Below are 143,617 nucleotides of genomic sequence, written 5' to 3' on the forward strand. Positions count from 1 at the left end.
GTGTAGCAAAGTGGTTCTGATTGCTGCCTTGATTCCCTTGACTGCCTTGATTGCGTTCTTGGAGGATTTGCATGATCAACTGTGTGTTTGCATTGGTTGTGGCCATCACAGCTTGCCATGCCTCCGGAGGAGGTGGAGGTGGTGGCGGATCTTGATTCTGGTTCTGACTGGTGCTCTTAGCGGGAGCCATCCTGAAGAGGTTGACCACCGTTAGCACACAGACAGATAAATGAAGCTGAATCCAACGGAATGAAAATTGCAACATAAAGTCTTCACATCCGAACAAAATGAACGAATGCATCTCTCTTGAAGTGGTCACATTTCCATAAATTGCGAAGCCACTTAGAATGAAGGTAGATAAATAAATCGACAAGGTACGGCTCAAGAACGAATAATCGGTAAGAAATCCCAATCTCAAACCAATATCCGTGGAAGAAGAACTAGGGCTACGAGAATTCCCACCTATGAAACTCCCGAACCTTTCCGGTTATGCAATCAGGTGTTGGGGATACAGGGGAAGCATAATATCTCACCCAAATCTAGCAAATCCTACATTCAGCTGTATCCATCCTTCAACACATAACCAAGAAACCTTCGGAAACCATCTACCTCAACCTTCGAAAAGCATCCGTTATACAAGTTATGGCGATACTCCCGAACTCCCGTCCCAGTACTGGGTGGCGTCGAGGTTATCTCACCAACGAACTGCATAAAAGAGATTTTCGATGTCGGCGAAAATATCTCAAGTATTTCAGAATTGCAATGGTAAAATTATGATGACAACACCTCAGAGCTCAACTCCCCGGGACACTTCCACTAAACCCCTGACAGGAGGCACCAAGACAATGTTCTCATCATAAAACCATCGGAACGATTCCAAGATACTCGCGTGATCCTAAAAAAAAATTAGTGAAATTTGAGAAGAGAAGAGTCAAAACTCTACGTTAGGATGCCTTACCAGAGCGATGAGGAGACTGGGAAGTAAAAAGAATTCCTAAACTCTCCGATATATAATTCCTAAATGACTCAAAATATTTTTCTAGACACAACTCGGCTGCTAAAAATGATCAAGCAATGGGGCTCCTAAGGTCGGGGAAGGCTCTGATACCAACTTGTAACACCCTCGATGCGACTATATCTCCCACGTGTCGAGGCACGACTTAGAGGCATAATCGCATTGAAGGCATATGTCGCAAGTCAGGTAATCATCACAAACATCCCATGTAATATAAATAAAAGGTGATATACATAGTTGGCTTACACTCGCCACGTCAATCAAGTACATAAATAACATACATCATCCAAACACTCATGGCCCGACTACGGTGCCAAAATAGAAGAAAACCCAACATGCGACACGGTCCCAATCACCCCCAACAGGGCACCACTACTGAACATCAGGAAAGGAAACATAGTAACGTTGAGAGTCCTCGTCGAACTCCCACTTGAGCTCGTACGCGTCACCTGGAGCGGAATCACCTGGACCTGCATCTGGTGTAATAGTAATCTGTGAGCCACAAGGACTCAGCAATCTCACACCCTCGCGATCAAGACTATTTAAGCTTATAGGAAGGGGTAAGGCAAATATATGTGGAGCTGCAGCAAGCGACTAGCATATATGGTGGCTAACTTATTCGCAAAAGAGAGCGAGAAGAGAAGGCAAAGCGCGAGCGAGAAACTAGAGAGAGCAACCTGCGCAAACATTACTCCAACACCGTGTCCACTTCCCGGACTCCGCCGAGAAGAGGCCATCACGGTAACGCACACGGTTGATTCATTTTAATTAAGTTAAGGTTCAAGTTATCTACAACCGGACAGCTAGGGCTGCATTATCTATATGTAACATGTTAAATTAATACATGTCTAAGATCAGAAAACTGGCAATACACTGAGATGGAGGTCACACCAAAACACATGTAGTAGAAATCTTCTTTTGTAATACATATATACACAATGAGATAAAGGTTGTTTGAACAAGAGTAAGAAGAGCATCGTTACCTTGCACTCATAGTTTCTAAACAACTGATAAATTCTTCTTGTGTCCGATCAAATCACCACTAGGGTTCAACAGATAGAATGCATCGAAAGAGTCAATATATAACAGCGTGGATTGATTTGGCCCGGCTGGACAATATATAACATCGAAAGGATCAAATTCACCAAACGAGTTCATCCCGTGCGCCTCTTAATTAGTTGTCATAGCCCTACGAGTTCATCTCCGTGGATTGATTTGGCCCGGCTGGACAGTTTACTGGGATTCAGTTCTGGTTTGATGTGAAGACAGTTTAGCTTGATGGAAGCAACAAAATTGCAGTTGGAAGTCAAGTCAATCAAGGAGTACATACATGAATACGTTCCATGCCAACTACGTAAAATATAGTGTTTCTTTGTGCATAGTTCTGTAACATGGCAAATTTTGACTGCCAAAGTTAAATATAGAGTTTGCCGGTTATAAGGGACCAATCCAAACTCGTATATACCCCAAGTTAAGAGCCATGAGCATTACCAGAGAGAAAAGGAACAGCGGCAGTTCATGGTAGTCGTACGTACTACCATGAGGGAGGAGGTGGAATCCATCCGTGACCCCGAAGTTATTTACCATATACCGTAGACCGATTATTATGCACAGGAGAGGACTGAATAGCACTGGAATTCTCATCCTACTCGATCAGTCAGCTGCGGTGCCTATTATTAGCCTATATATATGCACCCCCTAGCTAGCTTGCAACACCACCTCGCAATTTTTTTCTTTTTTTCTTTTTTTCTCGAAAAGGGGGACTCCCGGCCTCTGCATCAGAATGATGCATACGGCCACATCAATAGATAAATAAATAAATATGTTCAACAAGGTCTTATAGTCTGAAAACAAAATAACGGCAAGCTCACAAAGAGTCACAACGCCAAAAACAAAAGGCCCAAAAGCCACAACCGGCTGGCATAACAAAGATAGGTAAACTAATTGCCTATCCTATTACATGACCGCCATCCAAACCGGTTGAAGATATCCCGCGCTACCATCTCCCACTAGACAGATGCAGTAACCAAACGCTCCCTGGCCTCCGTCGGAGTGAGTAACGACCACATACGGATCAGCGCAGTAGCTCGGAATAAAACCTACAAAAAATGAATATTTGTTGTTCTATTAAAAGCCAAATCATTTCTGCAGTTTCAAATTGCCCACAACAAAGCACATACTCCTACGCGAATGTGTCTAGCTGTTTCGGACTCTATCCCAACAAGCCACGTTCCCATCTGCCCATAACCGCGGGCACGGCTTTCGAAAGTTCAATCCCTGCAGGGGAGTCCCAACTTAGCCCATGACAAGCTCTCACGGTCAACGAAGGAATAGACCTCCACCCGAGACATTCCGATCAGACTCGGTATCCCGGTACAACAAGACATTTCGACAGGTTAAAACAAGACCAGCAACACCGCCCGAATGTGCCGACAAATCCCGATAGGAGCTGCACATATCTCGTTCTCAGGGCACACTCAGATGAGCAATCCGTACAACTAAAACCAAACCTCGAGTTTCCCCGAGGGGGCGCTGCACAGGGCTCTAGTTCGGACCAACACTCAGAGGAGCACTGACCCGGGGGGGCTAAAATAAGATGACCCTCGGGCTCCGGAAACCCAAGGGAAAAAGAGGCTAGGTGGCAAATGGTAAAACCAAGGTTGGGCATTGCTGGAAAAGCTTTAAACAAGGCGAACTATCAAGGATTTCCCATTATAACCCAACCGCGTAAGGAACGCAAAAAAATCCGGGAACATAACACCGATATGACGGAAACTAGGGCGGAAAGAGTGGAACAAAACACTAGGCGAGAGGCCGAGCCTTCCACCCTTTACCAAGTGTATAGGTGCATTAAGATAACATAGCAATATAATGATATCCCAACAAGTAAATAAATGTTCCAACAAGGAACGGTCTCCAATCTTCACCTGCAACTAGCAACGCTATAAGAGGGGCTGAGCAAAGCGGTAACATAGCCAATCAACGGTTTGCTAGGACATGGTGGGTTAGAGGTTCAACATGGCATTTGGGAGGCTGACAAGCAAAAGGTAGGCATCGTAGCATTGGCATAGCAAAGAGCGAGCAAACTAGCATAGCAAAGATAGTAGTGATTTCGAGGGTATGATCATCTTGCCTGCAAAGCTGTCAGAGTTGACTGGATCCTCAAAAGCAAACTCAACGGGCTCCTCGTTAGCGAACTCGTCTCCTGGCTCTACCCAAACAAGACAAACAAGCAACAAGGATACAATCAACCACGTGCAAGCTGAAACAATAAGATGCAATGATGGTATGCTATGCGGGATGCGATGCGGGATGCAAAATGCAAGATATGACAGGAAATGCATGAACCTGGCTTCAACTTGGAAAACCAAGTGTGCCACTGGAAAGATGAGATGAAATCGCTTGAAAACGATATAAAGAACGCCGGAATCGGAGTTACGGTTTGGAAATGGCAAGCGATTCAAAATTGGCACCGGTCTGCGATTTATAGCAAGTAAGCATCTAAAAGCAATGAAATAAACATGCTACAGCACTCAAACATGGCATCAAAATACATGGCAGGGAAGCATTCAAGATGCTTAACAAAACACTAGCACTGAGCTACGGCCAATTCATCCATTATGAGGTTCAAACAAGCATGGCAAAAACGCAAATGGTAAACAGATCTCAGACTTAGTGAAATTAACACTTGTCTGGAATTTCATATCATGAAGCCCTCTTCGGAGCAACGAAACAACATGCTACAGGACCTGATTATGACAAAGAAGAACATGGCATGGAGCTACCAAACAAGCTTAACAAAAGACCCTTAGTGACCTTGAGCCAAAAGGGATCACAAAAATATGCTAACAAGCACACGAACATAGCTAAAACATAATCAGTTTTCAGACTTAGTGAAAACTGACACATGCTGAAATATAACTCATGAAGGCATCTTAACGAGCTCGATGCACTCACCACGGTGCAAGTCATGCAAAGGCAAGGATACATCCATTAAGAAGGCATAAAATGCAATCTAGACATGGCAATAACAATGGCATAGCATGCACGGATCAACAACAATAACATCGGCAAAATCGCAAACAAGTTGGCGATCTGCCCAGATTCACAATGAAGCAAAAGTAGAGCTCGATTGACTCAAGCTAGGGTGCTCCATAATTGCAAACAAAGGCATGGATGGATAGAGCACTACAAGATTAACAAAACTCCTTTACTAATCATCCTCAAAAGAGGCACGGATCACTAGGAAACAACCTGAACATATGGCATCTTGAACTAAATAATCCCAGACTTGGTGAAATCTACTAAGTACCTGAAAACAGATTTACCGGGTGCCTCACTTTGCAAACTTGCACAAGTAACCACACACATCACAAAAATGCATTGGTTGAACCTCTGGAAAGATAATAAAACCCTTAACAAAACGTGTGTAGGACTCATGGGCATATCATGCACACAACAATCATGGCAAAAATGACAAAAGTCTAAGATGAACTAGCAGATCTGACAATTAACTCATGAAGCCCTCTTCTAACAGCATTTCGGACATCAAGACGAACTCAACTGAAAATGATGCAATGGAATGAAATGATGTACTCATCGAGACGAACATTTTGATATACTATATGTCCAAAACGGAGCTACGGATGCGGAGATATAGCCAGTCAAAGTTTGCATAAAAAATTAGGGTTCCGGGGATAAAAAGTCAATCGAGATTCCAGATCTCAGATCTGCACGCTTCCCGAGGCGGTTCGCCGGAGTTACTGTTCACGGCCGGAGAAGAGACTCGCCGGAGGAGGGGGCTCGCCGGATCCGGGCGGCGAGGTGGCCGGGGTGGAGCCCGGCTCCGCCGGCGATGGCGCGGTCGATGAGGCGGCGGGGAGAGCGGGGACGGCTCGGGCGGCGGTCGGTGACGAGGTGGCGGGCGGAGCGGTGCCGGGCGGCGGCGGCTCGCGGCGGAGGCGGCGGGGCCGGCGGACGGCGTCGGGGAGGAGAAAGGAGGTGGGCGGCGCTGGATCTGGCCCGGTGGGCGGCTCGGGCGGGCCTCCCGCGGGCTCACCGGGCCGCGCGGAGGAGAGGCTGCGAAGTGGGCGCGCGGGCGCCACGTGGCGTCCGGTGGTTGGCGGCGGCGGATCCGGACGTTGTCCGGCGCGGGTCGGACACGTCCGGTGCGGCGGAGATCTTTTTTTTTAGGGTAGGACGGGGAGAGATCCGATATTTGGAAAGGGGGGATGTATATATAGGCATAGGGGGAGCTAGGAGAGTCCAAATGAGGTGCGGTTTTCGGCCACGCGATCGTGATCGAACACTCTAGGTGATGGAGCAGATTTTGGTGGGTTTTGGGCCAAATTGGAGGGGTGTTGGGCTGCAACACACACGAGGCCTTTTCGGTCCCTCGGTTATCCGTTGGAGTATCAAACGAAGTCCAAATGGTACAAAACTTGACAGGCGGCCTACCGGTAGTAAACCAAGGCCGCTTGGCAAGTCTCGGTCCAATCCGGAAATGTTTAATCCCCACACGCGAAAGAAAGTTAGAAATGACCACCGGAGGAGAACGAAGCGCCGGAATGCAAAACGGACAACGGGGAAAATGCTCGAATGCAAGAGATGAACACGTATGCAAATGCAATGCACATGATGACATGATATGAGATGCATGACAATGAAAACAACACACGGAGACAAGGACCCGAACCCGAGGAAATAAATATAACTTAACGCCGGAAACAGCAAGAGTCGGGGTACAAATTGGGAAAGTTATATCCGGGGTGTTACATGTGTTTTTCTTGGTGGTTCTCTTATTGCCTGGAAGATGAAGAAACAGACTGCAGTTTCTCGTTCGAGAGCAGAGGCCGAGTTGAGAGCTATGGCTCTTTTGACGGTAGAGGTGACTTGGTTACAATGGCTACTGGAGGATTTTGGTGTTTCTGTTACTACACCTACCACCCTCTTGTCCGATAGTGCAGGTGCTATCAGTATTGCGCGGGACCCCGTGAAGCATGAGCTTACCAAACATATTGGTGTTGATGCTTATTATGTGTGCGCTGCTGTGTAGGATCATGTTATTGCTCTTCAGTATGTGTCTTTCGAGTTACAGCTAGCGGACTTCTTCACGAAGGCAGAGACTAGAGTGCAACATAGATTTCACCTCTCCAAACTCAGTGTTGTGAATCCACCATGAGTTTGAGGGGGGGGGGGGGGGGGGTGTTAGAGTTATATTCATGATGGCCTTTGGCCTTTTGTATTCTTGACTTTTAGCATTCTCATGTATATCTATATATGGTGGCTTTGGCATCATAGTAATACAAGTTGCTATTCCAACATTAAGCTTATTGGGGATGGATAGGCACAAGCCTCCCAATATCTAAAATTTATTGGGAGTTAAGTTTAGTGAGTTGTTTTAGGTCATTGCTCCCAGGAATGGTACAATTCTAGCTAATCATATATGGCTGTAAACCAAGTAGACGTTGGATCGTATTGTCTACCAGTAGTTGAAGCAAATCCAAGAGGCGCCAAATTACATTAGGTTTGATACTGCGGTCTACGCTTAAGTACATGCAGACTGCTAAAAACTTTGGTAGTATCTGTTTCAAGTTTTTGAACCAAGAAGCGAACTCTGTAGTTGTTTGTTTAGCCAAGCATTCCTCTATGAAATGTAGATATTGATGGGCGAACCAGGAAAAGATGAACAAGGTTCACTGGCTGAGTTGGGAGTTGCTGACAAGCCTGAAGAGTAAAGGAGGACTAGGCTTCCGTGATTTATACAGTTTTAACTTAGCAATGCTTGCACGTCAAGCATGGAGAATGCTGGCAGGCCCTGAGTGACTTTGCGCAAGGGTGTTGAAGACAAAGTACTTCCTAAATTCATCTATTTTAGAGGCGCAAGCAACATCAGGAATATCATACACGTGGCGTAGTATTCTTGAAGGGGGTAGAGCTGCTCCGGGATGGTCTCATATGGCGGGTTGGAGACGGCGCCAGTATACATATGTGGACTGATCCATGGATTGCGCGTGATGGAACAAGGCGGCCTCGTTACCCCCGATGGAAACAGCCTACTCACCAAGGTCTCTGAGCTCATCAACCCAGTGATGATGCAATGGGACGAAGCAATGGTGAAAGATACGTTCTGCGAGGTTGATGCAAAAATTATCTTGGCCACGCCAATTAGGGAAGAATTTGAGGATTACCCAGCATGGCATTATGATTGCAAAGGCCGGTTCTCTGACGGAGATAATGTGAAGTCTGTCAGAGATAATGTCCCAAAATCTCATCAATGCCCTGCAAAGCAATGCTTGGGACCTAGCACCCGATGGTGTTCTCTATCGGGATATTCGCCAGTTCTGTCGTCTGAATTTTAATAACGTCGTCTTTAGATTTGCTCCTCGGAGCTGTAATTCTGTTGCCAACGCCCTTGCTATGCTGGGAGCTAGTGGCCAGGAACCGTGCCGCCTGTGGACGGATATACTATGCCAAACAATGTAAACGTTCTAGTGACCAGCGATCTTGCTGGACCCGTTGCGTAATGGAATTCGAGGGTTCCAACTGAAAAAAAGCATTCCTCTAATTCTCAATTATCCGCTGGCCGGGACACTAGTACTCTGGACTTCCTTTCATCTGCTATTGTAAATGACATTGTGATTATATCATGACTATAGTTAGAGGCGGACCTAGGAACTAAACTTAGCCGGGGGCGAAAAATTAAAGGTAGAAAATTGTGAAGCTACAAATGCAGGCCCGCTCAACCAAAACTCATGAATTTAGTTCACCATCACAAGTTCGTGGGATGACCTACAAAATTAACATAGATACTGAACTTAAGTGTCTTTTTTAAATGCACTGTACACATCAAATTCAAATATGGTGTCAAAAAAATTGTAAATAGAGGAATAACATGGAACCAAAGATCTGCTGCTCTCATGTTGTTTGTACTTAATTGTCGTGGTCGTGTGCATGGTTGCGGCTCCTTGTGGTGCAGACACCCTTGTGCTACCACAGTTGAAGTTGCAGTTGCTTCCATTGGGCCTCCTTGTATGAGTTCATGGAGGCGAGACACAGAATCGAGCAGGAGCAGCCGAACAGGGCAACAGGTCAGCTACCGGAAATTGATGATGATTTTCGTCACACAAAATAATAAAGATATGGTCTGCAGAGCCAGTGAGCCAAGTTGGTGGAGAAAAATGAGATGGTACACGTAAATTAGATGTGGAAATAATAACAAACATGGGATCACTGGTAGATCATATTTACCAAAGATAGGGATCATCATTGAGCAAATGAGCGCGCGTGAATTTGGCGGTTTAGCAATAAACCTCGTACGGAGATAAGTATAAACAGCATCTGGATTATATTGTCCTCAGGTTGATTTACAAAGTCTGAGCAAGACATCAGCAATTCAGTAGTAGCCTCAGGCATTACAGATAAAGATCACCTTCATTGTACTTCTTATCAGTAGGTATCTTCACAAAGACAAAAGGACATAATTTATGCAATTAAGAGAATCTTTCTTCTGCTGGAGATGTAGGCACATCATCTGACAAAAAACGAAAGTACAAGTGCAGGACAATAAGGAATCACTTCCAGCCTACCTCACAACGTGCATTGACCTGAAGAAATACACTTTTGACCTCAAGAAATGTAAGGACTTACTTAGGAAGCAAACTTGGACAGGAGTTCCTTGACAAGAGAGGGGCAGGTTTGAACTATATGGTCTAAGCCATCAACCATCAATACTTTCTCTAAATTCCTAGGAATTTTGAGGAACTCCAAGCATGCCTCCTTCAACGCAGGGCAATAGTGCTGGTCAGCTAGACCAAGAATATCAGCCACCGTGCCCACGTCAATGCACTCCCGCAGCTTGTTTTGACATAGCAATTTCATCCTGCCGATGTCATATCTATCTGCTGCTGCAAGCAACGACTGCAGCCACATTGCTTCTTCTCCTTTGCCTTGCTCTTCTACCTCTCCTTCGTCCATGCTATCTATGTCCATCTTGGGCAATGAGTCAGTGTAGATGAAACTGAGCAAGGCTCTAAACACTTTTGCTTCCATGTCTTGTATCCGTATGACATTTGCAGTAGGCCCCTCCTTCATGGGGCCAAAGAGCTCTGCCTTGAAGATAGCAGATCGGGCAGCGAGTATACAACGGTGCGCGACAAACATCTCGCCGCCAACCTCGAATGTCACGTCAGCACCCTCCTTGCTCGACAAGAGACGGGCGATATGCTCTTTTATGTCGGATGGTGGCACGTTTTCAAGAAGTGGAGCTGCGACGCTGCTGTCCGCGGCTACGTTGATGTCGCAACGTATGATGGAAAGGTCGCCATTAAGATGTTCTTTCTCAAAGTCCCTTCTTCTGATGAGCCTGTCGTATGCCAAAACCGTACAACCGCTGGAAAAGACAAACCTTTCCCCTTGGGCGATGGGCGTGGGCCGCACTGCTTCGGAAAGTGAGAGCGTGGAGCTGAACCTGAGCACCACCTTCACGGGCTGTGCAACTTTCTGATCAAGGGAGAGTTCAGCGTGAATGGATATGAAATCGAAGGTGTTCTTGCAGGAGCCGTTGGGGTAGTACTTGAAAACCCAGCGGTATCCGCCGATGGTGAAGGGGGCTGAATCGATGCTCTCGCCGGAGGGGATGCGCTTGGTGTCCGAGTAGCTGTCGAGCGTGATCAGGTGGTACCCGCTGGACGGCACCGTGGGCCTCGGCTCTGGCTCCGATAGCTTGCCCTTGCGGAAGAGGGAGAAGCCGAGCGGCGACATGGCGAATCTGCAAACCCGGAGCACCGAGATTTTCACGTTTCGGAGTGCAGATCGAGGGCCTGAGACTACAAATAATCTTGCCTTTAGTCAAGTCCGGATCATGTACAAGCTGGTCGTAGGAGCTAGCTGATTCTTTGAGTCTATACGTATTGGAGTAGTACTAGGTCTGTTTGTGTCATGTGTTGGTTCGGGATCGGGAGGTTGTCGTATAGTTTGGCAAGTCTATGCCTTGGTCGTAACAAGTCCTAGTACGAGTAGTATATTATCAAAGTCGGGTTCAGGTTAGTCTTGCGGTCTTGCCGGCAAGGCGTGTACATATCTCTATACATGAGAAGGCCTGCAAGATCGTAACATGGTGGAGAAAACAAGAACATAAATACAGAAGGAAAAGAGACACACGCACGTGTCTTTTGGCTAAAATATTTTGTGTGCGCGTGTTTGTCGTTTTTGATGTGATCCATCCTGTGGACGAGTTCCAACACATTGGAGTGAACCGAAGCCGCGCCACCGTCATCGCCCCTCCTTCACCGGCGCCGGGCAAAACTTATTGCAGTAGACAGTCGGGAAGCCATTGTGCTAAGAAAGACCCCACGGTACCAGCACACCAGAACAACAACTACCGCCGATGAAGAGAAGTGTAGATCGAAAGAATCCAACCTGTAGACACACGAACATAGACGCACCTAGAATGGATCCATGGGGATTCATCGAAGACCAACACCGAATGAATCCCATGAGATCCTCCAGAGACAGACCTCCACACGCCTTCCGAGGACATTGTGCGCACCGCTAGAACTGGGACTAGGCGGGGAGGGCCTTATTTCAACTACAGGGAGCCGTCGCCATCTCGCTTTCCTGAGCAGGACACAAACCCTAATATATCCTAGAAAAAGACCTAAAAACGGAGCAGAAGCCCTCTCACCGGCAAGGGCCGAGGTCCGCCATGCCTCCATGGCCCTAAGGCCACCGGAGACAAGACGGATCAGTGGCGGCGCCGGCGGGAGGCGAGAAGATCCTCGCCCTGGGAGGAGTTTCTCGTGAGGAGAGGTAGATGTGATCTCTGCATATAGTTCAAAAACTTAAAATCACTTAAGAAAAATTAAAAATCAAATATTTGGAAAAAATTGAGCATCACCTTCACGGGCCGTGTGATCTTCTGGTTGAGTGAAACTATAATGGATATGAAATCGGTGGTCTCCGGGCAACAGCCGTTGGGGTAGTACTTGAGAACCCACTGGTATCCGTCGATCGACAAGGGGGCTGAATCGATGCTCTCACCGGTGGGGATGCGCTTGGTGTCTGAGTATCCGTCGGTCGTGAGGGAGTAGCACTTGAAACAGTTCTTCAGCTAGAAATGAAGAGCAGATAGCCAACTGGTTAATCTAATTGCATTTGCGTTGATGACGAGGTACAAAAATTCGTCTTCTGCAGGGAGATGGATCACCATTAGCACATGCGACGAGTTCATCACTAATCAGTACAAAAATGGCATCAATTAATAGATAGCAGCCCAGCGCTGATGAAATGCAACAAACGTCATCAACCTTCATGAGGCCACTGACTGATTGGGGTACAAACATGGGTCAGGATCATTAACTATAGCACCGCCATTATGTTGATTTCATGCCGAACAAGATGCATGTTTGCGAAGAGGATGGTCTATAAATTATAGGATAACTGGATAAGGGCTTGAAGAAGGCAGGCTAAAAAACCCAAGGAATTTGCACCCATAAGTTTGAACTTTATCTGAAAATTAGTGATTTTCTCAAATATACTTAGTATTGTTGCTTTGATTATGGAAATTTAGGGAATGTCTCGTTATAGATTTTTCTGCATTCCCATATAACACAAATCATTATCTTGTACAATGATGATGATGACAACGACGATGATAACAACACCAACCAACATTGTCATCATCGCTGACACCACCATCACCACCACCACCGTCGTCGTCGTCATAATGTATTTCATTAAAGCTTGTATGTTGCTCTCAAGGAAAAGGCTACCCAAAAAAAGAGTTCACAAGGAAAAAGTCGTTCACATGGTAATTAGTAATTCACAACTTCCTTTTTCACTAGTTGCTGAGGAACAACAATGCTTGGTCTAAGAAAAGTGCTAACATGTTATTGGACGGCACACGATGCTCCAAGCGAAAGCTACATAGCCCAATTCTACCCGCGAGGTCATTTGGCGCCCCTGTAATGTTGGTGCATGTATCGGTGCAAGGATCATAGATCTGAAGCATCAACAATCGTTTATTACTGAGAGAGCACTGTAGGAGCAACTTTCGGTCTTGCATCACCCTGAGCGGCATATAACGGCATGTGGATGGGGCCATTAGGATCGTGTACGCCTTGATCCAACTTCTCTTAGTCTTATCAGAATTGTCCAGGATCCATATGTTGGTGAATGGGTCGCCCGGTAGTTTGGCCGTGTTCCTGTGCTCGCAAGCGGACTGCACCATGCACAAGGCGCCATTGAGCTCTGTTATGCGGATTGCGAGTGTGTCCCTCCACTTCTTCTCGCCGTATAATTTCAGTGGCCCTTGGATCACGTCGGGCATCCATTGCTCGCTCTCGAGGTCGAAGCAGTGCAACGTGTCGTCCTTTTCGTGTTTTGCCTCCTCCAAAAAGTAGAGGACACCATCGACGGTGACAGGAGAGCCTCGCTGGGAGCGGAAGCGAATCGGCGGCCTCTGCGCTTGCCTCCACCCTCTGTTGTCCCCCAAAGTGAAGACCTCGCAACTGCCACCGTCGACGAGGCGGATCAGCTTGTACTGACTGGACAAGGCGGCGCGGCCGAAGCCAAAGATGTTGTAGTAGCGCGTGGCCACAAGAGGGACCTCGTGGTGCTTGACCACCACCTCCAATTGTGGGCACCTCACCAGCACCTCCCCGGTGGCTGGATCGACCACTTGGACCGTTGGACGCCATCGCAGGAAGCGCCATTGACGCATACGAGGTCGTCGACGCTGGTGTTACACATCATCCCGAATCCACCGGCGCCCTTGATGACCCTCACGACGTGTCCGTCAACGTCCAGGAGACGCATGTCACGGCCTCCGGCGGGCTCTTCCTCCTGGAAGGATCCTGAGTCGACGAGGAGCGGGCCGTGGCGGCGCATGTGCACGGCGGCGAAGACCGGGTTGTTGGAGAGGAGGTCCAGCCACCCCTTGGACACCCATCGGAACCGGCAGACAGACTTGACGGGCGTCCTGGAGAGGATGTCGAAGATGGCGTGGTACGGTAACGAGGCCGCAGGTGGAATACTCATGTCGCCGCCGCCTTCCCCGTCGTTCATCTTAGATGCGCCGCCGCCGTGCGCTAATGGTGTGTCGATCTAACCTATTTTTTTGCCGGTGTATATCGATATCGATCTAATCTAATCGGTTAGCGTTGTGTATATGGTAGCCGATCACATGTATACGGCCGGTGTCACGTACGCACGTTGTCCTGCGTGCCTCGTACGTCTATATTTATGGAAGTATATATATATATATGTGCATCCGATGAGGACTCCATCTGAGCCAAGCAAAAAAAGAGGACTACATCTGAGTACGTTGTACGTACGTTTTCAGTTGTATAGTTGGAACCGAATAATTCCGGCCTGCCGGGAGATTAACGTGAGCAAGATACGTATCAATCGATACAGTACGACGAGATGGACCGAGAGATCCAGGAGGAGCAGGAAGCGAGGAGGAAGGGATACCAGGAGAAGATGATGGCGGAGTACCACACCGAGTCGATGGAGGAGCATTGGTACCCTAACCTGAACCCGTCTGACCAAGAGGCCAACGACGCCGGGTACCACCGGGTTTATTGGAATTACGGCTGGGCCTCGGAACACGATCGCTTCGAGGACACCAGTGAGCTTCTTCATCTTCTATTTACTTTTTCCATGCTCCTCAAATATGACTAGTTGGAGTACATGCTAATTTGCTCCGGTGGATGCAGCAACTATTCCTCCCATGCATTGCACCGACGAGGACCCTCATCATCACCGCTTCAACGTCACAGATACCTTGCAGATCTTCTCTATCAAAGTCGCATCGATAAGAGGGGGCTTAAAGTGGCCGCTCCAAGTGTTTGGTACGATCGGCGCACGCGATTTATGCGACAATTACAAACATAATGTTATCTTTTCTCGTTCAAGAAGTGACTGCCAAATCATCACGGAGGAGGTAATTGGTGTATGTTTGTGCGCGCGCGCGCATGCTTCTCGTTTTCTTTTCATCTATGGTCCCATGTATGCATGCTGAAAAATGCATTGTTAGTTATTACACTACTTAACGGACTAAGAGTATCTTCAACAGCCGCGTTAAACTAGCGCCGCGCCGCAAATTAGGCCGTTTTACCGCGCGCGCAACGCGGCGGGTCGCTTCAGCGGGCGCGCAAAAACGGCGCGCGCGCTATAACGGGTTGGGCGCACGGTCGAAAACACTTAGCCGCGCAGTGTATTTCGGGCGCCCGCTGCAGCGCGCGGCACACTCCAGTGCTCGCGCCCGCACTTCCTCTCCCACTTTCACCCCCCGTCCGGCCGCGCCGCCGCCGCCGCCCGCGCCCCCCGGCGACCGTTCAGGCTTCCCCGGCCTATCCCCGCGCGCGCTTCCGCCCCATCCCCTCCTAGTCCCACCGGCGCTCGCGCGCCTCCGTCGTCCGAGGAACAGCGCTCGCTGCCGCGCCGCGCCCGCAAGGTGTTTGACAAAACGCCTACAAGGTATGTATTGCTCAAACTTCATGAATTTGATGCATGTTTTGAATTGTAGTTTTTTTAGTATAGTATTGAACATTGTAGATGAGTTCGTCGTATGATTCTTCCGAAGAAGAATTTGATATGGAAGAGGAGGAGGATCTTGCAATGATCCTAGCTATGCATATAAAAAAACCGAAGCACGGTGGTTCGGTTATGGGTCGGCAGAAAATTTGGAGGGATAGGATCGATGCCCACAACAGATTGATCAGGCATTATTTTGCGGAGAATCCCATATGCCCACAACGAAATTGAACTATTTATTGTTGATTTATTTTGTTTGTTTGATCATTTTTGCTCATAATACATATATATGTGGTTTGTGCGGCGCGCGCGCTGTATTTTTGCACTCTGCTGGAGCGGCGCGCGCGCGCTGCATTATAGCGAGGCTGCTGGAGCCAGCGCAGGCGGGCGCGCTAAACCAGCCGAAGCGCGCGCGGCAAACAGGTTTTTTGCACGCGGCGCTTAGCGCGGCTGTTGGAGATACTCTAAGAGCATCTCCAACAGGCGCCCAACGCGCCGCGCGGTAAAAACGGATTTTGGCGCGCGCCCATCGCCTGGTTTGGCGTGGCGCGCAGCGTTTGCTCCAGCAGCCGCGCTGAAAAGCCGCGCGCGCGTGCAGCTCCAGCAGGCGCGGCAAAATGCAGCGCGCGCTCATTCTACAATATTTTTTAAATTAAAATTACATAGATAAAAAACGATACAAAGATATTTTACATCGGTGCAAGTACTACGGCATAGATAGATAGATAGTTCGACATACATAGATAGATAGATACTACTACGGCATAGATAGATAGATAGAAACTACTAGGCATACATAGATAGAAAACTACTCCAAGTCGCTATCATCACCATCATCACTCTGGTCGGTGTCGTCCGAGGTTGAGAGCCATATGTCGTCCCAACGTTCATCGTCCGAGGTGAAGAACGATCTCCCACCTGCGGAGACGATGTCGCACTGCTCGTTCGCCACTGCCTTCTGCTGACGCCAGTCCGCCCGCTCCGAGCGGCGCCTTGCCGTCCTCTCCGCCCAGTAGGCATGCTCGGCGTCGACGTCCTCTGGGTGGCGACGGCGCCACTCCGCCATGGCTCGCTCGTCCTCTTCGGCGACGAGGAGACGGCGCTGCCGCCGAGAGTGGTCGGCACGGTCCATGTCCATGATGAGACGCGGCGGAGGGGCGAGGCGTTGCGCCTCCTCGCGCGTGAAGACGTCCCAGAAATTCATTTGCGACCGGGGCCTTTCCAAGCGCCACGCCGCCGCGTCGTACGCGCGGGCCGCCTCGTACGCGCGGGCCGCCTCGCGTGCGCTCCGGAACGTCCCGAAGCCGAGCCGGACATCGCCGGACTGTATCTCGGTGGAGTAGCAGCCGTTGGGGCGCTCGCGGACGCTGCGAAAGCCCGAAGCACCCCGGCGGCGCGGCGGCATGGTGGCGCGGTGGTGGCGCAGAAAGCGGCGAAGCGGCGAAGTTGCGAGGAGGAGGGCGCGTGGCTGTTCTGTGCGTGTGGCAAAGCGCGGGACTTTATAGGCGCGTGTGAAGCGGCGCGCCAAATCTACTGCGCCGCGTGCCGCTTTCTCCCGCGCGCGGTAACTTCCCGCCACCGCTGGAGCGCGCGGAACCAACCGACGCGTGCGAAAAACTGCTTTTACCGTACGGGCGCGTGTTTTGCCGCGCCTGTTGGAGATGCTCTAACATTATATATACGCAGCAACCATATCTTTCATTGACGGGTCCTACTCGTGCTATCATGGCATGTTTGGATCCTGGGACCTTCGAGGTCATGCTCAAAGTGAAGGGCGCCACTGAGGTCGAGGATAGAGACCTAAGTTTCTTTTACCTACAGTTCAGAAATACCGGATTATATACTGAATTTTACACTAGCAAGCGTAGCACACTAGAGTTAGCAACCCGCATCGTTGAAAACTCCGTGGAGGCGACAATCAGTGTGCGACTAGCTGGTGGTTCATCATGGCCAGTTGATTTTCAATGTGTACTCACCGCCAATATCATCGGTATAGATGATCTAGAAGTTTTGCTGCTTGCGGCCGGAGATGATGATTGCTTGCCATTGCTGATGATGGCATCATCAAGCTTACACGGCGTGTCGTCTCTGTCAAACTCAAAGGAGGAAAGCTCAGAGTCTCCATCGCGGCACGACGTGGACAGATTACTACAAGGGACGACATGCTTTTCACGCCAAAGAAGGCCGGTAGAAGTTGTGGTCTGCTCAGTTTTGGCGCCTACAAGTTACAAGTCACCGTCTCCTGGTCCCTCTTCACATTTTAGTTTTGACTAATCTAGCATAAAAAATGCTTTGCTAAAAGTGGCTTTCCGTACCCTTGATGCTCTCGATGTAGTGACTAGCTATCATTAAAGTGGCTTATGTCTTCATCACACGATCATTAATTCAGTCAAACATTGTTACTTTATCTGGGTTTTTTAGTGAAGACCGTCATGGCTAGCTTTTTTGAATTAACCAACACTTCGTCATTTGCAAGTTCCCTATGAGACAACTAGCGGGATCATCATCCGAGGGACATGAAATGTTATCATGTAAACTACAAGCTAGCTAGCTCATGAGGCACATAAATTCACATGGCCGGTAAACTTTCAGGTGCAAGATATTATATGCAGGAAACGCATGGCGCGACAAATTGAGGGGAAACTTTCGGCCCAAGAAATCGGGAAAGGCATCACATATTGGGCAGGAAACTTATGGCAGGGAGATATCAAGCAAGGAAAACATGGCAGCAAAGTTCCTATTTTCAGGCGGAAACTATTATGCGGGAAATACCTAGCACCCGAAACTAAGTGGAAAACTTTTGGTTGTAGTACGCCGGAGTTGGTTGCCGCAGTCAGTAAGTGTTGCAAGGGGCCAATCGCCAGAATGAAAAGGAGTGGCGATATGGGGATCGCCCTGCCTGAGTCCCTGTAATGGAGATATTCTAAGTCCTAAAGAAACCATAGCCAGGGATTCCCATGTTTGGATCTGAAGCATTCAGGGGAGGAGCTAGGAAATTTGGTCAATGGGTTCGCTCATTATGTAGTTATGAGGACTTTATATAATTTATTAGTAGAGTGTAAAGTTTTTTATGGTGTCTTATCACAGGAGTACATCAACCAAAGCGCAACAAGTGGAAATATGATATTAGTTTATCAAATATAATGGTTACATTAATAACTAGAGAGTGTAAGGCATACCTGTTAGATGAAATTGCAAAATTGTGTGCTTACATATTATAAACAGAGTCGTGCAAAAATAACTTCATACCTTCAGATGCCAATTCTCATCTTGCTGGTACCATTGAAAATGAATGACAAGTTAGATCGACAAGTACCATAAAAGAGAAAGAAGCATGTAAAGTCACTTCCATTCGGAGTGTCCCCTTTTGATCTTAAATCATCTTAAAATGATCAAAGAAAACATCATTACTGATGGTAGAAAACATATCTTTCTTCACATAATTATTCATGAACTACTCACTCATTTTATTGTGCAATTCATAGCTGGAAAACATCTCTCCACTGATTTTATGGACCGAGGCTGTTGCCGAGTTGGGGAAACAAACTTGGGAAATCAGATGCGTGTGGCGTACATGACGTGGAATCGACGGTCGCAGTCGAGCCTGTTGCGATCACATTTATTTGTGGGCTCCTTTTATTTTTGCGAAATAGCTATGGCCTTTTCTTTGGGCTACTGATTATAAAATTTTAATGGGCTGAGATGCTTGTGGCTCGTGCGTGCTAGCTTCGATGGGTTCAAACGTGAATTCGTATTGGCTTCATATAAGTGACTATGCGTATATACGTAGGGTGAGAAAATCATTGAGTTCACTTGAACCCAATGCCAACACGTTGGCTCCGCCTCTAAAGCATGGCCTCCGTCTCTAGCCTAGGCATATTGCTTATGGGGAAGGCCAATTGTACCTGTACACAAGGCATGGCTGTGCTACGGCGGCAGTATGGCCATCTTGGACGACATCGCACTGCGGCTGCCACCACCGGAGGTTGATGTCGGGGGAGGGGCGCTGTCGCTCCAGGTGAACGTTAGTGGAGTGCGACGGCCAGCTTGATTCTCCTTGGCGGCGGGGACTTCGTACGCCAGGGCTATATCTCGCTTACAGCGAGATGTATGCCCGGCTCGCTGAAATCTTTTCCCTGCTAGCTCGTTCGATCGCATGCATGTTGGCTTCGCACGTTCTGTTCTCTTTGCATTCGCATCCTTTTTTTTGTTTTTCTTTTGGTTTTCTGTATTTCTTCAATGGTTTTCTTTGGCTTTCTGTATTTTATTTGTTTTTCTCCGATTTTATTGTTTTACATCGGCTTTCTTCGTTTATTTATTGGTTTTCATTGGGTTTTTTATTCATTTTTTCATCTGTTTTCTTTTGGTTTTTTCTTTCTTTTCCCTTTTTCTTCATGGGTTTTCTGGGTTTTATTGATTTTTACTATAAATTTGGTTTTCTATTGTTTTTCACTGGTTTTCTTCCATTTTTCTTTCATTCTTCGTTATACTTTGTTATTTTTCTCTTTGCTTTTTTTTTTGTTTCTTTCTTTTTTGTTTATTTTCATCGTTTTATCTTTTTGTTCGACAGACATTAACTTTTTTAGTACATATTCAACATTTTTCGTATATATTGAATATATGTTTTATACATGTTAAACATTTTCAAATATATGATTACATCTTTTGAAAACCTGTATTGCTTTACTTCTACTTTTTTTCTTACACGTTGTACATTTTTTGGAATATATATAGTACATTTTTTATTACACATTTAACATCCTTCGAATACAAGATTAAACATTTTTTAATACATGGTCAACCATTTTTACATACACTTTTTTAATTTTTTCTAAATTCTTGATTAATATTTCTCAAATACAAGACTAACTTTCCTTAAATATATAGTCAACATTTTTATATTCACATTTAACATTTTCAAATGCTTTATTAACATTTCCTAAATATAAGATTGACATTCTTTGAATATATGGTCAAGAGTTTTACACATTTAACATTTTCAAATGCTCGAGTAACATTTTTCAAATATAAGATTAACATTATTTTAATACATGGTCAATATTTTTCTATACATATTTAACATTTTTAAATGCTTGATTAACATTTTTAAACACAAGATTTTTTTTCAAATACTTGATTAGCAATTTTAAAATACATCATCAACTTTTTTCATACACATTTGTATTTTTATTTATACATTTTTTGTATACATGAGAAAAAAATTCAAATGGTTAACATTTTTTTCAAATGTATTTAAATAAATTGTTTTTTGTAGTATATTTATTTAGAATGTTTGAAAGTATAAAGAAAAGTCAAAAGGAAGCAAAATACAAAAACAAAACACATGAAAAAATAACAAGGTCGTGGCCTCCCGCGTGCCTGGGACGGCCCTTCTCGCGTCTCTTTCACGATAGACTTCCGTGGCACTCGCTAGAAGCGAGGTATAACCGCGCCCGGCTTCATAGGGCTTTTTTCGCTTGGGATTAGATAAATGGGCTGGCACAAAAGCCCAGTGCACCACAGATCTTCGTTTCTTTTTCCGGAGTAGAGCCCTATTAGGGCAAATCCTAAACAGCGCCTGTTGCGCCCGTTTCTTCGATTTCCACAAACGAGCGCACACCCTCTCTCCGCCATGGGCTGGCCCATTTTCATCCTTTTTTTCCGTTTTCTGAACTGCTGCGAAAAAGGGCATCAGGTGGGATTCCGCAGCAGGACCAAAACCAGAAACTTTTCCGTTTTCTGAACTGCTGCAAAAAAGGGCATCAGGCGGAATCGGACCTGCGCCGGAGGATTCTGAACAGGTCGCGCTAGCCAACGTAGCCACGCCAGCTTCCACAATTACTTCAATCTTTTTCCATCTTTTGTTCTCGCGTTTGTTTCTTTTTTCTTTTTTCAGTTGTTCTTTCTTTCTGCCCTTTTCGTTTTTTCTTTCTTTTTTAAACTCGCGAGTTTTTCTTCAAAATCGACAAACTTTTTTTCAATTTTATGAACTTTCTTTCAAATTCGATGAAGTTTTCTTCAAAATCGATGAACTTTTTTCATATTCGGTGAACTTCTTGCAGAATTGATGAACTTTTTTCATATTCGGTGAACTTCTTGCAGAATTGGTGAACTTTTTTCATATTCGGTGAACTTCTTGCAGAATCGATGAACTTTTTTTTAAATTGATGGACCTTTTTAAAATTCGACGAACTATTTTCGAATTTGATGAACTTTTTTTTTCAGATTTTTGTGAACCTTTTTGAAAATCAATGAACTTTTTTTGTAATCGATGAACTCTTTTTAAAATTGAAGAACTTTTTTTCAAAATCGGTGAACTTTTTTTGAGAACCGATGAACTTTTTTTGAGAACCGATGAACTATTTTCAAAATCGATGAACTTTTTTCAATTTTTAATGAAATTTTGTGAATTCGTGAACTTTTTTGAATACATGAATTTTTCTAATTCGCGATTCTGTTTTAAATCTGTGGACCTCCAAAATTTGTTCACGTATTTTTCAAAAGATATCACGTTTTCTAACTTGTTTCAAATAATTCAAAAAGTACCTGGCAATGCGTGTGCAATAAATAGCGTGGGTACAGTTCGTTGTACTGTTGCATTGTCGCGCTACTACGTTACACAAGTGAGTAGTTGGTCTAGTGGTTAGCCAACCAGGTACTGGAGGTCAGTTAGCGCGTTTGATTCCGCAGCAGGACCAAAAGTTTCTGGTTTTGTTTTTTGCGAGTGTTGCGTGTTCGTGGGCTGGCCCACCTGGGTGCAGCAGTGAGCGCCCGTTGCTTCAACCGGCGCATAAGGCGCCCTATAGGAGCTCCCCCCCTATTAGGACAGTTGGACCAAGAAAGAAAATTGCGGTGGACCACTGAATTGACAGTAGATTTAATGGCTTAGATCAACCAGATCACACGAGCGGACGCCCATGAACTGCCAGGCCGTGAGAGGACTGGGTTTCTATACCCTTATATAGTATGTGAATAACTTTGAAAGATGGTCGTTGGATGAAACCAATTCAACGGTGCAGAGATGGCAAATCGGAACACTACTGGCCGTTGGATATCATCTACAATCCACCAGATTTTGCCACATGTACAATCTAGAAGACTCCGTGATTGAACTTAAGAAAAATGCACAAAGCTCAAAACACAAGGACTTCTCCTTTGTTCTAGAATCTTCCGTATCATGATTGCCCAATTTTTTTTCTAGATGAATTGTCATTATTTGTTTTTACTTTATGCTTTACAACGCACAATTCCATGAATCTTAAAATTGATTTTGAATGACACGAACTATAAGGATTAAACGAACATCTACATCATGCATATATATATGACTCAAAGCTTACATGCTATAATGTGGTATTTATTCATAATTTGATTGACAAATCTCATTTGCACGTGTACCTTACTAGTAGGCTCAGTTTGCCTATCCTAAATTACTTAGCTAGGTCCTCACATGATGACCATGTTATAAAGTAGTTGTATATATCAGGCAATAAAAGACCACAAAAGACCCTTTTGTTTGTGGAGGGAATGTAGGGTTACAAAGATTGTACTTTAGCAGAACTCATGCGAATCAATCATGTAGGTAGTATTTCATTTTGAAGATATTTTGTGTTAGACGGAATAGTAGGTGAGAAGAAAAACATGGTTAATTCTTACCATTTCTTTGAATTTCCTTAGATGATACTCCCTCCGTCCGGATTTATTAGGCCTAAAGACAACTTCTCTTAGACCAAGACACATAGTGATTTGCTTACATTAATTCTTCCATTCCACTCCCAATGCACTCTCTCACATGCATGCAGCCAATGAAAAAGCACACATGAAGTGTATTAACTTTTCAGCCATGGCACCAACAACAATAGCTTTCAATACAACCAATGAAATGGTTGCATGCATGCACCTTTCCAACGCGGGGCCTTATAAAAGGGGACATGCTTGTGATGCTGAGAGGCCTAATAAACCCGGACGAAGGGAGTACCAGACAATTTATCTCAGTGGGAGACTAACTGCACTGTAAATTCTCTACTTATCTAGTGTTGATACACCACAGTTTCTTCTCCTCTGATGCCGCGATGACATCCTTCACGGGTCCGTCCACCCATGTCCAATATTGTCTTCTCTGGGACTTTGTTGTTGTCCGATGTGGATCATCTTCTCCGCTAGGGCACCCGCCGTTGCGGGGCTGATGGGCACAGGTGAGAAATCCTAGAAAAAATCTCACCTAAGCCCTCTTCCAAAGCATTTCTTCATAGTTTAGTCCAAGCTTGGGGGCTAAGGCCACCCTCCCCCGGCCCCCAGTTATGCATAGCTCCGCCACTGAACACACACATGGTCTCTGCAACACATTCTTCCTCGCCTCTTAGCATCGTCACCGTGAGCCCATGTTGTCATCGTCCTTGTGGGGCTGCTAGTTCATCTGGATTAGAGAAAAGCGGTTGTAGATAAATCTGCTAATTAAGGAGATGCACTTTAAGAACTCTAGGGAAGTCAGTGTATTCCTTTCCTCCATAATAACTGCCAATATAAAGGCTAGAGGAGTAAAAACCCACTCTAGCAGATTTTATCACTCCCTTTATTTTAGTAATTTTGACAGACTCTCCAAAGAAAGAGTGGTGTAGCGAACATGGAGTATCTGCTCTCAAGCTCAAATGCACCCCTGATGAACAGTAAAATAAAAATAGTAAAAAATCCAAAAACTTTTGATTTTTGTGTGGTAAACTTTGACAAGTGTTTTGTATGCCTACAAATTTTCAACACGAAATGGCATTCGTGGAAGTCGTGGAAAAGAAATCAATGCTCCAAAAATGTTAGTTTTGAAAACATTTTGGAGTACTGATTTTGTTTTTTTGACATGACTTTCAAAGATGTTATTTCGTGTTGAAATTTGTTAAGCATACAAAACATATGTCAAAGTTTACCACCAAAAAATTCGTTTTTTTTAATTTTTCTACTAATTTTTTATTTTATAGTTTATTAGGGTGCATTTGAGCTCGGGATCAAAATAAGACTTTCGTGGTGTAGCCTCTATATCTTAGGGATGTGGAGGATTTTTAGAATGCACTCCAAAATAAAAACATTGAAGCTTGAACTTCTTCCTCCCTAGCCCTCATTTATTTTCCTTTTCCTGGCATTTGGCCCGTATCATTTTCGTGGGCACGAGAATATAACCCCAAATCTACGCATTAACGGCGTCTGCCACATGTCCCATCTGCCGGTCATCTCCAACTGCCTCGTCTCGTCGATATCCCACCATATGTCATCCTCTCTCACCGCCTGCCGTTCCCTCCTATAAAAACTCGATAGTGAATCTTCCCCTTCCACACCTCCCCTCCCCTCCTTAGCCCAGGTTTAGTGCCACCCTAGCCCACCCTGCTTCCACTACCTAGACCCAACGACGCCTCCTCCCTCCCCGCATCTTACCATGCCACCACGCCTCCTACTGGCTGGACCTCCTTGGCGAGGTGAACACGTTGTTGATGGCAAGTGGGTTGGTGGACTCCTACTCCAACTCCGATGGGTGGACTCCGCTTGCACCGGTGGGTGGGCTCCTACTCCGGCGTCATTGGCCCCTCAACGTGATGAAGGAGCAAAGCTTGCACGCACGTCCGCGAGGATGACACCCGCCATGATCTCCAGGCCGAGCGTCGTCGCCCTAGGCCACCCCCCCTCGACGGGACAGACAGACATCGCCAGGTGGATGTCGCCGCCCGCAGGTCCGCCGAGGACATCCGTCAGTGCGGCGCCGGGCGCCCGCTACAAGTTCGAGCAGTCTTGCTTGGATGCCGCTATCTTTCTTTCTTTTTTTATAATTGGATGCCGCTTTCCATATATCAAATTTCTTGTCGATACCGAAAGATTAACCTGTGGCGTTAAAAAAACAGTTTTGCTAAAGCACATCTGGATGTGTTAAAAAAAATACCACGAATGGGTATGAGGAAAAGAAGTTTCCAAGTATATGGTCATGGGGTTAAAAACTCTGTTTCCGAAGCAGAGGAGGCAAAGCTGGTCTCTGCGGGAGAGCGCACCAGCGAAACCTCCATTCGAATCTCTCCTCTCCTCTCCTCGGCCGCCCGCCCTCCCCCTCTCGCCATGCTGCCCTCGCACCTCAACGGCCACTCCCCGCTCGCGCGCCGCCGTCCCCAGCTCCCCGCGGCCTCCCCGCCCGCCACCGCCGGGGACCCCCCGGCGGCGGCGGGGGACGCCGCGCTGGAGGCGCACGACCGCGTCTACTTCCAGTCCTACTCCCACATCGGCATCCACGAGTCCATGATCAAGGTGAGCCCCCTTCGCCTCCGCCCGCCCGATTCGGCCGCTCGCCCTCCCTCCCCGCGGACGCCCCCAAACCCCTAAACCCTACCGCGAGCAGAGCCGGTGGGGATCCGTTCTGTTCCCGAGTCCGAGTCGCGTTTTGGTTTGGGGGAGCTGACCCGTGCGGCGCTCTGGATTTGGCAGGACAGGGTCAGGACCGACGCGTACCGCGAGGCAATCATGCTCCACCAGAAGTTCATCGAGGGGAAGGTACAAACGCTCGCCTGACTCGGGCTGATTCAAGTGCTTGGAATGTCTGTTCTGAATTTTGGCTGTTGGTTGGGTTGTGCAGGTTGTGATGGATGTGGGGTGTGGCACTGGGATACTCTCGGTCTTCTGCGCTCGTGCCGGCGCGAAACGAGTAAGCTGCGAGATAACTCTGCTCTTGCGGTGGCCGGTCATTTTAGAGGCGTAGTGTTTGTCTTGGATGATAGATGTGTCTCTCCTGCTTTGTTAGTTCCGAGTCTTTAGACGGATGCATAAATTAAATTTACAGTGCTGTCATAACCAGTGGGATCCTGCTCTAGTGCAATGTAACTAGTACTAGATTCAGTGTGCTGGGATCCAAAGGCAGTTTTGCACTTCCAGACCTCTGCTTGCAAATTGCCCAGCAGCTTAAATGAAATGGCCCTCCTCAATCCTCATGTGCCACAACAAGTGTTCTAATATGGAATTTCAAGGCCTAACTCTGTTCATGCTGTCAGAAAAGAAAAACGCAACTCTAAATCTGTCAGTTCTGCATTTTTTTGTCCTTACAGATGTGACATGTATCTAGTATGACTGGTAATAAGTATCTTTTGCCAGATTTCAGTTTTAGTGGAATCACCCGTAGTATAACCAGCAATAATATTAATTATCTGTTTTCACTAATCTATATGTTCGACCTTCTTATAGTGAGTGAGCCTTACCTTTCTGCCTCTTTTTAAATGCTTTTACAGGTTTATGCTGTGGATGCTAGTGAAATCGCCACCCAGGTAACGTATTACTTCTGAAGATGTAATCTGATACCAACCTGTGTCCTTTCCTCTTTTTGTTTGTCATTTTTCCGCGACGTGTCAAATGTATTTTTTTTGCCCCATTTAGCATGGACATAAATGTAGTGAAACGAGTTTTGCTAATAAGAGCACAATTAGGGTATATTTTTTCCAACCAGGCTTGCACCCATTTCCTTTAATTTCTTGACGGAAATATTCAGTACATCAATTCACACATTATCACAAGTAGGTATGGTCAAGGAAAAATAGTTTTATACATTATCTTCACATTGGGTATTTGAAGACTGTTTACTTTTGTTTTTATTATATCCATACCCATTATGGCCAAATAGCAGGAAGGTCGTTCATATTGATCTCTTCCTTTTCATGCAGGCCAGTGAAATTGTAAAAGCAAACAATTTAGCTGATAAGATCATTGTCATTCATGGACGTGTTGAGGTGACATTCTATCTTTACATTTCCTCTTTGTTATAAATAGTTCTTTCACTCTGTGTTGGGATTATTGATCTCTGTGTCTGAAAAAGCTACATACTGTTTCTGTACAGAAGTTTTATTTGCATTTTCTGCTGGTGTGCAGACATGTAGTTCCTTCAGAGATTTGGGTTTTTTACAGTTAAAATAATGTCAGCATAAGCAGGACATAAAGTTTGTGTTTCCTAATATTGGTTTTGCATGTCACTTCTCTATTCAGCTATTTTTGTTGTGACTATATTTAAATTTTATTTATTTCATTCTTATTTTCCCTGTTTGCACTTTCTGTTAATTATTGTTGAGTTGGCTGTGCAGGATGTTGATGTTGAGGAGAAGGTTGATGTAATAATATCAGAATGGATGGGTTATATGCTTCTTTACGAGGTTCCTTTTTGACAGCCATGTTGATTGTTTGCATTGCCTTTTGATATGCTATGCCTTTGTGAATTCCTAAACTTCTGATTTTTTTTCCCTGTAGAGTATGCTGCCAAGCGTTCTATTTGCAAGGGATAAATGGCTTAAGCCAGGGGGTCTTATCCTGCCTTCTCATGCTACGGTATAATTATTATATAGTAGAATTTAATTCGTCACACACGTGGCCACACAATAGCACGAAAGTATTTCACTAGTACAAGCAATAAATATGTTAATGGATTGCTTGCTATTGTGCGAAGCCAGTTAGTGATATTTATTTTTAATCTTAAGTAGGCAAAAGCAACAACTCTGCTGCTCTAATTATTTAAGTTTTAAAAGAGGCATCATCTGGTAGGAAATATTCTTGCATGCCCAACTGAACCTTGTTACCTCCGTGAGGATGAAACAGCAACCATTTTGTGGCTTGTTATTGGCCAAACCTGAATACTTATGGATCCTTCTTTTGCCAGCTTTTCATGGCGCCTATAACAAATTCTGATAGATATGAAGGAAGCGTTGATTTCTGGTGTGATGTTTATGGCATAAACAGTAAGTTGTTGTCGTGTTACGTCCAGAGTTTTAGTATGCATTGCTGTCACTATCTGATTTTGCATGGTAACTTTTGCATGCAATGATGATTCTGAACTTCGCTGCTGTAGTGTCTGCTCTTGTGCCACTTGCCAAAAAATTCGCATCCGAGGAGCCCTCCATTGAAATAGTTGGTGGAGAAAATGTTATAAGTTGGCCATTTGTGGTAAGTTTTCGCAACATTATCAGATAAATAACTATATTTATCTGTTGAGATTTATTGTAATGTCTAACCCTTTTTTTTATTGGGGCCATGTTTACTTGGGGACAGGTGAAGCACATTGATTGCTACACTTTTACGGTTGAGGAATTCAAGTCTATCACCACAACATACAAAGTTTCATCAATGATGTTAGGTAATTCATGTGATTTGATCTTTCTCAGTCCACTTCCTATGTGCTGAATCTTTTTAATTGCATTATCTTGTATTATGATATCATTTCAAATTTGAGCATCGAGGAACTTAGTTGATACAATGATCTGATGCTCTAGTACTCTAGCGTGTTTCCTTATGGTGAGTATTTCTGATTCCAATTGAAGTGTTCGACCAATTTAAAATTTCCTCATGCGTGTCAAGGATGGAATAAATATCACATTTGCTACATAAGCTGTACTGAAATTGGGGGTTATTTAGGTCCAATGCAAGATACAATGTTTGTTGGCGTGCTAATGATGCACTATGCCCTCGGAGTGTTTGATACACTGATGTCCATCTTACGATACAACTTTTTAGCAACATTTTTCCTGTTAGTGTCATCCAAATTGGTAATGATATTTTGCTGTCACTGCTAACAACCCATCAGCCATCACTAGACAGCGATTAGAATTGATGTTTGTTGGTTAGTCCTGCTACAGTAACTGCTGATGTCTGGCAGTGCATCTCCTAATGTTATGCATCGTGAATGCAATTTAATTTATGGCTGCTCTTTTCATTATGTTGTCCCACCCCTTTCCTAATTTTCCAACCAGATTATCTTTCATCTAATTATCTTATTTATTGAGAATGCTTCATCTAATTTGAATCTCAGTAGCAAACCTAGTACTTTTGCATTTCTCCTTGACAAGAATCTGAAATTTTGTTACCTCTGATGTGAAGCTCCAATTCACGGCTTTGGTCTCTGGTTTGAGGTGGAGTTCAATGGGCCTGCAGAGTCTTGTAGCAATTTGTCCTCCGATTCAAGTCCACTTGATATTATTCAGAAGAAAAGGTGCAGGGCATCAGATAGCACAGTTGTGCTGTCCACAGCCCCAGAAGACGAGCCAACCCATTGGCACCAGGTTCTGATTGAAATGGCCATTTCCTTGGCGAAACAGTTTGTTGTTCATTTATTTGGTTATTCTTGCTCCTTTTGCTAAATTTGCTCTTGTCGTCTTTTGCAGACAATTTTGTACTTCCCTGATCCTATAGGGGTGACGCAAGATCAAATCATAGAAGGCTCTGTAACAATCACCCCGAGCGAGGAGAATCCACGCTGTCTGAATATTCACTTGGAGTGCTCGTAAGTTTCTGTCTACCATCCTTCTGTAGTTTTATTCTAGCAGATGCTACATCTGTTATATCGGCAAAAACAGAGACGTTACTCAGTCTAACTGTGCTTTGTTACCATCTGTCCTTATGGTTTCGGTTTTAGCCAGCTACACGCGGCCAATAAACTCTTTATTACGTCACGCTGTTCAGCCTGTACTACATTGTTTGGAATTTGTCAGTTTTGTGGTCCATACAAGCAAATACTTCAGAATCGCTAGCGTGAAATAATGTGTATGATGCCTAATCATGTTATAAATGCCATTCACAGATAATTTGTTTTGTCGAATGCAAACTTAATAGAATAGAAAATCTCGTCCTCTCTGATGCTCTACATTTTGTTTCCATACAACAGCACGGGAGGTCAAAACTTGGTGAAGGATTTTGCAATGCGGTAATCGGCATGGTCCCTCAACCTGTCAGCTCAATTCCGCGGTAACTAGCCAATGGGCCCAAGGCCTAATCCACATTCCTCACTGACCCGAACCTGGCTCAAGACCTGGCTGTACTCTCTGCTCAATTGGTTCAAAAAATATATCCATGTTACTTAGGAGGCACAGGGCCAGGATTTTTTGGCCGAAACAAGTTGCAGGCAGCCGTCCAGTACTTTTGTTATTGTCTGGTAATCATTTGTTTTTGCTGTAACAGTAGATGAAGGCGGTAGTTTGCCTTGGTATGCTAACTGGCTGCAACATTTTTTGAGATTATGTTGAATTGCAATTTTGGCGTGAGCTGTTTTAGTTGCTGTTGATATTGGTTTTGTCGTCTGCCAGTCCTCTTTTGCGCGCTAACTATCTGCATGCACAGAACAGCTGTCAGCACATGCCATAATGCTCCGAGAAAATTTGTGGTCGGCTTACAAATGTTTTTCTCGGTATACACCATGAAAATCGAATTCAAAATGGCATGACCGTGCAAGTTGAGCATGTTTTAATGTAATTGTGTACATATATGGCTAATTGTTTCCAAGTTTATTTTAGATTGTGTGTACTCCGTGACCGAGCTGTACATTTCATTCAGATCCTGTATTCATATGCGGGCACTATTTGCTCCAACACTAAATCTGAAAAATTGTACGGTAGGTAGGCGGCGATTGGTCTTGGGAGGCGTGGGCCACATGAAAGTGAGAAAGTCTGCGGGGGCAAATCGATTGGAATCAGGGTTGGCAAGGATCCAACTTCAATTGTGAGCTTCTGATTTTCAGATTCTGATGAATGGGCAAGAGTAGTGCATTTGCGCCAACTCGTGTCTGTATTAGTAGCAGATATAAAATTCGCAAAAAAGTAGTGGACATAATGCATTAGCCTCTTGTGATCAATAATACTCTCTCCTTTTCAAAATAATTGAAGTTCTTGATTTATCTGAAGTCAAACTAGTTTAAATTTGACCAATTATATAGAATAATATGCTAAGATCTACAAAACCAAATACACATAAGATAAAAAAATATTTCATAAAAAATCTCTGGAGAATAATTGTGTGTTTTAGACGTTAATATATTTTTTGTAGACTTGGTCAAAATTAAACAAGTTTGACTTAAGACAAGTATAATTTGGTGTTCTACATGTGTGCGCTTGCATGACTTTTTTTTGTACTAGTGCAATCTCACACATGTATATTTATTTTTATACATGCATACAATATATATATACACATATACATACGCATATAAAAAAATGTATTATCATTATTATTATTATGCAGAAATAAGCATATAATTGTGAGATTTCCGTAAGAAAAAGTGTTCTCTAAAAAGTAATGGATTAGTGACATCGATGCTACCCTTACAAAAGAAAAGAAAATGAAAACTAAAGGAAAATTCAAAAAATGGAATAAAAATAAAACAAAATCAAATAAATGAAGTTTCCTATGGAAGAATGAATTCGCGGCATTGGCATTACTCTTTCAGAAAAAAAATCTAAAACAAAATCAAAATAATAAAGTTTGTTAAGAAAGAATTAAACCCTTTAAAAAGAAAGAAAATGAAAAAGAAAAACCTTTCAAAACTTGCACACAACTTTGCACTGAAATTACACTTTCAGAAATATGCAAAGAGTAAGCATATAATGTTTTTTGGAACTAAAAAATGGGACCAGTTTCTAAAACATGAACAGTTTTTGAATACATTAACTTTGTGAACATTTTTCTGAAATCCAAACATTTCCTTAATTTTGGGATAATATTTTGAAAATGTGAAAATTTTGAATAACGAGGACATTTAAAAAAAGTACAGGATATATATATATTTTTTTGAAAGGAAAAGAAACTAAACAAAATAAAAAAAGAAAAAACCCCCAGCAAATAACCATGAAGAAAACCAATATCAAAACAGGGAAAAAAACCAAGAACAAACAGTCTGGAATGTTTTGAGAACCGGTAGAAACCGGACAAAAAACCTGCCTAAAAACCATATCCCTGTACAACATATATGTGTGATGTAAAATGGGCCGGCACAATGAATCGCTAGCGTCCCGTGCCTTCCCGGCGGCGATGTCAGCTGCTTCATCCTCCTCAAAAAAAAAAAAAAAGCTGCTTCCTCCGCAAGATCCACCGCCTCCGCTGCGCTGCGGCCTCATCCACCTTGGCGGCAGGCATCCCTCCCTCGGCGCCGCCTGCCGCAACCGCCCGGTTCTCTCCTCCCCTGCTTCACGCGCGACCTCTACTCTATCTCTATGGGTCGTGCCGTGACGCCGGACTTGGACGGAGAGGTCAAGGCCCTGACGCGTTGGGCGAGTGATTGGCTCGCCAAGCTACATTACGACTTTGTAAGGTATGGCCCTGTTCCTATGTGACATTAGTTCTGTTTATTTAGTTAATTTTTTCTCTGAAAAGAAATACTTACTACTTCCTCCGTCTCATAATATAAGAGCGTTTTTGACACTAGTTACATTATGGGACGGAGGGAGTAGTTAGTAGTCATTTTCATTGAACTAATTACAAGAAATGTAGCAATTCAGTTCTACACATCGTGTGTGTTTGACCATCAGATATTCGAGCCCAAATTGAGGGGCCATTTTCAGTTCAGTGTCGTCATGGATTCCCTGCCGGAGAGGAAGACACCAACGGGTCACCGTATGCTACTCCGGTCATATAGCTTTCAGGCCTGAATTCTGAAATGTCGCTACTCGGAAAATCATGAAAGGCCACTCATGGATGGTGATGGGGGAGAAAAGAACCAAAGGAGAAGGAAAGGCCACGTACTATCCTACCTATCCCTTGTTTTGACCCATTGACCTGCTGTATGCAGAGCACTGCCTCTCATTTCGCTTGCAGTGCAATACTGATCCAGTTCCATTCTCCCTCTGCCGTCGTTACCTTACATCCAACTACCTTGTCTGCGCGACGAGCAGAGGAGGAGGAGCGGCAAGCTCCCGCGTCCCGTTTCGCCGTTTCATCCGTGTAAGCTTCTTCACCTCCCTTTGCTGCCTTTACTCCTTCAACTCCGTCTATGTTGTCTCAACATAGCCGGTCCCAAGTTCGGGTAAAGGAGGAGGGTTGTGATAGGCTTGGCGAGCCAACGTAAAAACTCAGCCACTCTTATGGAGATGAAACCCAAAAGATTTTCGTTGGGGCGTAACTCTCTCAGCGACGCGCTACATCGGAACCCGGGTGTGGTGAAAAATGGGCAAGGACCGGGCCGTCACCCCCAAGGTGGCGCGCTGTATCTTGATCCGGATACGGTGGCAAGTGAGCGAGGATCGGGTCGTCACATCCTTAGTGGCGCGCTACATCGGCGCCCGGATGTAGTGGAAAATGGGCAAGGGTCTTTGCATTTGACTCGACGAGTGCGAAGGGTAAGGAAGCTAGCCGAGCCTAGGAGGATTTGCTTAGGTAGCTAGAACGTAGGGTCTCTGACAGTGAAGCTTCGGGAGCTAGTTGATGCAGCAGTGAGGAGAGGTGTTGATATCCTTTGCGTCCAAGAAACCAAATGGAGAGGACAGAAGGCGAAGGAGGTGGAGGATACCGGCTTCAAGCTGTGGTACACAGGGACAGCTGCAAACAGAAATGGCGTAGGCATCTTGATCAACAAGAGCCTCAAGTATGGAGTGGTAGACGTCAAGAGACGTGGGGACCGGATTATCCTGGTCAAGCTGGTAGTTGAGGACTTGGTTCTCAATGTTATCAGCGCGTATGCCCCGCAAGTAGGCCACAATGAGAACACCAAGAGGGAGTTCTGGGAAGGCCTGGAAGACATGGTTAGGAGTGTACCGATTGGTGAGAAGCTCTTCATAGGAGGAGACCTCAATGGCCACGTGGGTACATCTAACACAGGTTTTGAAGGGGCGCACGGGGGCTTTGGCTATGGCATCAAGAATCAAGAAGGAGAAGATGTCTTAAGCTTTGCTCTAGCCTACAACATGATTGTAGCTAACACCCTCTTTAGAAAGAGAAAATCACATCTGGTGACTTTTAGTAGTGGCCAACACTCTAGCCAGATTGATTTCATCCTCTCGAGAAGAGAAGATATGCGTGCGTGCCTAGACTGTAAGGTGATACCTGAAGAGAGTGTTGTACCCCAGCATAAGCTGGTGGTTGCTGACTTCCGCTTTCGGATTCGTGTCCAGCGGGATAAGCGTGCCAAAATCGCTAGAACGAAGTGGCGGAAGCTCAAGGGGGAGGTAGCTCTAGCGTTCAAGGAGAGGGTCATTAAGGAGGGCCCTTGGGAGGAAGGAGGAGATGCGAACAATGTGTGGACGAAGATGGCGACTTGCATTCGTAAGGTGGCCTCGGAGGAGCTTGGAGTGTCCAGGGGAAGGAGAAGCGAAGATAAGGATACCTGGTGGTGGAATGATGATGTCCAAAAGGCGATTAAAGAGAAGAAAGATTGCTTCAAACGCCTATACCTGGATAGGAGTGCAGACAACATAGAGAAGTACAAGATGGCGAAGAAGGCCGCAAAGCGAGCTATTGGTGAAGCAAGGGGTCGGGCATATGAGGACCTCTACCAACGGTTAGGCACGAAGGAAGGTGAAAGGGACATCTATAAGATGGCCAAGATCCGAGAAAGGAAGACGAGGGATATTGGCCAAGTCAAATGCATCAAGGACGGAGCAGGCCAACTCTTGGTGAAGGACGAGGAGATTAAGCATAGATGGCGGGAGTACTTCGACAAGCTGTTCAATGGGGAGAATGAGAGTTCTACCATTGAACTGGACGACTCCTTTGATGAGACCAGCATGCGTTTTGTGCAGCGAATCCAGGAGTCTGAGGTCAAGGAGGCTTTAAAAAGAATGAAAGGAGGCAAGACGATGGGCCCTGATTGTATCCCCATTGAGGTGTGGAAAGGTCTCGGGGACATAGGGATAGTATGGCTAACCAAGCTTTTCAACCTCATTTTTCAGGCAAACAAGATGCCAGAAGAATGGAGACGGAGTATATTAGTACCAATCTTCAAGAACAAGGGGGATGTTCAGAGTTGTACTAATTACCGTGGAATTAAGCTGATGAGCCATACAATGAAGCTATGGGAGAGAGTCATTGAGCATCGCTTAAGAAGAATGACAAGCGTGACCAAAAATCAGTTTGGTTTCATGCCTGGGAGGTCGACCATGGAAGCCATTTTCTTGATACGACAACTTATGGAGAGATATAGGGAGCAAAAGAAGGACTTGCATATGGTGTTCATTGACTTGGAGAAGGCCTATGATAAGATACCGCGGAATGTCATGTGGTGGGCCTTGGAGAAACACAAAGTCCCAGCAAAGTACATTACCCTCATCAAGGACATGTACGATAATATTGTGACAAGTGTTCGAACAAGTTATGTCGACACTGATGACTTCCCGATTAAGATAGGACTGCATCAGGGGTCAGCTTTGAGCCCTTATCGTTTTGCATTGGTGATGGATGAGGTCACAAGGGATATACAAGGAGATATCCCATGGTGTATGCTCTTTGCGGATGATGTGGTGCTAGTTGACGATAGTCGGACGGGGGTAAATAGGAAGTTAGAGTTATGGAGACAAACCTTGGAATCGAAAGGGTTTAGGCTTAGTAGAACTAAAACCGAGTACATGATGTGTGGTTTCAGTACTACTGGGTGAGAGGAGGAGGTTAGCCTTGATGGCCAGGTGGTACCTCAGAAGGACACCTTTCGGTATTTGGGGTCAATGCTGCAGGAGAATGAGGGTATTGATGAAGATGTGAACCATCAAATCAAAGCCGGATGGATGAAGTGGCGCCAAGCTTCTGGCATTCTCTGTGACAAGAGAGTGCCACAAAAGCTAAAATGCAAGTTCTACAGGACGGCGGTTCGATCCGCAATGTTGTATGGCGTTGAGTTTTGGCCGACTAAAAGGCGACATGTTCAATAGTTAGGTGTGGCGGAGATGCGTATGTTGAGATGGATGTGTGGCCACACGAGGAAGGATCGAGTTCGGAATGATGATATACGAGATAGAGTTGGGGTAGCACCAATTGAAGAGAAGCTTGTCCAACATCGTCTGAGATGGTTTGGGCATATTCAGCGCAGGCCTCCAGAAGCTTCAGTGCATAGTGGACGGCTAAATCGTGCGGAGAATGTCAAGAGAGGGCGGGGTAGACCGAATTTGACATGGGAGGAGTCCGTTAAGAGAGACCTGAAGGATTGGAGTATCACCAAAGAGCTAGCTATGGACAGGGGTGCGTGGAATCTTGCTATCCATGTGCCAGAGCCATGAGTTGGTTGCGAGATCTTATGGGTTTCACCTCTAGCCTACCCTAATTTGTTTGGGACTAAAAGCTTTGTTGTTGTTGTTGTTGATTTGTCTTCATAAGCATGCCGGTGTAGTCTGCATATTTCTATCCACACAAAAGAAGAAACAGGAAAGCATGTCGGAATATATACTTTGATTAATTGGTTCACACAAAATAAGAAACATGAGTGGTTAAAATAATTGAATTTTATTACTCAGTTCTTTTCATACCCAAAAAGAATGAGTGGTGAAAATAATCTTTATAGTTTGCTGTTGTTTATCATCATCCGTCATTTACTTGTTCACATGTTCGCCCAATGCCATTTCCCTAAATCAGTGCCTTTTATCCATCCATATGGTTTCCTTTTTTCCTCTGGAATTATCTTGTTGATTTTTTTATCAAACTGAAACGAATGGCTCATGTCTGCGATTGGAGTCTACTCTACATGTTTAGTTCTTCCTAATTTCGCACTATTTCCTGTGTTTACACCAGATCCAGGTTTTTGCATGCACAAAACAAAAAAGGGAAACATCAGCAACAATAAAAACCCGCAATCCATGTTTTGGCTTGCGACTGGCGGTATCACCAATCTTGAAGGAGCTCCTCACTAAAGCTTCAACATGCCTTGGCGTTGACTTGACGCATGAGCTCCATCAACTGGAGACCACCATCATGCCGCAATTCGAGTTGATGATTCAAGCTGCTAACAAGCGCAACCAGAGGGCCATGCTGGACAGATGGATCCAGGAGCTCAAAGATGCCTTGTACAAGGCTCAGGACATGTTGGATGACCACGAGTACAACTTTCTCAAGCGCAAAGCAAAGGACAAGAAGGGTTCCTCCACCAGCACTGATTTGAAGCCTCGGCATGCTATGTAGAGCGTGCTGTCCAATCTGCGCCCGGAGAACAGAAAGCTGCTCAGTCAACTGAATGAACCGAAGGACATCCTGGCGAAAGCCAAGGACTTTTGTGAACCGCTCTCCTTAGTAGCTATTAACAGTGTTGAGGGCCCCTCTGTACCAATAGCGAGTGTTCCTCAGGTTACATCAATACCACCTCCAAAAGTGATTGGTCGTGACAAGGACCGTGATCACTTAATACATCTCCTTACCCAGTCGAGTGCCGCTGAGGCTAGTTCTGCCATGTACTCAGGTTTGGCCATTGTTGGAGCTGGAGGCATGGGAAAATCAACCTTGGCACAATATGTTTACAATGACAAGAGGGTAGAAGAATATTTTGATGTCAGGATGTGGGTCTGCATCTCTCGCAAACTTGATGCCCGTCGTCATACACAGGAAATTTTCGAGTCTGCAACAAAGGGGGAATGCCCACGTCTTGACAACCTTGACACTCTCCAGGGAAAACTAAGAGATAAGCTACAAGAGTCAGGGGAGTTCCTGCTGGTTATGGATGATATTTGGTTTGACGATTCCAACAATCAGACAGAGTGGGACCAACTGCTAGCTCCTCTAGTTTCTCGGCAGTCTGGAAGCAAAGTTTTGGTAACCTCACGACGGGATACATTTTCGGCTGCTCTTCGTTGCAGTGAAGTAGTTTTTCGTTTGGAAAACATGGAAGATAGTCAGTTCCTAGCACTGTTCAAATACCATGCCTTCTGAACCAGAAGTCAGGGATCCACAGTTGCGTGAAAAACAAGGAAGAGATTGCAGAGAAAATCATTAAAAGGCTTGGTAAATCTCCTTTGGTTGCAAAAGTTGTGGGTTCCCAGTTGAATGGAAAAACAAATATCAGTGCATGGAAAGATGCTCTAACTATACAGATCGACAACTTAAGTGAGCCCAGGAGAGCTCTGCTATGGAGTTATGAGAAGTTAGATCCACGTCTACAGAGGTGCTTTTATTGCAGCTTATTTTCGAAAGGTCACAAGTATGACATCGAGGAGTTGTTTTTTTTAGATCATCAGGGACCCATAACAGAAGTCTCAGATGGTTTTTCGCGCATGCTGCAATGCATGTTCAGAGAAAGAAAATGAACAGAAAAGGAAAAAAGGAAAATGGCCTACAGCCAAGTACAATGCTTTTTATGATCCCTCAAAGTGGAACATCTATGGTGAGCGAAGAAAGAACTAAGCAACGTAGCCTTCCAGCGTCTCAGCGGGGAGCGGGTCACTCTCAACAGCCAGTATCTTCTTGTCTTCAGCAGCAAGCATCAGGCGAACCTCCTTGATCTGTTCCAGGATTCCCCCCTTCATCTTCTTGAAAGGTTGCGTTGGGAGCCTGGCCAGTCCAGTGGCGAGGCAGGGCTTGAGGTTGCTTGAGTTGATTTCTTCTCTGGAGCCTCATTTGATTTTGAATTGTCTGGGCTCCTGAAGCCGCATTTACGTGGCCCCAAAGTCAGCCTCGGGAGGAAATGTGTTGGCGAGACACCTCCAGTGTCCACCAGACCCATTTTCACCCCATATCCAGTTGCAAGGGGGCTTTGAGGATGCAGGATATCCAGTGCAGTATTCTCTGCATTTTCTCCTGCGAATCCTTTGAGTATAGAACCATCCCACCTCTTGAGTGTCCTCCAGACCAGCCACCAGATCTGTTTAATATCAGACCAAATAGCATTATCAAAAACATGATTATTCCTAACTTTCTAAAGGCACCACAGTACATAGGCGCAAAAGGCATTTAGTACTTCATGTTTTTTATTTGCAGGCCAAAATTTGGCAATAGAGAGATAGCTAGACCCTAAATCAATAGAGAGAAAGGAGGAGACCTCAGTCCAGATGTTTTTTGCTACCACACAGCCAAAAAACAAGTGATCTACTGTTTCCTGGTCAGAGCAGAATAGGCATCTTGGAGTTTTGTCAATCCCCCTTTTAAGCAAATTGTCTTTAGTCATCAGTTTGTTATGGGCCAGTAGCCAGAGAAAGACCCGAACTCTGGGTGGCACTACAATAGACTAAACTGAAGGAATAAAGACAGGTTTAACCCCCCTAAAATTAATGATGGCATACAATGAGCTGGAAGAGTAAACCCCCTTGGATTCATATTGCCAGATCATAGCATCTTCGTCTCCAGTGAGGGTAGTCTCTTTTATAATTTGTTCAAGGCAGTACCATTCTTCCATCATAGCAGGGGTAAAGACCCTTCTAAATGTAAGTTTGATAATGTCCCCATCCCAAACATCAGAAACCGCAACACACTGTTGATGACAGATAGCATAAAGTGGCCAGAACTGGATAGAAAGGGGAGAGGTGCCAAACCATATATCCTCCCAGAATCTGGTTTTTCTCCCATTCCCTACTACCCATCTATAGCCAAATTTTAGAGCTTTAGCAGCCCACATAACTCCTTGCCAGAACTTGGAGGAAGCATGTGGTCTACAAGCAAAGATATTAGGTGAGTTTCTAAGATATTTGTTGTCTATGATCTTTTTCCAGATCTTGCCTTCATCTTGAGCATACCTCTTGACCCAGCTGCCTAACAGACATAGATTGAGGTCTTTAATATTGGGGACCCCAAGTCCTCCATGCTCTTTTTTCATACAGACCAGATGCTAATTGGCTAGATGGAGTTTCCTATTCCCCTCAAAGTCACTCCATAAACAATGAGCAAGCTGATTATTAGTTAAATCTAGAGCCCATCTGGGAAACTTAAAGAAGGATGGTAGGTAAACAGGGATACTAGCCAAACAAGCCTTGATCAGAGTTAGTCTAGCTGAGTAGGAAAGCAGTTTTCCCCTCCAACCAGCCATCCTCTTCAGAATTTTATCAACAAGGGGTTGAATATCTTCCCTTCTAAGTTTGTCATAATGTAATGGAATTCCTAGGTATTTTATTGGAAACATACCTATAATACATCCAAAAATATTAACAAAAGGGGTTAGACTGTCCCCCTCCACGCCTAAAGGAATGAGCTCACTCTTAGCATAGTTTATTCTCATCCCTGAAACTTTTTCAAAGCAGGTCATGATCATTTTTAAGTTGGTTGCTTTAGATTCATCCTCATCCATGAAGAGGATGGTATCATCTGCATACTGCAAATAGACCACTCCTCCAGGGATGAGGTCAGAGCATAGACCCCTAATTAGATCATGAGATGTATCTTTGATGAGCATCCTAGTTAAAACATCTACTACAATGTTAAAAAGAAGGGGGAGGGGGAATATAGGGTCCCCTTGCCTTAGCCCTTTGTTGGTAATGAAGAAGTCACTTTCCACTCCATTCACCTTGACCCCTACAGAGCCCATGTGTGTGATTTGGTGAATCCATTTGATCCAAACAGGACCAAAGTTTCTTCTGTGGAGGATCTCCAACAAGAAATCTAGATTGACCTTATCAAAGGCCTTCTCATAGTCTACTTTAAGCACTAGCCCTGAGTTGTCTGAATGAAAAGTGGAGTGCAACACCTCATGTGCAGTCACTACACTTTCCAGGATATATCTCCCTTTAACAAAAGCTGACTGATTACTAGAGGTGAGAAAGTTCATAACCACAGCAAGCCTATTGGTCAGAACTTTTGTAAAGACTTTAAATATACAATTCAGTAAGCTAATAGGCCTAAATTTCCTCATATTGGTGGCATCCTCTTCTTTAGGTATGAGGGAAATCATGGCAAAATTTAATCTATAAATATCTAGGGTGCCTGCATGGAAATCATCAAATAGAGCCATAACATCCTGTTTGATGGTCTCCCAAAACTCTTGCAAAAAGAGGAAAGAGAGGCCATCTGGACCAGGTGCTCCTTCAGAGTATGAACCAAAGATGGCCTCCTTTACTTCTTTTTCAGTGAATGGGGCTTGAAGTGCCTCATTCCTGTCTTCAGAGATTTTTTCCTCAGAAGAGAAAAAATCCTGATTCAGACTAAATCCTTCTCTATCTTCTTTTTTGAAAAGATCTTTGTAAAAATCAGAGGATATTTTTAACATGAGGGATTTGTCGATTCATGCAACATGATCAAGAGAATGGAAGATATTGGAAGGGATTACTTCTATGAGATGGTCTCTGTTTCATTCCTTCAGCGAGAGGGATATACCCATGTCATGCATGATCTCCTTCATGATTTGGCACAGTCACTCTCGAAACAAGACTGCTTCAGATTGGAAGGTGATAGGGTGACGGAAATACCATGCACCGTTCGGCATCTCTCTGTTCGGGTTGAGAGTATGAAACCCCATAAGCAAAGTATCTGCAGGTTACATCATTTACGCACTGTTATCTGCATTGACCCACTAACGGATGATGTAAGTGATGTTTTTAATCAGATACTGCAGAGACTGAAGAAGTTGCGTGTACTATATTTGTCGTTCTACAACAAAAGCAAGTTGCCAGAATCTATTGGTGAGCTGAAGCGCCTTCGATATCTGAACGTTATGAGAAGTTCGGTTTCTGAGCTGACGAGATCATTGTGTACTCTTTATCACCTGCAATTTCTTCAGTTCAGTGATAAAGTCCATAGTTTGCCTAAGATGCTCTGCAACTTAAGTAATCTACGTCATCTTGGGATGTACGTTGATATGATGGGCTCAATATACAAATCAACTCGGCAGCATCTCCCGCAAATTCCTAACATAGGCAAGCTAACCTCACTCCAAAACCTTGAGGATTTTTATTTGAAGAAGCAGAAGGGCTATGAGTTGCGACAGCTGGGGAACATGAACGAGCTTGGTGGCAGTTTAAGTGTCAAAAATCTCAATATTGTCACTGGGAAGGATGAAGCCTTAGAGGCGAAGCTACATCAGAAAAGTCATCTCGAAAGCTTGCATTTTGCCTGGTGTTGCAGGAATGATGTTAGTGCAGAGGATTGTTTACATTTGGAGGTTTTAGAAGGTCCGAAGCCACCGCCTCAACTTCTGGCCCTTGCAATCCAAGGTTATAGAGCAGCGAAATATCCAAATTGGTTGTTTGAGGATTCGTATTTTCTGAATTTGGAATCCTTTTCGCTTGCTGATTGCAGTATGTTAGAAGGCCTACCATCCAACATCGAGCTCTTTAGGAACTGCTGTTTACTTGTCCTCAAGAATGTCCTAAACCTGAAGATATTGCCTTGTCTTCCAGCAGGGATTAAAAAGTTAGAAATAAAAAAATGTCCACTGCTTATCTTTATTTCCAACTATGAGCTGGAACAACATGATCAAAGTGAGAACATCACGAGGACAGACCACATGCAATTGCTTCTGTATGGGAGGTGTCTCAAGAAGTAACGATTTGGAAGGTACTGTCCTGGGAACATTCATCACTGAAGCAGTTGATCCCATGGATGGGCGATGGTACGCCGTTACATCTTCAAACCATTGGGAGTGCTCTTGGAACATGGCCAGGTGAAATGTTAAGTATAAAAGAGGATATCATCAAGGCATGGGTATGTTGCCACGAGCAGAGGATAAGACTAATATATGGAGGGAGAGCAGGGCTGCCGCTGGTTGCACCATCAGGACTTTGTGAACTTTGTCTTTCTTCATGAAATATTACACATGGAGCATTAGCTGTTTGCCTTGATGGCCTCACTTCACTGAAAAGGCTGTGTTTATCAAAGGTTATGACTTTAACTACACTTCCATCATAAGAGGTCCTCCAACATTCGACAAAGCTTTGTAACCTGAGAATCAAAGAATGCTGGTGTCTCCGATCATTAGGGGGCATACGAGCTGCTACCTCTCTTGAGCACCTTACGTTGGCTTCCTGTCCTTCTTTGGAGTTGGCAAGAGGAGCAGAAATCATGCCCTTATCCCTTCAGTATCTCTATATACACGGGGATGTGTGCTAGCAGCGGACTTCTGTGGTGACTGGCCACAGTTGAGAAGTATCTTCATATGGGGTTGTAGAAGCACTGCAACCCTGTCGTTTGGTAGTTTAACCTCCCTCGAATTATTATCACTTTCATCTCTGCCAGATTTGTGCATTCTTAAAGGATTGCCTTCCCTGCAACTTCATCATCTAGTTTTACAAAATGTTCCCGATCTCACCACCGAGTGCATCTCACAATTTCGAGTCCAGGAATCACTCAACATTAGCAGCTCCGCGATGCCCAACCGTATGCTCTCGACTCAAGGTTTTATAGCCCCCCCCCATCTCAGTATTGAATTCGGCGAGGAACCATCCGTTTCATTTGAAGAATCTGCAAACTTCATATCTGTTGTGCGGCTGCAATTTTATGATTGTGAAATGAGGTCCCTACCAACAAATGTAAAGTGCGTCTCCAGTCTGGCGGATCTCCGAATTCTACAGTGTCAGAACATATCATCTCTACCAGATCTGCCACACTCCCTCCAGCGCGTATGTATAGTCAATTGTGATCTCTTGGCGAAGAGCTGTTGTGCACCTGATGGAGAAAGCCGCGCTGGCCAAAGATTGCGCATATCCGTTGGAAGGATATTCATTGAGGTGTGATTCCCGACTACAGTGAAATGTATAGGTAAAGTTTCGACCAATGTATTCTCAACTATAATACTTGGAAATGTATAATAATCTGTAGTACTAATTTCATTTATTCGTAATGCTTCAAATACTTCATTTGATACAAAGTTCATACGGTCTTTTGTGAACAGCTGGCCCATGATCTCTTACGGGGTGGAGTATCTCAAGTTTTACTCTTTCTCCTGTCATTGGTGCGCCCCCCTTGGTTTCCATGTTTGCTGATAGCTGCATACGTGGCTGGCGCCCATGCCACTGATCGCCCATGAGAGCTCGGTTATTCATTGATGACTGCAACCGATTGCGGAGGCATGAGGAAAATTTTGTGTCTTGTTCTATACTTGAATCAGTCGTCTATGTTTTGTTATCCTTACTTGGAGTCAAAGTTATGTTGTTGGATTTTGCTTTTAAACTAGAAGCATTGCCCTAGGTGCTATCTGCTCTATCTATACCACACTTCTATTTATGTACTAGTTTGCATTGAACAACTTGGACAACGGTGATTTGTGATACTAGCGGATATTTTCTCTTGAGATATACAATTCTTACTTCAGATTATGCTTTTCCATCAGACTGTCCATCTCTGTTTTTAACTGTGAACACGCAAGGCTTTTCAAGCTGGTATGAACTCTTCTTGCTCCTTGGAGTTAAGAATCATGGAAAGGGTATTCTGTATCTGTCACTTGGAACATCTCTTGAATAAACAGAGGAGGTTCGCATGGTTGGTCGACAGAGTGGATGCTTCCTTGATCGTCAACGTCTCAGGCCAGCAGCTCAGGCGACAACTTTAATTATGTCCCGACAGCATCAAGGAGAGCAGTAATGCCATTTTCAGTGTTTTATGCAAGCTTAGCCGTTATTGTAGCATAACATGGGTTACTTGAGTTTCCATCAGATACAGGAGACCATTTGTCAGGATCGGAGGAATTCGACCAAATCCCACAACTAAATAGATTGGGTATAAATTGGTGAATGAAGAATCCAAGTGTCCATCAACCAAATCAACTGATTATCCCCTTTTGAAGCTTTTTCAAATGATGGATTGCTCTACCATAAGCTAGAGACTTGGCAAGTGCACTCTTTCTTTGCCCTCTCATGCATGCACGCCTCTACAGGGCTATTCAGAGAACCAATTCCAGTTACAACCAATTTAACTAAGGCATGACATTGCAAACAACACTAACCGCAAACGGTAAAAGCTCCATTCTAGCTAGCCACCCTTTCTGAATAATGACATCATCTCACCCATTATTCCCTTTTTGAATTCGCAGATGTCACTCGCATATTGCTTTTTGAATGCAAATTTAATGGGACCATCCATGTGGTCTGGTGGCAGGGAGCAAAGGAGTCATCTCCTCGTCCTCTCTTAACATTTTCTATTTTATTTGATGTACAACAACACCGGAGGCCAAACCTTGGTCAGGGATTTTCACAGTGAGATGAATTGAAGTGCTGCCCCCACTTGCAATAGTCTTTTTCAGCAACCACAAATCCAAGCCACTTTTCATTGATGCTGAGCTTAGGGCATCTTCAAGGCAGACCCACAAACCGCCGGCATCCGTTCGGACCGCGGAAGCCATCCAACATGGTCCTGCATCGGTCCCTCCCAGTGCCATTTCCTTTAGTCCGCCCCTTCTTCCCCTTGCTTTGCATCCGCACCTTCCACCTCCGCCACTGCCGTTGTACGTCTCCGGCCGTCACAGAGGCATAGCCGGACGTCCGCAACTAGCAATGACGCGCCCGCTCGGCGGAGCGGTCCACCTTAGAGCCATTTGTACCCAGGTACACTCCGCCCCCTGTCGACGACCTCCATGGTGAACACCACGCCCAGCAGGTGTTCGATCAAATGCCATTGAGCTTATTTCCAAATGCTATGTCGTTTTTTCGAGTACGAAGGATGGTGAGCTACTCGACCATGGAGGATGAGTTGTTGTGCGATGTGTGACTGGCCGTATCCGCGGATTTCGTAGGCAGGAGCAGAGGGGAGCTCTTCTGCGAGCAAGTGCATGGAAAGTTTCATGCATGAAAGCTCACTGCACCCTACGACATGTACATCATTCAACCACGCAACATGAGGTCGTTGTCGTATCGCTGGCACGCTATCCAGATTAGCGTCACCAAGTTTTACAATGTGGTTCGTCAGCTCGAGGTAAGGTGGCCATTGCATGCTGCAGAGGATGAGATCGTAAGTTTTACTTCCTTTTGCTCCACTTGTTGATTGATTCATTCACTCAATGTTGGTCTATAGATTATATTTAATCTGCACGCGCTGCCGTGGTGTACCACAAGACAGAGGGGCGACCATTTACGTGCACACACTGTTGAATGAAGTTCAAGGGGAAGTATGTGTGGAACGACAAGATCTGTTGATGAAAAACTTGTTGGACATCCGGGATCTAGTCGAATCAGAGATATTATTGTACTATACTTAATTTGCATGGTATGTATGGATGATTTATGCTATTTTTTATCCGAACTTTGATGCATATGGGCTGGTTTGCATGAATTTGCCCGGTTAGTTAAAATACGGTTTAAAATGTATGCGGCTACGGTTGGATGGCGTCCTCCCGCATCCATGTCCGCGGACTAGTCCCCCCTATCCGCGGACGGGTGCGGGAGGAAATTTGTGGGTTGCCGGTTGAGATGCCCATATTGTATATAAAACCCTTTTATTTTGAGATAAATGGTGCTTATATTAATATGAGAATACAGTCATTACAATGTCGATGTCGTCTGCCGCCTGCACACGATTCGAGCTAGCGCCGAGCTAGTCACCGGCATAGAGAGAGGTCTTCTCCAATGCGTCGTCCGCCTACCGCTGCCGGTCTACATTCTATCTTCCGGCACTAGCACCGCCTTCATTGCCGCCGCCTTCCTTGTCGATCGAGTGAGAGGGAGAGTCCGGACTAGGGCGAGTGAATTTGGGGAAACTGTACCCCTTCGGGGCGTGACTAGGTTAAAGGAGCGGTGTTAACATCCGTCATGCCTTGCCGTTCGCCTTTGCAACATGGACCTTTCAGGTGGGGCCGGGCTGTCAGGTTCACTGCCAAAACACAGTCAACCGAGCATTTAGTGGTTTCGACAACGTGATTACTAAAATCGATGCCATGGGCAAACTGTTATGAAAATGGTGATTATCTTATGCATTGTGCGCAATTATCATGGTTTTTGGCATTTTATTCCCTGTTTAGCAGGTCCTGTAGTACTTTGCAGCCAGGTGCGGTCGGAGAAGCAAAACAGCCGCTAGTTTGCCTGCGAGATTTCAAGATACCATATATACTCCCTTGGTTCCTGAATATTTGTCTTTCTAAAGATTTCAACAAATGACTACATACGAAGCAAAATGAGTGAATCTACACTATAAAATATGTCTACATACATCTGTATGTTGTAACCATTTGAAATGTCTAGAAAGACAAATATTTGAGAACCAAGGGAGTAGATAGAAGCATTGCTGGTTACTATATAGGAGTCGAACCCAAACTCCAAACTTAAGGAAGAGCCATGAGCATTATTACCAGAAAAGGAACAGTGGCAGTTTGTTAGAATTAGAGATAGAATTCTGTTGTAATCTCAACAAACTCCTTCTCCTTCCCTTGTACGCATCTATCCTAGCGATTCTGTAACCACCGTATCCTAGCGATCGGTGAAGACTTGTAAGCCACGACAGAGGCTATTCCTGCCCACAATCAATATAAACCAACGCGGCTCCCTCACAAGGGAGTAGGAACGCTTTCATCTAACATGGTATATAGAGCCGTCCTCTTCCTATCGATCTAGCCAGCAACCTCCTTCCTCGATCATCCTCGCCACCACCCTCGCCATGTCGTCCTCATCCACCGTATCCCTCAACCTTGGTGCTCTCCCATCTGAGAAGCTCACCAAGACCAACTTCATCCTATGGAAGGCACAGGTCATGTCGGGCCTGCGAGGAGCACAGGTCACCAGCCTCCTGGACGGATCAGACGCAGCGCCACCGAAGACAGTGCAGACGCAGCAGGCGGACAAAACTACCGCCGCAGAACCCAATCCTCTGTATGCGCAGTGGATTTCAAAGGACCAGCAAGTCCTAAGCCACCTCCTGAACTCTCTATCAATGGAGATCCTCGCCCAAGTTGCGAGCAAGGAGACGACGTTCGAGCTCTGGACTGCCATCACCACCCTGTTCGCCTCGCAGTCCCAGTCACGCATCACCAACCTATGCATCGCCATCACCAAAACAAAGAAAGGATCCATGTCGAGCAGCGCCTACATCTCCAGGATGAAGAGCCTGGGGGATGAGCTCGCAGCGGCAGGTCGTCCCATCTCGGACCCAGAGATGGTGGACTACGTGCTTGCCGACCTCGACAAGGATTATGACCCTGTTGTGGCAGCCATCGGTGCAGTCAAAAACCAAATCTCAGTGGATGATCTGTTCGCTCAGATTGCTGCGTTTGATCAACGCGTAGAGATGCTCGGCGACGGACCTGACACAGGCTTCAAGACCTCGGCGAACCTAGCTTACAGGGGGCGCGGGCGTGGCTACAGCAGAGGTCGCGGGCGCAGCAATAGCAGGGGTCGCGGCCGAGGTAGGCGCCCCTCCCCAACTCCATCTGGTGGAAACGGCGGCGGCAGAGGTGGGCGCGGTCGCCCACAACAACATCATCAACAACAGGTTCGAGATTATCCAGAGTGTCAAATTTGTTACAAACATCATCCAGGAGGTGCTCGTGATTGTTGGCATCACTATGATGATGAAGATGAACATGAGGAGAAGGGGGCCAACATGGTCACCAACTCCCACGGCATCGACATAAACTGGTATGCGGATACCGGCGCCACAAACCACATCACAGGGGAGCTCGACAAGCTGACGATCAGAGACAAGTATCGTGGACATGACCAAGTGCATACTGCAAGTGGTTCTGGTATGAAAATCACTCATGTTGGTAGTTCAATTGTCAAAACCCCCATGAAAAATTTGCATCTAAAACGAGTCCTATATGTCCCTACAACATCGAAAAATCTTCTTTCAGTTCATAGATTTACTCTTGATAATCGTGTTCTTATTGGATTTTATCCTTATTTCTTTTTGGTAAAGGACTTGGACACGAGGAGAGTGCTTCTTAGGGGCAAGTGCGCGGGAGGTCTCTATCCACTTATATCTTCATCATCATCATCAAATAAACAAGCCTTTGTCGCTGCCAAGCCTTCTTCAGCAAAGTGGCACAGTAGATTAGGTCATCCTTCATCAGCTATTGTTAAATTCATTCTTAGCAAGAATAAACTTCCCCACTCTCATGAGTCTAGTATTGAGTCTGTTTGTGATCCATGCCAACAAGCTAAAAGTCATCAGTTGCCATATCCTATTTCATTCAGTATTTCTACTGCACCCTTGCAACTTGTGTTTTCTGATGTTTGGGGGCCAGCCCCTACTTCTGTTCGTAGACACTCGTACTATGTTAGCTTCATTGATGACTACAACAAATTTACATGGATCTATCTTCTTAAGAAACAATCCGAAGTTTTTCAAGTTTTCAAGAATTTTCAGAACCTTGTTGAGCGAAAACTGAACACTAAAATTATTGCCATGCAAACCGACTGGGGAGGTGAATACAAGAAACTCAATCTCTTTTTTTCAAGAGCTTGGGGTCTCACACCATGTGTCGTGCCCCCATGCACACCAAAAGAATGGCTCGGCAGAAAGAAAGCATCGCCATGTTGTTGAAGTAGGGTTAGCTCTACTAGCAAACACATCTATGCCACTAAAGTTCTGGGATGAAGCATTTTTGACCGCTACATATCTTATCAATTTGCTCCCTAGTAAAGTCATCAAATTTGAGACTCCCATCACACGTCTTTTTGGTACTACTCCTGACTACAAATCACTTCGTGTATTTGGTTGTGCTTGTTGGCCCAATCTTCGCCCATATAATACACGCAAGCTTGCTTTCCGATCCAAGAAGTGTGTATTTCTTGGATATAGTCCAATTCACAAGGGAGTTAAATGTCTTGATGTTTCTACTGGTAGGGTCTATATCTCTCGAGACGTCATTTTTGATGAATCTGTCTATCCCTTTGAATCACTCCATCCTAATGCCGGAGCACTTCTCAAGAAAGAGATACTCCTTCTTCCACCACATCTCCAAAACATTGATCATGGAGGCGATAATTTTATTGACCCAACTGATGATTATACTAGTGGAACTGTGCCTCTTCGTATGCAGGATCATGCAGCAGAAATCGGTGCAGAAAATGATCAAAATTTTGAAGAAAATGATCTGGTATTGCATGTGCCAGAAGAAGACGGAGCATGCGCGGAGCATGAAGCAGATCTAGCGTCACCTGGAACTCCTGTGCGTCAGGCCGCCTCGGATCGGGCGCGTAGATTCGCGCCGGATCGCGTGCCATGCAGAAGCCCACGCGCGGGTCTGCACCAGTTGGGCGGCGCCGCGTCACCCCATTCACACGAGACGCCGCTGAAGGAAATATGCCCTAGAGGCAATAATAAATTTATTATTTATTTCCTTATATCATGATAAATGTTTATTATTCATGCTAGAATTGTATTAACCGGAAACATAATACATGTGTGAATACATAGACAAACGGTATGTCACTAGTATGCCTCTACTTGACTAGCTCGTTGATCAAAGATGGTTATGTTTCCTAACCATAGACATGAGTTGTCATTTGATTAGCGGGATCACATCATTAGGAGAATGATGTGATTGACTTGACCCATTCCGTTAGCATAGCACTTGATCGTTTAGTTTGTTGCTATTGCTTTCTTCATGACATACACATGTTCCTATGACTATGAGATTATGCAACTCCCGTTTACCGGAGGAACACTTTGTGTGCTACCAAACGTCACAACATAACTGGGTGATTATAAAGGTGCTCTACAGGTGTCTCCAAAGGTACTTGTTGAGTTGGCGTATTTCAAGATTAGGATTTGTCACTCCGATTGTCGGAGAGGTATCTCTGGGCCCTCTCGGTAATGCACATCACCTAAAGCCTTGCAAGCATTGCAACTAATGAGTTAGTTGCGAGATGATGTATTACGGAACGAGTAAAGAGACTTACCGGTAACGAGATTGAACTAGGTATTGAGATACCGACGATCGAATCTCGGGCAAGTAACATACCGATGACAAAGGGAACAACGTATGTTGTTATGCGGTTTGACCGATAAAGATCTTTGTAGAATATGTGGGAGCCAATATGAGCATCCAGGTTCCGCTATTGGTTATTGACCGGAGACGTGTCTCGGTCATGTCTACAATGTTCTCGAACCCGTAGGGTCCGCACGCTTAAGGTTTTGATGACAGTTATATTATGAGTTTATGAGTTTTGATGTACCGAAGGAGTTCGGAGTCCCAGATGAGATCGGGGACATGACGAGGAGTCTCGAAATGGTCGAGACGTAAAGATCGATATAGTGGACGACTATATTCGGACATCGGAAAGGTTCCGAGTGATTCGGGTATTTTTCGGAGTACCGGAGAGTTACAGGAATTCGCCGGGGAGTATATGGGCCTTATTGGGCCATACAGGAATAGAGGAGAGAGGCCAAAAGGAAGGAGGCGCACTCCCCCCCCCCTCTGGTCCGAATTGGACAAGGGGTGCAGCCCCTTTTCCTTGTTCCTCTCCCCCTCTTTCCTTCTCTCCTACTCCTACTACTTGGAAGGGCTCCTAGTTCTACTAGGAAAGGGGGAATCCTACTCCCGGTGGGAGTAGGACTCCCCTAGGGCGCGCCATAGAGAGGACCGGCCCTCCCCCTCCTCCACTCCTTTATATATGGGGGCAGGGGGCACCCCATAGACACAACAATTGATCTCTTGATCTCTTAGCCGTGTGCGGTGCCCCCCTCCACCATAATCCACCTCGTTCATATCGTAGCGGTGCTTAGGCGAAGCCCTGCGTCAGTAGAACATCATCATCGTCACCACACCGTCGTGCTGATGAAACTCTCCCTCAACACTCGGCTGGATCGGAGTTCGAGGGACGTCATCGAGTTGAACGTGTCCAGAACTCGGAGGTGCCGTGCGTTCGGTACTTGGATCGGTCGGATCGTGAAGACGTACGACTACATCAACCGCGTTGTGCTAACGCTTCCGCTTTCGGTCTATGAGGGTACGTGGACAACACTCTCACCTCTCGTTGCTATGCATCACCATGATCTTGCGTATGCATAGGAAATTTTTGAAATTACTACGTTCCCCAACAGTGGCATCCGAGCCAGGTTTTATGCGTTGGTGTAATATGCACGAGTAGAACACAAGTGAGTTGTGGGCGATATAAGTCATACTGCTTACCAACATGTCACACTTTGGTTCGGCGGTATTGTTGGATGAAGCGGCCCGGACCGACATTACGCGTACGCTTACGCGAGACTGGTTTTACCGCCGTGCTATGCACACAGGTGACTAGCGGGTGTTAGTTTCTCCAACTTTAGTTGAACCGAGTGTGGCTACGCCCGGTCCTTGCGAAGGTTAAAACAACACCAACTTGACAAACTATCGTTGTGGTTTTGATGCGTAGGTAAGAACGGTTCTTCCTCAGCCCGTAGCAGCCAAGTAAAACTTGCAACAATAAAGTAGAGGACATCTAACTTGTTTTTGCAGGGCATGTTGTGATGTGATATGGTCAAGATGTGATGAGATATAAGTTGTTGTATGAGATGATCATGTTTTGTTGAAGTTATCGGCAACAGGCAATAGCCTTATGGTTATCTCTCTATTGCATAAGATGCAAGCGCCAAATAATTGCTTTACTTTATCGCTATGCGATAGCAATAGTTGCAAGAGCAATTGTTGATGAGACAACCATGTGACGACACATTGATATAGATCAAGATGATGGAGATCATGGTGTCATGCTGGTGATGATGGAGATCATGACGATACTTTGGAGATGGAGATCAAAGGCACAAGATGATGATGGCCATATCATGTCACATATTTTGATTGCATATGATGTTTATCTTTTATACATCTTATTTTGCTTAGTTCAACGATAGCTTTGTAAGATGATCTCTCACTAATTATCAAGGTACAAGTGTTCTCCCTGAGTATGCACCGTTGCAAAAGTACTTCGTGCTGAGACACCACGTGATGATCGGGTGTGATAGGCTTTACGTTCAAATACAACGGGTGCAAAACAGTTGCACACGCGGAATACTCAGGTTAAACTTGACGAGCCTAGCATATAACAGATATGGCCTCGGAATACGGAGACCGAAAGGTCGAGCGTGAATCATATAGTAGATATGATCAACATAGTGATGTTCACCATTGAAACTACTCCATCTCACGTGATGATCAGACATGGTTTAGTTGATATGGATCATGTGATCACTTAGAAGATTAGAGGGATGTGTGTCTAAGTGGGAGTTCTTAAGTAATATGATTAATTGAACTTTAATTTATCATGAACTTAGTCCTGGTAGTATTAGCATATCTATGTTGTAGATCAATAGCTCGCGATGTTACTCCCAGTTTATTGTGTTCCTAGAGAAAAATTATGTTGAAAAATGTTAGTAGCAATGATGCGGATTGGATCCGTGATCTGAGGTTTATCCTCATTGCTGCACAGAAGAATTATGTCTTTGATGCATCGCTAGGTGACAAACCTATTGTAGGAGCAGATGCAGATGTTATGAACATTTGGCTAGCTCAATATGATGACTACTTGATAGTTTAGTGCACCATGCTTAAACGGCTTAGAATCAGGACTTCAAAGACGTTTTAAACGTCATGGACCATATGAGATGTTCCAGGAGTTGAAGTTAATATTTCAAGCAAATACCCGAGTTGAGAGATATGAAGTCTCCAACAAGTTCTATAGCTAAAAGATGGAGGAGAATAGCTCAAGCAGTGAGCATGTGCTCAGATTGTCTGGGTACTACAATCGCTTGAATCAAGTGGGAGTTAATCTTCCAGATAAAATAGTGATTGACAGAATTCTCTAGTCACCATCACCAAGTTAGTAGAACTTCGTGATGAACTATGATATGCAAGGGATAACGGAAACGATTCCCAAGCTCTTCGTAATGCTGAAATCGACGAAGGTAGAAATCAAGAAAAATATCAAGTGTTGATGGTAGACAAGACCACTAGTTTCAACAAAAGGGCAAAGGGAAGAAGGGGAACTTCAAGAAGAACGGCAAGCAAGTTGCTGCTCAAGTGAAGAAGCCCAAGTCTGGTCCTAAGCCCGAGACTAAGTGCTTCTACTGCAAAGGGACTGGTCACTGGAAGCGGAACTGCCCCAAGTATTTGGCGGATAAGAAGGATGGCAAAGTGAACAAAGGTATATTTGATATACAGATTATTGACGTGTATTTTACTAGTGTTCGTAGCAACCCCTCGGTATTTGATACTGGTTCAGTTGCTAAGAGTAGTAACTCGAAACGGGAGTTGCAGAATGAACATAGACTAGTTAAGGGTGAAGTGACGATGTGTGTTGGAAGTGGTTCCAAGATTGATTTGATCACCATCGCACACTCCCTATACTTTCGGGATTAGTGTTGAACCTAAATAAGTGTTATTTGGTGTTTGTGTTGAGCATGAATATGATTTGATCATGTTTATTGCAATACGGTTATTCATTTAAGTAAGAGAATAAATTGTTGTTCTGTTTACATGAATAAAACCTTATATGGTTACACACCCAATGAAATGGTTCGTTGGATCTCGATCGTAGTGATACACATATTCATAATATTGAAACCAAAAGATGCAAAGTTAATAATGATAGTGCAACTTATTTGTGGCACTGCTGTTTAGGTCATATTGGTGTAAAGCGCATGAAGAAACTCCATGCTGATGGACTTTTGGAATCACTTGATTATGAATCACTTGATGCTTGCGAACCATGCCTCATGGGCAAGATGACTAAGACTTCGTTCTTCGGAACAATGGAGCGAGCAACTGACTTATTGGAAATAATACATACTGATGTATGAGGTCCGATGAGTGTTAAGGCTCATGGCAAGTATCATTATTTTCTGACCTTCAGAGATGATTTGAGCAGATATGGGTATATCTACTTAATGAAACACAAGTCTGAAACATTTGAAAAGTTCAAAGAATTTCAGAGTGAAGTGGAGAATCATCGTAACAAGAAAATAAAAATTTCTACGATATGATAGCAGAGGTAAAATATTTGAGTTAAGAGTTTAGCCTTCAGTTGAAACAATGTGAAATGGTTTCACTACTCACGCCACCTGGAACACCACAGTGTAATTGTGTGTCCGACCGTCATAACCGTACTTTATTAGATATGGTGCGATCTATGATGTCTCTTACCGATCTACCACTATCGTTTTGGGGTTATGCATTAGAGATAACTGCATTCACGTAAAATAGGGCACCATCTAAATCCGTTGAGACGACACCGTATGAACTATGGTTTGGCAAGAAACCTAAGCTGTCGTTTCTTAAAGTTTGAGATTGCAATGCTTATGTGAAAAATTTTCAACCTGATAAGCTCAAACCCAAATCGGAGAAGTGTGTCTTCATAAGATACCCAAAAGAAAATGTTGGGTACACCTTCTATCACAGATCCGAAGGCAAGATATTCGTTGCTGAGAATGGATCCTTTCTAGAGAAGGAGTTTCTCTCGAAAGAAGTGAGTGGGAGGAAAGTAGAACTTGATGAGGTAATTGTACCTGCTCCCTTATTGGAAAGTAGTTCATCACAGAAATATGTTCCTGTGACTACTACACCAATTAGTGAGGAAGCTAATGATGATGATCATGTAACTTCAGATCAAGTTGCTACCGAACCTCGTAGGTAAACCAGAGTGAGATCCGCACCAGAGTGGTACGGTAATCCTGTTCTGGAGGTCATGTTACTTGACCATGACGAGCCTATGAACTATGAGGAAGCGATGGTGATCCATGTATGAGAATAAAGTATGGACTTTAATTGACTTGCCCATTGATCGGCGAGCCATTGAGATTAAATGGATCTTCAAGAGGAAGACGAACGCTGATAGTAGTGTTACTATCTATAAAGCTAGAATTGTCACAAAAAGGTTTTCGACAAGTTCAAGGTGTTGACTACGAGAGTTTCTCACCCGTATCTATGCTTAAGTCTGTCCGAATCATGTTAGCAATTGCCGCATTTTATGAAATCTGGCAAATGGATAAACAAAATTGCATTCCTTAATGGATTTATTAAAGAAGAGTTGTATATGATGCAACCAGAAGGTTTTGTCAATCCTAAAGGTACTAACAAAATATGCAAGCTCCAGCGATCCATCTATGGACTGGTGCAGGCATCTCGGAGTTGGAATATACGCTTTGATAAGTTGATCAAAGCATATAGTTTTATACAGACTTGCGGTGAAGCCTGTATTTACAAGAAAGTGAGTGGGAGCACTACAACATTTCTGATAAGTATATGTGAATGACATATTGTTGATCGGAGATAATGTAGAATTATTCTGCAAATCATAAAGGAATGTTTAAAAGGAGTTTTTCAAAGAAAGACCTCGGTGAAGCTGCTTACATATTGAGCATCAAGATCTATAGAGATAGATCAAGATGCTTGATAAGTTTTTCAATGAGTACATACCTTGACAAGATTTTGAAGTAGTTCAAAATGGAACAGTCAAAGAAGGAGTTCTTGCCTGTGTTACAAGGTGTGAAGTTGAGTAAGACTCAAAACCCGACCACGGCAGAAGATAGAGAGAGAATGAAAGTCATTCCCTATGCCTTAGCCATAGGTTCTATAAAGTATGCCATGCTGTGTACCAGACCTATTATATACCCTGCCCTGAGTTTGGCAAGGGAGTACAATAGTGATCTAGGAGTAGATCACTGGACATTGGTCAAAATTATCCTTAGTGTAATAAGGATATGTTTCTCGATTATGGAGGTGACAAAAGGTTCGTCGTAAAGTGTTACGTCGTCGATGCAAATTTTGACACTGATCCAGATGACTCAAAATCTCAATCTGGATACATATTAAAAGTGAGAGCAATTAGCTAGAGTAGCTCCGTGCAAAGCATTGTTGACATAGAAATTTGCAAAATACTTACGGATCTGAATTTGGCAGACCCATTGACTAAAATTCTCACACAAGAAAAATATGATCACACCTTAGTACTCTTTGTGTGTTAATCACATAGCGATGTGAACTAGATTATTGACTCTAGTAAACCCTTTGGGTGTTGGTCACATGTCGATGTGAACTATGGGTGTTAATCACATGGTGATGTGAACTATTGGTATTAAATCACATGGCGATGTGAACTAGATTATTGACTCTAGTGCAAGTGGGAGACTGAAGGAAATATGCCCTAGAGGCAATAATAAAGTTATTATTTATTACCTTATATCATGATAAATGTTTATTATTCATGCTAGAATTGTATTAACCGGAAACATAATACATGTGTGAATACATAGACAAACAGTATGTCACAAGTATGCCTCTACTTGACTAGCTCGTTGATCAAAGATGGTTATGTTTCCTAACCATAGACATGAGTTGTCATTTGATTAACGGGATCACATCATTAGGAGAATGATGTGATTGACTTGACCCATTCCGTTAGCATAGCGCTTGATCGTTTAGTTTTTTGCTATTGCTTTCTTCATGACTTACACATGTTCCTATGACTATGAGATTATGCAACTCCCGTTTACCGGAGGAACACTTTGTGTGCTACCAAACGTCACAACATAACTGGGTGATTATAAAGGTGATCTACAGGTGTCTCCAAAGGTACTTGTTGGGTTGGCGTATTTCGAGATTAGGATTTGTCATCACTCCGATTGTCGGAGAGGTATCTCTGGGCCCTCTCGGTAATGCACATCACCTAAAGCCTTGCAAGCATTGCAACTAATGAGTTAGTTGCGAGATGATGTATTACAGAACGAGTAAAGAGACTTTCCGGTAACGAGATTGAACTAGGTATTGAGATACCAACGATCGAATCTCGGGCAAGTAACATACCAATGACAAAGGGAACAACGTATGTTGTTATGCGGTTTGACCGATAAAGATCTTCGTAGAATATGTGGGAGCCAATATGAGCATCTAGGTTCCGCTATTGGTTATTGACCGGAGACGTGTCTCGGTCATGTCTACATTGTTCTCGAACCCGTAGGGTCCGCACGCTTAAGGTTTCGATGACAGTTATATTATGAGTTTATGAGTTTTGATGTACCGAAGGAGTTCAGAGTCCCGGATGAGATCGGGGACATGACGAGGAGTCTCAAAATGGTCGAGACATAAAGATCGATATATTGGACAACTATATTCGGATATCGGAAAGGTTCCGAGTGATTCGGGTATTTTTCGGAGTACCAGAGAGTTACGAAAATTCGCCAGGGAATATATGGGCCTTATTGGGCCATACGGGAATAGAGGAGAGATGCCAAAAGGAAGGAGGCGCGTGCCCCCCTCTGGTCCGAATTGGACAAGGGGTGCAGCCCCCTTTTCCTTGTTCCTCTCCCCCTCTTTCCTTCTCTCCTACTCCTACTACTTGGAAGGGCTCCTAGTTCTACTAGGAAAGGGGGAATCCTACTCCCGGTGGGAGTAGGACTCCCCTAGGGCGCGCCATAGAGAGGGCCGGCCCTCCCCTCCTCCACTCCTTTATATACGGGGGCAGGGGGCACCCCATAGACACAACAATTGATCTCTTGATCTCTTAGCCGTGTGCGGTGTCCCCCTCCAGCATAATCCACCTTGGTCATATCGTAGCAGTGTTTAGGCGAAGCCCTGCGTCGGTAGAACATCATCATCGTCACCACGCCGTCGTGCTGACGAAACTCTCCCTCAACACTCGGCTGGATCGGAGTTCGAGGAACGTCATCGAGTTGAACGTGTGCAGAACTCGGAGGTGCCGTGCATTCGGTACTTGGATCGGTCGGATCGTGAAGACGTATGACTACATCAACCGCGTTGTGCTAACGCTTCCGCTTTCGGTCTATGAGGGTACGTGGACAACACTCTCACCTCTCGTTGCTATGCATCACCATGATCTTGTGTGTGCGTAGGAAATTTTTGAAATTACTACGTTCCCCAACAGCCGCGTCTCGCACCGCATCCCACGCGCGGGCCTGACGCGCCGACAGCGACGGGATCCGGATCGGGATCCCACGCGCATGTGCCGGCTGGCCGCGTGAGATCTTCCGCGGCAGCTGCTTCTGGCGGATCTCCCACACTGCAGGCTACACGGTTCGGATCGGGATTCGCTGCGGAAAGCGAATCTGAGATGTCCCCAGGATCCTCTGCGGCAAGTCCTACTTCATCAATCTCTGTGCCGCAAACTGCTACACAACAGAATCAGCATCAACCAATAGTTTCACGTGTCACAACTCATCTTTAGAAAGGTATACAAAATCCAAAGGTTAGAGCTGACGGTACTATAACATATGGTATGCTGTGTATCATAGGAGAACCAACAAGGTTGGAAGATGCATTAGGGGATCCAAGATGGAAAAATGCAATGGATGAGGAGTACTCAGCTCTCATGAGGAATAAGACTTGGCATCTTGTACCTGAGAAACGAGGTAAAAGCATTATTGACTGTAAGTGGGTTTACAGAATAAAAAAGGCAGATGGGACAATTGACAGGTATAAAGCATGTTTAGTTGCAAAGGGTTTTAAATAGCGTTATGGTTTAGACTATGAAGACACCTTTAGTCCCGTTGTTAAGGCTGCAACTATTAGGCTTGTGTTAGCCATTGCTGTTTCCAGGGGATGGAGTTTGAGACAGCTAGACGTTCAGAATGCGTTTTTGCATGGTGTTCTGGAAGAGGAGGTTTACATGAGACAACCACCTAGGTATGCAAACAAGAAGACACCTCACTATGTGTGTAAACTTGACAAGGCACTATATGGCTTGAAACAAGCACCAAGAGCATGGTACTCAAGGTTGAGTTCTTAGTTAAGGCACCTTGGCTTTGTTGCATCCAAGGTTGACACATCTCTTTTTATCTACAACAAGGCAAATACAACTATATTTGTTTTAATATATGTTGATGATATTATAGTTGCAAGTTCTTCACAAGGTGCCACTAATGCTCTTTTGCATGATCTAAGTTCAGAGTTTGCTTTGAAGGATCTTGGTGATTTGCACTTCTTCCTAGGCATTGAAGTCAAGAAGGTTCAAGATGGCATAATACTAAGTCAAGAGAAATATGCCACTGAACTTCTAGCTCGTATGGGGATGAAGGACTGCAAGCCTTCACCCACACCATTGTCTTCTTCGGAGAGACTTTCAGCCTTTGAAGGTGAGCCACTTAAGGAAGAAGAGAGTACAAGGTACAGAAGTGCAGTAGGAGCCTTACAATATCTTACACTGACAAGACCAGATATATCCTTTGCTGTTAACAAGGTTTGTCAGTATCTTCATGCACCTACTACAGTACATTGGACAACTGTTAAAAGAATTGTACGATATATCAAGCACACAGTGAACTTAGGCCTTCAGTTCAGGCATTCTACCTCCACCCTTGTTAGTGCATTTTCTGATGCTGACTGGGCAGGATGTAGTGATGATAGAAAATCAACTGGAGGTTTTGCAGTTTTCTTTGGTGCTAACCTTATTTTTTGGAGTGCTAGAAAACAAGCCACAGTGTCCAGGTCAAGTACAGAAGCTGAATACAAGTCACTAGCAAATGCTACTGCTGAGATCATCTGGGTAGAATCATTGCTCAATGAATTGGGGATTAAACAACATCGTGTGTCCTGCTTGTGGTGTGACAATTTGGGAGCTACATATCTATCTGCAAATCCAGTGTTTCATGGTAGAACCAAACACATAGAAATTGATTTTCATTTTGTACGAGAAAGAGTTGCAGAAAAGAAGCTAGACATATGGTTTATTCCTTTCAGAGATCAAGTGGCAGATGGTTTCACTAAGGCTTTGCCAGTCAAGTTATTTGAAGAATTCAAGAAGAATCTTAATGTAGGATAGTTGAGATTAAGGGAGGGTGTTAGAATTAGAGATAGAATTATGTTGTAATCTCAACAAACTCCTTCTCCTTCCCTTGTACGCATCTATCCTAGCGATCTTGTAACCGCCGTATCCTAGCGATCGGTGAAGACTTGTAAGCCACAGCAGACGCTATTCCTGCCCACAATCAATATAAACCAACGCGGCTCCCTCACGAGGGAGTAGGAACGCTTCCATCTAACACAGTTCATCGTAGTCGTATAGAAGGACGAATCCGTCACCCGAAGTTACTTACCATATCGTAGTCCGATTATGCACATGACCGAGTAGCACTAGCATATAGGAATTCTAATCCTACTCCGACGACTGCCGATGCCTATCATTAGCCTATGGACGCCGATAACTGCCACACGTGTGGGCGTTAAGGAATCTGCCCACACGTTCTGTGTGGTGCCTAAGAGGACCAGCCCACACGTCTGTGTGTGGGCAAAACAATTAGCGCCCACACGCCTCTTTTTTCCCTCCCGGCCCCTCTTACACGCGTGCGTGTGGGCTAAATAGATAATGCCCACATGCCCGGTACGTCAGGCCTCGTACCTCGTGGTCTCGCACGCCCCACGTGACACTTTACCGCGCGCCCCGCAGTTGCCATGGGCCGGACCCTCGTCCATGTTCGTTTAAGTGCAGTTGCCATGTCGCTGAACTACGGTTGCCATGTCGGACAACTATAGTTGCCATGTTAGCTCAACCGCAGTTGCCATCTCAGGTCAAAGTTCCAGATTGCCATTTTTTGAACAACTACAGCTGTTGCCATGTGTGGTCTGATCTACTGCAGTTGCCATGATTTCAAAACTTTAGGAGTTGCCACCTACTAACACTAGGCAGTTGCCATGTAGCGCTACAAAAAAGGCATGGCAAAAAACATGTTCGGGTAAAAGAGAGAGTTGCCATGTGATCACAAGCACGCTAGGGCAGTTGCCATTTAAAAAGAAAGGGTTGGCATCTGCTTACGACGTGCACGCTAGGGCAGTTTGCTATGTACCATGCAAAACATATGGCAACTGACATGTTCAGGTAAAAAAGAGAGAGTTGCCATCTGCTTGCAATCATACTAGAACAGTTGCCATGTACACTGCAAAACGCATGGCAACTGGCAGTTTGGGTGTGGGAGAGGAGGGGGGTGTGTGGGCGAGATGGCAAATGCCCACACACCAGCCCTTGTGCGTGACTGAAAAACTGGTGTGTGGGTGAACTGCTAAACGTCCACACACCGGCTCCTCCGTGTGGTAAAACGGATGTGTGGGCGACCTCTCTCACACACCACACACGCGAATTGTCCTACATGGCATACAAAATCAGCTAATTCGTGCCAAGATTCATGCAGAAATTACTGGACGGTGATGGAAACGTGTGGACGAGTTGGCTAACGCCCACACGTGTGGGCGTTAACATTTTCGTAGCCTATATATATGCACCCCTAGCTTAGCTTAGCTTATAGCTTGCAAAACACCACCATGAGCGCGATACGAGCCCCTTGCGGTCAATCCAACAAGCAATCTCTGCGTGCTCTCGCCGGAAACATAGTCAGCTATAAGACTAGTGGTTGGGGCGCGCCCACGGCGCGCCGCCTGAAACGGCAGCTGTGCGGTGCCAGGTAAACTCCCGCCCTTTCCAATGGTTTTAGCGCTGATTGATTCCCTTATAGCACGCATACATGTATAGCTGATGCATGGCTAAAGTGAACCAAATTCAGCAAATAAACAAGCAATGTCCGACGCACCAAGCCAACGCTCGCCGACGTCTCGTCCATTGAGAATCCCTGTCTGCCATAGTGCAGCCAGTCGTTGCTCCTGCAGCCCGCATCACAGGAGAAACAACAATGCTTGCATCATCAAAATATCAAAATTCATTGTGCATAGCAGGAAGGTCCGATTATTAAGGGGAAGTGAAGAAGCTCAAAAGAAATCCTCACTGCTAGCGCCGTTAACACACAAGTTCCCCATAGCTTTTCCACTGCTCTCCCCAGAATTCCCGTGCAATCGAAATCAATCACCAATCACCATGCCATAAATCAACAGTACATAGTTAAGTCTTGGAGCATATAGAGGTGTCCATATTAGAAATAAATAGAAATGATAATATTCATAGGTGTCACAGATCTCAACCTAACAAGTACCGCCAAAAGATATTAGAGATGGAAGCTCATCACCTTTCGAGGGAGAGGGGGGGGGGGGCGAGGAGCACCTGCATCATATAGACAAGGAAGAAGGAGGGGTCAGGTTGGGGAGGATCTCGTCGAGCGCAGCCATTATATAAGCCATCATTATAACTAAGTAAAAAATGCCTTCTGTTCGATGGCGTCATCTATTAATGAGAGTTGTTCAATCACTATAGACACATCACATTTAACATGTAGATACTGATACAATAGCAATTAACTTTGATGATCTAATACAAGCATTCTCCTAGTGCAGAAGCAAGCCAACTGCAAGGTTCATGGCAAACAAATGGAAATTATTTCTATCAATATTATGTTTTCAACCTTCGCAACAAAATATACCGCAGAAGATAGCAGAAAAAGTGGAATATATTTAGGATCCACCTGAACAGAAAAAGAAAAGGTATAATAATAAGATAACCAAAAATATTGCATTTTTTCTGTACTTACAAAATCGTGTCCCGCCTCCCATCCATCTATCCTGCACAAAAGTAGGTTACAGTCATATAGACGATGATAAGCAGCAAGTACAGTACAATCCACATCTATACACTGCCTGAAAAAATAACCTGATCTGTCTAATATAGAACAGTGCAACATAAAGTGCCTAATAAAGCACAAAAACATGATGCAAGCAAAAACTGCAAAATCAAATTTACAGCAGTCTATAAAGGTAAGGGCATAGTTTTTTTATATCATAAGCATCCTATGAAATTCAGAAAACTAAGTAACTTTTAGATCAATAGGGCGTGATGCAAGAAGTAATGTTAATTAACATGCAGACTCACTTCAAAATCATCAAGATGCTTTGTAGCGTCAATGGAGATGTTTGCCACTATTGTATTTGAAGCTTTCCTCAACCATAATGCATACAATAGACAGGTCGGTGAACAGTTGATTGCTGAAAGATGTATTGCATATATCTCCAAATCAGTAATATAAATAGTACTGCTATTAAATTAGCACAACTAAAAAATAGATTAAATCATATGCATGAAAATGCTCATAGATTAATTTCTCTAGCTCAGTTGTCGAGATAATAGCTCTGCTCTCTTTAGTGTTCACCTTATGTCGGTGAACAGTTGATTGCTGAAAAATGTATTGCATATATCTCCAAATCAGTAATATAAATAGTACTGTTACTAAATTAGCATAACTAAAAATTAGATTAAATCATATGCATGAAAATGCTCATTGATTAATTTCTCTAGCTTCTATTGTCGAGATAATAGCTCTGCTCTCTGTAGTGTTGATGTTTCTTCATGATACACGAGATGAACCCGCATCTAAAGAAACTGAGTTGAGATCTCTTTTTATTTGGTCTGGCATCCATACACTAACAACCATGAACTGGAAGGTAAATAGAAGCAACAACAATAAAAAGAGAGTGGTTTTTCCTCATGTTGGATCCATAACAGGGAGGAGAGATGGAGAGACAAGTTGTACCTTAGGCGTGCATGCGACCAAGAGCACGCACAAACAGATCGATGAAGAACCCAAGGCTCACAAGACGCCTCTGCTTGTCCTGCAGCATGCGTCCATTTCAACATCAATCTTCTTCACACTGTCAAAGACGAGGAGGAGAGAGGCTGCGGCCAGCGAGCCAGCCTCAACACACTTCACCGATCCGTCTCGACCTTGTTCTCCTCCACATCCTCGTTGGAAGCGCCTTCCCCTCACTACTGGGACTGATTACATTAGGGTTAGAGACTGCAAGTAAACTCGCATGCCGAACTTCACTGCCCTCGTACATATTCAAACTTGATCTTCAAGCAGTTTCACCCGTAGGTGGCCAGAGATTTGCATCAATGTCACATGTTCAACAATCTCTCCAGTGACTGGAATATTCTTATCCACGGGCTGGAATCAACAAAGTATATCCAATGAATAGTTCTGAAGCCATACACTAAAATCTAAAATATGAAGACATGTTCCAGAAAACCAATTTAGTTTGCAAGAAAATACGTTCCTCTAACAGAGACCTGAAAAACACGAATATTTTCAGTTTGCAAACGCATACCAACAAACAGATAGAGGCCAGCAACAAACAAGAACATAGCACACTTTGCAGATTAACTGAGGCTTCACTACCTTATAAACCGAAAAAGAAAATAAAGATATCACAGGAGAAGTTTGGATGTACCTAATTCATCACAGGTGCATATAACTGAAGTAGTAGGCTAACTACTGCAGTACACTTGCCACTTTGCTAGGGCCAAGTTTAGAAATACTTGTGAAAATTCAGACATATAAAAGCATCATTCCAGGTATATAACGATTGCAACCGCTCCATTTGGATACGTGGTAGATTCAGTCTTCTCAAAATTGGTTCCTACAAATTAACCAATGCATCCAAAGGAATTTGTTTAGATATGAGCACATCCAAAATCTGAGCACATCTAAACACCTATTGGACCAGAGAGGAAGAAAAGGAAAAGCTCACCAACAAATCTTGCAACCTGCCGCAACAACAGGAAACCGCAGGCCGATCGAATCGGACACGAACGACACCAGCAACAGCAGCAACCAACCTGTAGGAGAAGAAGGGGTGTGGCAGGGGGGCACGTCGACCTGGTCCGTCTTGACCTCGTCCTCCCGCGGCTTCCTCGGGACGAGAGCTCGCGGCGCCGCCCGCCTTGTCATCAGCGCTATGGGGAAGAGCAGGGCCACGCCTTGCTACGAGGAAGAGGCCCCCGCCGGTGCATTCGACGCCATGGTGGCTGCCTGAGCCCGCGCCCGCGCCGCCCCTGCAGCCATCTGCGTGCGTTGAGACAAGGCCGAGAAGGAATGGGAAGATTGGAGAGATCATGCTCACCTCAGATGCTTTCACCCGTCCCTGCGGCGGTGCTGGTGGCAGATCAGAGATCGAAACCGCCACCGCCGCCGACTTCTCTTCCCATCCAATCCGCACGGCTGGTGGCGTACTCGCAGCCGCGTCCCCTCATCCTTCTCTTCCGCCCGGCCTTCCCATCCACTGGCTGCCTCATCCCGATTGCCAAGAATTGGAACGACCAGATCAGGGGAAGAAGAGGAAGGAGAGGTTGCGTGTCATGGGAGAGGAAAGGAGAAAGGGGTGGGGGGCTCGAGGCAGGCCTTTCTTCGGTGGGCAGCGCCAGAGGGGCGATGGGGCGGCGGCGGCTGCCACAACCCTAGTTGATAGGAGGAAAAACGAAAGAGAGAGAGAGAGAGAGAGAGAGAGAGAGAGAGAGAAGAGAGGAGGCGTGTATGGGGAGGAAAGTCTACCAGCGAAACAAAGGCGAACCTCTTGACGACGTGGCTATCGCGAGCTATCGCCGTTGATGCGTAGCTGAATGGTTTTAATGGCCGGTGCCGCCGCATCCCAGGATGTTGAGTTGCTAGACCTCGTGAGCTTCGGGCACACGATCCTCCACCATGGCCTCGTCATGGTGGACGCCGAGGCGGACCACGAGAACAATTCTCTCCCCGTCAACACGTTCAAGCTCCTCCTCGCCGACAACACCGTCGTGTACAAGAACGCCGGCGACCTCAAGGTGGTCGAGAGGAGCTACCTGCGCCCCGGCGACGTGGTCGGCTCCGTGTCCGACGATGATGGCCAGCTCGGTGTCATCACCGGCGTCAACACCATGCTCGACAATGGCGGAGCTATGTAGCATCCTAGGGGGCTGTGGCCCCCCCAATATTGAAGCAACTTGTGAAGAAAATATTACTGTGAGGGTTTAGATGAGAAATATTTTAGCTTTTGGCTCCCCAAGCACTCATATTTTACCATTCCCCCCCCCCCCCCCCCCCCCCCCCCACCAGCCAATTCTGTCTAGCTCCGCCACTAATGCTCGACCTGGCCAAGCGCGACACGGAGACGCATGTCTTCACGGGCGTGTTCCCTTCTATCCTCCGTCGTGTAAGGAGCTTCAACCTTGGCGACTTCGTCGTGTCCGGGCCGTGGCTCGGCCAGGTCGTCGAGGACTCGAGGTGTCCATCGACGTGAATGTGCTGTTTGATGATGAGGCGCTCTGCAGGGTCAGCAACGCAGACTCCAACAAGCTAAAAACAGTGGACGACACCGTCGCCGGCAGCAACACCATGTATCGTCATCAAATGAACAGTCTCCTCAACCCCGGGGAGCACGTGAGCGCACCAGACCCTTGTTCCCTCTTCAAGGCGGCACGCTGGCTCAACGGCTCCTCGAATCCGAACCGTGAGATAGGCAAAGTCAGCAAGGTGCAGACGTCTGGCGTCCTTGTCTACTGGATTGCATCCATGCATCATGACACGGACAAGGGGCTCATCAAGGCATCGGCCCCTTCCGCCTACCAGAATCCAGACGATCTTACTTTCTTCTGCGCCGCGTACGACTGTAGCTGGGGGGTAGCTGACCGCTGCTTTTTTCGCGAAGACAATGTGACCGATGATGAATGTGAAGCACCAAGAGCTCAAGCAAAGGTGGAGATTCCCATGGTCGTCGCCAACACCCGTACCTCTGTCGACGTGGTGTGGCAGGACGGCACACGACAACATGGCATAAGTTCAGCCACCGTCGTCCCCTTTGAGCTAGTGGATGAAGACTTATTCCCAGGGGATCACGTCGTCGGTGTTCTTCCTATTGATGCTAGTGTGAAGAATTACTTTTTTGCTGATGGAACTGAATTCAAAAGGCCCGTGGGCATCATCAAGAGCCTGCACTACGGAGACCGGACGGCTTGCGTGTCATGGTTCAACAAGGCTAGGGACGTTGAGTGCGATGATATTGTGACTGTGTACGCCCTGAAAAAAGACTGGTCTCGCCTATCTGCTGACTATGGAGATATTGGCATTCGTCTCCTGCCGTCAGGATCAACCACCGGTGAAATCACACCATTGCTAAAGGGCAAGAAGAAGAAGAGTGTGGTTGCAGCCGATCTTTCATGGGTGGGGCATGTTGTTGACCTTCTCAATGATCGACACGTCCAAGTCAAGTGGGGCGATGGTAGCATGTCAACGGTACGCTGACAATTTCTGTTACTACTCTACAAGTCACTTCTTGTTGGACTCTACTCAACTCATTAGTTGTTTTCGATCTGATTTGGTGTGTGCTGCAGGTATTTCCCCATGAGATTGTTGTCGTCGAGGAGGAGCACTATTCGGATCTGTTGGATGAAATGCACAATTGGGTAGTGGTTGACAATATCGTTGATGCACCTGAAGAACTGGCTACGGCTAACACGGTATATATCTATCATTCTAACAACGTCCACCTCTATAAAAACAAAAATAAAAATCAACTTAAACCAGGACCGACTTGGGTTGTCCCAACTGACCGGCACCAAAAATCAACTTAAATCAACATCGTTAACTTATACTGAATTATTATCTGTATGGATTCATCTCAATTGATGTGGCAATATGTTTTATCTTATTTTAGGACCACGATCTATGGAATCCAACTGATGATAATGGTGTTGAAGATGACAACCCAACAACAACGAAGAGTACAAGCCTTTTGGGTCTTGCAACCCAGTCTTTGCTCCAAATGACCGACGGCATGGTGGCTCGGTGTAAGGGATACCTGCCATTGTCGTCATCAAAAAGCTCAGATTAACTACGCCCACGTACGATGAAAGCACTAGTGGTGATACAGCAGAGACCATCGATGCTGCCATGACAAGGAACATTGAGGATGTGAACGGACATGATTTGGCCGAGGAGAGGACGAAGGCTGACGAGTAGCCCTCTGGATAACGATTAGCTTGAGACCGCGGACTATGTAATTACAGTTTTATTAGAAAATGATGAAAAATCAAATTTTGTGATTTTAGACAGATATAAAGTGGCGGAGATTGAAACTAGCCCCTCAAGTTATAATGGTTGATTTAATCTGTTCGTGTTTCGGATATATTCACCTCCCTGGATTCACAGCATGATCTTTTAAATTTCCATGTGCATTTGCTAAATGTATGAGGATCGTTGGCCTTGCATGACGAGTATATACACACTGGAGTATATGTAAAGGGACTGGAAGGAGAATCCCGGCTTAACATTCTTTGTTGAAAAAGAAACAAAAATGTCCATTTTGTGCGGTTTGTGTAGTTTTTTCGACTGTTTCTGGGAATTAATCAATCAGCTGTTGTGTTAGGTAGCTATTTCATTTGTCAGACAACGTTTAGTTCTAAGGGCATGCATGTTTCGTTCATAACTAACTAATTTGTCAGGCAAGTGTGGCTTGGAAAAAGTTTGGCTCATTGATACAGCGGTAAACAGTGGGTACACTAGACTTCACAGATGGCCCAAACCCTTTGCCAACAGTAACCGGATTATATATTTTTATATATAACATAAAAAGAATTACTAAAACTGTAGTGTTAGTGTGTACAAAACAGTACAAACAAACAATTACCGAGCGATTTTTGTGCACTTCATTTGTCTTTAGTGTTGTGCGTAATTTTTGGGTGTTTTTCATCAGTGTTGTTAGCAGCGGAAACTAGGTATACGAGTGTCGGGGTATTCGGCAGAAAAATGATTTTTGCACGGGGGGCGGTATTAGTGTTCTTCAGTCCTGATTGTCTACATCAATGTTGCTAGGCGAATGGGAGCTGCTGCACTGCTAACTCAGGCTGCCATTTTGAGTGTAGTTGCTTCTAGATATTCAATCAAAATCATGTTCCAAAATAGACTAGTATGTACATATAGTGTGTATATTACATGGTGATTATTTTATTCATGGCAACGAGAGAGTGGTTAAGTTGATTTGGAGGAGTGATTGGTCGTGGTGACATGTTGGTTTAGTTCGATTTTCTGAGCTTGTTTCTCATCACTAGTCTTTCACATTGGAGATACAACTCTGTATGATTGTTCAGTTTATCATTTAAGTCTTTGTTCAATGACTATGGTTGCATCATTTTCAGTCGTAGTATTTTTTAACGGCAGAACCAAACAGAACACACCAGACCCTCTCTTAGTTTCTTTTTTTTAAGTCTCTCGGCTCCCTAAGTTTTTTGTTCGAGTTTGTCCTTATTCCTCGGTCCTTTTTATTCTTCTCGAGTAATCAGTGTTCTTTTTTCATTTTGGTGTTCAAGCTCCTAATAAGTTTATATTCATTGTTCTTTCTTCATTATAGTAGGGCAACAAAGAATTAATTATCTCAGTTTTTTCATTGTTCGGTGTCATTGCTTTCAGAAAGCTCAAAAATTCAAATTTTAGTTATCACTAGCACAAATGCCCGTGCATTGCAACGGGACAAAAGTTGATGTGTATTCGATTATGTGCAAAACACAACTGTTGTTCATGAAAATTGTGCATGCAAAATATCCCTTGTTTTGCAATGGATATTATAAAAAAAGTTGAGAGTTTGTGTGGTACTCGATAGTTTACCTCGTTGTGCACAGTCTGCTTCTGCCTCCCTTATCTTTCCTTTGGTGTGAAACTGCTGGCATGTAGTGCCGATTCTTAAAAAAATAGAAAATGATACAGTTTATATATACATGTGACATTCTTATAAAGTTTTCACCAGATTATCGATCGAATATATGCCACTTCCATATATTGCACAAGCAATTGAGAAAAAAAATTATATTACTGGGTTTGGATCAAAATCTACTATACCTTTGCTTTCCAAGAGAATAACTTCTTCAAAATGCATAATTACCACTCACATGATGCTCAATGTGAGCAAATCTTTTCATAAACTATGCAAAACTAAATCACTAAAGTTACTTATCAAGATGTACAATGCAATTTCAAAGCGGGAAATGAAATATAATTTTTACGAAATGGGCGCTAGGGTTATGAACTTATAATCATGTAAAGGACTCTGTCATCAGACTATAAGTTTATTCCATACCGAACCAGACCGTGCACATTCTTATTATGAGAAGGGGTCATTCGAGCCTATGAAAATACGATTACATTCTATTTAGGATTAGCAATAGGTGTAATGAGACCTGCTTTTGACATTGGGTACCATATGCACCTCTTTGGGCTTCTATTGAATCGAGAAATTGGAAACAGTTTTTTGGTTGTTATGAAACCGGGTTCCTTCTATGTCTTGCATATTCCAGAACCGGGGTCCAGCTATCTGTATATTTGTCTCTTAGTGAACAAATGGAACTGATATAACACCATTCTTTTTTAGGCCCTGATTACCTGCATGCACATTATTGGCAGAAGTGTTCTAGCAAAAGACCCCGTTTATTGCAACGGTATAAAATAAATTTCAGAGTTCACGTGATATTGGAAAGTACTGAGCTATATCTCTCTATCCATTAGATTCTTCCTCGTCTAATCATGAATTCGTTTTCATACTTGCCCACTTCGAAGATGACATGACCGGTTAGACAATAAAGTGTTTACATTGTTTGGTGCTCTTTTGTTCATTCGCTGACGTCACCAATAGGAGCACATTCGACTGCGCCAACGCAACCACTTTCCCTGACACCATTGTCAGGGCTCATGGAGGACCAGGATTGAGGCACCCAAAAGAAATATCGTTTCTAATCAACCCCCAAAAATAGTTCTTTAAGAACCATGATCAGCTAGTCCACAATAAAGCCCCAACCTGTGGTTGAGATGGTTAGGTGGATAGTGGTATCCCCAACCCATCAGGGTTCAAATCCTGGTGCTCGCATTATTCCTGGATTTATTTCAGGATTTCCGGCGATGCGGGGTGAGTGTATGCGCGTGTATATGAGCGCTTGTGTCTGTACTGATGCTCAAAAAAAAGTTAGTCCACAATAGAGCCCCAAATATCATTTTTCCTTTAATAAATATGTCTTTCTAATATTTCCGTCGCACGTATTTTAATTACTGTAAATACTAATGCGTTCAAACATCAGACCATGGTCCTACAGTGTTAAAAAACCATGATCCTACAAACAAATAGCAACCAAGTACTAGATCCATAAAAAAATAAATTGTAGAGCGAAACCAGCAGCTTCTAATCGGTGCGGCCATCAAGTTCGATTAAACAAAGCAACATCTAGCCCAGCGCTCGGCCTTATCTCCTCGCTCCAGAAGCTCTCCATCGGTCGGCCTTTTTTCCCTCCAGCGCGGCCTACGACCTGGCTCCACCTCGGCCTCCCCTCCCTTGCTCGTCGTCGCCCAACGGGGGACCGGTGAGCTGAGTGAGCTCTGCCGTCGCGCCTCTCCCCCACTCTCTTTGATCTTTTCTCTCTGACCCCCCTCTCCCCTCTCTCTCTCTTCTATCTAGTCCGCGCCCCGCCAGAGCGCCCCATGGACGTCGTCCGCGGCCCCCTCTCCCCCCTCATGCCGCTGTTGTTGTGCTTCTGACCCTCGCTGCTGGCCTCCTCTCCTTGCCTCTGCAAGGCACACCGAGCCGCCCGCCCTGTTTCTGCCTCCTCATGTGTGCAAAGTCCCTCCTTCCTTCTAATTTCATGGGCGTTTGTTGATTCCATTTTTCCTTTCCTGATTACCGATGCCGCTTCTTCAGGTCTATTTGTTGATTCCTTTTCCCCTTCCTTCGTTCCCTTCCCGATTTCATGGCGGCTTGTTGATAATGTTGGTCGTACGTATATAAACCAGCGAGATTAGATGTAAGGGAGCAATGTGGGATTATTTTGACTGTAGAAAGGACCCTCTTTGTGGGCTAGCACAAATTGATGACGGCATAAGTGACGGGCCGAGAAGTTGCACAGGGATAGGCCAGGCCAAAGCAGCCCCAATGCAGCGAGCGTCGACGTGCTGCGTAGGGAGGCAAAAACGAACCGTTCGTTTAGTACCACATCGAGTGTAACGTAGGGGACGAACAATACAGACGGACGTTCGACGATGAGACCAAAAACGAATGAAATTATGGTGGTAAGAAGCAATAGCCTTTTTATTAATAAGTATAGGTATAGAGTATAGATATAGATTTTCAGTTTGGTCCTTCGTTCTAAAGTTTTTCTTTTCTGCTGTGTTTATTCCTTACTTTGTTAATCAGTCATCATTTAGTTCGTCATTGAATCTTCTTCGGTCCCTCTTTGCAATTTATTTTTACCAGACCTTGGTTGTTAATCTTTTTCTTTAGTTAAAATTTTTCTACGGTCTTTTAATCCAAGCATTAGGTTTTACGTACATCCAAGCCATCCCTCCGTTCCAAAATATAAGTCTTTTTAGAGATTCCAATTGAGACTACATACTGAGTAAAATGAGTGAATATACACTCTACAAAATGTCTATATCCGTATGCAGTTCTTATTGAAATCTCTAAAAATACTCATATTTAAGAATGGAGGAAATACATTGGACTCATTACTCTTTAGTTTTCTTAATCCTTCTTTGTTAACTTTTCAGTCATATTCTTTTAGTCTTTAACTATGTCATTGCCTCCTGCCATCAGTCCATAGTTTTGTTTTTCCCTATTTGCAAATTATTTTTTTACTTCTCAGTCTATATAAGTTAGCAGTCGTCCGCGTAGGCAACTCGGGCGACGACTTGATCCACTTTTCTCGCAGCCATCCCCGTGTGCCTTCCCCTCTCCGCCACCAGGCTTGCCCATGCGGCTGACGGCGTGGCAGGGTTCCATTCCCGTGGTGCTTTGGGGGGCGTTTGTCTAGATACATGTAGCGGCTGGAGGTTGTGAAGGCGAAATTATTAGGGGTGCTGACAATCCAAACGGGGTTGGATCCAGCGAGAGCTTTGCGTGGGTGGCCAGATTGGCACCATAGTGCCTGCCACCATTGCTCATGGACACCATTAAGGAGTGCCATCTCCAATGGATGTAGTTGCTCCCAACGCCATCAATATCCTCGGCAGGATCATGGGAGCCACTACCCTATTCTCTGGCAGGAGTGTAAGTCCGCCCGTATTGGACGCTCCTCATCCGTACAGCCGACTCCCATGGCATCCTCCATCCGGGGAGCCCAATTGGTTGAGGCGGTGGCCTAACATAGTCGCGGCCATCTCTAGCGGGGAGGCGGCGATCTCTGCGGTCCTTAACTCGGGCGCGGGTGTAAGGTCCGATGTCGCCGTAAATCTGGCCAGTAAGTTGTTGGGCGGTCATCGGCCGTACGACAATAACCTAAGGAACGCCGACCTATTTGATCAGCTGCCGCAGGCGAGGATAGAGGAGCATGGCAGATTCACTTTGATAGATTTTCTAAAGACCAAGATAATTTTGAACGCATTATAAAGTGAGCTGTGACAAAATTCATAGATTTTGCACAATAAAATTTTATGTGTTAATTTCAAAAGAAAAAAGAAATTGCCATGGCAGTCTCAAATAAAAAAAAGCCATGGTCAAAATAACAATTAATTTGCCACTGAAAATGCAAAAATAACATTTTCCATTAGAACAATCTAGGAATGTACTATAAAACTTAAGTGTCCCCATGGCTAAAACATGAGAAAGTTTTCCAAGGGTAATTTGTCGCTGTTATCTAGTCTAATTAATATAATTGAGATGGTCCAAGTAGTAAGACTGTGATGCTACATACAGTAAAACTACGATGGTCAAATTTGCCATGAGAATAAAAAGAAATTTGCCATGATATATAAAGTAAATTTTCCATGATGTGTGAGACAAATTTGCCATGTTTCAAAAAGATAAATGACCATGTTCTAAATTGTAATCACCATGGTCACAAAGCCATAGTACAAAATGTAAATTTGCCATGGTCCAAATATATATATAAAAAAATCATGGTAACAAAAAAAATTCCATGGCCAAAATAAAAGTTTGCCGTGATAAAAAAGAACTTCCCATGGTTTGTGAAACACAATTTCCATGTTACACACTTTTTTGCCATGGTAACAACTATAGCATGTTCCATTTTTTTGCTATGCGCAAAAAATTTACCATGGCAAATTATTAACCATGGTCCACCAAGTAAAAAGCCATGCTACAAAAAAATAAATTGGCACGGCCCAAAATATAAAATTTGCCATGGTCCAAATCTAAGTTTCCGCGACAAATCATCATGAGTGGATGACATATCAAATACATAGAATTTCTATACAATAGTATTCGACACAATTCTAACAAAGACGCTTGCTCTCTTTTGTTTAATCAGAACCGCCATGCATGTACGCCAGTCTCGCATGGACTGCAGACTGATTTGCTCTCTGCCGAAACTGGCTACATCCCCGGGGTATGACTACGGGCGCTCCTCCCCAAGATACCGCAACACCGGCCGCCCGGGCGCCGGCACAAGCCGTCGGCTCCCCCGCGTACCTGTTGCTATCAAGTCGTCATCATGGGTTACAACGTGTGATGCCCCTCCATATATAAGAGGCCCAGGATACAATTGTCCGACTCCTACACAACTCGTACCTAACCACATCAATTACAACTCCAAGTCCACGTAACCCCTTTTGTACATAATATTCGACACAAATATAACAAATCCCGACTGATTTTTTTACAAAACATGAGGGCAATCATTTGTCTACTACAATGGTAACTATGAAGTTAAAATATTTGCCATGGTCCATCAACTAAATTTGCAATGTTTCAGAAAGCAAATTTTCCATGACCCATAAAGTAGATTTGCCATGGTTAAGTGAGAAAAAAAATCCTAAAGCTTGCCATGGGGAGTGTTGCAAAAAGGTCTAAATTTGCCATGGGAGTGTTGCAAGATGATGCATGACGAGCGAACGCGGTGCGGGCAACCGCGTCCATGCACGGACGGACACCGCAAACACTCCCGGCCGTGGCCCTCCTCGTGCTGCTGCCGCGGACTGCCTTGGCTCCTCCACACGCGGCGACGGAGCGGGCATCCGCGATGGCTCCAGATATGAGTATGACGCGCAGCGGCACTTGGCCGTGACCACGCGCGCACCTCCGTCCCACGGGCTGACTCCGTGATCTACTAGAGGAGGCCGGGCCCAACTCCTAGCGAAGATGAATACGACACGAGTACGACCCGGAGTCCACCCTAGGCACCACCTCAGCGGCCCCAATAAATGCCCCCGGTTCCCTTCTCACCCTAGCCTGCCCAACACGCACGCAAAGAAGCTCGTTCGCTCTTCCGCCGCCACGTCTTTTTGCTACTAATAACTAGGGTTTCGTTTCGCCTCCCAACACTCCGATCCATCGATGGCGGCCGAGGAAGGCGAGAAGAAGATGATCACGCTCAAGAGCTCGGACCGCGAGGAATTTCAGGTCGCGGAGGCGGTCGCCATGGAGTCGCAGACCATCCGCCACATGATCGAGGACGACTGCGCCGACAACGGCATCCCGCTCCCCAACGTCGACTCCAAGATCCTCTCCAAGGTCATCGAGTACTGCAAGAAGCACGTCTAGGTCGACGCCGGCTCCTCCACCTCTACTGCAGCCGCCGCCCCCGCCGAGGACCTCAAGAGCTTTGACGCCGAGTTCGTCAAGGTCGACCAGGCCACCCTCTTCGACCTCATCCTCGCTGCAAACTACCTCAACATCAAGGGATTGCTCGACCTTACTTGCCAGACCGTTGCCGACATGATCAAGGGAAAGACTCCGGAGGAGATCCGTAAGACTTTCAACATCAAGAATGACTTCACACCCGAGGAGGAGGCGGAGATCCGCAGGGAGAACCAGTGGGCTTTTGAGTAGAGAAGACAAGCATCTCGCTAGGCACTGTTTCGTTGAATTACTCCTTAATTAGTATTTTTCTTTTTTTAGACTTCATATTATACAAGAAGAAACCTATCGATTACTTCTGAAACTGAATTGTTATTTGTCAACTGGATGTTTTGATTGTCATCTGTAAAGTTAATTTATGTGTGTGATTTGAGATTTTTTTTGGCTATCTTGAAATAGCCTTATTGTTTCCAATCTTATATCTACATATTTGCGAAAGATCTGTCGAAATCTTGAACTACATTTGGCTTCAGGTCGAATTTAGTGACTGGCCGTTGGATCGTTGTCACGAATCTCAGCGTGCAGCAGCAGCATTTGTCTGTCGTGCGGAGCGGGCGTACGTTTTGGTTGTTTCTTTTTCGGGTTAAGGGTCTCCACTCTCCACCCCGTGTCACTTCGTCGTTTTTGCTAGCTAGGGACATAATCCTGCCCTGGAATACATGCTACCGATTTCCCGCAACATCTATGCTCAGAATTACATTTTGAAGCAAACGCACGACAATAACAATTTTTATTCGTATGTACGTACCTTTGGTATGTCACAGCACTAAATCACATCAGAATGGACAGAATAAGATGGCCAGTCCACATTCAGCATCATCTTGTTAGTACCGCGATGTCGTAGCCGCCGCCGCCGACCAATGGTTTCCCCTGGACAGAGCTCCCAGTCCAACTCCCACCACGCTAATCGCCAGTTCCCACGGAGAGGAACTCGCCGGAGATCGAACAGCCGGTGGAATGGGCAGCAAGCATCAGGTGCCCGTCTTCAGATTTGGACATGGGAAAGAACAGGGTATCCCCCCACGCCGCAACCACCTCCTCTATGCCCTCACTGCCCACTTAGCCAAGGTCCATAGCCAGCCGCCCGGCCGGCGCCTCCCGCCGCAGGAAGGACGCCTCCCTCACCGTCGAGGCCGCCGCCTTGGAGCCCAACCCTTCATCACCAGTAGGAGTGAATCGGGTAGATCCTCGCCGCCCCCTTCACCAGCGGCTGTGCGGCGAGCCGGTGGCCCCCTCTGGAGGCGACGAGGGAGATGGGGAGGAGGGAAAGGGCCAGCGGCAGCTAGGGCTGCATTATCTATATGTAACATGTTAAATTAATACATGTCTAAGATCTGAAAACTGGCAATACACTGAGATGGAGGTCACACCAAAACACATGTAGTAGAAATCTTCTTTTGTAATACATATATACACAATGAGATAAAGGTTGTTTGAACAAGAGTAAGAAGGGCATCGTTACCTTGCACTCATAGTTTCTAAACAATTGATAAATTCTTCTTGTGTCCGATCAAATCACCACTAGGGTTCAACAGATAGAATGCATCGAAAGAGTCAATATATAACAGCGTGGATTGATTTGGCCCGGCTGGACAATATATAACATCGAAAGGATCAAATTCACCAAACGAGTTCATCCCGTGCGCCTCTTAATTAGTTGTCATAGCCCTATGAGTTCATCTCCGTGGATTGATTTGGCCCGGCTGGACAGTTTACTGGGATTCAGTTCTGGTTTGATGTGAAGACAGTTTAGCTTGATGGAAGCAACAAAATTGCAGTTGGAAGTCAAGTCAATCAAGGAGTACATACATGAATACGTTCCATGCCAACTACGTAAAAATATAGTGTTTCTTTGTGCATAGTTCTGTAACATGGCAAATTTTGACTGCCAAAAGTTAAATATGGAGTTTGCCGGTTATAAGGGTCCAATCCAAACTCGTATATACCCCAAGTTAAGAGCCATGAGCATTACCAGAGAGAAAAGGAACAGCGCGCGGCAGTTCATGGTAGTCGTACGTACTACCATGAGGGAGGAGGTGGAATCCGTCCGTGACCCCGAAGTTATTTACCATATACCGTAGACCGATTATTATGCACAGGAGAGGACCGAATAGCATAGGAATTCTAATCCTACTCGATCAGTCAGCTGCGGTGCCTATTATTAGCCTATATATATGCACGCCCTAGGTAGCTTGCAACACCATCTCGCAATTTGTTTTTTTTTTCTTTTTTCTTTCAAAAAGGGGGACTCCCCGGCCTCTGCATCAGAACGATGCATACGACCACATCAATAGATAAATAAATAAATATGTTCAACAAGGTCTTATAGTCTGAAAACAAAATAACGGCAAGCTCATAAAGAGTCACAACGCCAAAAACAAAAGGCCCAAAAGCCATAACCGGCTAGCATAACAAAGATAGGTAAACTAATCGCCTATCCTATTACATGACCTCCATCCAAACCAGTTGAACATATCCCGTGCTACCATCTCCCATCAGACAGATCCAATAACCAAACGCTCCCTGGCCTCCGTCGGAGTAACGACCACATACGGATCAACGCAGTAGCTCGGAATAAAACCTGCAAAAAATGTATATTTGTTGTTCTGTTAAAAGCCAAATCATTTCTGGAGTTCCAAATTGCCCACAACAAAGCACATATTGTTGGAAATATGCCCTAGAGGCAATAATAAATTGGTTATTATTATATATTTCCTTGTTCATGATAATCGTTTATTATCCATGCTATAATTGTATTGATAGAAAACTCAGATACATGTGTGGATACATAGACAACACCATGTCCCTAGTAAGCCTCTAGTTGACTAGCTCGTTGATCAATAGATGGTTACGGTTTCCTAACCATGGACATTGGATGTCGTTGATAACGGGATCACATCATTAGGAGAATGATGTGATGGACAAGACCCAATCCTAAGCTTAGCTCAAAGATCGTGTAGTTCGTATGCTAAAGCTTTTCTAATGTCAAGTATCATTTCCTTAGACCATGAGATTGTGCAACTCCCGGATACCGTAGGAATGCTTTGGGTGTATCAAACGTCACAACGTAACTGGGTGGCTATAAAGGTACATTACAGGTATCTCCGAAAGTGTCTGTTGGGTTGGCACGAATCGAGACTGGGATTTGTCACTCCGTGTAAGCGGAGAGGTATCTCTGGGCCCACTCGGTAGGACATCATCATAATGTGCACAATGTGATCAAGGAGTTGAATCACGGGATGATGTGTTACGAAACGAGTAAAGAGACTTGCCGGTAACGAGATTGAACAAGGTATCGGGATACCGGCGATCGAATCTCGGGCAAGTAACATACCGATAGACAAAGGGAATTGTATACGGGATTGATTAAGTCCTTGACATCGTGGTTCATCCGATGAGATCATCGTGGAACATGTGCGAGCCAACATGGGTATCCAGATCCCGCTGTTGGTTATTGAGCGGAGAACGTATCGGTCATGTCTGCATGTCTCCCGAACCCGTAGGGTCTACACACTTAAGGTTCGATGACGCTAGGGTTATAAAGGAAGCTTGTATCTGGTTACCGAATGTTGTTCGGAGTCCCGGATGAGATCCCGGACGTCACGAGGAGTTCCGGAATGGTCCGGAGGTAAAGATTTATATATAGGAAGTCCTATTTCGGCCATCGGGACAAGTTTCGGGGTCATCGGTATTGTACCGGGACCACCGGAAGGGTCCCGGGGGCCCACCGGGTGGGGCCACCCATCCCGGAGGGTCCCATGGGCTGAAGTGGGAAGGGATCCAGCCCAAAGTGGGCCTGGGCGCCACTTCCCTTATGGCCCATGAGCCTAGGGTGAAAGGGGAACCCTAAGGAAGAGTCCCAAGGAGGGAAGACACCTCCTAGGTGCCTTGGGGGGGGGAGGGAAACCTCCCCTGGCCGCCGCCCCCTAGGAGATTGGATCTCCTAGGGCTGGCGCACCCCCCCCTTGGGCTCCCTATATATAGTGAGGGTAGGAGGGCCTCTTGAGACACACCTTTGCCTTTGGTGCAGCCCTCCCTCTCTCCCAAGTCCTTCTCCTCTCCCGTGGTGCTTAGCGAAGCCCTGCAGGATTGCCACGCTCCACCACCACCATGCCGTTGTGCTGCTGTTGGATGGAGTCTTCCTCAACCTCTCCCTCTCTCCTTGCTGGATCAAGGCGTGGGAGACGTCACCGGGCTGTACGTGTGTTGAACGCGGAGGTGCCGTGCGTTCGGCACTTGATCATCGGTGATTTGAATCACGACGAGTACGACTCCATCGACCCCGTTCACTTGAACGCTTCTGCTTAGCGATCTACAAGGGTATGTATATGCACTCTCCTTCCCCTCGTTGCTAGTCTCTCCATAGATAGATCTTGGTGACACGTAGGAAAATTTTGAATTTCTGCTACGTTCCCCAACAGTGGTATCAGAGCTAGGTCTATGCGTAGTTTCTATGCACGAGTAGAACACAAAGTAGTTGTGGGTGTTGATTTTGTTCAATATGCTTACCGTTACTAGTCCAATCTTGATTCGGCGGCATCGTGGGATGAAGCGGCCCGGGCCGACCTTACACGTACTCTTACGTGAGACTGGTTCCACCGACTGACATGCACTAGTTGCATAAGGTGGCTAGCGGGTGTCTGTCTCTCCCACTTTAGTCGGATCGGATTCGATGAAAAGGGTCCTTATGAAGGGTAAATAGCAATTGGCATATCACGTTGTGGCTTTTGCGTAGGTAAGATGCGTTCTTGCTAGAAACCCATAGCAGCCACGTAAAACATGCAAACAACAATTAGAGGACGTCTAACTTGTTTTTGCAGGGTATGCTATGTGATGTGATATGGCCAAAAGGATGTGATGAATGATATATGTGATGTATGAGATTGATCATGTTCTTGTAATAGATGATCATGGAGCCCCGAAGATGGAGATCAAAAGGAGCAATATAATATTGGCCATATCATGTCACTATTTGATTGCATGTGATGTTTATCATGTTTATACATCTTATTTGCTAAGAACGACGGTAGTAAATAAGATGATCCCTCATTAAAATTTCAAGAAGTGTTCTCCCCTAACTGTGCACCGTTGCTACAGTTCGTCGTTTCTAAGCACCACGTGTTAATCGGGTGTGATGGATCCTTACGTTCACATACAACGGGTGTAAGACAGTTTTACACATGCAAAAACACTTAGGGTTAACTTGACGAGCCTAGCATGTACAGACATGGCCTCGGAACACAGAAGACCGAAAGGTCGAGCATGAGTCGTATAGAAGATACGATCAACATGAAGATGTTCACCGACGTTGACTAGTCCGTCTCACGCATAGATCGGACACGGCCTAGTTGACTCGGATCATGTAATCACTTAGATGACTAGAGGGATGTCTATCTAAGTGGGAGTTCATAAGATGAACTTAATTATCCTGAACATAGTCAAAAGGAATTCGCAAATTATGTCGTAGCTCGCGTTATAGTTCTACTGTTTAGATATGTTCCTAGAGAAAAAAATTAGTTGAAAGTTGATAGTAGCAATTATGCGGACTAGGTCCGTAAACTGAGGATTGTCCTCATTGCTTCATAGAAGGCTTATGTCCTTAATGCACCGCTCGGTGTGTTGAACCTCGAATGTCGTCTGTGGATGTTGCGAACATCTGACATACACGTTTTGATAACTACGTGATAGTTCAGTTAAATGGTTTAGAATTGAGGCACCGAAGACGTTTTTGAAACGTCGCAAAACATATGAGATGTTTTGAGGGCTGAAATTGGGATTTCAGGCTCGTGCCCACGTGAAGAGGTATAAGACCTCCGACGATTTTCTTAGCCTGCAAACTAAGGGAGAAAAGCTCAATTGTTGAGCTTGTGCTCAGATTGTCTGAGTACAACAATCATTTGAATCGTGTGGGAGTTGATCTTCCAGATGAGATAGTGATGTTTCTCCGAAGTCATTACCACCAAGCTGCTAGAGCTTCGTGATGAACTATAATATATCAAGGACATATATGATGACCCTTGAGATATTCGCGATGTTTGACACCGCGAAAGTAGAAATCAAGAAGGAGCATCAATTGTTGATGGTTGGTGAAACCACTAGTTTCAAGAAGGGCAAGGGAACAAAGGGATACTTCATGAAACGGCAATTCAGCTGCCGCTCTAGTGAAGAAACCCGAGGTTGAACCCAAACCCGAGACTAAGTGCTTCTGTAATAAGGGGAACAGCCACTGGAGCAGAATTACCCTAGATACTTGGTAGATTAGAAGGCTGGCAAGGTCGATAGAAGTATATTGGATATACATTGTGTTGATGTGTACTTTACTAGTACTTCTAGTAGCACCAGGGTATTAGATACCGGTTCAGTTGCTAAGTGTTAGTAACTCGAAATAAAAGCTACAGAATAAACGGAGACTAGCTAAAGGTGAGAGGACGATATGTGTTGGAAGTATTTCCAAGGTTGATCAAATATCGTACGCTCCCTCTACCATCGAGATTGGTATTAAAAAACCTAAATAATTGTTATTTGGTGTTTGCGTTAAGCATAGACATGATTGGATTATGTCTATCGCAATACGGTTATTCATTTAAGGAGAATAATCGTTACTCTGTTTATTTGAATAATACCTTCAATGGTCTTACACCTGAAATGAATGGTTTATTGAATCTCGATCGTAGTGATACACATGTTCATGCCAAAAGATAGTAATGATAGTACCACCTATTTGTGGCACTACCACGTAAGTCATATCGGTATAAAACGCATGAAGAAGCTCCATGTTGATGGATCTTTGGGCTCACTCGTTTTTGAAAAGTTTGAGACATGCGAACCATGTCTATTGGTGTATATGCATGAAGAACCTCCATGCAAATGGACCGTTTGGACTCACTTGATCTTGAATCACTTGAGACATGCAAATCATACCACATGGGCAAGATGACTGAAAGCCTCGTTTTTCAGTAAAATGGAACTAGAAAGCAACCTGTTGGAAGTAATACATTTTGATGTGTGCAATCCAATGAGTGCTGAGGCATGTAGTGGATATCGTTATGTTTTTACTTCACAGATGATTTGAGTAGATGTTGAGTATATTTACTTGATGAATCACGAGTCTGAATTATTGAAAGGTTCAAGTAATTTCAGTGTGAAGTTGGAAGATCGTCGTGATAAGAGGATAAAAATATCTATGATATGATAATAGAGATGAATATCTTAATTACGAGTTTGGCATAGAATTAAGACATTGTGGAAATTGTTTCAAAACTAATACAGCCTGGAACACCATAGTGTGATGGTGTGTCCGAACATCATAACTGCACCCTATTGGATATGATGCATACCATGATGTCTCTTATCGAATTACCACGATAGTTTATGGGTTAGGCATTAGAGACAACCACATTCACTTTAAATAGGGCACCACGTAATTCCGATGAGATGACACCGTATGAACTATGGTTTACAGAAACCTAAGCTGTCATTTCTTAAAAGTTTGGGGCTGCGACGCTTATGTGAAAAAATTTCAGGCTGATAAGCTCGAACCCAAAGCGGATAAATACATCTTCATAGGACACCCAAAACAGTTGGGTATACCTCCTGTCTCAGATTTGAAATCAATAAGGGATATTTTCTAGAATCGGGTCCTTTCTCGAGGAAAAGTTTCTCTCGAAAGAATTGAGTGGGAGGATGGTGGAGACTTGATGAGGTTATTAAACCGTCTCTTCAACTAGTGTATGGCAGGGCACAGGAAGTTGTTCCTGTGGCACCTACACCAATTGAAGTGGAAGCTTATGATAGTGATCATGAAACTTCAAATCAAGTCACTACCAAACCTCGTAGGATGACAAGGATGCGTACTACTTCAGAGTGGTACGTAATCCTGTCTTGGAAGTCATGTTGCTAGACAACAATGAACCTACGAGCTATGGAGAAGCGATGGTGGGCCCGGATTCCAAAATGGCTCGAGGCCATATAATCCGAGAGAGGATCGATATATGAAAACAAAGTGTAGACTTTGGCAGAACAGCTCGATGGTCGTAAGGCTGTTGAGTGCAGATGGATTTTAAAAGGAAGACGGAAAATGATGGTAAGTATTACCATTAAGAAAGCTCGACTTGTCGTTAAGATGTTTTCCGACAAGTTCAAGGAGTTGACTACGATGAGACTTTCTCACTCGTAGCGATGCTAAGAGTCTGTTGGAATTATATTAGCGATTACTGCATTATTTATGAAATCTTGCAGATAGGATGTCAAACATTGTTTCCTCGACGATTTTCTTGAGGAAAGGTTGTATGTGATACAACCGGAAGGTTTTGTCAATCCTGAAAGATGCTAATAAGTATGCAAAGCTCCAGCAATCCTTCTAGGGACTAGAGTAAGCTTTTCTAATGTCAAGTATCATTTCCTTAGACCATGAGATTGTGCAACTCCCGGATACCGTAGGAATGCTTTGGGTGTATCAAACGTCACAACGTAACTGGGTGGCTATAAAGGTACATTACAGGTATCTCCGAAAGTGTCTGTTGGGTTGGCACGAATCGAGACTGGGATTTGTCACTCCGTGTAAGCGGAGAGGTATCTCTGGGCCCACTCGGTAGGACATCATCATAATGTGCACAATGTGATCAAGGAGTTGAATCACGGGATGATGTGTTACGGAACGAGTAAAGAGACTTGCCGGTAACAAGATTGAACAAGGTATCGGGATACCGACGATCGAATCTCGGGCAAGTAACATACCGATAGACAAAGGGAATTGTATACGGGATTGATTAAGTCCTTGACATCGTGGTTCATCCGATGAGATCATCGTGGAACATGTGGGAGCCAACATGGGTATCCAGATCCCGCTGTTGGTTATTGACCGGAGAACGTCTCGGTCATGTCTGCATGTCTCCCGAACCCGTAGGGTCTACACACTTAAGGTTCGATGACGCTAGGGTTATAAAGGAAGCTTGTATGTGGTTACCGAATGTTGTTCGGAGTCCCGGATGAGATCCCGGACGTCACGAGGAGTTCCGAAATGGTCCGGAGGTAAAGATTTATATATAAGAAGTCCTATTTCGGCCATCGGGACAAGTTTCGGGGTCATCGGTATTGTACCGGGACCACCGGAAGGGTCCCGGGGGCCCATCGGGTGGGGCCACCCATCCCGGAGGGTCCCATGGGCTGAAGTGGGAAGGGATCCAGCCCAAAGTGGGCTGGGGCGCCACTTCCCTTATGGCCCATGAGCCTAGGGTGAAAGGGGAACCCTAAGGAAGAGTCCCAAGGAGGGAAGACACCTCCTAGGTGCCTTGGGGGGGGAGGGAAACCTCCCCTGGCCGCCGCCCCCTAGGAGATTGGATCTCCTAGGGCTGGCGCACCCCCCCTTGGGCTCCCTATATATAGTGAGGGTAGGAGGGCCTCTTGAGACACACCTTTGCCTTTGGTGCAGCCCTCCCTCTCTCCCAAGTCCTTCTCCTCTCCCGTGGTGCTTAGCGAAGCCCTGCAGGATTGCCACGCTCCACCACCACCATGCCGTTGTGCTGCTATTGGATGGAGTCTTCCTCAACCTCTCCCTCTCTCCTTGCTGGATCAAGGCATGGGAGACGTCACCGGGCTGTACGTGTGTTGAACGCGGAGGTGCCGTGCATTCGGCACTTGATCATCGGTGATTTGAATCACGACGAGTACGACTCCATCGACCCCGTTCACTTGAACGCTTCCGCTTAGCGATCTACAAGGGTATGTAGATGCACTCTCCTTCCCCTCGTTGCTAGTCTCTCCATAGATAGATCTTGGTGACACGTAGGAAAATTTTGAATTTCTGCTACGTTCCCCAAACACATACTCCTACGCGAATGTGTCTAGCTGTTTCGGACTCTATCCCAACAAGCCACGTTCCAAATAATGTACTGACCGAATTCGGAGGAGTAATGTTAAAGTCAATATACACCATGTGCCATAACACTCTCGCCAACGGGAGTCAAAGAAGAGGTGCTTGATAGTTTCGTCCCGATCACAGAAACTTCACCTAGTAGGTCCTGTCCAGTTACGCTAACCAAATTATCCTTTGTTAAAATGACTTGTTTATGAACAAACCACATAAACACTTTAATTTTCAAAGGAACTTTGACTTTCCAAACCTCTTTGGAACTAGGAATAGCACTAGAGTTAATGACATCGATATACATCGACTTAACTGTGAACTCTCCAGACCTAGTAAGCTTCCAACACAACTGATCGGACTGATGAGATAGCTGTACTTTCATCAGTCTACTCACCAAATGAAGCCATGCTTCCCACCTGTCGCCAACAAGCGCCCTCCTAAACTGAATATTAAGTGGAATAGACTGTATGATCGTTGCAACAAGAGCATTACGTCGCAGAACAATACGATACAAGGACGGATACTGAAGTGCCAACGGCGTTTCACTAAGCGAAGTATCCTCCCAGAAGCGAGTGGTGTTGCCATTGCCGACAATAAACTTTGTTCTATTGAAGAAGGCAGCTTTGACTCTCATAAGCCCCTTCCAAAACGACGAGTCAGTCGGTCTCACTGTCGCCTGGGACAAAGTCTTGGACTGCAGATACTTACTACGGAGAATCTGCGCCCACGTGGCCTCAATATCAACTGATAACTTATATAGCCACTTGTTGAGAAGACATCTGTTCTTGACTTCAAGATTCTCAATACCAATGCCCCCCTGGTCCTTTGGTCGACAGATGATATCCCATTTGGCGAGTCGGTATTTTCTCTTAAGTTCATCACTCTGCCAGAAGAAACGGGATCGATAGAAGTCCAGCCTTTTCCTAACACCAACTGGGACTTCGAAGAAAGATAAGAGAAACATAGGCGTACTCGTGAGCATGAATTAATAAGAATCAATCGGCCTCCATATGACATAAGTTTGCCCTTCCAGCAACTCAGTTTCTTCTCAAACCGATCCTCAATGCACTTCCATTCTTTGTTTGTCATCTTACGATGATGAATGGGAATACCTAGGTACGTGAAAGGTAATGCCCCCAAATCGCATCCAAACAATTGCCTATAAGCCTCTTGTTCCTCATTGGCTCTACCAAAACAGAACAACTCGCTTTTATGAAAGTTAATCTTCAAACCGGTCAATTGTTCAAATAAGCATAACACCAGCTTCATATTTATCGCTTTTGCCAAGTCGTGCTCCATAAAGATGATCGTATCATCAGCATACTGCAGGATGGATACACCACCATCAACTAGATGAGGCACCAATCCACCCACCTGACCGACCTCCTTTGCCCTACCTATCAGAATTGCCAACATGTCGGCCACAATGTTGAACAGAATAGGAGACATTGGATCACCTTGTCTCAGGCCCTTGTGTGTCTGGAAATAATGACCTATATCGTCATTCACTTTAATTCCAACACTCCCTTTTTGCGTGAAAGATTCTACTTGGCGTCACCAAGCTTCATCAAAACCCTTCATGCGTAAGGCCTGTTGAAGGAAAGGCCATTTGACTTTATCATACGCATTCTCGAAATCCACCTTGAAAACAACTCCATCTAGTTTTTTCCAGTGAATCTCATGGAGCGTTTCATGAAGGACCACAACCCCTTCGAGGATGTTCCTGTCCGGCATGAAAGCAGTTTGGGTAGGTTGGACCACAACATGTGCAATCTGTGAGAGCCTATTAGTCCCGACCTTGGTAAAAAATTTGAAACTAACATTAAGAAGACAGATGGGCCTGAATTTCTCAATTCTCACAGCCTCTGTTTTCTTAGGAAGCAGGGTTATCGTTCCAAAATTCAGTTGAAAAAGCTGAAGCTATCCAAAGAATAAATCATGGAACAACAGCAACAGGTCCCCTTTAATAATATGCCGGCAGTTCTTATAAAACTCAGTCGGGAATCCATCTGGGTCGGGAGCCTTATTATTTTTCATCTGCGAAATGGCCTCAAACACCTCTTTCTCAGAAAAAGGAGCAGCTAAAATATCATTCTCAATAGCTGTAAGTTGAGGAACATCCTCAATCCTAGACTCATCAATTAATCCAACAAACAATCTGCGTGCTCTCGCCGGCCGGAAACATAGTCAGCTATAAGATGGCCGGCGCCGCCGCATCCCATGACGTTGAATTGGGAGACCTCGTGAGTTTCGGGTGCAGGCTCCTCCACCATGGCCTCGTCATCCCCAACGCCGACCAGACTCTACGGACGTCGACACGTTCAAGCTCCTCCTCGCCGTCAATGCTATCGTGTACAAGAATGCCGACGACCTCAAGGTGCTTGACAGGAGTCACCTGCACCCCGGACAGGTGGTCGGCTCGGCGTCCGATGATGATGGCCAGCTCGGCATCGTCACCGGTGTCTCCACCGTGCTCCACCTGGCCAAGAATGACGCGGTGACACATGTCATTGCGGGCGTGTCCCCGTCTTCCCTCCGGCGCGTAAGGAGCTTCAACCTCGGCGACTTCGTCGTGTCAGGGCCGTGGCTCGGCCAGGTCATCGAGGTGTCCATCGACGTGGATGTGCTTTTTGATGATGGGGTGGTATGCAGGTTCACCAACGCAGAATCGAACAAGCTAAAGAGAGTGGATGACACCGGTGCTAGCAGTAACACCATGTATCGCCATCAAATGAACACTCTTTTCAACCCCGGGGAGCACGTCAGCGCACCAGACCCTTGTTCCCTCCTCAAGGTGGCACGCTGGCTTAACGACTCCTGAAATCCTAACCATCAGTTTGGCACCGTCAGCAAGGTGGAGACGTCCGGCGTCCTTGTCTACTGGATTGCATCCATGCATCATGGCACGGACAAGGGGCTCGTCAAGGCATCGACCCCTTCGGCCTACCAGAACCCGGACGATCTTACTTTCTTCCGCGCCGCGTCCAATTGTTGCTGGGGATTACACTACAAGAAATATGTCAACTTGTGACCACCACTATTGGTCACTGAATGGTCACAAATTTCCATTTGTGACCTTTTTGTGACCAAAAACATAAGGTCAAAAGCTGGCCGTCATAAACTAACTATAGCGACCTTTCTTCTGGAATGGTCGAAGACGTTTATGACCAAAATACGTCTACTGTGGCGTTTTGGTCACTAGCAACCTCCCCAGGCCACGTAGGCATCCAGCGTGGCAATTTGATGTGGCACAAGATTCAGCCCGGTCCAATTCGATTTTCTACATGGGCCTAGCCCAACAATTCAGCCTATTTGTGTTTTTTTCTGTCTGTCAATTTTTGGTTGGGTTCATGGGCCAAGTCCAATATTGCAGCCTTTTTATTGTTGGGTTGTGGCCTTTTGTCTAAACGAATTTAGTTTTTCTTTTTTCCCAAAAGAAGGGTCCACTAGTCAAATGGGTCCCAGTTGTCAGGTTCTATTAAAGTGGGACCCTTTTGGTAGCATCATATTATTCAGATTACAATTTGACAATTTGACAGAAATAAATAACCATGTTTAAATAAGAACAGACAGAAAACACAAGTAATATTTCAAATAACAACTGCGAGAATCAATCACAGTCATACAAATATACTGGGCTCCTTCTGTCATGACACAGTTACAACACAGATACAAATACAATCAGTCACACAGATATAGGGACAATCACAATGAGAATTGACAATCAGCACAAACTGGGCTCCTGCTCCAGTCAGATGAAACTGTATGCATGACTAACTACGCGACCATAGTCGACTAGGCTACCTTCGCTACACTAGGACAGCAATAGAACTATCATCATTCCTTCGACCGTCGCCCTGTTATATGAATCAGAAGAGAAGAATCAAAACACTGGAGCCAATATATTATGAACAGAACATTCAAAAAAAGGACAAGTTCTTTAGAAAGATAACACAAATTCAGCTAATACAATGATTTTTGTCCCCAGATAGTTAAGACGATATACTCATTCATACAAGGTGACGCAAGAAAATAGAGCACTTTACTCATAGCATGCAGAGTATCATTATTAAGTTCATAGGGTTTATAGTGCTTGGACTTATTAGAGTGGTAGCATATCATCATATACATCCGTATGTTGTAGCCCATTTGAAATGTCTAGAAAGACTTATATTTAGGAATGGAGAGAGTAGAATGTAGCATGCGATAAAACCAAAGGATTAGCCAACAATAAACGAAGGCACTTAATTAGTTCATTACATTTAGTTAAAACTGCTTCTATGAAGCGCAGGACTAAACCATTTAGTTAACACAGCAAGAAGTGCCAAGGAGCATAGTATAGTACTGCACTAAAAGCACCAAGAATCTTCTGGACCAACAACAGAAACAACCAAGAAGCACTCATTTTTCAATTCATAGGGCTAAAAATATATTTATCAGAATGGCACTGAAATCAACCTCTTTATCTATCATCACAAGGTCAGTATGCTTGATAGGCCCATTATGAGTTGCCCTACGGTAATGCCGCAGATGAGACAGAGGACGCACACATTGCTGTAGACATTGGCAAGACAGGAACCAACAAAATGGTGCTTGCCATCTGCAAGGAGAAAGCAGAATACCAAAAAGGTTAGGAAAACAATATAGAATGATAAAACAAAGAAGAGATGCACCCACTCGTTAATTAGAGAAGTAGCATACCCAAAAAATGTGAAGCACAAATGGCCACCAAGAAAGCATATTGTTGTATACATTGACAAGATAGGAACCAACAAAATGCAACAGACTAAAACCAAACTTTATACAGCAGGGAATGATTTACAATAACCAAAAGATTTTGCACAACAAGCAGTAAATAGGTAGTAGATATTAACACCCATGACATAGGACCAGCATAAAAAAAGAGCATCGGTGTAGTACAGGCATATAATCAGTGTAGTCAGCAAAAGATAGGGGCAAGAGAAATTGTAAAACCCAGAAAGAGCATTCATATATGAGGCACTAAGCTGCATGAACCAAAAGACTATTGACATCAGCTAGCAAAGAAATGGCAGTTGGCACCACACATATCGGACGACCACATGAAACAGATAGAACAGACTGGTTGGCCATAGCTAACATGGTAAATAGAATAATGCACATATTGTAGAAGACACCACCAGCATGGATTCTAAGAAATGGATTGGAAGAGCTCAGGAAACACAATGTTCCTGGTCTGAGAATCAGTAGTACCATCTTCATTTTCAATCAGCCTTTTTGAGGTCACACGCGACACTGCTACATAAAGCTGGCCATGCGTGAACACAGGTGCATTAAAGTATAGATCAACACTGCATAACACGTGTCCTACAATATTTTGCCTCCTACCTATTTTCTTATTTTACAAAAGCTTGCCATGCGTGTATAGATCAACTTTATATTGTGAATACATAAAGCTGGCCATGCGTGAACACAGGTGCATTAAAGAATGAAGAATACATCGACACATAGCACGAACCAAACATGGGTATGTAACCTGTCTACTCAGTAGGTGCCAATTTAGATGCACTAAATCGACACCAACTTGGGCGACTGGTGGTATGTGCAGAAACAGCGAAACATTGCAAAAGCTCCTCTTTTCCCAAATTGTGTGGTGAGGAACCAGCCTATGCCCCCAATTCGTCCTGCGGAGGCAACTAGCGGCAATGACTTAAGCATGACCCCAGTTCCCCACAGCTGATTACCCTTGACTCATCTGAATTCTCCTAACAAGGTAGAAATTGGCAGGTCTATTTGGAGGAAAAAAGGATCTACTAAAATCTAGCTTACTAAATATTGGTCAGATCGCAGGACTGTGCGCGCACACCGCAGATCCAACAGATCACAGCGCGAGACAACAGGACCCAAGTCTAACTAAACCGTGCAAACAAGAGGGAGACGGGATCGGAGGAGACGCGTTCGCACCTAGCCGGAGCCGACGATGATGTTGTTGATGGGGATGAAGATGACCTTGACGAAGAAGCCGACGAACCCCATGACGACGAACCCGATCACCGTCCGCGCCGCCACCTTGGTGAACTCTGCGCGCCCAATCAGCGTCAGATCTGGCGAAAGAGGAAAACGAACCGGATCTAGACGAGCAGGCGCGAGTCTTTGGTCCTTACCCATGCGGTCGGGCTTGTGGTAGCGCTTGACGAGGCGGACGCTGTCCTTGGCGAACTCGAGGAGGGGGTCCATCACAGAGTCAACGGCGTCCATGGCTGCTGCCGGCGGGAAGGCGAGATCTCCGAGCCGCCGACGATGACGAGGTCGCGCACGTGAGGGGAAGGGAGGGGGGAAGCCAACAGGCGAATGGTGTGCTGTTTGGATTTGTGCTCTGGATCTGCGAGGAGGGGAGGAGGAGGCCCGGCAGCGAGCTATGGTGGGAGGATGTGGTCTGAATCGGGGAGAAGGGGGCGGGGGCAATGGCGGCGGCAGGAATGGATCTCCTCGCCGCGGCGGGATGGGGAAGGAGGGGGCAGCGACGGGGGGCCGTCGTCGTTGGTCGTTGTAGGTCAAGAGCAGCGGTGCTTGGGGGGAGGCCGGCGGCGGGGTAGGAGTTGGGACGACGGAGAGGGAGGTCTGGGTCGGGGAGGGAGATCTGGGTCGGGGAGAGGGAGGCGGCGCCGCATGGGTCGGGGAGAGGGAGAGGGAGGGGAGTGTGCTGCACGATGCTAGGGTTTGGTTGGCCAGCGTGCGTTTAGGAGACGTTGGATCTGTATGGTGTGGACGACTCAGATCGGCTTAGGGGGGTGATCCGTGGGAAGGGAGGTTCTGCCTTCTGATTGGTCCAAGAAATGTGTCATTTTGAAACAGGCATAACAAATTAAAAAAAGAAATCAAAAAATGCAAAACCTTCGCGTTGTGTCATCATATGTGGCCAAGTTCCTAGGAAAAATAACAAACTTGTAATACGGCAATTATTATAAAAAAGTGTTCTCAGAAACGAGCTATCACGTGTGGAGATCAATGGCTTTCAAGCCAAATGATCACTCTTATGGCCACATTCATGGCATAGTTTGTTCAAATGATCTCATATTGTGCACAAGGGTGCATATTGGAATGGCAAACAATGTTGCCTAAGGAAGTTTTCATTTTCTTTGGACGAAAAAACCATTTTCCATTTTTTGAGTGCCCAAAAGGAGGTTTTTTTTGTGAAGGACCTCCCAAATAATTGTTGCAAAATTGGACCAAATCATTTTTATAAAATACTAGGCCATATTTAATGCACAATTGACCAAATGGTTGGGTGTAAAAAGTTTTGATCCACCTCTCGTGAAAAAGACAAATTCCCGCCGATTCAGTTGGAAGCGGGTCAAATTTGAGCTGCAGCTGCCTCATAGTTTGCTCTTTAATTTTTCCAAAAATCATTTCTAGGTACATAAGTATCTATTTTATCAGAGAAACACCAAAAAAATTCCAAGATTCAACCACTAGCTAGGAACGGTCATTCCCGCTGTTTTGACCGCATTTTGAAACGGGCATAAAAAATTCAAAAAAAATCAAAAAATTGGGAAACCTTCGCATTATGTCATTATATGTGGCCAAGTTCCCAGGAAAAATAATAAACTTGTAATACGGCAATTATTTTAAAAAAGTGTTCTCAGAAACGAGCTATCACGTGTGGAGATCAATGGCTTTCAAGCCAAATGATCAATCTTATGGCCAGATTCATGGCATAGTTTGCTTAAATGATCTCATATTGTGCACAAGGGTGCATATTGGAATGGCAAACAATGTTGCCTAAGGAAGTTTTCATTTTCTTTGGACGAAAAAACCATTTTCCATTTTTCGAGTGCCTAAAAGGAGGTTTTTTTGTGAAGGAACTACCAAATAATTGTTGCAAAAATGGACCAAATCAATTTTATAAAATACTAGGCCATGTTTAATGCACAATTGACCAAATGGTTGGGTGTAAAAAGTTTTGATCCACCTCTCATGAAAAAGACAAATTTCCGCTGATTTAGTTGGAAGCGGGTCAAATTTGAACTGTAGCTGCCTTGTAGTTTTCTCTTTATTTTTTCCAAAAATCATTTCTAGGTACATAAGTATCTATTTAATCATAGAAACACCAAAAAAATTCCAAGATTCAACCACTAGCTAAGAACGGTCATTCCCGCCGTTTTGACCGCATTTTGAAACGGGCATAAAAAATTCAAAAAAATCAAAAAATTGGGAAACCTTCGCATTGTGTCATTATATGTGGCCAAGTTCCTAGGAAAAATAACAAACTTGTAATACGGCAATTATTTTAAAAAAGTGTTCTCAAAAACGAGCTATCACGTGTGGAGATCAATGGCTTTCAAGCCAAATGATCAATCTTATGGCCACATTCATGGCATAATTTGTTCAAATGATCCCATATTGTGCACAAGGGTGTATATTGGAATGGCAAACAATGTTTCCTAAGGAAGTTTTCATTTTCTTTGGACGAAAAAACCATTTTCCATTTTTCGAGTGCCCAAAAGGAGGTTTTTTTGTGAAGGACCTCCCAAATAATTGTTGCAAAATTGGACCAAATCATTTTTATAAAATACTAGGCCATATTTAATGCACAATTGACAAAATTGTTGGGCGTCAAAAGTTTTGATCCACCTCTGGTGAAAAAGACAAATTCCCGCCGATTCAGTAGGAAGCGGGTCAAATTTGAACTGCAGCTGCCTCATAGTTTACTATTTATTTTTTTCCAAAAATCATTTATAGTTACATAAGTACCTATTTAATCATAAATATATGGTTTGATGGCAATATGTCGAGGTTTCGGCGGTGGCCAAGGCCCCCAACTCTAGAGCGCGTAAACTCGCATGCCCAACGCGTGGTCACCGCGTGACCGTGGCGTTGCCATGTGTTCTGGGCAGCCTAGGCATGTCTAGTGGGTTGGGCACTCCCCAGGTAGGTTCTAGGAAGAAAATTACAACATAAGATTCTCACGAGGAGACCGATCGATGCTCAAACATGAATTAGCAGCCAAGTGTTTGATTAGCGGTACGGGAAATGCACATGGCCAATGGGCGTGATTTTTTTGCTGAGGATGATCATCGACTAAGAAGAATGTCTTCGCAAATTTTCAGATCAAAAGGAGGATCCTAGGTGGTACTTGCTTTGCAAAGTACCACACTGGACAGAAATATGAATGTTGAAGCTGGGCTCAAAATAATGAATGGATTGAGCTGAAATTTGGTGGAGATGGTTATTTGGGCATTGGAAAGCACCATAGAAAATTGATATCATTTGGACAAGCCAAAGTAGTACTTCCTTCACAATGCTCTTCTATGGACAGAAACTTGGGAAAACTAGTGAGAGAAATTGGATGAATGAAATGAGCTCAAATTTGGTGTAGGTAAGTTACATAGGTATGGTTATGCCTTGGTAGATTTTCAGATCATTTGGGTAAGCCTAGCTAGTACTTACTTCACAAAGCTTCTCTCGAGGTAGAAACTTTGAAAATTTCCTGAGAAAGATTGACTAGGAAAATGGAGCTGAATATTATCATGTGGCAATGATTTGGGTATGGAAGAGTACCCAAAGAGTTTGAGGTTAATAGGAGGGGTCTAGATAACACTTGCTTTGCAACGTGCCAATTTGGCCATAAAATATATATTGAACCTGGGCTCACATAGATAATTTGCCTGAGCTGCAATTTGGAGGAGGGTGATAATTTGGGCATATGAAGAAACTGTATAAATTTCATGTCATTTGGATATATATAAAAGTTACTTCCTTCACAATGCTTCTAGGTGGACAAAAACTTTGGAAATTTGCCGAGGAAGATTTGCTAGGCAAGTGGAGCTGAATTTTGTCATGCGGTAATGATTTGGATAGAAAAGAGTGCCCAAAAATTCCAAGGGCAATCAAGAATATATAAATAGCACTTCCTTCATAAAGTGATGTCGTGAACAGAATAGGAAAATGAATATTGTTGAATTAGTTTTGAACTAGGCAAGGAAGGATTTTTACATATTTGATGAAGATATGACCCAAAGAATTTATGAGATTTTTTTGGGAATTTTGGGAATGACAGAAATATAGGTTGCTTCACAACCTAGGGCAAAAACTGCCACATGGACATGACACATAGGCAAAACTGATGAGGTGGCGCCTAGTCATAGCAACCCACCACAATTTACAAAGTTATGACCATCTATATTGGTCATGATCAGCTAGAAATAAGGCAGCAGACCAGTGCTATCTGCTTTATGACCATTTCGTGTAAGGAAATTACGACCTTTCTGACCAAAATGGTCGTTATAGTTTAGGTTTTGGAGCCCCCGAACAACTTTTGACCAATTGGTCTGAAATGGTCATAGATCTATGACCAATTCTTCCAGGGTCACTAACAGAAGGTCACAAGTTGACATATTCCTTGTAGTGTTAGCTGACCGCTGCTTTTTCCGCAAAGGCAATGTTATTGATGATGAATGTGAAGCACCACATACACGAGTGCAAATAACGGTATCCCCCCGCTAGGGTTCCCTTGCCCGCCGCTGCCGGCCTCCTCGTCTGCTTCCGCCGCCGCCGGCCGCGCTCCTCCAGGCTCGCCCCGCTCCCTCCCCTCCCCCTCTCCTCCCCCACCCCGGCGGCGCGCGCGCGCGCCTGGGGGGGGGAACCTTACCTGCTGCAGCCTCAGACCCACCTTCCTCCCCTCCTGCCCCCCCCATCGTCGTCGACGAGCTCCGTCGGGCAAAGCCCGGTGGGCGCGGCGGCGGCGGGGCCCTTTTCCCCCCTGCTCGTGGGACGCCGGCGCGGGGTGGCCTCATCGAGCTGCGGCGTTGGACTTCGCGGGGTTCAGCAGCTCGGCAGCGGGCTCGCGGGGCTGCCGGCTGGTGGCGGCGCGCCGGTGCCCTGGGTCTCGTGCGTGCCAGGGTGGATGCGGAGCTCCCGTCTCGGGAGGTGGCGAGCGGTCAGCCCCCTGCTGGATCCCGCCGGATCTGGTGGTGGGGGTCGGCCGGCAGTACGTGGCGGCAGTGGTGCGTGCCCGGCAGCTCCGGCGCAATGAGCTTGCCGGGCGACGCGGGTAGGGCAGCGGCCGGGCGTGGCCGTTGCTCCGGCCGTGGGCGGCGATGTGTGGAGTTCCGGCGGTGGTGGACTTCCGGTGTCGTGCCGGCTTCATGGTGGCTTGACAGGTTTGCTTGCGGCGGCGGCCGGCTTGTCCGACGTCGGCTTGTCTGCGATCGGGCCGTTTTGGCCTTCACTCCATCTCCTCGGCGCTCGGTCGCTACTCCCTTCGAAGGGCTGGCCCTTTCCCAGCTGCTGTCCAATGCTCGTCTCGCGCCCGGTGCAGCAGGACCGAACTCGTCTCGCGCATAGTGCCGCAGGACCAACCTCGTCTCGTGCACGGTGCAGCAGGACTGACCTCGTCCCCGCCCCACGGTGCTGCAGGACCGATCTCGTCTCGCGCTCCGGGCTGCAGGTTGGGTCGATGAATGCCAGTGTTGGCCGACCTATTGGGTCTCGACGCTGGGGGTGGGCCAGGGGTGCAAAGGCGGATCCTTTTCTGCTCGTCTCTTTGGTTGGGGTAGCGGCGGGTCTCGGGTGCGGTGGTGTCAAGGTCTTGGATGCCGGGGCGGTGGCCCTGGTGGCGGTGCACCGTGTTCTTGGGCAGAGCCCGTGTCTTGGCGCTGCCCGGTGACCATGGCCGTGTGGGCGGCGTGGTTGCCGGGGTGTAGCGTTCGGTGGCGGTGAGTGTTGGCCGGGGTGAAAACCTGCTCTATCTTCGGACGGACCGGCGACGGCGAAGCTCGTTCCCTTCTTGAAGGCATCGTCGCGGCTCTCACCGCCCGTCGTGCGGCTCCGGGGCAAACTCTGATTCTCGGATCGGGCGGTGGCGGCACTCCGATGTCGTATCCTTCCTGAAGGCACCGCTCTGGAGTCCACGATTCGTTGTATGCGGCTTCATCTCTTCGTGGTAGTGTGCTAGGGATGGTGTTGCTGCGCTCAGCACTTTTGTATTCTGACTTGGGTGTGTGTGGTGTTGGCGTGCGTTTGTATCGGATGATGTTGATCTTTGTTTTATATATAAAGCAGGGCGAAAGCCTTTTTTAGATAATGTGAAGCACCAACTGCTAAGGTGGAGGTGGAGTTTCCCATGGTCGTAGCCAATACTCATACATCTGTCGACATGTTGTGGCAGGACGGCACACGACAACATGGCGTAAGTTCAACGACTGTCGTTCCCTTTGAGCTAGTGGATGAAGACTTATTCCCAGGGGATCACGTCGTCGGCGTTCTTCCTATTGATGCTAGTGTGAACAATTACTTTTTTGCTGATGGAACTGAATTCAAAAGGCCCGTGGGCGTCATCAAGAGCCTGCACTACGGAGACCGGACGGCTTGAGTGTCATGGTTCAACGAGGCTAGGGAGGTCGAGTGCGACGATACTGTGACTGTGTACGAGCTGAAAAAAAGACTCTTCTTACCTATCTGCTGACTATGGAGATATTGTCATTCGTCTCCTGCCGTCAGGATCAACCAGCGGTGAAATCGCACCATTGCTAAAGGGTAACAAGAAGAAGAGCGTCGTTGCAGCCGATCTTTCATGGATGGGGCATGTTGTTGACCTTCTCAATGATGGACACGTTCAAGTCAAGTGGGGCGATGGTAGCATGTCAATGGTAGGTTGACACTTTCTGTTACTACTCTACTATGGTCACGTCTTGTTGGACTCTACTCAACTCATTAGCTGTTTTCAATCTGATTTGGTATGTGTTGCAGGTATTGCCCCATGAGATTGTTGTCGTCGAGGAGGATCACTTTTCGGATCTGTTGGATGAAATGCACAACTGGGTAATGGTCAACAACATCGTTGATTCACCTGCGCCCACGTACGATGAAAGCACTAGTGGTGATACATTGGAGACCATCGATGCTGCTATGACAAGAAGCGTTGTGGATGTGAACGGCCAAGATTCGGCCAAGGAGGGGACGACGGCTGACGACTAGCACAGAAAGACTTCGCCGCTAATGTGTACAACGTAAAAATACTAGAACTGTAGAGTAGTGTGTACAAAACAGTACGAACAAACAATTACCGATCGATTGTCCTTTGAAAGGCTCATTTGCTCTACATGCTACTGATTCACTGCAACATCTATGCTCAGAATTACATTTTGAAGCACACGTACCTTTTGGTGTGGCACAACACTGAATCATATCACAGGGGACGAAGGGACACACTGCATGGCAGTAATTTCATGAGTTCCCAACGCGACGTGCATTATGTGCACGCGTGAAGTAAGGGATTTTACTGACGATGATGCCGAAAATCTGAGGCACGATCTTTTTATTGACGGGACGTGCCAATGGCAACGACCCTAAACACAACATAATGACTACTAATGGGACCTTTCGGTTCTACAGCATGTTGTGACAGTTCGGGTTCGGTCAAAGTTGTCAGAACATGGCCCAACCGGGCGCACAAACTCCAGCATAGAAAGACTTCACCGTTAAGTTAACCCGGCACAGGAAGGGTCTTTGGATCCACTTAATGGAAGAAAAGTTCTTCTCGGGGAGCTCAGTTGGGGCACCTTGGACATTCGAGATGTGATATTCTTCAGACGAAGTTATGGCTACTTTGGAGGGTGACACGTGAAGAAGGTACTGAAACAATTTGCAAGACCGAAGACCAACAATGGAGAACAAGTCGTTCGAGGATTGTCCTCGGCTTGGAAGGTCGGTTCAGGGACTATTGATGGTGTCCTACTTTTTTTAGGAGTGATGGTGTCCTACATAGGGGGGGGGGGGGGGGTTTGCTTTTTTAGGGATTAGGGGGGTGGGGGTGAGGGATAGGGGGGTGCTAACCACATCAGCCCCCAATATGGGCTGGCCCGAGGATCCCCAAACTACCAACCAAGTGGTCCACATTTACAGGCTCCATGACGTGCACAAGATGACTTGGCGCACACTCCAAGGCATGATGTAATCCTCGGCATGTGTTATCCCCCAATGTTACTAACCTAGGTGTAATCCTAGGTACCCCGGTGTCTATATAAGCCGATGGATTTAGACCGTAGACGTAGATTCACACAAACGTTCTTGAGGTAGATCAACCTGTACTTTGCACCCATCCATAATCAATATATAACAAACCAGAACGTGGGGTTTTAACTCTTTGAGAGGACCTGAACCTGGATAAATATTGTGGCTCTTCTTTGTCCTATTATCATTGTATCAAGATCACCAGCTTGCTCCTTGGGTCATTATTGTTTTGCTTGCATTCCAACTTGGGTATGAAGTCGACCGCGTGGAGGCCAAGATAAGCTATCGAGACGGACGGCGAGTCAGTGGTGATGCGAGCAAGCTTTCGGTCACATGAACATATTTAAATAGGTAAAGAATTTTTAAATTACATGAACATTTTGTAATTACATGAAAACTTCTTACAATAATATGTGAATACTTTTTAAATAAGTATTACAATTAATTAAAAATCAAAGTAAAATAAGAAATGGAATGAAAAAGGAAAGGAAAGGAAGAAAAGAAAAAACCAGCAAATCGTTTTTGAGAAACCCAACATATTGTTTGTCGGGCTACAAACTAAAACAACCAGGGGTGAGCGGCGTGGATGTCTCTCCTCTAAACTCAATGAACATCAATCCATAAAACCCTAAAGATTCGGCCCCCTTCTCTCCTCCTACTCGGGCAATGATCTTCGACTCTTCCTTTGGGTTAGTCTTGCCGGCGGCCATCGATTTTCTTACCTCATGATCCCACTTGCGGAGGCAGGCCCCCGGCTCCGTTTCCGCAACGGGAGGAGTAATTTCTCCGGGGGGTATTTTGTACCACCACCTCCGTCTTTCAAGGACTGGGGGCTGGAACCTGCCGCCTCGAGTTGGATCCGTCTACGTCTTAGTACTCCCGATGCACACCAGGAACACCATCTTCACCTTCACCCACGCGAGGAACGTCAACGAAAGAAGGTATGAATGACGATCCTAATCCCAACCCAACTCAGTGTCGTCTACAGATGATAATACACAGATTCATTCATACAACTACTGAAAAAAAACTGCGACTGGAAGGATCACATGATTTTTGCATCAAACCGGCTTATTCCATCACTATTTATTCCCTCCATTAATTGGCCTTAAACATTATTTATTATTCCCTCTTGTAAACTAATGATCAGAACAGCTCGCTAATGTTTTTGGACTATTCCTTTATTATTCCATCAAGAAATAATGTTGAGAGGGAAGTGACCACAATTATGATCCGGAACGTGCCCTACTCTGTCTACTGTGAGCAGCTGTAAGTTTGTCTCACAATGATTTTGGATCAAAATATTGTGCCTCTTGCCTCTTAATTACCCCTTTCTTTTTTGGATCCTTGTTTAGGAGGAGCATCTTTGAGGGAGTCGATGGGATCGTTGCTGTTTACTACAGTAGTTTGAGACGTCTTGCGCTTGTTGATTTTGTGACCAAGAAAGCTGCACTCAAGGTAATTAAATTGGTTTTGTGACACCTCGACATTCCTGTACTAGTTCTGGAACAAACACCTAGCAGATGCATGCTAGAATTGTGCAGTAAGACTATTTACAAATAAATATGTACTTCCTCTGTATTGAAATATAAGAGCGTTTTGATCACTATACTTTAGTGATCTATATTTCTTTACGGAAGGGGTAGTATACAATCTATTTTGAGTTCCTTATGACATGTGAGGTTTATGCAATTAATAGCACTATGTCGATTTCACTATGTGAGATATCTGATTATGGCACTGTGCATCAATCTTGCAGGCTCCCAGTTTGCTGAGGAACAATTGGATGACGAACAATTGGCTGAGGATTTTCTCATTCGACACTGCATTCTTTCGCAATAAGTATGTCTTTGACAGGTGACCTCTTTCCCTCTCTTTGCACACCCTTTGCATTGCTTGTTACTCTAGCTCTGTACGTAGTTGGTTGGTTTGGTGTTTCTCTTTTGACTTCAAAATTTTCAGATATTCGTCATTGCCTTGGGCAAAATCTGGAACTTCTGTATGCATTCAGGGCCTTGATTCATCTCTCCATGTTAACGAGGTAAAATCATCTTCAACATAATTCACTGAATTTCCTTACGAAGTTGCAATCAGTCCCAATTTTTTTGAGCATCAGTACAGACACAAGCGCTCATATACACGCGCATACACTCACCCCTATGAACGCACACACGCACACCCTACCCCTATGAGCACCTCCGAGAGACTGAGCCGGCATATACGGTGCCTCGTCGTCGACGGGAACATCTCCTCCCACTGAAAGCGCATCGCCGAAAATCCTGAAATAAATCCAGGAATAGTGCGAGCACCAGGATTTGAACCCTGGTGGGCTGGAGATACCACTGTCCACCTAACCAACTCAACCACAGGTTGATTGACAATCAATCCCAATTGATGTGAACTACACACATGCTGACATGTCAACAATCTAGTATTTCTAAATACACTGTCGTTTAACACTCCCTTTGTAAACTACTAACTACTAATATAAGACCTTTTAGATCACTAAGTCTTATATTAGTAGTTTACAGAGGGAGTACCTACAATTTGGATCATTCCACAAAAGTATCGACAGCCTGCATGCTGCTGGGCAAGACCATACATACGGGCCAGCATGCAAACCCTACATTCATGTTGGATTAGTTTGATTTCAGATAACTGTTATGTAGGTTCTTATCTGGCTTTACGAAAAGGTGTGACGACACCCGGGTGCCCCGACACCCGGTTATCCCGGTCGTCCACAGAGTTCAAGATACGTGCTAGAGACTTTTGAGGTGCAGACGCGGTTCGAACTACCAGGGTGATTATCAGGCTTTATTCGGGAGACAGACATCGACGGGAGACAGCGACGGGAGGAGAGAGGCATGGCAGGAATAGGCCTGGAATCCACGGGGTACGGTTGTTCATTGAAAGTTACAGCACACAGACGAGGCTGCATGCGCACAGTTTGAGTTAGCAGGCTAGCTGAATAGTAGCTAGATATGACAACGCAACTTTAGCAACGTTGAGAACTATTGGGTACATGCAGACTCTCCATGCACCTGTCACTTTCGGGGAGGAGAGAGAGGGGCTTTGAACCGAGTCAGAGGAGAAATGTGAGAACAGTGACCATCATGTCATTCCCAATCAATCGGACTGCAGCCTGTACTAGACATTTTTTATTTTCATTGAACATCCCGTTGCTAATCAAGAACCAGACCTACTATTATATTCATTCGTTACACAGCTTGGCACAGATCTCAACGCACCCATAATGGACGAACGGTCCAGATAACCAGGTGTCTAGGCACCCGGGATCTAAAAGTCCGCGCTTTATGGTGGCTTTTATTAGCTTTATTGTACCCAATGAATATCTGTTATGTACACCACGCCATGATTGCTATATATTTCATGTTGATGGTACTCCCTCCTTTCCGTTTTATAGTGCGCCTAACTTTTTTAGCAAAATTCCAGAATGTAGTGCGTATCTGCTCTTCTGCGCTACTTTAGACGATAATACCCCTTATCTCTTTCTTTACAATGTTGCACATCTTCTTCCTCCGCAATCCCTTTCTCTTGCTCCGCATCGCCTCCGTTCTCAAAATCCAGCGGGGCTCATCGCGTCCTTGGCTGGTGTCTCATGTCCGGCGGCGAGGCAAGAGGTGGCGGAGGCGGCGCCGCCGCGATGGTCAGGGATGATGGACAGAGGAGGTGAAGGGCGCCGCCGCTGATGGGAATCGACCGGCAGCGACGGAATCGCCCGGTGGCGTTGGTCCGACAGGGCCAAGATGGAGCGGCGCCTTTCATGGCACCGACGCTGCCGTTCTAGGTCGGAAGGATGCTTGTGCGCCCCCGCCACGGCTGGCGTGTCCGCGCCCAGTATGTCCATGGACCATGGCAGTGGGAGCAGGGCCACCAGCCTCTATAGCTCGGCGCGCGCTGGAGGTAGAGGAGGTGCTTGACGAGGCCCTCGGCGAGGAGCGCTTCCATGATCTCCACATGGCTGTAGTACGCAACCAGCCGCCGGAGAGATGAGATGTACTAGTACTCTGTATGCAGAGAGGAAAATGCGGAGAGATGAGATGTGAGGCGGATGGCTGCGCACATGGGGCCTGGACAAGCTCAGGAGCGGAGGGTTATTATGGTCCAAAGTACATGTGCCAGCGCACGTCTTGGTATTGCAGCTGGAGAAGAGGCGCACTACCACTAGTAGAAAACAGGGCTATGGTCCAGGCCGGCTCAGCCCATTAGTCCCGGTTCAGTCTAGAACCGGGACCAATGTGGGCATTGGTCCCGGTTCGTGAGCCCAGGGGGCCGGCCGGGCCACGTGGGCCATTGGTCCCGGTTCGTCTGGACCTTTTGGTCCCGGTTGGTGGGACGAACCGGGACCAATGGGCCTCGCTCCTGGCCCACCACCATTGGTCCCGGTTGGTGGCTTGAACCGGGACCAAAGGCTTCCCTTTAGTCCCGGTTCATGTCATCAACCGGGACCAATGAGGTGCCTATATATACCCCCTCGCGCAAGAGCAGAGCACAGTGCTCTGTTTTTTTCTGGTCGAGGGGGAGAGGGCTTTGTGGTGCTCTAGCTCACCTCCTATGCACATGAGGTGTTCGATGGAATGCCCGAGCCACACTACTTAAGCTTTCTTCTCTCGAAGCTCGACCTCCAAACTCCATTTTCCTCGAGATTTGTCTAGATTTAGCGGTCCGTCACGCCCCGTCCCCGTCTTCACTGCCGTCGATCACCCGCGCCGATCTCATCACCGACACCACCGTGGTGAGCCTCTTGTTCTTATCTTCTTTCTGAAAGGAAAAATATTCTTACTTGTATGTTTAGATAGATACTTGTATCATTTTCTTACATTTATTATTGCATCTTATATAGTGCGATGGTTTTGGTATCCGCCCCCGTCGGCCCTCGTCCTGTCTATGATTCGGATTTGGTATGTATATTATCTTTATAACTATTGGTTCATTTATTGTTTATGAAAATTATGCCGACCAACGTGACATAGATTTTATTTATCTAGGATGTATGTGAATCGGAAATGCCAACCGACCCTATTGTCGAGAGGTTAAATTTAGTTGAAGAAGAAAACAATTTGTTGAAGGAAAAAATAAAAAAAATTGAGGAGGAGAAGATGATATTGGAGTTGCATGTTGCGGATGTCGTCGATGATCACAAGATCAAGATGGATGCAATGCGCTTGAAGATTAGAAAGATTAGAAAATATGCCATTCATACCGAGGCTTGGTATCATTATGCCGTTGGATCAATTGTTACCTTGGTTGCGATTATGATCGCATTTGTTTTCGCATTGAAATGGTTTACATAGTTTCAATGTATGGTTTAATTAATTAGATGCTCTGGAGAGCTATATGTTATTAGATGAGAACTATGTATGCACTTTGGTTTTAATGTGATGATGAACTTCTATTAATTTGGACACTTAATTATATATAATGCACGCAGATGAACCGGAAATGGATGTACGGTGACAGACACACCCGCGAGTACATTAAGGGCGTGCATGAGTTTCTCGATGCGGCTGAGGCAAACAAGCAGAATGGTTTTATGTGTTGTCCATGCACTGAATGTGGGAATACGAGGTCTTACTCTAACCGGAAAATCCTTCACTCCCACCTGCTTTACAAGGGTTTCATGCCACACTATAATGTTTGGACGAGGCACGGAAAAATAGGGGTTATGATGGAAGACGGCGAAGAAGAAGAGTACGATGACGACTATGTGCCCCCTGAATACGGTGATGCTGCAACGGGGGGAGCTGGTGAAGATCAAGAGGAACCAGACGATGTGCCCAATGATGCTGCCACGGGTGAAGCTGCTGAAGATCAAGAGGAACCAGACGATGTGCCCGATGATGATGATCTCCGCCGGGTCATTGTCGATGCAAGGACGCAATGCATTAGTCAAAAGGAGAAGCTGAAGTTCGATCGCATGTTAGAGGATCACAAAAAAGGGTTATACCCCAATTGCAAAGATGGCAACACAAAGCTCGGTACCGTACTGGAATTGCTGCAGTGGAAGGCAGAGAATGCTGTGGCTGACAAAGGATTTGAGGAGCTACTGAAAATATTGAAGAAGAAGCTTCCAAAGGATAGCGAATTGCCCGACAGTACATACGCAGCAAAGAAGGTCGTATGCCCTCTAGGATTGGAGGTGGAGAAGATACATGCATGCCCTAATGACTGCATCCTCTACCGCGGTGCATACAAGGATCTGAACGCATGCCCGGTATGCGGTGCATTGCGGTATAAGATCAGACGAGATGACCCTGGTGATGTTGACGGCGAGCCCCTCAGGAAGAGGGTTCCTGCGAAGGTGATGTGGTATGCTCCTATAATACCACGGTTGAAACGTCTGTTCAGAAACGAAGAGCATGCCAAATTGATGCGATGGCACAGTGAGAACCGAAAGAAAGATGGGAAGTTGAGAGCACCCGCTGACGGGTCGCAGTGGAGAAAAATCGAGAGAAAGTACTGGGATGAGTTTGCAAAGGACCCAAGGAATGTATGGTTTGCTTTAAGCGCGGATGGCATTAATCCTTTCAGGGAGCAGAGCAGCAATCACAGCACCTGGCCCGTGACTCTATGTATGTATAACCTTCCTCCTTGGATGTGCATGAAGCGGAAGTTCATTATGATGCCAGTTCTCATCCAAGGCCCTAAGCAACCCGGCAACGAAATTGATGTGTACCTAAGGCCATTAGTTGAAGAACTTTTACAGCTGTGGAATGGAAACGGTGTACATACGTGGGATGAGCACAGACAGGAGGAATTTAACCTTAAGGCGTTGCTGTTCGTGACCATCAACGATTGGCCCGCTCTCAGTAACCTTTCAGGACAGACAAACAAAGGATACCATGCATGCACGCACTGTTTAGATGACACTGAAAGTATATACCTGGACAAATGCAGGAAGAATGTGTACCTGGGCCATCGTCGATTTCTTCCGACCAACCATCAATGTCGAAAGAAAGGCAAGCATTTCAAAGGCGAGGCAGATCACCGGAAGAAGCCCTCCATGCGCACCGGTGATCACGTGCTTGCTATGGTCAATGATTTACACTACGTAATCTTTGGAAAGGGTCCCGGTGGACTAGCTGTTCCGAATGACGCTGAGGGACACGCACCCATGTGGAAGAAGAAATCTATATTTTGGGACCTACCCTACTGGAAAGACCTAGAGGTCCGCTCCTCAATCGACGTGATGCACGTGATGAAGAACCTTTGCGTTAACCTACTAGGCTTCTTGGGCGTGTATGAGAAGACAAAAGATACACCTGAGGCACGGGAGGACCTGCAATGTTTGCACGAAAAAGACGGCATGCCTCCGAAGCAGTATAAAGGTCCTGCCAGCTACGCTCTTACGAAAGAAGAGAAAGAAATCTTCTTTGAATGCCTGCTCAGTATGAAGGTCACGACTGGCTTCTCGTCGAATATAAAGGGAATAATAAATATGCCAGAGAAAAAGTTTCAGAACCTAAAGTCTCCTGACTGCCACGTGATTATGACGCAACTGCTTCCGGTTGCATTGAGGGGGCTTCTACCGGAAAACGTCCGATTAGCCATTGTGAAGCTATGTGCATTCCTCAATGCAATCTCTCATAAGGTGATCGATCCAGAAATCGTACCAAGGCTAAGGAGTGATGTGGCGCAATGTCTTGTCAGTTTCGAGCTGGTGTTCCCAGCATCCTTCTTCAATGTCATGACGCACGTCCTAGTTCATCTAGTCGACGAGATTGTCATCCTGGGGCCCGTATTTCTACACAATATGTTCCCCTTTGAGAGGTTCATGGGAGTCCTAAAGAAATATGTCCGTAACCGCGCTAGGCTAGAAGGAAGCATCTCCATGGGCCATCAAACAGAGGATGTTATCGGGTTTTGTGTTGACTTCATTCCTGGCCTTAACAAGATAGGTCTCCCTAAATCGCGGTATGAGGGGAGACTGACTGGAAAAGGCACTCTTGGAAGAGACTCAATAATATGCAGGGACGGATATTCTTGGTCTCAAGCACACTACACAGTTCTACAGAACTCTACCTTGGTGACCCCGTATGTCGATGAACACAAGAACAGTCTGCGCTCCAAACACCCGGAGCAATGCGACGACTGGATTACATGTGAACACATCAGGACTTTCAGCAGTTGGTTGGAAACACGTCTCAAAGGTGACAACACTGTTTGTGATGAGTTGTACTTGTTGTCCAGGGGACCATCTTTGACTGTATTGACTTACAAAGGATACGAGATAAATGGGAATACATTTTACACGATCGCCCAAGATCAAAAGAGCACCAACCAAAACAGCGGTGTCCGCTTTGATGCAGCAACTGAGAGCGGAAAGGACACATATTATGGTTACATAGTGGACATATGGGAACTTGACTACGGACATGATTTTAAGGTCCCTTTGTTTAAGTGCAAATGGGTCAATCTGTTAGGCGGCGGGGTACAGGTAGACCCACAGTACGGAATGACAACAGTGGATCTGAAAAATCTTGGGTACACTGACGAACCGTTCGTCCTAGCCAATGATGTGGCACAGGTTATCTATGTGAAGGACATGTCTACCAAACCGAGAAAAAGAAAAGATAAGGAAGCGAATACATCATACGATGAGCCAAAGCGCCACATAGTTCTTTCAGGAAAAAGGGACATCCTGGGAGTGGACGGCAAGACAGACATGTCTGAAGATTATGAAAAGTTTCATGAAATTCCTCCCTTCAATGTCAAGGCTGACCCAAGCATCCTGATAAACAATGAAGATTATCCATGGTTACGGCGCAATAAGCAAATGACACAAGCGAAGAAAAAGTGAAGACTTTCTCCCGCAACTATTATGATGATACCATGCCAAATTTGTAACAGACGAACATGCTACCATTGTCCGTTTTGTACATGCACATGCTATGTGGGTGAAATTATGATACCATCCCAACTTTCAACTTTTTCAGAGTTCATTTGAAATGCTTTCATGTCTTATGGTTCGAAACTTTGATACTTCGAAAGTGATTGTCCATTTTGTACACGAAGTGCATCAAGTTTTTGTCGTAACCCTCTCTACTTTTTGGAACATGCTATGTGGGTGAAATGATGATACCATGCCAACTTTCAACCTTTTCAGAGTTCATTTTGAAATGCTTTCCAATTTCAGAGTCATTTAGCTCAAAGAATGAATTAATAGCAAACAGAATGAACTACAAAACTTTTATGAAAATAAAAATAATCAATTAAAATATTATGTTATGATCAACTAAAATAAAACTATAATATTTTTCAATAGCAAAAAGAATATAATTTTTGTGACCTAAAATCAAACTATAAGTATTTAATTGTAAGTATAAATAAAAAATAAATAGCAAAGAAGAAAACAAAATCTATTTTTATAGTAAAGTTATTCATAAACTAGTGATTCACACAAATTTTATAAGATTCAAATTTAAACTATTCAAAATTTTAAAACTAATGGCACTAACAGAAAGTTTATAATTTTTGTGACCTAAAATCAAAAAGAAATCACTAAAAAACTATAAGTATTTAGTTGTAAGTATAAATAAAAAATAAATAGAAGAAAAATTCTATTTTTATAGTAAAGTTATTCATAAACTAGTGATTCACACAAATTTTTAAAAATTCAAATTTAAACTATTCAAAATTTTAAAACTAATGGCACTAACAGAAAGTTTATAATTTTTGTGACCTAAAATCAAAAAGAAATCACTAAAAAACTATAAGTATTTAGTTGTAAGTACAAATAAAAAATAAATAGAAAAAAATTCTATTTTTATAGTAAAGTTATTCATAAACTAGTGATTCACACAAATTTTTAAAAATTCAAATTTAAACTATTCAAAATTTAAAACTAATGGCACTAACAGAAAGTTTATAATTTTTGTGACCTAAAAGCAAAAAGAAATCACTAAAAAACTGTAAGTATTTAGTTTTAAGTAGAAATAAAAAAATAAAAAACCAAAAAAATGTAGAAATAAAAAAGAAAAAACCAAAAAAAATGCCTCCTACTGGGCCTCCACGGCCTAAATACGACTAGAAACCCTACATGGGCCAGGATTCAGGCCCGCAGAAGGCCCAATAGGCCCACAGGCAGTAGCAAGTTTAGGCCCGAAAGCCTGCATTAGAGAGGAGCTCGAATGGGGAGGCACACCAGCGCTTATAAACCACTGTCGGCGCCCTTCAGCTAACGATGTGGGACTAAACTTTTGGGCACGGGGCAGCACAAGGCCATTGGTCCCAGTTGGTACCACCAACCGGGACTAAAGGGGGCATTGGTCACGGTTCGTGGCACCAACCGTGACCAATGCCCCCCTTTAGTCCCGGTTGGTGCCACCAACCGAGACCAAAGGCCGCCGCTTCCCGCCCTTTGGTCTGCTGAAAAGAGGCCTTTGGTCTCGATTGGTGGCACCAACCGGGACTAATGCCCACCTTTAGTCCCGGTTGCTGCCACGAACCAGGACTAAAGGCTGCTATATAAGCCCACACTTTGGAAATTTTCGCCAACTGCTCCATTCCCCATCGCCGATGCCGCCAGGCTGCTCGTCCTCCTCGTCGCCGTCGCCGCGCCCTGCCCCCTCGCCGTCGCCGCGCCCTGTCGCTGTCGTCATCATCGCGCCCTCCTGCCCGTCGCCGGCCGCCCTGCCCCGAGCTCGCTGCCGTCCACCCTGCCCCGAGCCCCGCCTCCTCGTCCCCGTCGCCGTGTGCCGCCCCGAGCCCGCGGCCGTCCCCGTCGCCGTGTGCCACCCTGAGCCCGTCGTCCCCGTCACCACGTGCCGCCCCGCGCACGCCGTCCCCGTCGCCGGCATCCCCGAGCCCGCCGTCCTCCTTCCCGTCGCTGGCCTTCTCTCCCCGTCGCCGCCCGCCCCCAGTGAGCTCCCCCCTTTCCCATCCCCGTCGCCAACGATGCCACCCATTGCCGCCGCTGCTCTCTGTTCATATATGCAAAAGTTACATTTTTAGAAAATCATCTATATATGTTCAGAAAAGTTCTATATGAATGTGGCTATATATATATGTTCAGAAAAGTTCTATATGTATGTGGCTATGTATGTGTATGTGGCTATGTGAATATGCAAAGAAGAGGAGATGAAGAAGATGATATATTTTCTTATTCGTGGGTGTGTCGAGAGGGTCATCGATAACTTTAGTGAATTTTAGGTTATTTTCATTTTAGGTCATTTTAGGTCGTGGGTGTGTCGAGAGGGCGGCCAAGGGGTCGAGGGTCGTCGAACATGAGAGGGGGGATGATAGATGATGATGAGGGGGGGAGGGGGGACGTCGGATGTTCATGAGAGAGGCGGGGAAGAAGGGGAAGAAGAGGGAGAAGAAGAGGGGGTCGAGAGGGGGTCTAGGGTCGCCGAGGGGTCGAGGGTCGTCGAACATGAGAGGAGGAAGAGGATAAAAAAAGAAGAGGAATAAGAAAATAAAAAAGAGGAGAAGAAAGAATAGAGGAGAAGATCTCCTCTATTCTTTCTTCTCCTCTTTTTTTCTTCTTCTTCCTCTTTTTTTTATCGGGAACGAGGGTCGTCGAGGGTCGCCGAGCGGTGGAGGAAGAAGAGGATAAAAAAGAAGAGGAAGAAAAAAAAGAGAGGGGTCGACGGTCGCCTAGGGGTCGAGGGTCGAGAGGGGGTCTAGGGTCGCCGAGAGGGGAGAGGAAGACGAGGAGAAATAAATAAGAAGAAGAAAAAAGAAGAAAAAAATAGGAGAAGAAGAAAGGAATAGAGGAGAAAAGAGAAAATAGAATATATATATATTTTTTCTTCGACACGTGGGGGGGGGGGGTCGAGAACGTCGGACATTCATGAGAGAGGCGAGGAAGAAGGGGAAGAAGAGGGAGAAGAAGAGGAGAGGAAGAAGAGGAAGTCTTCTCCTCTATTCTTTCTTCTCTTCTTTTTTCTTCTTCTTCTTCCTATTTATTTTATCGGGAACGAGGGTCGTCGAGGGTCGCCGAGCGATAGAGGAGAAACCCTAAATAGAAAGTATCGTCGGTGTGAGATACATGTACCGTCGGTGTCGGACACTACATCCACATCCCACAAGTGGCGCGGGCTTCGACGCCCACGTCACTTGTGGGACGTGGATGTAGTGTCCGACACCGACGGCCACATGTATCTCACACCAACGATACTTGCTATTTAGGGTTTCCTCTACCGAAAAGAAGAGGAGAAATAAATAAGAAGAAGAAAAAAGAAGAAAAAGAAGAGGAGAAGAAGAAAGGAATAGTGGAGAAGAAGAGAAAATAGAATATTCTATTTCTCTTCTTCTCCACTATTCCTTTCTTCTTCTCCTCTTTTTTTTCTTCTTTTTTTTTCTTCGAGGGTTGGGAACTAGGGTAGAGGGTCGAGGGTCGTTAAGGGGTCAAGGGTCGAGGGTTTCAGGGTCGAGGGTTCGAGGGTTCTATAGGGTCGAGGGTCGAGGGTTCCAGCAGGGTCGTCTAGGGGTCGAGGGTTCCAGGGTCGTCGAGGGTTCGAGGGGTCGAGGATCGCCGAGGGGTCGAGAGAGGTTTCCTAGTGTCAAAGTATTGAAGAAATCCATGCCTTCATCATTAGCCGGAAGTAACCAGGGCATGTTGGTACGAAGTTCTGCAAAGTTGTTCTGGAATGGAGTCCCGGATAGAATAATCCGCCTTTTGGTACGAATTCAGCAAAGGCCTTCCAAATAGCGATATTCGGAAGGCTCTTTCTGAACTTTGTACCAAAAAGCGAATTATCCTATCTGGGATTCCGTTCCAGAACAACTTTGAAGAGCTTCGTACCATCATGCACATGTTACTTTTGCCTAATGATGAAGACATGGTTTTGTTGAATCCTTTGACACTAGGCAACCTCCCGACCCCTCGGCGATCCTCTCGAACATGAGAGGAAGAAGAGGGTCGTCTAGGGGTCGAGGGTTTCAGGGTCGTCGAGGGTTCGAGCGGTCGAGGATCGCCGAGGGGTCGAGAGAGGTTTCCTAGTGTCAAAGTATTGAAGAAATCCATGCCTTCATCATTAGCCGGAAGTAACCAGGGCATGTTGGTACGAAGTTCTGCAAAGTTGTTCTGGAATGGAGTCCCGGATAGAATAATCCGCCTTTTGGTACGAATTCAGCAAAGGCCTTCCAAATAGCGATATTCGGATGGCTCTTTCTGAACTTTGTACCAAAAAGCGAATTATCCTATCCGGGACTCCGTTCCAGAACAACTTTGAAGAGCTTCGTACCATCATGCACATGTTAATTTCGCCTAATGATAAAGACATGGTTTTGTTGAATCCTTTGACACTAGGCAACCTCCCGACCCCTCGGCGATCCTCTCGAACATGAGAGGAAGAAGATGGTCGTCTAGGGGTCGAGGGTTCGAGGGTTCTTCTCCTCTATTCTTTCTTCTCCTCTTTTTTTTCTTCTTCTTCCTCTTTTTTTATCGGGAACGAGGGTCGTCGAGGGACATAGATGTAGTGTCGTCGTTGTCGATATATACCCCCTCCCGATAGCTTACTATGATTAGGTAGCTAGTTCTACGTTTGGCACTAATATATCCATCTGTCGTGTTTGAATAATAATTGCCATGTTGTAAATATTTGTAGAAACTATGGACACCGCCCTAGACGAAGCAACAAAAGAAGCGTTGTTGAGGGACATAATCGCAGAAGGAAGTGGTGCCATCTCGTTGTTTCTCAACGAAACCGATGGTCTGGAAGGAGAGGGTGAACAAGCTGGCTACGGTGACCTAATGCCGGTGCAAGAAGAAGAACATGAGGACGGTTCCGGTGACCCAATGCCGGTGCAAGAAGGAGACCGTGATGACGGCTCCGGTGACCGAACCGAGTCCGGCCAGGTATATATATTAGTTAGGCCTATGCTGACTAGCTGATTGATGCATTCATTGTTTTGGTATGTACACATATTAATTAAGTCTTTGTTCTTTTTTCTAGCCCTCCGGATCGAGCACAACTTCAGTAAAGAGACAAGGCCCGAAGAAAAAGTTGAGCTCGGATGAAAAGTTTGAGATCATAGCAATCGCGCCCGACGGCCAACCTATTGAACCCCTCCGGACAAAGAGCGCATTTGTTGCTCAGTGCGGGGTTCTGGTTAGGGACAAGATCCCGATAAGCATCCAGCAATGGTTTAAGCCGGCTACAGAAGACCCTGAGGTGTCTTATGTCAATGATATGCAGAAAAATGATCTTTGGACTGAGTTGAAGTCAAATTTCACCCTACCGCCTGAGGATAATCCATAGAACCCAGTTAAAGAGAAATTAATCAAGTCTTTTGCTCTGAAGAGGATGGCAGAACTATTCAGGAGGTGGAAGAAAGAGCTGAATAAGTTTGTCGAAAATAATGAGACACCAGAATTTAAGGGCAGATATGAGAATATCAGAGATCACTGGCCCGCATTTGTGGCCCACAAGACATCGGAAAAGAGTAAGAAGATGTCGGCGACAAACAAGCAAAATGCTGCGAAGAAGAAGCTTCACCATCGCATGGGGTCAGGTGACTACCTCGTTGCCCGGCCTAAGTGGTCCAAGATTGAGAATGATCTGGTTCATAAAGGGATCGAACCAGAGACAATTAACTGGCCAGACCGTTGCCGGACTTGGTTCTTCGGGGCTGGCGGAACCTTGGACCCTGTAATAGGGAAGTGCATTTGGACGAACGATCAAATGGACATACCAGTCAGTAAGCTTAAGCAGTATATCGAAGCAACGCAGGAAGGGACGTTCTTTCCAGACAGAGAGAACGACGAGCTCACAATGGCCCTCGGGAATCCTGAGCACCCTGGACGGACACGAGGCACGCCAGGCTCCGTTCCGTGGAAGGTTGGGTTTCCGGACGCAGGCGGTTACAAATCCCATGAGAGGAGGAAAAAAGTGCAGCAGACCCAAATGCAGGCGCTGCAAGTAAGGGTAGACGCGATAGAGGAATGAGAAGCAAATCGCAGCAAACGTACTGCCGAAGCCTCCCCCGAAGCTACCCCGCCATCTCAGCGCAGAAGCAGCGTGGCTTCCACCGAGCTGCTTCAGCCGGAGCATGCCTTGACGGCTCCTGCCAGCTATCCCGTGGATGCTATCACGGAGTCTCAAAATTGCCACCTTATGACGCAATGGATGAATTTGAAGGTCAAGGCGGCTGTTGGCTCTGTTTATCCTACTGAACCCGGCGCAACTTTTCACTGCCGGCCGATTCCAGAAGGATATGCTAGGGTGATGGTGGATGAGATAACGGAGGGATTTGAGGACCTCCAGCTTGACCACCCTACCGGTGAAGGGGAGACTCGGCTGGGGTCTGCTCTGAAGACTCCATGCCTATGGCGGAAGGAGCTCATCAACCTTCCGAACTGGACGCCTCCGCCTCCTCCTCCTCCTCCGGCGAGTCAGGGCACTCCGCCTCCTCCACCGCCTCCTCCTCCGGCGAGTGACGATCAGGGTCCTCGGCCGGCTCCTTCTCCGGCGCGTGACGATCAGGGCCCTCGGCCGGCTCCTTCTCCGGTGCGTGGCGGCACTCCGCCTCCTTCTCCGCCTGCGCCGACGCGCCCGAGCAGCCAGCCTCCTCCTTCTCCACCTCGTCAGCAAGGGCGGAAGAGACCTGCCGCCGCTCCAGCTGCTCCGGCGCGTCGTAGTCCTTCTCCTCCGCCTCTTAAGCAAGTAAAGAAGACAACCGCTCCGTCTGCTCGGTCGGCGTCTAGCAGTACAACCAGAGGCGGGAGGACATACAGATTCGGTCCTTCTCTGAAGACTCCAGAGAAGTTACCATACGAGAGGACCCAGGAGGAGAACGCCGAGATCGCGCGAGAAGAAGTGAGGAAATTCTTTGAAGGGGTGAAAGCAAAGAAACATCCACCTCCGGAGGAGAAGGTAGATCGGGTGAAAGTGAAGCGCACTCTGGCTGCCCTGACAAAACCACCGAAGTCTGATCCGCCGAAAGGAAACTATGACCGCATTATTGGAAAGGAATTTGCCGAAGCGGAGCGGTCGGGAAGTACTGTCAGTGATCAAAGGCTGAAAGAACGACGAGCTGGGAAACAAATTGCCCAGCTCGGCGAACAAGCGAAGCAATCATGCCCCCCGCTCAAGGTGCCTAGCCACAACGTCGCTAATGATCCGAGGATGGTGCCCGGTTATAGCAATCTTGCAGATTACCTGCCCGACGAAGTACATTATGAACCCATGGACATGCAGATACAAAGATACGAGTACGGGAAGCCTCTCGTCAAAGATGAAAGATCTCTATCAACGATGATGCGAAGATTGCATGATTGGTACTTGAAAATCTGCAGAGACTCTGGGGGAGGAGTACTTTGTATGTGAAAGTTAAAAAGGAGCATGACCTCGTTGGAATTGATCTGTTGCCTATTCCATTTGAGGAGTTCTATCAGTTTTTCAATCAATTGGCCCTCGATAAAACAACGGTCGCCTGCTACTGTCTGTAAGTAGTACTACTTCTATCATTAAGTTTCTCTATATAGCTTAGCTCTTTCATTGCATGTATTTATAATCATCCTCACTATATTATGCAGATTGAAGATCGTCGAATTGAAGAAAAGACAAGTCGGTGATATTGGGTTCATTAACACATATCTCATAGATGCAACTCAGGTTAAATTTCATGCCGCAGAAACCGAGGCCAGCATGCTACAATCGTTGATAATAAATCAAAACAAAGATATAATACTCTTTCCTTACAACTTCAAGTGAGTGTTACTGTCTTGTGCGTATTCGGTTTCCCTTATATATTAGTCAAGGTTATAGTAATGTAATTGATGAGTTATGCATGCGTGTGCAGTTTCCACTATATTCTCCTACATATTAAGCTTGAGCAGGGACTAGTAACCGTCTTAGACTCAAGACGAAAAGATCCCAAGGACTATGCAGACATGACTCAAATACTCGAGAAGTAAGTTAAATCGATCATTATCCACCATATCAGCAACTTTGTTCATTTCCTGATATATCAAGTAATTGTTTTCTTTGTCCGGCAGGGTTTGGAGAAAATTCACCAGAAAAGCTCCGGGACTGCCGAAGGAGCTGCAATTTAGACACCCGAAAATAAGTACTAGCTATAGTAGCATTTTAAGCGCATCTACTAGTCATTCAAGCGCTAGTTTCATCAATACCATTTGGCATTCTTGCTTATCAGTTTGATTAACCTCTATTTCTTGTAAAGTGGTTGTGGCAGGAACAAGGAAATGATTTTTGTGGATACTAAGTTTGCGAGTCCATCCGCCACACGACCTGTGAGCGGGGCTACACTAACGAACAATATGAAGTACGTAAATAACAACATTCACAATTTTATTTTATTACCATCATTTGTGTTGAGTTTCATTCATTCATATATATATATATGTATTGAGCCCCTTCTTTAAATTAGATGTTTCGGAAGCGGGATGAATTCCTAGCACCAGCTCGCATGTGAGCAATTCAAGAGGAATTGGCGGCATTCTTTCTTGACCACGTGATCCCTGAAGACGGAGAATTCTATGTTGACCCTGACTCCGTATGATTATATTTGTAAGAGATAATTATTGTATATATGTAGCCGGTAGTGTCAGATAGATATATGAGAACTTGTTGTTCGACCAATCTCTCGGAGAAGGAGAGGTGGTCGATATCACTTCTCTCCGTATGCATATATGTTCATGACGATCTTCTGTTTCCTTCGTTTGCTTACTAGCTAGCCAGCGTGTCTAGTCCTCTCTATACGTATGTATAGTACGTAGCGTCGACCAAGCACGGACATAAGAGAGGACACTTCTCTCTATTAATTATAGCTAGCTAACACAATATATAAACACCTAAATTAACCCCCCAAAACCCCCAACCCCCCCTTAAAAAAAAAACCCCAGCCACAGAAATGCTGATGCGTGGATGCCTATTGGTCCCGGTTGGTGCCACCAACCGGGACCAAAGGGTCTCCTGCCTGGGCTTTGCGCACTGCCCACGTGGAGGCCCATCAGTCCCGGTTCTGGATTGAACCGGGATTAAAGGGTCGGGGCATTAGTATCGACACTTTAGTCCCGGTTCAGGAACCGGGACTAAAGGCCCTTACGAACCGGGACTATAGGCCCTTTTTCTACCAGTTCAGGAACGGAGGGAGTATTTCAGGAAAGCTTACATAAAGTATGGGAGCTGGTGTTATTTTTCAGAAGCACTCAATTTGGATGGTTTGAACCTTGGAGGGCAAACGTTGAAGGTCACTGAATGTGATGGGGGCAGTAAATTCTGGGATGGCCATATCACTCCTAATGGGCCTGGTACAGGTAGAAGTAGCATCACTTAATCTGAAGTTTCCGTTATGCCCAAATTGGTAGTAGAGTTAAAGGACACACTCTATCTCTAACTAGCAAACAAATACTCCCTCAGTAAACTAATATTATATAAGAGTGTTTAGAATATTAAAGCAGTGATCTAAACGCTCTTATATTAGTTTACAGAGGGAGTACTAATTGTCTAAAAAAAAGCAAACAAATACTACTGTTATGCATTGAGTTTGAGTAGTACTAATGTACTATATCTTTATAATTGATAAATACATTATTCATCCCATTCTTCTCTTGCAGGCAAGAGAAAAGTTTTTGAAGAATGAACGGTTGGTGGTTGAATAATTGAAAGCTGCGTAAACTTACCTGAAGTTGTGTGCAACATGTATCACAATGTCACAAATATCCGTATTCAACATGTATATATTATTCCTGTCAAGGTCTGAACAATAAACATGCAATTGTCAGATTGAAAACAGAAAAGGAACATATACTCATCATGTGCGTGTCATGCATGTTTATAAGTTAAAAAAAAAATCCACGGCGTTCCTTCAAGTATAGATGTAGTAGACGAGAGGACGGACTACGAGTAGTATAGGAATTTGAATCCTACTCCTGCTTAATCTAGACAGCTGCGGGAACTACTTTTAGCCTATATATATGCACGTTACGAGCCTCTCCGGCAATCAATCCAACAACCAAGCAATCCGCTCAACCTCTCTCGCGAGAAACTCAGTTAAGATGGACCCATCTCGCAATGTTGACTTGCTGGTTCTCGTGAGCTTCGGACCCAGGCCCCTCAACCGTGGTCTCGTCATCGCGGCGAACGACGACGACTCTGTCGATGTCTGACACTTCCAAGGTCCTCCTCCACGGCACCGTCGTGTACAAGAACGCCGGCGACCTCACGCTAGTGGACAGGAGCCGCCTGCGCCCTGGCCAGGTACCACCATGGTAGGGTCAAGCGTCCGACGATGATGACCAGCTTGGCGTCACCACCGTGCTCGACCTCGGCAAGCTCAACGGCCGCCCTACGAAATGGCCTGCAAAAATACAACAGAGGGTGTTCTAATTACAGGGAGGCTAAACTATAGAGCAGCTCCGCAGTCAAGCAAATTTCATAATAACTGGAGATTTTCCACTGAGGTAAATTGATGAGAGAGAAACAGATTACCTGGAGAACTTGTCTTCTTTTTTTTCAATGTTTTGATATAGCTTACCACTCTTGTCAAGTGGTGAACTTGTCTTCTTGACAGAAGTCTTTCTGACAAATCATAGTATATACAGCCAGCCAAATAGGTTGATTGATTACTTAAAGGACCCTGCAAAATCAAACAATACATAATGCATCAAAAAACAAAAAGACAATGCATACTGCATTACTGCAATGCAAGTAACAACGCTTACTTCAGAAACCAGAGATGATGCAACTTCATGAATCTCATCAACACTAGCATTAAAACCAAACTGATTTCCAAAGGAGTGTTCACATGATTGAGAAAAGAAATCAACAGGCCACAACCGCTGAAGAAACATAGTAAGAGAAGGATAATCTTCTTTGAAACAGTTTCTCCAAAATATCGTACTGTGGCAATAAACACCAAGATGCTGTGCCACATAAGAAACAAATTTCTGGTCCATTGGGAGATAACAGCATGCATGATTAAGGCACCCGTTGATAAATAACATGGACAATAACTTTTCTACGGGTAACTTTTCTTGCTTCCATATCAGTATGATAAGCTTGCACAGCTCAAAGCAGCCCTGATATAAAGTAAAAGCACATAATTATCTTGCTAAAAGCCAGCAGTTGCATCTTATTGAACCTAATAGTTTTTAGTATAGCCTTACCTTCATCGCCAGAAAATCAACGAGAGAACAAAGAAGTGGTACAAGAGCTTCTAATGGTTGTTGAAAGATCACACCTGGAGAACAATGATGCAAAGTACCCATCTTTGGTCTCGATTTCCTTCTCGCGTGCGCCCCCGAGTCGCTCCCGTGGGCAACTCTGGGCGGCTTCCTAGCGCCGCCGCCCCAGCCCCTCGCCTCGGCCTCTCCTCCCTCGCCGCCGGCGGCGGCGTCACCGGCCAAAGGCCGCGTGGTGCAGGCGGTGGCGGGGCGTCTCCTCCCGCGCGCAGGTGACCGGCGTCGCGTGCCGCCTCCTCCTGCACGTCGGCGTCGGGCGGCGGTTCTCCTCTGCTCCGGCTCCCTCCCCCTCTCCGGCGTCGTGGTGGTCCGCAGGAGTGCCCCCCTCTCCTCCCTCCCCCTCCAGCGGCGGCTTGTGGAGATCCGAGGAGGCGGGTTGCTCTGGTGGCGGATCTAGGTGGCTCTGCCCAGATCTGGTTGGTGTTGGGGGTTGGTGGCGGCGGGGACGGCTGGCGGCCCTGCTAAGGTGGTGGTGCTGCTGCTGGTGGATGTGCTTCTCCGATGGGGTGGTGGGGCTTCCGGTGGTGTTGGCTAGGGCGTGGATGCGCATGCTCTGTGGTGGTGGCTGGCGCTCCAGCGTGTGGCATCGGTGGTGCGTGCCCGGCTGCTCCGACGCTTGGAGCTTGCCTGACGACGCGGGTGGGCAGCGGCCGGGCGTGGCCGTTGCTCTGGCCGTGGGCGGCGGCGCGGGAGGTCCGGCGTTGGTGGTAGCCTCTCGGTGTCGTGGCGGCTTCATGGTGGCTCGGCGGCTTTGACTGCGGCGACGGCCGGCTTCTCCAGCGTCGTCTCGTCCGCGTTCGGACCGTCTTGACCTTCACCCCATCTCCTCATCGTCCGGGCACTACTTCCATTGAAGGGCTGTACCTCTCCCAGCCGCGGTCCATCACTCGTCTCGTGTCTGGTGCGGCAGGACCGAGCTCATCTCGCGCACAGTGCAGCAGGACCGAACTCGTCTCGCGCATGGTGCAGCAGGACTGACCTCGTCCCCCTCACGGTGCTGCAGGATCGAGTTCGTCTCGCGCTCGGGGCTGCAGGACGGGCTGATGGATGCCAGTTCTGGCCGGCCTATCGGGTCTCGACGATGGGGGTCGCCCACGGGTGCGAAAGGTGGGACCTTTCCGCTCGTCTCTTTGGTTGGGGTAGCGGCGGGTCTCGGGTGAGATGGTGTTAAGGTCTTGGATGTCGGGGCGGCGGCCCTGGTGGTGGTAGCGCGGTGCTCTTGGGCAGAGCCCGTTGCTTGGTGCTGCCCGCTCGCCATGGCCGTGTGGGCGGCGTGGTAGCCAGGGTGTGGCGTTCGGTGGTGGTGAGTGTTGACCGAGGTGAAAACCTGTTCTATCTTCGGACGGACCGGCGGTGGCGAAGATCGTTCCCTTCTTGAAGGCATCGTCGCGGCTCTCATTGCCCATCATGCAGCCCCAGGGGAAACTCTGATCCTTGGATCGGGCGGTGGCGGCGCGCCGATGTCGTACCCTTCCTGAAGGCGCCGTCTTGGAGCCCATGGATCGTCATATTTAGCTTCATCTCTTCGTGGTGGTAGTGCTAGGGCTGGTGTTGCTGCGCTTAGCGCCTTTGTATCCTGCCTTGGGTGTGTGCGTGTGTAGTGGTGGCGTGCGTTTGTATTGGGTGCTTGTTGATCGGTGCTTTATATATAAAGCGGGGCGAAAGCCTTTTCGATAAAGTACCCATCTTTGACCACAACTGAATAACACTCCTAGCATCATCAAGGATTACCTATTCAAAAAAACAAAGAACCATAAGCAAACAAAGCAAAGGCATGGTGTAGCTAATATACAAGGGACTGTACAAGCAATTGAGATGGGCACAATGTGCATGATTGGCACAATTAGCTACTCTCTCCGTCCCATAATGTAAAACGTTTTTCGACAAAGCAAAGGCATGATGTAGTGTCAAAAAACGTCTTATGTCAAAATACGTCTTACATTATGGAACGGATGAAGTAATGTACAAGCAGTTACCTTGCCACCATGACTGGCTTCGTGGGCACAATGTGCCTGCAGGCAGTATGCAATAGCCAATTCATGGATCACAATTGCATTGCCTCGAGACTAATCCGGTAAGATGCCTCACTGGTTTGATGTAAGAAAATTAATCTTAGATATCCCTTGTTGTATCGAACATATAAAGGCTGCTAGGCTACCCGCCTTTCTACCGCACCTGCTCTCGCTAAGCCTATTGGACCGTTGGATGTATTTACTGTCGACCGATTTTGGCTGCTGGCAGCTGGTCAATCGTTGCTTCGTATTGCACGTCTTGACTGGTGGCAAGAGTCGATGGCTGGTGGGGCTTTTTAAGTGTCGATGGCTGGTGGCGCCTTCTCCTCCTCCGCCCCACCCTTTCATCGGGCTCGCTCAGCTGCCGGTCGACCGTGATGGAGGCGATGGCGAGGTTGAATGGTGGCGTCTGGCCCCAGATCGGGCGCAGGTTAGGTGAGGCCGGTGGTGGGGTGAAGGAGCGGGGGAGGCCTGCGACGATGACATGAAGTAGCGGGCTGTCGTAGTGGAGTGGAGCTGCAGGGAAGAGGAAGGAGGCTGGCCAAGGAGCAGACCGGCCCTCATGGAGGCGGTGCTGCCGGCCATCGTTCTCAATCTGAGCTTGCCTTCCCATCGCTTCTGTGTTTGGTTTTCCAGCCACTTCCCCTATGACCTGGTAAGATGAATTGGTAATCTTCTGCCAGCCGAAGAATATTTTTATCCAGTCTTTACATGTGTTTCCTGGCTGAAACTCTCCAAGCTATGGCAGTACATACATCTGCCCACCTGCATATGTGCTGGTAGTCTGATTGCATCACTGTGGAGGTTGTAGGCCACCATAGCCCATAGGTGCATGGTGTGCATTTATTTTCTTCTCCTCTTGCATATGTACTTATGTCCTTATATTTTTCACTAGCAGAAATTAATACAGACGGGGCACTCATTGCCGATGGTGTCCTCCCGCTGCCGGCAGTGTCCTCCCGGTGGCGGGGTTCTGGCAGGATCCTCAGAAAATTCTCTTGCAGGTGGTCTGTTTTAAATTGCTTAATTACTGAAGTCCCAATACATTCATTGCTTAATTTTGGTATGACTTATATAAATGCACTCTATTGAGTGTAATACCATTGACAACAGGAACAAAAGCAAGATGTTCTCTCACGAAAGACGAAACATCAGAGTTTCTTGCTGTTTGCATAAGCACGGAGAGTTGTTCTCTTGCAGTACCTATTTTATCTCTCTAAGCTGCAATGCTAAGACCATTAGGTCTATCCCAATTCATGTACTACAATTTAAGAAATTTGTTTTCCAAAGAAGAGTTACAGTTGAAACTAAATGCAGAAGAAAGAGAAAGGACCATGAAATTCTTCGCCTACAATATGATAAGTAATATGTTGTGTGATGACATACCATGCATTTTATATTAACTATTCATACTCTACATTTATTTATTGAATTTATTATTATTCCCATTGATTTTGTAGTGGTTAGCTTTGTTTTATTATTGTAGATACGGGGCGGCGCACTTTGTTCTCATTCTAGCTGCTCAGCTTGCCACATTTGTGCCTCCTTTGTGGCTGTTGATCATCAGGACGTCGCGCCTCCGCTTCCGCTGCCGACCTTCGTTTTCTATGCGCTGCAATTGGCTCTGCTTCCACCTCCACTTCAGGGAGGATGTCTAGAGGTTGCAACACAAGGTTATCCTCCTCACTGTTAGCTGTGGCCCACCCTATTACTCCCACCCCAGTTTTTCTTGCTCCCCTGCTTTGCTGGCTATTTTATGGTTGCTTCTGCGTGGTGATGGCTGTAGGTTGCAGGCCACCTGAACAGATGGTTGCTATCTCCTTATTTTATTCCTGGTAGGAACAAATTACTTAGCTTGGGTTTATTGCCTTGTTTGCATGTTTATTTTGCTGTAGCTGACGGAACATGATGGCCTTCCCACGAGACGTAGTTCTGAATTTTCTCACAGTTTTGTAAATAGTATGTTCCCAGCAGATGGATATGCTTACATATTGATGCTCATCGATGCCATGTCTGACTCCAGGTGCATGCTAGAGAGAAACTTAGATCTGTAATCAAGCTGTGGAATAGTATTGTAAGTGAAACTTCTAAAAGCACTAGGACGGCGGGCATCTTCGAACTAAACTCATTTTATACCATTAGTTGTAGGCTCGTAGCTGATGATGATTAGAACCTATCATAGTAGAAAAACAAAATGCCTTTCACTTGCAGATAAGTTCATATAATAGACTCAGGGGCAAAGTAGACATTACACATCTCATAAGCCCGAAAGAAGGGGAATATCAGTTTTTGTGAGCTTCTCCCTACCGAAAGCTTTACTTCTCCATAAGCAAAATACCAAAAGAAGGGGGCCTAAGTATCACAGGCTCACAGTAAGGTATTCATGTGGTGCAAGTCTAACAGGTTTACATTATGAACAAGGGCACTCTGTTTCTCAATAGAGAAATGTAAATCATAGGTGGAAAATAATAACAATGTTTACTAAGACAGATTTACAAAGTTAAGCTACTGACAAGCCGTGTCACTATGAATCACACATTTGCATCTCCAAAACAAGGAATCGCACTAAAAAGGACAGCCTGGTGCATGAAGCTCCCGCTTGCGCAGGGTCCGGGGAACGGGTCCGACCACTTTGAGCTTTTGTATGCAACCTTTTCTTACATTTCCGCAAAAGGCTGTTTTCATGACTTGAACCCGTGACCTCATGGTCGCAAGGCAACAACTTTATTGCTGCGCCAAGGCTTCCCTTCCAAAACAAGGAATCACACTAAAAAGGGCAGCCCGGTGCACGTAGCTCCCGCTTGCGTGGGGTCCAAAAAAGGATCTGACCACTTTGGTTCTTTTGTATGCAGCCTTTCCTGCATTTCTCAAGAGGCTGTTTCTAGGACTTGAACCCATGACCTAATGGTCACAAGGCAACAGCTTTACCGCTGCGCCAAAACAAGGAATCACACTAATGGTATAAAGTTTGATAGGATTATGAACTATACTTCTAGTTTAATGTTCATGTGATTTTGTCAAGTCACCATATTTACTGCTAAACTTGATTTGCGATTGGTACTGTGATGGATTATCATAATACAGTTTTCCCAACCCGTTTTTGTTCATTTTAGTGTTTGTTTAACCCGCCTTTGTCTACTTGTGTGTCTAATTCTCCACAGCATTAAATAATCACAGCACGGAACAGTTCAGCAATCGCAAACTGAGCCTTAGTGCAGATTAATGTGCTTCTGAATTATGTGAAAGACAACATGTTTTATCTGCGTGGAACTGCTCGGTCATAGGGAAGTGGAGCTCTATATGGTTTAAGCAACCAAAAATGCAAATACCTTGCACGGAATTTACTATACTTGACGGACATGAACAGTTTCTTGAGCACAATTTGATAATCCAGTATAAATTAAGGAATAAATGTGGTGTCCAAAGAAGTGTAAACCATAGCTAGGAAACAATGTTTAGCAAGATAGATTTACAAAGTCCAACTATTAATAAGCCTTATTCGACTTTTAATCACACACATCTCCAAAGCAATGAGTCCCACTAATAATTTGAATTTTGAAAATTTAGGAACCATCTTCTAGCTTCACATTCATACATGAGGAAAATAGTAGCAAAGTTTACGAAGATAGATTTAAAAATTTGAGCTACCGATAAGCCCTATTCACTTTGAATCACACCTGTGCATCTCCAAAACAAGGAATCACACTAAAAAGTGCAGCCCGGTGCATATAGCTCCGGCTTGCACAGGGTTCGGGGAAGGGTCCGACCACTTTGGTTCTTTTGTATGCAGCCTTTCCCTACATGGTCAAACCCATGACCTCATGGTCAAAGGCAACAACTTTGCCACTGCGCCAAGGCTCCCCTTTGGAAAAAAAAGATCACACTACTAGTATAAATTTTGATAAGATTATGAACTATACTTCCAGCTTCTTGTTCATGCGATTTTTCAAGCCACCACTTTTACTGCTAAACTTGAGTTGTGATTGGTACTGCGGTGGATTATCATGATACCGTTTTCCCAATCCGCTTTTGTTTATTTTAGTATTTGTTTGACCCGCATTTGACTTTTGGTGTGTCTAATTTTCCACAGAATTAATAAGCACAGCACGAAACAGTTGAGCAACCACAAACTGAGCCTTAGAGCAGATTAATGTGCTTCTGAATTATGTGAAAGACAACACGTTGTATCTGCGTGAAATTGCTCAGTCACAGGGAAGTGGAACTATATATGCTCTAAGCAAACAAAAGTGTTAATACCTTGCACGGAATTTACTATACTTGATGCAGATGAACAGTTTCTTGAGCACGATTTGATAACCCAGTATAAATGAAAGAATAAATGTGGAGCCCAAAGAAGTGTAAACCATAGCTAGGAAACAATGTTTAGCAAGATGGATTTACAAAGTCCAACTATCGATAAGCCGTATTCGACTTTTAATCACACACATCTCCAAAGCAACAAGTCCCACTAATAATTCGAATTTTGAAAATTTAGGAACCATTTTCCAGCTTCACATTCATTCATATGGCATAGTCGAGTAACCCCAACTTTTGCTGCTAAACTTGATGCAGTTTAATTAATGTTCTTGTGAATTTGAGAGAAATGCAACATGTTCCAGTGGGATTTACCTTGACATGTGAAACAGCAGTCTTCAACACACCAAACAAAGATGTATGCTCCTTCCCCAACTCAAATCTACAAAAGAACAGATCTTGTGTGCAACCTTCAACCAGAATAAACGAGTGATTGACAAAAAACTACCACTTTAGGGGTTCGCGTCTCACAGAACTACCACTTTTTTAAAAGTGACCGAAAACTACCAAAAAAACATAAAAACGTGACTAAAAACTACCAGGTTGACTGAATGATGGTTTAGACCGTTTTAACCGTGATTCTGACGTGAGTGGCCCACGTGCCAGGCTGGCGGCCCGCCTAACGGCTAACGGCACGCGCGCGGGGCCGTTAGAGCCGCTCGTCGGTCGCACCTGGTCGAGACCAGGTCATAACCTGGCTGACCGGGCCGCTCATCCCCACCAGCTCTCTCACTCTCCCCCGAGCTCACTCAACTCCTCTCTGCTCTCCTCTGCTTCTGTTTCTTCTTCTCGCACTCCGGCGACGCCGCGACCATGTTGTCGTGGCCGAACAGCAACGAGACGTCGGACGACGATGACGAGTACATGAGCGAGTTCAGCAGCATGCAGATGGAGTACTTTGTAAGTCATCTCAGTCTATCCTCTCCCTCTCCTGTCTGTTCTGTTCTAGGGTTAGGGTAGGGTTAGGGTTTGAAGATATTTGAGATTTTTCCATTTAAGTTGATATATGTGAGTTGTTCTTGATACAGATATGCTTTTGCTTTTGCAGCAAACTCCTGACACTGTGATAGACCCTAGTTTCTGTGGGCTTGTGACTGAATCTGACAGAAGGTGCATCCTGCACAGGCAGAGGGCAGGCAAGTTTGTGGCATTTGAAGGCACTGACACTGGCAGGAGATTCATAGGATGTGCTACTGAGGTAATGGACCAAGTTGTTGTGGATTTGATTAGTTTGAATTTCTGCTGTGTAGTGGAAACAGAGTGTTTAGTTGCTGTTATTCTGAATTTTCCTTAAGTCTGAAAACATTGGTATGTCTGAATACTTTACTTGTACTAAAGAGCACTGGAAACATGTCTGAATACTGTACTTGTAGTATAGAACTAACTAGCTAGTGTAGCTTATATCATTATTGTTTATGATTTGTTATTCTGAATTTGCTTGTTCACTGTAAAATTAAATTGATTTTTGGGATGGTGTGAACTATGGTGTTCTGGAGTGGGTAGATGCCCCCTGGCCTGTAATTCTGCAAAGGTGCTTAAGCAAGCTCTGGGATATGTATCATGAGCAGAACCTTGGTAGAGCCCAGGATAATGAGGCTCATGGGATAGAGGTTGCAAAACTGCAGAAGGAGCTTGATTCTCTGGCCAATCAGTATAGCCAGCTGGTGGATGATGTGTCCAAGTTGTTTGATTATCAGGATGGAATCAAATCTCATGACATGGATTGCACAAGCCAGGCAATCAATGAACTGAAGGAGAAGAAGAAGCAACTTGAGGAGCAGGCAAAGATTGAGCTTCAAATGGAGAAGCTTAAGCTCAAGAAAGAACAAAGGTGCATCCTTCAGAGTCAAGTTGATATAATCCAAAACACAAGGAAGGCCATGAAGGAGCTAGAGGTGGAGAAAGATCTCTTTAAAGAAGAGAAGAAGAAGCTGGAGAATGTCATTGCTGAGCTCCTTAAGGTTGGTCATGGGTGCAAGGAAAAGCTGGACAAGATAAAGGAAGTTGTGATGGAGGAGTGAAGTGGCAGCTCTCTGGATGTAAGTATATATGAGGCCTATATATATAATTGGCCTAGGAATGACCAGTCTGATGCAAATATGCCCTGATCTACTTATGAAATACCTTTGAACTACCTAAGAACTGTAATGGGTTCAAATCATTTTGGTTGGTGTGGGGGTGGTGTTTGCCCTGATCTGTACTGCCCAAATATTATCCTGATGCTGAGAACTGGTGCTAAGTTAAGTTAAGAACTAAATTATCTAAGTCTGGTGTAGTTTATTTGTGTGTGTTGTATCATAAGTTCTTGCTGAGATCTGTTTACTTCATAAATTGCTTCATCACAGGTTCAGACAAATTCAGAGAAGTTTGGAAGACATCTAGTCTCCCATAGATAGCATTTAGTCTTACATAGATAGGACATGGACACTGAAATTGTTCAAAGACACTTAAACTGACAGAACTGAATCTCACTGAGATTGCAAACACCCTGATAAACTGACAGAACTAAACTGACATAACTGAATCTCACATAGATCTGGCGATAACTGAATCTGAAACTTACCGTTTCAGATTGTTAGGCCCCTGCCCTGCTATGCGACCTGACCGTCGCACCTCTTGCTTGACTTGAGTGGTAGGTGGCAGCTCTGGCACCTCCTCTTCGTCTCCATCGATGACGATGATGGGAGGAGGACGTCGGCGAGCCAGCAGTGCTGGTGGGGCGATGATCTGCAGGTCCTCGTCGGCGTTGCCCATAGTAGTTGGAGTTGCAGCTTGTGCTGGAGGGATATAGCGGTGGGCTGCCCACCGTTCCCTCTGCCCAGCATCGCCGGAGTCTGCCTCCTTCATTGCCCACAGCAACATGTCGATGGGCATGATACCCTTACCTGGGGTTACATAGCGCTGGTCCATGCGCTGCTTCTCCTCAGTCGTCGCCTTCTTCCTCACCTCTTCTGATGCATCCACAAGCCCTTGTGCGCTGCTGTATCTCATGGAAATCTTCATGTAGTTGAGGAAGAGGTCTTCGTCGCTGCGAGCCGACCCAAAAAGCATGGCAACCCAGCCCTTGCCGGTGGGGAAGGGGTTTAGCCATGGGTCTGGCGTAGAGGAAGAACCAGCCATGGATGTAGGTGCAGTGAGGTTTTCGAGAGAGAGTTAGAGTGAGCAGAGATAGAGTGAGCTGTTGGGCTACTTAAATGTTGGAGTGGAGGAAGTGCGGTGGAGTGTGACAGTGGGGAAGTGGTAGATTGAGTGATGAGAAATGGTGGTAGTTGTGTTGCAATTAAAGTCTTTGTTGAAACCCAGCAACTTGGAACTTGTGTGCTCAAACAGTGGAGTAGTTGATGGTCAAACAGTGGAGTATTTCAAAAATTAGAGTGACCAAAAAATCACATTTCAGCAAAGCCCAAGTATAGAAACATTCAGATAAATGCAGATAGGTGGATTCAGGCATAAGTTCAGATGGATACATTTCTTAGAAAATAGAGAAAAGTATACTTTTCGTCCCTCAACTCTTGGTGAAGTCTAGATTTGGTCCCTCAACTTCAAAACCGGACAACTTGCACCCCCAACTACCGAAACCGGACAAGGTTCGTCCCTGGACTCGGTTTTGACCGGTTTTTGGTGTTGACTCACCCCGGTTTTGACCGGTGCTCATTCATATTCCCGTAATTTTTTTATATCTGTGAACTTTTTGAAATTCACATACACTTTTCAACTCCGCGTAGTTTTTTCAAGGTCGCGTATTTAAAAAAAATAAACATACCTTTTTTCAAATCAGCGAACTATTCTGAAATTCGCGTACTTTTTTCAAATCCATGATTTTTTAACATTTACGTACTTTTTCCAAATCCCCGTATTTTTCCAAGTTTGTGTAATTTTATCAAATCCAAGTATTTTTCAAAGCCATGAATTGTTTCTGAAATTCGCATACTTATTTCAAATCCACATGCTTTCCAAAGTCTGCATTTTTTTTCAAATCCGTGTTGCTTTTATAATCCATGAACTTTGTATGAAATTCACGTACTTGTTTCAAGTTGAAATAATTTTTGAAATCCACATATTTTTCCGCAAAAGAAGTCCATATCCGCGTACTTTTTTCAAGTTCGCATAAAATTTTCAAATCCATGAACTCTTTCAGAAAAAATGTACTTGAATATGAAAGGTGCATCAATTTTAAAAAATTAGATGAACTTAAAATATAAATGAACTTTAAAAAATATGCATATTTGAAAAAGTACATGAACTTGGAAAAAATTACACCGATTTAAAAAAAGTACACACATTTTAAAAAGGTTCACGTATTTAAAAAAAAAGTAACCGAATTTGAAAACAGTACGTGGACTTGGAAAAGGTAGGCAAATTTGAGTCGGAACGGTCAAAACCAGGGTGGGACAGCACCAAAACCGATCAAAACCGTGACCAGGGATGAATCTTGTCCGGTTTGAGAAGTTAAGGGTGCAAGTTGTCCGGTTTTGGAGTTGAGGGACCAAATCTAGACTCCGCCAAGAATTGAGGGATGAAAAGTATACTTTTCTCTAGAAAATAAGCATAGTCTTTATCATAGATTTTCCAACAACCCAAACATAGATAGTTCAGAAAATAAGCATAGTCTTTAACATGAGTACTCTCTTTAACATAGATTCAGGCAGCCACATTGCATCGTCTTCATCACGGTTGGTGCATCTCCTGAACTGCATCCTTCACTGCAATCATAAAGTTCAGAAAGTTCAGAAGAAGACAAGATTCAAAGCAAGACTAAGAACAAGATTCAGGGCAATATTGAGCACAAGACAAGCAGATTCAGAAACACCACAATTTAGTCAGAAACTACCGCGTAGAACTAACCCCAATCCTGTCTTCCTTCTGCTGCAGCCAGGATCTGAGTCCATCTCTTCCTTGTTGCTTGGAATCGATGGAAAGAAGCCCTGTCTCTGGCCCACCAGATGATTAGTTCATCTGTGATGTTGGTTCCTTCTGGGAACACCTCCTTGAACTGCTTCACGTCATTCTGGTTGCGTTCCGCCATAATCATGGCAGCAATCCTCTGGCGTCGCTCATGTGCCTGTGCTCGACGGTTGGCCCTCCTTTCAGCCCTCCTTTCAGCCCTAGCAACCTCGTCTTGTTCATCAATTACCTCTCCTAACTATGGATCCATCAGTGGCGGCTAGGTTTTGGTTAAGGGGAATGAGGCGCAGGGATACAGTGGTTTCTGGTGGCCTCTCTTATGTACACAGTGTGGCAGGCTTGGTGGGTTAGTTAGGTCCAACACGGAAGCCCACCATCAGGCCCACGGTACACCACAAATTTGATACAAGTACAGTGAGGTTCGGTCAGGTTCACCCAAATTCAGACATACTCATGCAGAAAAGTACAGACAGGTTCAAAACAAAGAGAAACAGGTTCTAAACTAATTCAAACAGGTTCAAAGAGAGAAGTTCTACCTTTTTATAGTGTCAGTTACCACTGGCATAGAAATAACCCCTCAATCTGCTGCTTGCAAACCTCTTCCTTTTGTTACCAGCCAAAACCTCTGAAGTTGCAGCAACAGATCTTGGTGCATTGAATTCCTTGCCTCTCCCTCCACCTGTAGGCCTACCCCTTTTTGCAGTAGGAGCTGGTGCTCTTGCACTAGGGGCTGGAGCTCTTGGAGTTTGTATTGGAGCAGATGGAGCAGGTGCATAGACTGCCCTGTTTTCCTACATTAAAGGTCCAACTTAACTTAGATTAGACTATGTAAAAGGAAACATTGCTCTGATGCTTGATAATTACATGGTGTTTGTTTTTCCTCATTTGCAGTTTAGGCCTAAGAGTCTTATTGCAACTTGTATACTTGTGTCCTTCCAACCCACAATTTCCATAGGTAATTGTTCCCATCCTACTGGTGTCTCTTGGGGCAGGAACTTCAAACTCTCCTTTCCTCCTTGCAGTCTGTTTTATGCCTGCCTTTTCTTTGAACATAGGAGGTTCAATGTCTGGAGTGTTTGTGTGAGGCCAGAAATCTGGACCAGGAACAGGGCATATAATTTCTTTGTATGTCTCCAAATAAAGTGGCTTCTTGAAAAAGTCATTGACATAGTCCTCAGGATGCAGCTTTTGCTTTGTCAGTACAGATATGCCATGACTGCAAGGTACACCAGTCACGTTCCATCTCTTGCAGTCACATGTATACCCTTCCATGTCCACACAATACTGTTTTTCTTTGCTAGTAACTTGCCAAATTGTTGGACCTGCTCTGTCAGCCTGACAATACTTGGCATACTGCTTGTTCTCTTCTAAAATTCTGAGTAGGTTGGTGTGATTGTCCACCTGCTAATCTGTAACTTCTCCCTAATTTGTTGCCTCTTGATCATTTGCTTGGTCCTAATCCCTTCAAACATTGTCCTTATTGGTTTGGCCCTAACATCCAATATCATCTTGTTGAAGACTTCACTTAGATTGTTCACAACTAAATCTATTTTGCAAGTATGATCCATAGCAAACCTAGCCCAAGTAGAGACCTCCATTTTTTTGAGCCATTTCCAAGCATCCTCAGACTATGCTTTCAGCTCTGCCGTGCCTAGTTCATGCCCATGTTTAGTGTAGGAGTAGCTAGCCTTGTCAATACACTTCTTTAGTTCCTGGCCTCTAAATCCAGCAGATTGAAAATTTGCATATATATGCCTAAGGCAATACCTTTGAGGTGAATCAGGGAATACCTCATTTATTGCCTTAAGCAAGCCCTGCACATTCACAAATTATTAATGCAATTGAAAAAAGTAATAACATAAATTGCTCAATGAAATTCTTCCTAACCTTTTGCCTGTCAGACATGATAGTGTATGTTCCAAATTTGTTGCCACTGCCAATGCAACATCTCAATTGAGTTAAAAACCAATTCCAACTTTCACCATCTTCCTTGTCAACCACACCAAAAGCTATAGGATACATATTGTTGTTTCCATCCCTTCCTGTGGCTGCAAGAATTTGTTGTCCAGTGGTTAACTTGATGAAGCATCCATCAAGACCTATAAATGGCCTGCAACCATTAAGGAAACCTTCCTTTGAAGCTGCTAAACAATAGAACATATACTTGAATCTAGGAGTAGGTGCTGGGTTCTCTGGATCTTCAAATGTTGTTACTATACACCTGCTACCTGGGTTTGTGTCAAGAACTGCTTGAAGATAATCCCTGAGCCTCAAGTACTGCTGCTTGTGGTCACCTTGAACTACATCAACAGCCTTCCTCCTTGCCCTATATGCCACACTTCTTGATACATCCACTGAAAACTTAGTCTTGGTCTTCTTAATTAATGCATCCATAGGAGATCTAATGTCTTCTCTCATTGCTGCCTCCACTGATCTTGACATCCACTTAGTAGTAACCTTTGTGGACTCTGCACATGCTCCACAAGTGTGCAACATATCACACTTCTTGATGCAGAATGTTTTTTCATGAGCTAACTTAGAGGCACATATATAAAAATCACATCCCTGGGTGGCTCTCTCTGAGCACCAAACAATAATCCTATTTGGGGCATTTCTGTGGTATTGAAAATTTCTCAAAGTCCTAATGTGAAAATCCCTAAGTGCATCTCTGAACTCATACACAGTGGTGAAGCACAAGCCCTTACAAAACTGTTCTACTGGTCCTTGAAGTTTGTGATCATACTATATCCTGTCTTTCAACTTCTTATTCCTTCTCTTCCTACCACTTGGTAGTTTATAGGATCCTTCAGGCTCATCTTCTTCATCACTGATGCCATAGTCACCAGGGAAACATTTTTCATCTACTTCAGGGAACCAATCTGCTTTCTCCATTTTCTCAATCTCATGGTGGGATCTACTAGTTGGACCAGGTTTTCTCACTACCTTCAGTTTCTGTACCACTGCTGTATCTTGTTTTGCAGCTTCATCTTCAGAGGAATACTCTGACTGAAAATCCACATTGTTCCCATCTGAACCTGAATTTGCAGCTTCATCATTAGAAACAAATTCAGACACATCAGTATCACCTTCAAAATGGTTAAGGTCAGCCTCTCTCTGCACCATGCTTTTCTTCAGCTCTTCCTTTCTGTCCATGCTTATATCCACCACCTTAGTGCAACTTTGTTGAGTGTTAATGCAATGTTCAGCAAAATAACTATCTCTGTTCTTATCTGCATTACATTCCTCAAGAGCTCCCACTACTCTTATGTTCAGAAACTTTTCATTATGAGAGTGTGCCAACATCTGCTGCACATCATCTTCACAGCATATTTTATCTAAACCTTCTAATCCTTTATCCTCATTAAATACATAATACATATAACCATCAGCCACAAAGCCCTCACTCCCAATAAGAGAAAGCATTGTCAAATATGATATGTCGGACTGGTATAAATTTTGAACCACATATTCTCTGGCATTGAAATGGAACCAAATTGACCACTTTGGGTCATCAATTTTGAAAATTATAAAATGAAATACCTTTATTAACTAAATACAGGATTACTGAACCTAAGTAGGCACAATATTGAGTTTCTGTCAAACTGCTTTTTTCAGTTTCTTACACAACAAAGTATGCACAATACTAACAATTTCCAAGATGACCATAACTGAATCTAACCATGCAAAAAACTAGCCTAAATTACCGATTCTCTGAATCTCTGAATCTCACAACCATGCAAAAAACTAGGCCATACCTGCCGCCGCCAGCAGAACGAGGAAGCTTCCGCCGACCTTGAGCTCTGCTTCTTGTCATCGACGGTGGTTGCGCCGGCGCCGACCAATCCAACCTGTGCTGTGCGCCGCCAGCGGAAGGATTAGATTCGGACTGAGAAGGCTGCTGCGCCGCGCTGCCGCCCGAAGGTATGCCTGAATCGCCGCTGGAGTTTGCATCCACAGCCGCCATGGCTGCTGACGGCTAGGGCTAGGAGCTAGGGGGAGAGTGAGAGAGCTAGTGGGGACGAGCGGTCCGGTCGGCCAGGTTATGACCTTGTCCCGACCAGGTGCGACCGACGAGCGGCTCTAACGGCCCCGCACGCGCGCCGTTAGCCGTTAGGCGGGCCGCCAGCCTGGCACGTGGGCCACTCACGTCAGAATCGCGGTTAAAACGGTCTAAACCACCATTCAGTCAACCTGATAGTTTTTACTCACGTTTTTACGTTTTTTTGGTAGTTTTCGGTCACTTTTTAAAAAGTGGTAGTTCTGTGAGACGCGAACCCCTAAAGTGGTAGTTTTTTGTCAATCACTCAGAATAAACAGTAAGCCATTATTAACAAATCAATAGAATTAAATCATATCAGTTGAGTTCCAATCGCAGTTAATTAATTTGCTGGTGCATGTACAGCGGGCAAGCGGTCAATCATTTGTGCCTTCCCTAAGGTTGCAACACAGAATTTGCGCACAAGCTTTTCATTGAAAAACGGAGACTCGGCAGCCAGGAAAACGACACAACGGCTCAGTGCATCCACAAGCATAGTGAGATACTTCTTCCTGCTGGACCCCTCAGTCAGAATCCTGCAAACAGACAGTGTCACACGCACCATATATGCATGCCTTATTTAGTTTAGCAAAGAAGGAGAATGCAGAGTTAGGAGAGGCAATAATCCCACCAAAGCCATGGGCGGAGCTGGTCAACAAAGAGGAGGACCCGTTGATACGGTGGGGCTTCCTTCACCTTGCCCTTGCTGGCGAGGAGGTCAGTGACGGCGGCCTCCATCGCCTCGCCTCGCCGTGTGCGGATGGGGAATTTTTCCTTTGTTTTTTGGGAAGACGTTTGGGCGGAGGAGTGGCGGGAATGGGCGGAGGCCCGAGGGTTTTCCCAAAAGCGGCCAGACCTGGCCGGCACGGCCCAGCCCACGCGTAAACGGGCCAGGCACGACACACTTTTTTTAGGAAGTTCATGATGTCGCGCGATGGAGGCTTGTGACGTTGGTGTAGATTAATCGGCAGAATTCATTCTCCTTCACCACTATGTACAATTCAAGGTATTTTTCGTCTGAATAATTTTTTTTCATCGATACAGTCAAGTTGGCGCGAGGGTTTGACAAGAAGAGCTCACTCTTTGGCCATTGGCCATTGTATGAACAAAGAGAGCTCTTCGGTCCAAACGAAGATGAAAAGGGCCTCTTCGGCCCACGCGGGGACAAGGAGGACATCTTCAGCCAAACAGAGGACAACTGGTGCATAGATTTGAAATTTACTAAAATTAGAGTTTTGAAATTTCGTAAAAAGAATCATATTTAAAAAAATTACCCTAGTGCTTCAGTTATGCAATAGTCTTTCTTTTGGAACCTCTAAATACGAAAATAAATAGCAAACACGGGGCAAGGAAAAGGAAAGTTCAAAATCATTAATTGTTAACCTTTTTTTGAACAATCATCGGGGGGAATCCCCACCTGTATATATTACTCAAAGGTGCCCGAGGGCAAGTTGCAGAATACATTATAGATTACAACGAGAGGAGAGGTACATGCGCCAAGACACGACAGCCTCCCTACTAACGTGGTCCTTAAATATGAAGGACCAAAGCGTGAAATCAGAGATAATGTTCCGAATAGTATCTAGGGGGGAGTGAATCTCGTTACGGAACACACGAGCGTTTCTGGAATCCCAGAGCTTCCAGAGGACGGCGAGGGCGACAGTAGGCCAAATGTTGATGTTGAGGCCTACCGGAGTAGGAGTATCCCAGATGAGGTTGATGTGGTTAGGGGCCTGGAGTCCCAGAATGGACCAGACCTGGGCCGCGCATGGGCAGAGTAGAGTGAGGTGCGTCACATCCTCAGAAGACAAGTTGCAGCGAGGGCAAGATGATCCTGAGGTAATGGTCTTGCGATGTAAGTTCGCCATCGTGCTTAGCCTGTTACGGCAGAGGGGACAGCCGAAGATCCTCACCTTGATTGGTGCCTTGGTGCGTTGAGCTCAAGCTCATGGTCGGAGGAGAGCAATGAGTAGGCGCACCTCGAGGTGAACGAGGAGCCATGGGTGAGGAACCTGTCGTCGGGCACATTGCTTGTGGTAACATCCTGCAACAAAGACAAAACAGACGCAAGCTCGGCAGAAGCCACATTGGTTAGGCGGTTCCGCAGAGTAGCGAGTAAACCATTATGCATGACAAGAGATACTAGGACAGAGGGAGCAGTGGAGTGAGGGAAAAGGTGGGGGTATTTTTCTACAAGCGGAGTCGACAAAAGCCAAGTGTCGAGCCAGAAGAAAGTGGAAATGCCATTGTTAGTAAGGACGAATGAAATTTTACGAAGGTGGTATATCTATTGGTTAACGATTTTCCAGAGGTAGGGGGGTTTGGTGGCCTAGATGTGAAGTCGAGAGAGTAGTGTTGAAAGAACCAGTTGACCCAAGGTAGGTTAGGTTTTTGAAGAAGTTTGAAGGCGAATTTCATGAGAAGACAGTTGTTTTGGAGAGCCAAATTTTTTATAGCAAGCCCGCCAGCCATCTTGGGGGTGCAAACTTTTTTCCAAGCGATAAGGCCTTTAGACCCGGAGCAATTTTCATCCGTTGCCCAAAAGAAGGATCTACAGATGGAGTCTAGTCTTTTGATAGTCTTCTTGGGCAGCCTGAAGACAGACATAAAGTGAGTGGCAAGGGCGTAGGGTGGAGGAGATGAGGGTTAGTTTGGCTCCGCGGGAGAGAAGTTTGGCTGCACACCCGGAGAGGTATTTTAGAAAGCGTTGAATGATGGGTTCAAAGGCGGAAGAAGGGAGTCTAATGTGAGAGAGTGGGAGACCTAGATAGATCTGGGGGAAGGAGGATAGGTCACAGCCGAAAGTTTGGGCGATGTTAAGGCTGGTTGTGTGGTCCGTGTTGATGGGCAAGAAAGTAGTCTTGTGAAACTTAATAGAGAGGTCGGTAGCGAGGGCAAACTTGTCAAGGATGTCTTTGAGCGTGGTTGCAGCATGGCTAGAAGCGCGGGCAATGATTAGGGTGTCGTCAGCATACTGGAGCACAGGCGGTGGTTTGTCATTGTAGATCGGGTGGCATAGATGGTCGGGCAAGAAGGCCTGAATGATTAAACGCTGAAGCAGGTCGGCTACAATGATGAAGAGGTATGCTGATAGCGGGTCACCCTGACCCAGACCATTCTTACAGTTGATCCAACGGCCCGGCGTCCCATTGAGCAGTACTGCCGTCTTACTAGAGACAAGCAGAGTTCGGATCCAGGTAACAGTGGTGGTCGGGAAACCTCTAGAGAGGACAATGAGGACGATTGATTCCCAAGAAATAGAGTTGAAGGCTTTATGGAAATCAAGTTTGAAAATCACAGTGAGCGCCTTCCGGATGTGGTGTTGGGGATACGCATAATAGGTAGGCCCACGAATGGTCGAAATATCATAAAGCATGGGGTCCACACAACATGTGGGTCCAGATAAATTTTATACAGGCATACTATCCACTCGACCAACCAGCATACCATCCACTCGACCGTACGACTCACACGGATATACGAAGACCAGCAGACAGCAAAGCAGTCGGCAGCATTCTCATAGTGAGGACTTGGTAGTGGGCTGATATTATGACATTCATGCCCCACTTTGTAACATAGGAGGTGAGGGGGTGGCGCACTCTATATAAGCCACCCCCTATCACTAGGCGAGGGGCTCTTCTTGTTGGGGAACATCGTAATTTCAAAATTTTCCTACGCACACGCAAGATCATGGTGATGCATAGCAACGAGAGGGGAGAGTATGATCTACGTACCCTTGTAGATCGATAGCGGAAGCGTTATGACAACGCGGTTGATGTAGTCGTACGTCTTCACGGCCCGACCGATCAGCACCGAAACTACGGCACCTCCGAGTTTTAGCACACGTTCAGCTCGATGACGATCCCCGGACTCCGATCCAGCAAAGTGTCGGGGAAGAGTTCCGTCAGCACGACGGTGTGGTGACGATCTTGATGTACTACTGTCGCAGGGCTTCGCCTAAGCACCGCTACAATATTATCGAGGACTATGGTGGCAGGGGGCGCCACACACGGCTAAGAATATGATCACGTGGATCAACTTGTGTGTTTCTGGAGTGCCCCTGCCTCCGTCTATAAAGGTTCAAGAGAGGAGGAGGCCGGCCGGCCCCTATGGCGCGCCAAGGAGGAGTCCTCCTCCTAGTAGGAGTAGGACTCCTACTAGGAGGGGGAAAGAAGTGGGGAGGGAGAGGGAAAGGGGGGCGCCGCCCCCCCTCTCCTAGTCCAATTCGGCTAGGGGGGAGGAGGCGCGCGGCCCACCTTTGGCTGCCCCTCTCTCTCTCCACTAAGGCCCATATGGCCCATTACTTCTCCCGGGGGGGGGGGGGTTCCGGTAACCCTCCGGCTTTCCGGTTTTCTCCGAAATCACCCGGAACACTTCCGGTGTCCGAATATAGCCATCCAATATATCAATCTTTATGTCTCGACCATTTCGAGACTCCTCGTCATGTCCGTGATCACATCCGGGACTCCGAACAACCTTCGGTACATCAAAACATATAAACTCATAATATAACTGTCATCGAAACCTTAAGCGTGCGGACCCTACGGGTTCGAGAACGATGTAGACATGACCGAGACATGTCTCCGGTCAATAACCAATAGCGGGACCTGGATGCCCATATTAGCTCCTACATATTCTACGAAGATCTTTATCGGTCAGACCGCATAACAACATACGTTGTTCCCTTTGTCATCGATGTGTTACTTGCCCGATATTCGATCGTCGGTATCCAATACCTAGTTCAATCTCGTTACCGGCAAGTCTCTGTACTCGTTCTGTAATACATCATCTCGGAACTGACTCATTAGTTGCATTGCTTGCAAGGCTTAAGTGATGTGCATTACCGAGAGGGCCCAGAGATACCTCTCCGACAATCGGAGTGACAAATCCTAATCTCGAAGTACGTCAACCCAACATGTACCTTTGGAGACACCTGTAGAGCACCTTTATAATCACCCAGTTACGTTGTGACGTTTGGTAGCACACAAAGTGTTCCTCCGGCACACGGGAGTTACATAATCTCATAGTCATAGGAACATGTATAAGTCATGAAGAAAGCAATAGCAACATACTAAACGATCGGATGCTAAGCTAATGGAATGGGTCATGTCAATCAGATCATTCAACTAATGATGTGATCCCGTTAATCAAATGACAACTCTTTGTCAATGGTTAGGAAACATAACCATCTTTGATTAACGAGCTAGTCAAGTAGAGGCATACTAGTGACACTCTGTTTGTCTATGTATTCACACATGTATTATGTTTCCGGTTAATACAATTCTAGCATGAATAATAAACTTTTATCATGATATAAGGAAATAAATAATAACTTTATTATTGCCTCTAGGGCATATTTCCTTCAGTCTCCCACTTGCACTAGAGTCAATAATCTAGATTACACAGTAATGATTCTAACACCCATGGAGCTTTGGTGCTGATCATGTTTTGCTCGTGGAAGAGGCTTAGTCAACGGGTCTGCTACGTTCAGCTCCGTATGTATCTTGCAAATCTCTATGTCTCCCACCTGGACTAGATCCCGGATGGAATTGAAGCGTCTCTTGATGTGCTTGGTTCTCTTGTGAAATTTGGATTCCTTTGCCAAGGCAATTGCACCAGTATTGTCACAAAAGATTTTCATTGGACCCGATGCACTAGGTATGACACCTAGATCGGATATGAACTCCTTCATCCAGACTCCTTCGTTTGCTGCTTCCGAAGCAGCTATGTACTCTGCTTCACATGTAGATCCCGCCACGACGCTTTGTTTTGAACTGCACCAACTGACAGCTCCACCGTTTAATGTAAACACGTATCCGGTTTGCGATTTAGAATCGTCCGGATCAGTGTCAAAGCTTGCATCAACGTAACCGTTTACAATGAGCTCTTTGTCACCTCCATATACGAGAAACACATCCTTAGTCCTTTTCAGGTATTTTAGGATGTTCTTGACCGCTGTCCAGTGATCCACTCCTGGATTACTTTGGTACCTCCCTGCTAAACTTATAGCAAGGCACACATCAGGTCTGGTACACAGCATTGCATACATGATAGAGCCTATGGCTGAAGCATAGGGAACATCTTTCATTTTCTCTCTATCTTCTGCAGTGGTCGGGCATTGAGTCTGACTCAACTTCACACCTTGTAACACAGGCAAGAACGCTTTCTTTGCTTGATCCATTTTGAACTTCTTCAAAATCTTGTCAAGGTATGTGCTTTGTGAAAGTCCAATTAAGCGTCTTGATCTATCTCTATAGATCTTTATGCCTAATATGTAAGCAGCTTCACCGAGGTCTTTCATTGAAAAACTCTTATTCAAGTATCCCTTTATGCTATCCAGAAATTCTATATCATTTCCAATCAGTAATATGTCATCCACATATAATATCAGAAATGCTACAGAGCTCCCACTCACTTTCTTGTAAATACAGGCTTCTCCGAAAGTCTGTATAAAACCAAATGCTTTGATCACACTATCAAAGCGTTTATTCCAACTCCGAGAGGCTTGCACCAGTCCATAAATGGATCGCTGGAGCTTGCACACTTTGTTAGCTCCCTTTGGATCGATAAAACCTTCCGGTTGCATCATATACAACTCTTCTTCCAGAAATCCATCAGGAATGCAGTTTTGACATCCATCTGCCAAATTTCACAATCATAAAATGCGGCAATTGCTAACATGATTCAGACAGACTTAAGCATCGCTACGGGTGAGAAGGTCTCATCGTAGTCAACCCCTCGAACTTGTCGAAAACCTTTTGCAACAAGTTGAGCTTTGTAGACAGTAATATTACCGTCAGCGTCAGTCTTCTTCTTGAAGATCCATTTATTCTCAATTGCTTGCCGATCATCGGGCAAATCAACCAAAGTCCATACTTTGTTCTCATACATGGATCCCATCTCAGATTTCATGGCTTCAAGCCATTTTGCAGAATCTGGGCTCACCATCGCTTCTTCATAGTTCGTAGGTTCATCATGACCTAGCAGCATGATTTCCAGAACAGGATTACCGTACCACTCTGGCACGGATCTCACTCTGGTTGATCTACGAGGTTCAGTAGTATCTTGTACTGAAGTTTCATGATCATTATCATTAGCTTCCTCACTAATTGGTGTAGGTGTCGCAGAAACAGTTTTCTGTGATGTACTAGTTTCCAATAAGGGAGCAGGTACAGTTACCTCATCAAGTTCTACTTTCCTCCCACTCACATCTTTTGAGAGAAACTCCTTCTCTAGAAAGTTTCCGAATTGAGCAACAAAAGTCTTGCCTTCGGATCTGTGATAGAAGGTGTATCCAATAGTTTCCTTTGGATATCCTATGAAGACACATTTCTCCGATTTGGCTTCGAGCTTATCAGATTGAAGCTTTTTCACATAAGCATCGCAGCCCCAAACTTTTAGAAACGACAACTTTGGTTTCTTGCCAAACCATAGTTCATAAGGCGTCGTCTCAATGGATTTCGATGGTGCCCTATTCAACGTGAATGCGGCCGTATCTAAAGCATAACCCCAAAACGATAGCGGTAAATCAGTAAGAGACATCATAGATCGCACCATATCTAGTAAAGTACGATTACGACGTTCGGACACACCATTATGCTGTGGTGTTCCAGGTGGCGTGAGTTGCGAAACTATTCCACATTGCTTCAAATGTACACCAAACTCGTAACTCAAATATTCTCCTCCACGATCAGATCGTAGAAACTTTATTTTCTTGTTACGATGATTTTCAACTTCACTCTGAAATTCTTTGAACTTTTCAAATGTTTCAGACTTATGTTTCATTAAGTAGATATACCCATATCTGCTTAAGTCATCTGTGAAGGTGAGAAAATAACGATATCCACCACGAGCCTCAATATTCATTGGACCACATACATCTGTATGTATGATTTCCAAAAAATCTGTTGCTCCCTCCATAGTACCGGAGAACGGTGTTTTAGTCATCTTGCCCATGAGGCACGGTTCGCAAGTACCAAGTGATTCATAATCAAGTGGTTCCAAAAGTCCATCAGTATA

At 45.4% G+C, this 143,617-nt stretch overlaps 8 protein-coding genes and 5 pseudogenes across 9 annotated transcripts; 7 read left to right on the forward strand and 6 right to left on the reverse strand.

The window, feature by feature from the left end:
- Positions 1-9,664: 9,664 nt before the first annotated feature.
- On the reverse strand, positions 9,665-10,777 carry LOC125534627 (BTB/POZ and MATH domain-containing protein 2-like). The gene has a single exon (XM_087540384.1). It carries the CDS (start codon positions 10,775-10,777, stop codon positions 9,665-9,667), a length of 1,113 nt encoding a protein of 370 aa, XP_087396510.1.
- Positions 10,778-11,759: 982 nt separating this feature from the next.
- Positions 11,760-14,080, reverse strand: LOC147987625 (putative F-box protein At3g52320; annotated as a pseudogene).
- Positions 14,081-14,440: 360 nt separating this feature from the next.
- LOC147987626 (uncharacterized) lies at positions 14,441-17,817 on the forward strand (annotated as a pseudogene).
- On the reverse strand, positions 16,362-16,958 carry LOC125538540 (uncharacterized). Its single transcript, XM_048701824.2, has one exon. It carries the CDS (start codon positions 16,956-16,958, stop codon positions 16,362-16,364), a length of 597 nt encoding a protein of 198 aa, XP_048557781.2.
- A 7,720-nt stretch (positions 17,818-25,537) lies between the features above and the next one.
- Positions 25,538-30,614, forward strand: LOC125540467 (putative protein arginine N-methyltransferase 6.1). Its single transcript, XM_048704086.2, has 13 exons — positions 25,538-25,828; positions 26,006-26,071; positions 26,154-26,222; positions 26,800-26,835; positions 27,229-27,294; positions 27,643-27,711; positions 27,806-27,883; positions 28,212-28,290; positions 28,401-28,495; positions 28,601-28,685; positions 29,426-29,607; positions 29,710-29,828; positions 30,210-30,614. Exons 1-13 carry the CDS (start codon positions 25,643-25,645, stop codon positions 30,250-30,252), a joined length of 1,173 nt encoding a protein of 390 aa, XP_048560043.1. The 5' UTR covers positions 25,538-25,642; the 3' UTR covers positions 30,253-30,614.
- Positions 30,615-32,526: 1,912 nt separating this feature from the next.
- LOC125538541 (putative disease resistance RPP13-like protein 1) lies at positions 32,527-43,164 on the forward strand (annotated as a pseudogene). Its single transcript, XR_015615457.1, has 3 exons — positions 32,527-32,619; positions 33,128-33,253; positions 37,022-43,164. The product of XR_015615457.1 is annotated as a putative disease resistance RPP13-like protein 1 (transcript).
- Positions 42,135-44,396, forward strand: LOC147987627 (putative disease resistance RPP13-like protein 1). Its single transcript, XM_087542454.1, has 3 exons — positions 42,135-42,435; positions 43,145-43,894; positions 44,028-44,396. Exons 1-2 carry the CDS (start codon positions 42,135-42,137, stop codon positions 43,867-43,869), a joined length of 1,026 nt encoding a protein of 341 aa, XP_087398580.1. The 3' UTR covers positions 43,870-43,894; positions 44,028-44,396.
- A 21,934-nt stretch (positions 44,397-66,330) lies between these two features.
- On the forward strand, positions 66,331-68,695 carry LOC147987628 (putative ubiquitin-conjugating enzyme E2 23; annotated as a pseudogene).
- Positions 68,696-75,998: 7,303 nt separating this feature from the next.
- LOC147987629 (SKP1-like protein 1 pseudogene) lies at positions 75,999-76,493 on the forward strand (annotated as a pseudogene).
- Positions 76,494-92,109: 15,616 nt separating this feature from the next.
- LOC125533674 (protein transport protein Sec61 subunit gamma-like) lies at positions 92,110-92,403 on the reverse strand. The gene is made up of 2 exons (XM_048697046.2): positions 92,310-92,403; positions 92,110-92,225 (listed from the first exon to the last, which is right to left on the reverse strand). The coding sequence occupies exons 1-2, from the start codon at positions 92,401-92,403 to the stop codon at positions 92,110-92,112; spliced, it is 210 nt and encodes a 69-aa protein (XP_048553003.2).
- Positions 92,404-118,941: 26,538 nt separating this feature from the next.
- On the reverse strand, positions 118,942-122,956 carry LOC147987630 (uncharacterized). The gene is made up of 5 exons (XM_087542455.1): positions 122,684-122,956; positions 122,308-122,343; positions 120,331-120,789; positions 119,580-120,169; positions 118,942-119,448 (listed from the first exon to the last, which is right to left on the reverse strand). The coding sequence occupies exons 1-4, from the start codon at positions 122,954-122,956 to the stop codon at positions 119,714-119,716; spliced, it is 1,224 nt and encodes a 407-aa protein (XP_087398581.1). The 3' UTR covers positions 118,942-119,448; positions 119,580-119,713.
- Positions 122,957-127,457: 4,501 nt separating this feature from the next.
- On the forward strand, positions 127,458-128,678 carry LOC147987631 (uncharacterized). Its single transcript, XM_087540385.1, has 3 exons — positions 127,458-127,557; positions 127,706-127,854; positions 128,126-128,678. The coding sequence occupies exons 1-3, from the start codon at positions 127,471-127,473 to the stop codon at positions 128,676-128,678; spliced, it is 789 nt and encodes a 262-aa protein (XP_087396511.1). The 5' UTR covers positions 127,458-127,470.
- A 3,432-nt stretch (positions 128,679-132,110) lies between these two features.
- LOC147987632 (uncharacterized) lies at positions 132,111-134,058 on the reverse strand. Its single transcript, XM_087542456.1, has 3 exons — positions 133,450-134,058; positions 133,353-133,376; positions 132,111-132,353 (listed from the first exon to the last, which is right to left on the reverse strand). Exons 1-3 carry the CDS (start codon positions 134,056-134,058, stop codon positions 132,111-132,113), a joined length of 876 nt encoding a protein of 291 aa, XP_087398582.1.
- Positions 134,059-143,617: the final 9,559 nt, after the last annotated feature.

This window comes from Triticum urartu, chromosome 2A (genome assembly GCF_056163025.1).
Source record: "Triticum urartu cultivar PI428250 chromosome 2A, HENAU_Tu73, whole genome shotgun sequence".
Classification (NCBI taxonomy): domain Eukaryota; kingdom Viridiplantae; phylum Streptophyta; class Magnoliopsida; order Poales; family Poaceae; genus Triticum; species Triticum urartu.

Bases quoted from the DNA above. Each gene is read 5' to 3' on its own strand.
- LOC125538540 (XM_048701824.2), bottom strand. From the start codon at position 16,958: ATGCCGCCGCGCCGCCGGGGTGCTTCGGGCTTTCGCAGCGTCCGCGAG.
- LOC125534627 (XM_087540384.1), bottom strand. From the start codon at position 10,777: ATGTCGCCGCTCGGCTTCTCCCTCTTCCGCAAGGGCAAGCTATCGGAG.
- LOC147987630 (XM_087542455.1), bottom strand. From the start codon at position 122,956: ATGGGAAGGCAAGCTCAGATTGAGAACGATGGCCGGCAGCACCGCCTC. The intron at 120,790-122,307 runs GTAACTGCTTGT...CCACCTTAGCAG, and splicing joins AAGCCAGTCATGGTGGCAAG to GGCCGCCAGCCGTCCCCGCC. The intron at 120,170-120,330 runs GTGTGATCTTTC...ACTTTATATCAG, and splicing joins TTTGCATCATTGTTCTCCAG to GGCTGCTTTGAGCTGTGCAA.
- LOC147987627 (XM_087542454.1), top strand. From the start codon at position 42,135: ATGAACGAGCTTGGTGGCAGTTTAAGTGTCAAAAATCTCAATATTGTC. The intron at 42,436-43,144 runs GTATGTTAGAAG...ACCTCTCTTGAG, and splicing joins CTTTTCGCTTGCTGATTGCA to CACCTTACGTTGGCTTCCTG.
- LOC125533674 (XM_048697046.2), bottom strand. From the start codon at position 92,403: ATGGACGCCGTTGACTCTGTGATGGACCCCCTCCTCGAGTTCGCCAAG. The intron at 92,226-92,309 runs GTAAGGACCAAA...TTGGGCGCGCAG, and splicing joins CCACAAGCCCGACCGCATGG to AGTTCACCAAGGTGGCGGCG.
- LOC147987631 (XM_087540385.1), top strand. From the start codon at position 127,471: ATGTTGTCGTGGCCGAACAGCAACGAGACGTCGGACGACGATGACGAG. The intron at 127,558-127,705 runs GTAAGTCATCTC...TTGCTTTTGCAG, and splicing joins GCATGCAGATGGAGTACTTT to CAAACTCCTGACACTGTGAT. The intron at 127,855-128,125 runs GGTAATGGACCA...AATTGATTTTTG, and splicing joins TTCATAGGATGTGCTACTGA to GGATGGTGTGAACTATGGTG.
- LOC147987632 (XM_087542456.1), bottom strand. From the start codon at position 134,058: ATGTTGCACACTTGTGGAGCATGTGCAGAGTCCACAAAGGTTACTACT. The intron at 133,377-133,449 runs GTTAGGAAGAAT...GTGAATGTGCAG, and splicing joins TCATGTCTGACAGGCAAAAG to GGCTTGCTTAAGGCAATAAA. The intron at 132,354-133,352 runs GTATTCCCTGAT...CCTTTAATGTAG, and splicing joins TGCTTAAGGCAATAAATGAG to GAAAACAGGGCAGTCTATGC.
- LOC125540467 (XM_048704086.2), top strand. From the start codon at position 25,643: ATGCTGCCCTCGCACCTCAACGGCCACTCCCCGCTCGCGCGCCGCCGT. The intron at 26,223-26,799 runs GTAAGCTGCGAG...ATGCTTTTACAG, and splicing joins CTCGTGCCGGCGCGAAACGA to GTTTATGCTGTGGATGCTAG. The intron at 27,884-28,211 runs GTATAATTATTA...TTCTTTTGCCAG, and splicing joins TCCTGCCTTCTCATGCTACG to CTTTTCATGGCGCCTATAAC.